The 144,179-nt window shown below is 39.3% G+C and overlaps 1 protein-coding gene across 1 annotated transcript; it reads right to left on the reverse strand.

Annotated features, from left to right (window-relative positions):
* Nucleotides 1-13,108: 13,108 nt before the first annotated feature.
* PRKCG (protein kinase C gamma) lies at nt 13,109-119,524 on the reverse strand. The gene is made up of 18 exons (XM_053452474.1): nt 119,115-119,524; nt 115,213-115,244; nt 78,003-78,085; nt 59,739-59,850; nt 58,449-58,580; nt 45,707-45,863; nt 44,215-44,349; nt 43,541-43,631; nt 40,363-40,392; nt 36,893-37,024; nt 33,424-33,597; nt 32,521-32,612; nt 27,490-27,552; nt 26,283-26,421; nt 15,584-15,664; nt 14,523-14,630; nt 14,278-14,418; nt 13,109-13,288 (listed from the first exon to the last, which is right to left on the reverse strand). The coding sequence occupies exons 1-18, from the start codon at nt 119,282-119,284 to the stop codon at nt 13,109-13,111; spliced, it is 2,052 nt and encodes a 683-aa protein (XP_053308449.1). The 5' UTR covers nt 119,285-119,524.
* Between the last annotated feature and the right edge of the window lie 24,655 nt (nt 119,525-144,179).

A 144,179-nucleotide genomic window follows, 5' to 3' on the forward strand; every position in this document is an offset into this window, starting at 1 on the left:
TCTTCATGCTTTCATCCAACTACTCCTCTGGCACTAATGTCTGCCATATCTCCTTCTATTACAGGTATGACTATCACACCTTTCACCTGACCCCCTTATTTTCTTGCTGTTACCTCTGTTTTCCACCCGGTATGACTAACACGCCTTTCGCCTGAACCCCTCATTTCCTGCTGTTACCTCTTTATCCTGCATGTCTTCATACCCTGCTGCTCTCAAAGGGTTCAATTTGGTGCCCTCTAGTCTATCTTAATTGCATTTGTTGGCGAAGGTGTGCAACATCTGCCTCCTTATCTGACCACCTGTGAGGCAGCCCTATAAATTCCTAGGCCTCACTTGGAAACAAGCTTGGTTGGAAATGTAGCTGCTGTGGCCCTATCCCTAGTGGCCTCATCATAAGTGGATAGTTAAGAGTTAAACTGGAGGGTAACTACATACCAAGTACCACTGCAGAAAGCAGGATTTCACACGTGCCGCACCTCTCCTGTGGAATTCCCTTCCCGGTTCCGTTCAGACTTTCTGCCTCATACGCAACTTTCAAAACCTCTCTGAAAACCCACCTGTTCATTCCTTCCAAGTACTCCCAACCATCATAATCAAGCCATCTGAACAATCAACAGCTTCAACACATCATTGGAACCAGATCAACTCTCCCCTCACTTCCCGACTAGATTGTAAGCTCGCAAGAGCAGAGCTCTCCTCTCCTTTGCACCAGTTTGTTATTGTATGTGAAATTGTTCTACTGACTGTAACAGCGCTGCGGAATCTGCTGGCACTTTATAAATAAATGTAATGTAATGTAATTGAAGTGATATCGTGGGGCCAAAGTGCATAAACTGGGTCTAGTGTTTATAGAGAATGTGTGGCGTTATGCAAGAGTGGACATAACTTGGCAGTAGATAGAACTAGAGATCATTCTCCCCATCTATAGGTTTACATACTGCTCTGGAAGATCATCAATCAGATGCTGTGCTTAAAGTCTGGTATACTTCTGTAGATTTTCATGCAATGTTTGAGAGTGATTGTTGTTACTTTCAGACGTTACTTAGTTTATCTTCCCCTAACTCCTTAACACATAGCGTTGGGTATAAAGCTAGCCAGTTCTGTCAATACCCACTATGGGGAAAGCTATATATCATATGCAAATAAAAATGCATCCATACACAGGCAAGTTGGATTTCACTTTTAATGTTTTGATAAGTTTTTTTTTAGTAACCAAACAGATTGGGATAAAAGCCATTTTAAAAAAGGTGACTATTTGAACCGTAGTCATGTAGTAGGGCGCTCCTGTGGGGGGGGGCTTAAGGTTAGGACTTTGTGACGTAGCCCAACAACAAAGTACATGAGACAGTAATAGTTTGGCAAGGGTCATCTTTGCAACTGAATCTTCATTGGCCATAATTCTTGCATCTGTGTTTGTTATTGGGCCATGGCTAGCTGCATGTATTTCCACTCATTGTACTGTGGAACTTGAACCGCTTTCTGAACTGATTTTATGAACTTTTTTTCTTCTGCGAGCCTATATTCATATAAGCAATAGTTTTGCATTTCTCCAAGTATCTTTAATATCTCATAATAATAATAATAATAATAATCGCATTTTCCTAGCATTTTAAGAAAGCCTCAATGTTGACCAGTGTAGCGTAGGTTTATTGGGGTGGTAAACACCAATAAAATAGCAGGGTCATAATAGTTAGTTTAAAATCGTACACATGGGGTTCTCATGGATCCTGTTCTATCTACACAAATTACACAATATATATATATATATATATATATTTAACATTCTGTATAAATATATGCCACTTGTATTATATTTAATGCGTTTGTGAAAAGGGAAGCATCATGTGCTGCAAACATTAACTTCCATACTCTTTGTTAGCTATTAAAGGTATCACCTTCGCATAACCTTTTGCAAAATCAATGAGTTTTGACTCAATATTTTGTAAAATACATTTTTGTATCAAAATATAATCAATACTAAAATATGGAACAAAAAAACAATAAAACATTGCACTTTTACATTAGTACATTACTATATTATCAGATAACTTAAGCACTACTTTAGAAAATATTTCCATTATATTTTATGATTTAGTAAGACTGGTTAAGGTTTAACCATTGCAGGACTTGGAATTTTGCTCACTACGGTAATAAAGAGTTAAATCCGAAATCCTTCTGCATCGGCCTGCTATGACTCTGCCTTCATATTCCTTCTCTCACTTTCATCCGAATCCCCATTACATTCACAGCTGCTGACTGCAGTATAGGATGCACGCTGCATACCAATGTGATCGGAGCAAGTGCTGATTGGCTAGCTGGTAAGGGAACACGAAGCAGGTGCTTCTATTCATGTGCTATGTTGGTATGTATACACAACACGCTGAACCTTAAATACACACACAATCATCATTTGTGTTTGTGGAGGAAATCCGAGAGAGTAAAACTTACACACATAATCAGAGTGAGTAGAATAAGAGCTCTGAACACTGAAATGAGTAGTTTCGAAAAAACCTAATTCAATATGCAGAAAAGCTTGTGATTCATGTGATGACACTCATGAAGGGAATAAAGAGTTAAGCAATTCGTTTTCTAAAGTACTTTTCATATTGAAAAGAATGGGCATAGAACCTAGCAGGGGCTTATTCATCAAAACACAATTTGTGTTCTGGTAATTTCCTGTAGTGACCGTGGAGAATTAACTCAAGGCACCAATGAAAGCAGTCTCCACGGCTCAGTGAAGCTGTATCTAAAACGCGCATGCGTGCCTTCCTTCTCCTGGCCATGTCTTCCAGGGTGTTTTCTCAAAGGGACAGAGCATCCGCGCACACCCTATTCCGCCCTTTTGAGGAAGTAATCGGTGAGGCCTTGATCAGCGGAGCTGATACCAGGGAGACAATGACAGAAGCAAGAAGAGTAAAGAAAGAAGATAGAAGAAGGAGAGGCAAGAAGTGGAGCTGCAGGAAAGGAGACAGGGACATGGAAGCGATTGGCAGAGAAGATAGAGAGACATTGTGAGTGAGTGAGACTGTGAGTGAGGAAACATGAGTGTGTGAGAGCGTGAGTGACAGTTGAAGAGGATGACTGAAAGTGTGAGAGTGCGTGAGTGAGAATGTGAGAGAACATGAGTGAGAGAATGCAAGAGAGTAAGTGTGAGAGAGCATGAATAAAAGAGAGAGCACGAGAGAGGGATAGCATGAATAAGAGTGAGAGAGTGAGGATGTGGTAGAGGATGAATAAGAGTGAGAATGTGAGAGCGTGCGTGTGAATAAGAGTGAGTGAGAATGTGAAGAGTGCAAGTGTAAGGGAGCATGAGAGAGTGAGTAAGAATATGAGAGAGCATTAATAAGAGAGTGAAAGTGTGAGTGAAAAGTAACCAAAAATGATAATGAGAGATGGGAGTTATGCTGTACCACCATCAGTTTCTGGCTCAGTATATAGTGATGGGAATTATGGTGTACCCCTGTCTGTGTCTGGATATATAATGATAGGCATCATGTTGTACCACAGTCTGGATAACTATGTAATGCTGGGAATTGTGGTGCACCACTGTCAGGCTCATTATATATTGATGGGAGTTATACTGTACCACCTTCAGGCTCAGTATATAATGAGGCGTACTATTTAATGATGGGAGTTATGCTGTACCACTGTCATTGTCTGTTGCAATATATAACAATGGGGTTATTCAGTATGCCCATCAGTAATCCAAACTTTATAATACTTAGTGATTTCAATGATGCAATGTGTTCTGCTGTTGACAGAAGGGGCTTCATGGGTCAGCTTAGGTGGTCTCTCCAACTCAATAAACAATAGAATATACATCCTACTGTGATCTCATGTATCTACAGTGAAGGAAAAAGTTTTTTGATCCGCTGCTGATTTTTTGCGCACTGACGAAGACATGATCAGTCTATAATTTTTTGAACAGTGAGAGACAGAATAATAAAAACCCAGAATAACGAATTTCAAATAAATTATAAATTGATTTTCATTTTACTCAGTGAAATAAATATTTGACCCCTTTGCAAAACATGACAGTACTTGGTGGTAAAACACTTCTTGGCAATTACAGAGGTCAGACGTTTCTAGTAGTCTGACCTTCTAGCACCAGGTTTGCACACATCTCAGGAGGGAGTTTGTCCCGCTCCTCTTTGCAGATCCTCTCCAAGTCATTAGGGCTTCGAGGCTGACGTTTGGCAACTCGAACCTTCAGCTCCCTCCACAGATTTTCTATGGGATTAAGGCCACTCCAGGACCTTAATGTGCTTCTTCTTGAGCCACCTCGTTTGTTGCCTTGGCTGTGTATTTTGGGTCATTGTCATGCTAGAATATCCATCTATGACCCATTTTTAATGCCCTGGCCATTTTTAATGGCCCCATCCATTGTCCCTTTGATGCAGTGAAGTTGTCCTGTCCCCTAAGCAGAAAAACACTCCCAAAGCATGATGTTTCCACCTCTGTGTTTGACGATGGGAATGGTGTTCTTGGGTCATAGGCAGCATTCCTCTTCCTCCAAACACAGCAAGTTGATGCCAAATAGCTCGATTTGGGTCTCGTCTGACCATAACACTTTCACCCAGTTCTCCTCTGAATCATTCAGATGTTCATTGGCAAGCTTCAGACAAGCCTGTACATGTGCTTTCTTGAGCAGGGGGACCTTGCGGGCGCTGCAGGATTTCAGTCCTTCACGGCGTGGTATGTTACCAATTGTTTTCTTGGTGACCATGGTCCCAGCTGCTTTGAGATAATTGACGAGATCCTCCCGTGTAGCTCTGGGCTGATTCCTTACTGTTCTCATGATCATTGAAACTCCACGAGGTGAGATCTTGCATGGAGCCCCAGACTGAGGGAGATTGACAGTTATTTTGTGTCTCTTCCATTTGCGAATAATTGCACCAACAGTTGTTACCTTCTCACCAAGCTTCTTGGCGATGGTCTTGTAGCCCATTCCAGCCTTGTGTAGTTCCACAATCTTGTCTGTGACATCCTCTTTGGTCTTGGCCATGGTGGGGAGTTTGGAATCTGATTGATTGCTTCTGTGGACAGATGTCTTTTATACAGGTAACAAGCTGAGTTTGGAGCATTCCCTTTACGAGATCGCTCCTAATCTCAGCTCATTACCTGTATAAAAGACACCTGGGAGCCAGACATTTTGCTGATGGATAGGGGATCAAATACTTATTTCACATGCAAAATCAATAGTAAAATGCAAATTAATTTATAACTTATTTGTTATTCTGTCTCTTACTGTTCAAATAAACCTATCATTAAAATGATAGACTGATCATGTCTTTACCAGTGGGCAAACATACAAAATCAGCAGGGGATCAAATCATATTTTCCTTCACTGTAACAAGTTTGCTAGCATGGCTGGCATACCACAGGAGTGATGTATAATGTTTGCTTGTTTTTTATTAAAGATTATGTATTTAACTTTTGAGTGCCAATACTTCATACATGGTGGCACATCAGGGTCTCCTGATGATTTCTTAGAATAGTGGAAGCTGCTGGTCAACTCGAGACAAACAGATAATCTGCCTGCTCCGGACAGGAATCATGCCCCTTTAACGATATATGTGAGACAATGATTAACAAAGAAAGCCACACACGTACTGGAGACACAAAAAGGCGTACTAAAAGCTACGCCTTATTCATAGACTGACTGATGTTGAACGTTATTGCTCGGTTTACTGTAAGTGCTTCTCATGTAATAATTTTCATACAACAAACCAATATAAAGTATAATTCTCAATTATTTTTTTTGCCCAAAATGCATGACTTACCATTTGTCAATATTAAATCTCATCTGCCACTTGGCCGCAATATGACCAGATCGAGGGAATCCAGACAGTAGTACCTTTCCTAATTTTGTATCCTCTGTAACCATTAAGATGTGGATAACAAAAATTAATTTAATGTAATCTATTATTGATTATGATAAAGTAATTGCTATTATCATTATTTGGCTGCTATATGACAACATGAAGATCCTTGATTATTCCGTAGTTACTGTATTCTGTATCTGGCTCAAAGTCAAAGGAGGATGCAGTTGTCATCTGGTGAAGTATGTATACGTACATGCTTCTGCCAAACTTGAGTTCCTTTTCCAACGTGAGGTCGTCAGACAAATATGGATTACTTTTAATTAATTATTCATTCATTTGGCAGCTATTTTGTCTGTGTCTGTCGATTCAGAGGTTCATTGTTGGATGGGCCATGGAAAGCGAAGTGATGATTCCCTCCCAAAAAGGTTTCTACCTTTTGAGCACGAAAGGAGTGGAAAATGGTTTTCACTTAAGTGTGGGGGAAGGGGGTGATCATCGGCACCTCCTTTGTTAGTGCGAGATCCTGCAGAACCCCTATCCATTATTTAATGAATCTTTAAGGTTAATTTGAGAGGGGTACACTTCCATTCACATACACTTGAATTTGTGAGTTAGACTTTTGTTGAATTACGCTACTGTTTAGCAAAGTTGTATAAAACATTGTATTTTAGGTTCTACAGGGTTCGCGTATTTGCAGCACTTCGCAAATAGAATATTAAACTTTTTAAAAGTGCACTATGAGACATTTTTATTTTTTGAAAATGCGTTGCTATTTCTGCCGCAAATACGTATTATGTGGTACAATTTATTATTTTTGTTTTGTGAATGCAAATATTTATTTTATATCAGCCAACAGAATCTGCCCCAAGGTTCTACAAACACCTGATCTGAGATGCTTAGCATGACACAGTCATCTAGGGGCTTGATTCAATTACTTGATTTAAAATGTATCATTTGTTTTTATCTCTGAATGTTCTCTCATGGTCTAAAGAGAATTACTATTCAATTACCATAAATGTATTTATCTCATGGAATAGAATCCTGCCCTTGTAGAATAAAGGTCATACCTTGAGTCCCTACAAAGCAACTCATTTCAATAATTTGGCACAGCTGGATATGTTAACAACCATGTAAGTATTTACCCCAGAATGTCACAAATGTTGAATATGGTGGACATCATCAGCATCATAGGCATCATCAGCAACTCTCATCCAATATGTTGTTTTGTAGTTTGGCAGTCCTGTATTTCTATTATTATTCCAAGTTATATGTAATAATATTGAATGTAATTAGGGGATTAAATATATCATTTGGCTTCTTTATGAGAAATGGTTTCAGAAAAAGGACAAAATTAATTAATTTTACATAATTTATGGTTCCACGGAAACAGGGCCGGCCCAAGACTTAATGCCGCCTGGGGCGAAGTTTAAAATGCCGCCCCCCCCGCCGACGCCGGGGGGGGGGGTCTTCATTTTAAACTTCGCCGACGCCATTATCTACGCCCCGGTACTTACCTTTAAACAGTCCTGCGGCGAGTCTCCCTGCTCTGCCACGGTGCCGGCTTGTAATGCTGAGCGCCGGAAATTTGAAGTCACTTCCGGCGCTCAGCATTACAAGCCGGCACCGAGACCGAACAGGGAGACTCGCTGCAGAGGAGAGAGAGAGGGGCGCCGAGCGGGTAAGTGAAAACCACTCGGCGCCCCTCTCTCTCTCCTCCGCTTCAAAAAAAAAAAGCGCTTGCCCCAGTCGGCTCCATTGTAGGGCCGGCCCTGCACGGAAACTAGGAATGTTCTAGCACATGCCCCCCACCCCTAATACTCTGGTGGGTTTTTTCATTTTCTTTTTTTCATATGCTAAGATATGTCTTTTTTTGGATACCCACAATGAGTGTAAAAAAAAAAACCCAAAAAACAAAACATAGGCTAAGAAAGAGAGAATACACAGAAATGCTACGCAATTTTAAATGCTTTATTGCTTTCTAAATGATAAAAAGGAACAACAAGCTATGCCAATTTGCCATAATCAGAATCAGTTTTGAAATTGTCCTTTTAAGATATAATCATTTAAGTGAAGGCCTTTAATAATCAGTACAAATATTTAGCACTTCTTGAGAAAAAAAAAATGTGGCACACAATTCAACAGGCAAGCAGCATTAACATTTACAATTCAAAATGCAATGCTTGAAGTACCATAATGTTTGAGTGCCAGATTAGTAAATGATGCAAAACACTCATAAACTTCCCATAGGCTTTAAACAATATATTACTCTGTGGTAGAACATTGTAGTAGACAGAAATACTACCCAGTTAATACAATAGATCAATAAAATAGAAGGGGCAATTACTGACTGCGTAAATACGTGGATTATGACCCAGGGCAGTGAGTAGAATGTCCACTTTATGCTCATATTTTTGTCAGCAATTTGAAGGCAACAGTTGGTTCAATAAACGTAGATAAATATATTATTCTGTGCATGCAGCTTCAGTTGGTGGTTGTATGTCAATTATAACTAGAACTGTGATGACTGATTCATTGGTGCAAATACTTGCCTCAGTTATTATGTTTTCATAGGGACGTTCGGTGGTAAACAGATGTGCCGTATTTGTAATCTCTTCCATTCTATTCTTCAGGCCGTATTCCACTTATGTTTGCCAGCTACTGCCTACGCACTGCTTACAATGACCTTCATTAAGTTTACTTTCGTATGTAGGGATAGGGTTGTAACTTGCATGAGGCAAGAGTGCGACAAGGTGAGGGCACACTTGAATTGTCTGACAACAATGTCCCAGTTCCCCTTTCTGCTTTCAGAGGAGGATGTTTACATCAGTGCAGGTGGGACATCAGTTCCTGTGGCTCAAGGTGCCAAGAGCCCTGGTTACGCCTCTGTGTATGGAGGTACCAAAAGTCTTTGTTTATTTCTCCCCTGATGAATATGTAGAGTAGACTTCTAGCCATAGTAGATGCCTTTTACCCATAAACAGACTTAACCATGGAGTGGATAGACATACTAATAACATTAGACAAGGCCAAGGGCCAATTAAGACCTTCGGTTTTATAACAGCTTTAAAATTGGACATAGTAGGAGCAGAGAATGGTCCTTATCTACTGGAGAATTACAGTTATGTGAAAACCAAAGTACACCCTCTTTGTTATTATTTCCTGATATGTAAAAACATGGAATTCAATAATCTGTTCCTTATCAGGTCTAAACATGAGTTAAATACAAACCCCAGATAAACAACAACACAAGACATATTATTCAGTGTGATGATTTATTTAATAACAGTAAAGCCAAAATGGAGAAGCCATGTGTTTTTCACTAAGTACACTCTTACTGCTTCCATAGGAATTAAGATGCTACTCAAATGCCCTTGACAGTCTAGAGCATTCAGGTGTGTGTTTACACAATGCCAAGGAGAAAAACCATAAGCAATGATCTTAGAGAAGCAATTGTTGACGCCCATCAATCTGGGAAGGCTTATAATGTCATTTCCAAACAATGTAAGTCCATCATTCTACAGTGAGGAAGATTATTCAAAAGTAAAAAACATTAAATACAGTTGACAATCTTCCCAGGAGTGGACATCTCAGCAAAATCACCACAAGGTCAGACCATGCAATGCTCAGATAAATTGTTAGGAGGGGTTGACAGAACAACACCTCTTCTCTCTAAAAAGGACATGGCAGTACAGATTGGGTTTGCAAAGTTGCATCTGAACAAACCACAAACCTTCGGGAACAATGTCCTTTGGACAGACGAGGTCAGAATGGAGATGCTTGGCCGTAATACACTGTGCCACGTTTGTCAAAATCCTAACACAGCATATAAGCACAAACATCTCATACCAGCCATCAAGCACAGGGGTGGAGGGGTGGAGGGGTGATGATTTGGGCTTGTTTTGCAGCCACAGGACCTAGGAACCTTGCAGTCATTCACTCAACTATGAACCCCTCTGTATACCATAGTATTCTAGAGTCAAATCGAAGCCGAACCGGTAAAGCTTGGACGAATTTGGGTCATGCAATAAGACAATAATCACAAGCACACCAGCAGAATGGCAAAGAAAATAATCACAGTGTTGCAATAGCCCAGTCAAAGTCCAGACCTCAACCTGATTGATATGTGGTGGCGGAACCTTAAGAGAGCTATGCATAAACAAATTCCCGCAAACCTCAACGAACAGAAGCCACGTTGTAAAGAAGAGTGGGCCAAAATTCCCTCACAACAATGTATGACTGAAAATTATTACTTCATACAGTTATTGCTGCTAAAGGTGGTTCTACAAGCTATTGAATCATAAGGTGTTTTTTACATATGGCTTCTCCATTTTGGCTCTATTTTTGTTGGAGTAAATCATGACGTGGTGCAATTTGTCATGTGTTGTTCATCTGTGGTTGTATACTAACAATCATCTAATTACTTAACAGATGATTATTATATCCTGATATGTAAAACCATAGAATTCGAAGAGTGTGCTTTCTTTTTCACACAACTGCATGTTTCTATGTTTCCAACAGAAACTCGATTGACTATGCTGAAGAATTTGTAGTTGATTGCTTACCACTACCTCACCATTTTTAAGAAGAATGTTGTTTTGTTTGTTTGGATAATGTGGTAAGAAAAAAATGCTAATGCACGTTCCAAAATGTATTACACATGATATCCCTGCAAATAACCCCTAAATAGTACTAAAAACTAGCCAGAATAAAATATCAAATGTGCGATGTCCCTAGAAGCACTCATTGCCTGTTATTAAAACAGTTTAATTATATTTTTAAAAATGTATTTGCACAAACCATTTACCTACAACATAGGTATGTTGGCAGTATGGCAGAATATTTTTTTATGATTAAAACACTGTTCTTTTTTTCCTGAAGTTTGCAGTTTGTTGAAAAATAAAATAAAAGTAACAGTTTTAAACTTAATGCAGTATATTCTCTTATAGTTAAATATTTGTGCTGCGCAAACTTCCCAGCAGTTACATATAACTTTCTATTTATCCTTACATATTCTAAATTAGCAGCTTTTAGCTCATGATACTCATGTTCATTCATTATATTAGTAATATATGTATAAAAAGAATACATAGGTAAACCATAATACATTTATAACTGGCTCAGAACAATTAAAGGGACATATTTATGAACCGCAGCATTAGAACTAGATAGTGATGCCTCCATTGGACATGTCTTAATGGAGACACAAAAAAGCAGTGTTAGGTTCCAGTACCTACATGATCTCTTAATTAAAGTAAGTTTCAGACATGAAAGATCAGCGTTTAGTGATCGAATGGGTTAAGATTTCCTCCTTTTGAAAAAACTGGGTGGAAATCTGCTTTTTTCATCACCTTTTAGAGGAATGCTTGTGAAACGTGTTGCTTTCTCTTTTTTTGTTAGGTAAAATGTGCCTAATACATCAGCATATGTTTCAGTCCGAACATAGATTGCTACTGTACTGTCCGTGTTTTAGTAAGACCTAACATTATTACAGGTAGGATACAATAAGACATTCTGTACTTCTGTGATCTTAATAAAGTCATGTATGGCCTTGTATATCTGTATGAATACAGACCTGCTCATTGCTTTAGAATACCCTTAATACATACATAAGGAGTACATTACCCATTGCACAAATCAGTATATCTCAGTAATAATAAATAAATAGTACTAGGTAAATAATTACAAATGAATGCATGCACCGTATTTCATTCACATTTTCATGAAAAAGCAGAATCTAATCTTACTATTGTTCCTACAATAAGTTAAAATAGAATTAGTTCACAGTTCCATGTTAACATTAAAGACTATAAATGACGAACTTGCACATGTATGGGCTTCAACTCAACAGAAATGTCCAATTATGTATCCAAGTGAAAATGGTCTTAATGAATGATGAATTTCTCCCTGCTTTTCCACTTGTGGTTCATTAGCTGTCCTTTGAATTCAAACTATATTAACAGACACTCTGTTAGATTATGATGAATACTTATAAGCTTTGGGAATTTAATTTATACAAAATTAAGTACTTTTAGGACTTTTTACATCATCTTTTTTTACAATATGAACTTCATGGGTTCACTACATTGTGTCACGAAATACAGGTCATTTCTTTCCTAGATATTGAGAGTTTACCTGCACAACCTGCTATATTGTGGGACACAGGTGTATTAACCATGTAATTAATTCAGAATTAATTCTGGGATTTTACTTATAATTATGTTTTTAAGGAGCTTTCTTTATAATCTACAATATAAGAACCCACCATCAAGATGACAAAACAAACTTGTGAAATGTAAAACCTACTTAATAAAATACACCAAACTGTGCAGAAACTCCACATATTGGTTTCAATGTTTAGCGGTCTCAATGTGCATATGTAAAAGAGAAAGTATGTATCAAAATACACCTATGGAAGCCCTAACCAGTTATTCCGTCCCATGATTCCAGACCAGACTTCTCCTGATCTCTCAGGTCCAGAAAGACCTAGATTACTTGATCACGCTAGCAAATGTGTAGACACGGTATATCATCTTCAAGCCCATGCACATAAGCAGATGATCAATATAAGAATGACAGATATCACTAAGATATGATCTTTCATCCATTGGCATCTGTATCTACTTGAATAGGATAACATTTAAATATATCGTACACCTACTAAGATATTAAACGGTCATGCATGCCGGGCTAGATGCAATTTTTGAGGGAAGATGCAGGCAATGTGTAGTCCATTCCAGGCGGGGATAAAGGAGGAAAACTAAATGGAAATTCCACTTATTGTCTACTGTATCTAATGAAAAGCCAGTTTGTTATTTACTTCAAGTTGATTGGTGGGTTGACTCCATAATTGTTATTTCGAGGGTTCACAGCTCCAGTATCGGTGTGACTTTCTTTAAAAGACCCTTTTTCACTCCAGCTCTCAGATCTCTGCAAGGGTCTTGTATAAAGAATCAATTCTTCTTGCTACTACCCTTAGATATTGAACAACCCAAAGGAAAACGGTGCAAATGTAAAACGTCATCAGCTTTTCACAAGGTCAAATGACGGTGGAATTCCAGATCAGTGTAGCGTCCTGGAAGGAATGGATATACTTTTGCATCCTGGACCCCTCACACAGCACATTACAAGACTGAGTGTTTTTCCAAGATGCAGGTAGTAGGGTTAGGAGGAATAACATGGGATATTAGTTGTCATGAAACCATTATCAAGGAGGATACCATGCTGGCCAAAGAGAAGGACTGATAGAGAAAATCATCTTTTACCCCAATATACAAACTGAAGAATCACACCAGGGATATGGGCACTGGGCTGTGTGGATTTGAATGGACAAACTCTGGATTGATGAAGGTGAATCCGGCAAATTCACTCTGGTCAATACCAGCTAAGACCATTTGGTCTGGAGGAGTAAGTACTGGAGGAGCCCGGGTAAAGAACTTGTCAAAGTTTTCACCACTCTTTCCACACTGTAAAAAAAAATATAAAAAAGTGATTTTTATAATATACAGCATGTAGGGGAATTGGAAATGACGGATTATTATTATTATGTCTGAAAAATAATGCACGAGAAATAACCATACTCAACACTAGTAATGAAACTCATTTTACCTACACAGTGGGCTGGATTCAAGTAAGATAAAATTACAATTTGCAAGTAACAGAATAACAATCCACACATAGAGTGTAATATAAAAAATAGATACAAAGATATATTGGCCTTCATTCATTAACCTTGATAAAAACAGGTTTTCATTAGGATCTATGTGGCAATAGCTTTGAATCAAGCCCAAGGTTTGCATTTGTGTTGTGGTTTCTATGAAAATATTAATTAATAATATCAGGTATTAATAATTGAAATAGGGTATTTATGAGTTGACATTATATAAGCAATAACAGTAACCAATCATTTAATATTACTAGATTATAGATTGTAGATGGATTAAAAAAAATAGATGTTAAACTCACAAGAGCTTCTTCTTCTATAATTGTCATTTATTGGCATAATTGACATTTCAAGAACCCCTATTGTAACAGCGCTATGGAATCTGCTGGGGCTGTAGAAATTGCTGAAAATGTAATATCTAATATAATTGTAATTCATAATCGTTTGTGTTACATTTGTATTTCGTGAAGGTAATGCCACCGCAGTAACTATAAAAGGTATTAAAAGACCAGAAAAAAAGAGCAAAATGCACCAATATGAAAGCTCTCATTCTCAGCCCTGTTCTTCTGTTTCTCTCACCTTTCTCCTTTTTTAGATCAGATATACACCGTAGTTTCTATGCAACTAAGATATGATCAGTGACTCAATGGGCAAGCTTTTATATATAAAAGCTGTTGGAAGATAACTGTCTACATAATGATAATAAAAAAGTTCCATAAAAGTAACATATAATCTTACTTAAATGCAATACCTTTATTTACAAATGATACTCTACAAAATGAAGAAACTTACAGGCCGCGGTTTAAAGGGAGGCTGAATTTCCAGGCGCTCTAAACGTTCCCAGTCGATCCAACGGAAAAAGGCATGGTCTCGTATATCGCGTTCTCCATCGCAGCCTGAACCAAGGCGTTTCAGTGGGTGTTTTGTAAGTAACTGAGGAGGAAAGAGATGATTGATAAACATGGAATCACCAATAGCTGACTGAAAATCTCATAACAAACGGATAGCATCTGCAAACAAATACGTAAAAGTGTTACCCCCTTGCAGATAGAGACGGCTTCCCTAGAAAGTGATTTGGGATATGATACAGTCTGTTCCATGATGGACTGGAATAATTCATCTTCATCTTCACCGTCAAATGGCGGCTGTAGACAAAATAAGTTGTGCTCAATTTGTTTTTATGAACAGAAAAGAACACAACAGAAGAGACAACAGAAGTTTACAAGTTGGACCTTGTTGGCATATAAAACAAGAGGCTGGATATGCCGGGCCAGGTATTCCTGGCCACATGCTCCATGAATTTCAAAAGGTTATATATAATAAATATATAACGCTCGTATATATAACGCTGTCTGTATCTGCCTGTATTTTCCGGCAGCTGGCCATAAAGTGTCAGACCTGCCTAGTAATTCTCAGTACAACTCTAGTAGGCATTAAAAGTATCTTTCATTTTGATATGACATGTTCTACAGAGACGTCAATGTTACTGGTGTGGAACCCTAGGGTTCATCACGCAAAACACAACCCTACCAGTGAAGCAAGCAAGTATTTTGACAACTTTAAACATTGGTTTAATGTCTTTGGATTGAATGTGCTGAAAATAGTCTGCACTTTTAACAAATGAAGTGGCTATACCTACAAGGAGTTCATTCAGGTACATATGGGCATCAATAACCCTTTAAAGAGGTCATTTCAGAAAAGCCAAATAAGACTTAAAATCATATTTAAAGGCCACTGTGGTTTAATGAAACATAACATGGAAACCTACACTACAGAGCTTTAATATATTTTGTTAATTAAAGATCACTTGTAAAATTAATACATATTTTTCACTTGATACAAATTACATTAGTTTTCTGGATAATTTGAATTGGCATGGAGTAAATGTAGGGAGTAACCACTAGGTACATATGTCTTCTGTGCCTGGCCTTTGGAGATAATGTCATTAATGATTTCGAATTTTTCTTAGACCCTCATCTAGAATATATATATTTGAGGGTGCAACATGATTGTGAATTTCAAAGCTGCACAAAAACCGTTGGGAAATAAAAGGAAGCTGTACACCCGAAGCAGAGAACTCCTTATTATGGCACATTACCTGCCCAGCCAGCATTTCATACAACAGGACCCCATATGACCACCAGTCCACTGACTTTCCATAAGGCTGGTAAGCTATAATCTGAAAATAAATAAATAAATAAATATGATATAGGCATCCAATTTATTTCACCTTATATTACTAAAGTGTAATCAAGTGGCCTCAAAAAGTAATAAAGTAATGTCTTAGTTATCATATAAAAGTTGTAAAAATTGGAATAACAAATGTATTGAAACAGATTATACGTAAAACATACATTTGGTTACCCATATTTATGTCTGTGAGGATGGTTACCTTGAAATATAACTACATAACTTTTCAGGTACCGTTGCATACCTCTACCCAAAAATGGTGAAAACGTGAATTATACATGAGATTTTGTAGCAGATAACTTAGGCATTTTGAAGAAAAATAATGTTACTAAATTTAAGCAAGTTGTCTGTCTATATACATTATTGTGACTTTAAGGGCTGTAAAGCCTTATGATACGCTTCTGTCCAAAAAAACAATCTGAGCTTCTGGAAGAGACGCCCATCAGCACAGACAGAAAGGTTTGGGTGCTAAAAGGGATTTAGTTGGTGGGGTGGTGTGTAACTGAAAGGTTAGCTGCAATGTTTTGTTCCACTGAAGATGAATAGCATGCTTTAACGTTTACATGGATGAATGCACCAGCTTTCTCATGGAACATTGTGAACTCTACAAAAACTATAGATAATATGAGAATATTGGACCGCTTTCCAATAGCACGGCCTTTTCTTTTGAGTACGCAATACCATGCAAATGGTCAGTAGGAGAATACACAAGATCTGCAATTTTAATTCCCATTAAAGTTTGGTACGTGTGCTCTCCACATTAGAAAGCAGAGAGGAAGAATTCTTTTTTGCTTTCTGTGAAAAATCTGTTTTAAACTTTATTTAAATAATTAAAAGCATTTGTAATAACCGTGCTATGTCAAAAGAGTCTCTTGTGAACCAGGGCCTTTTTATTTTTTTCTGCTATATTATCTGGTATATTATGGCATTTTCCAATTGTTTTTAAGAACTAATGAACTTCCAAGCAGAAAAAACTCTCTACTACAACCAAAAATAAACTTCTTTAACAAAACAGCATTGACACAAACCCTTGTAATGGGGGCAGTTTAACACCTTGGGGTACCTAAAGCTCTTTTAGTCACCGACACATAATATGATACAGTAAAAGACCAGCAAACGTTCATCCTCACACAAGTAGGATAATTTTGGGAATGGGTTTCTAGTTAAATGCGAGCTGGTACTCTGATTTTCAATTAACTAATTTTAGTTCACTTTTATATATACTATATTTCTCATTTGTTACTCATTTGTGTTTCACAGGGGATGGGGGCCGAATGCCCTGACAGGGTTCATTATGCTCATGGGTTTACAGTATTGATAACCTTCTATGGTCACTAATAAGTAAATAAATATGGGATGTGCTATCCTATCCATCTTCTGTACTTTTCTGCAGACATAAACAGTGAAATTGGAATTGCCTCCAATCACAGACTCTTCATTCTGATAGATAGTGGAGGTGCCATTTACAAAAAATCACCTATTGCACAATGGTTGTTAACAGTCAATGTTCAGTCTTCTACTGGCTGGATGAACCAAGTAGCTTAATGTTGGGAATACTTTAATAAATGTTTTAAAGCTACCATCTCTGTCCACATATAATTGTTCAGGAAGAGCAGATCAAGTAAACATGCAAACTAATAATACTAATAATAATATGTATTTTCAGAAAGTGTTACTCATTTGTGATTCCACCACATGCAAATGTCTGCCTTGTATACTTAATCTGCATATGTTTACAGAATAATCCAAGACAACATAATTTATATGTCTGATTTAGCTCATTACAGTCAATGTGCATTCCTACTGCAAAAGACCAAAAATCCCCAATGGGCATATATAGATATAGATATATATATATATATTGTAAAGAATATTTTTAAAAAATCTCCCCATCCCACTAGAATGTAAAATAAACTTTAGAAATATTGCCGCACTCTTTTGTATAAATATATTTTTATATAATATAAATATATTTAGTTTAGTACTAAAGCATTTAACATACACCCTTATATTTTGGTAAACTAAGCAATGTTTGATTGATGCTCTTTTCTGAACTAGTCTAGCATTATTGTTCTTTAACGCCCCCTACTGGTTTCGATACCAAAATCCATTGCAAGATACAACATGACAAGTACAGGATAACAAAGTGGAGTAGGCTGTGGATTTTGTTATACATATTCAGGGCTAATAAAACACCTTGTGTCCTGTTCATTTCTTGCTGAGCCAAAACTAGAGAAACCTTAGAAATCATGTACAGGTGTATCATAAAGCTGCTGTTCTGGAAACAAATGTTGCACTGTTAAAGGGGAATTATGAAGTATTGTAAATATTAAAAAAAGATTAATATCTTAAAAAAGAACAGTATTTTACTGAAACATAGAATTTGACTGCAGATAATAATCATTCAAAAGCACTTCTTTTGCCTGTTTTTCCGAATGTAAAGACTCAAGCTTTAATCAGTGCTTAGTCTCATTCCAGATTCAGGATATCTTAATGCCTGGTTCAATCCCCTTATTATATTAGCATATAACACTTCTGTTGGGAGGCTGTTATCTACCACACTCTCAGCAAAGTAAAACTCCCTTATATTACATCTGAACCTCTACTTTTTAAGGCAAATTATGTAGTATTATAAATATTAAAAAAGGCTAATTAAAGATGAATTTACTGAAAAGTGTATATTCCAGCATTCCAGTATTTCTTCACATCTGAGTTTATCTACATCTAATCTTTTTTTAGGTTCGGTATATTTTTTTGACACACTAACACCTTCCTCTGTTCTATTCAACATAAAGAAACCATTTTTCAATTGCTGACACACAGTACAATGGATTTCAATGCCCTACAGTCATAACCGGGACCTTTGGAAATGACCACTTAATTGCGACCTTCATAATATGGATGCTGATAAGGTCAAAGTATTTTAGCTTTGGATTGGGATATATTGAAGTATATAATAGTGGGTAAACAGGTCTAGCTAGGTTTTACAGAACCTGCATGAAATAATTTAACAAGGACACCTCTACAGTCTGGATAAGTACCGGTATATACTGTCTTTTGTTTGTTTTGCATGGAATGGGAATGCATTATAATCTGGTGATTCCTTTTTGTCCTAAAACGGGGGCCCATGGAACAAAAGTGCCCCTTATAAACTATTTAATAATCTGTGGCAGGGCCCGTGTCTCTACCCTGCAATCCCTTATTCCTGTCTCCTCATATCGATTCAAAATTATTGAGAAAGGGCCCTTTGGACCTGGATCACACCAGTCCAGGCCCTTTCTAAACTATTTTGAACTGGCACAGGGAGCCAGGAACGTACCGGGGGAGCAGCTGAAGAAAAAGCTGCAGGAGCGGTGTGGGGGAAAGCAGGTATGGGAGGGAGGTGGGATGTATGTATATGTGTCTGTATTTATGTATGTATGTCAGAATGGATGTGTTATAGTGTGTGTGTGGGAGCATGAATGTGTACGTGTGTGTGGCAGCATGGGTGTGTACTTGTGTGTGGGAGCATGGATGTGTTGGTGGGGTGAGATGGATTGTGTATGTAATTTGTGTATGTATGTTTAAATATGTGTGCCAGATAGTATGTTGGATGGGGAGGTGCTAAGAAGGCACGAAAAAGTTGTTTGCAGGCATAGATGACACATATATATGTGTGCTTTTTTTGTTTTTGTTTTTAAAGGTGGGGGGGTCCTTTTCGGTTTCAACCAAGTGAATGCTGAATTTTCAGTCCAGAAATTTCATTTTGGTGCATCCTTATACTAAGCCAGACACTGAAGTGGTAGGCCTACACCACATCAATGTTTGGCTTAATATATAGTGATAGGAGTTATGCTGCATTATTGTCAATGTCTGGCTCAATGTATAGTGATAGGGTTTATGCTGTACCACCGTCAGTGCGTGCCTCAGTATATAGTGATATGTGTTATGGTGTACCACCATCAATGTGTGCCCCAGTATATAGTGATAGGTGTTATGCTGTACCACTGTCAATGTGTGCCTCAGTATATAGTGATATGTGTTATGGTGTACCACCATCAATGTATGCATCAGTATATAGTGATAGGTGGTATGCTGTACCACCGTCAATGTGTGCCTCAGTATAGAATGATAGGTGTTATGCTGTACCACCATCAGTGCGTGCCTCAGTATGTAGTGATAGGTGTTATGCTGTACCACCATCAATGTGTGCATCACTATATAGTGATAGGTGTTATGCTGTACCACCATCAATGTGTGCCTCAGTATAAAGTGATAGGTGTTATGCTGTACCACCGTCAGTATGTGCCTCAGTCAGGGGCGGGCTGGGCCGGGGGGGCAGGGGGGCAATTGCCCCCAGGCCGCCCTAAATCCGGGCCGGTGGGCCGGACGGACGACCGGCAGACAGACATTCAATGCGGCTGCGGCCGCAAAGTTAAAAACTAAGCGGCCGCGAGCAGGATTGAATGCGGCCGTCATGCGTACCTGGCGGGGGAGGGAGGGGGGCGGTCCGCCCCGGCTGCCGCTCATCTGAGGGGTGCCACCATGCCGGCACGCCTCCAGTTTCTGGAGGCGTGCCGGCATGGTGGCACCCCTCAGATGAGCGGCAGCCGGGGCGGACCGCCCCCTCCCGTTTCGGTGCGCGCGGCAACAACACTGAAGCCACGCCCAACATTTTCCGCGCTCAGTGCACCGGAAGGACAGGAAGAAGAAGAAGTAGAAGAAGAAGAAGAGGAGGAAGAGGAAACGTGAGAGTGAAAGAAGAAAAGGTAGGAGAGAGTGGATTAGTAAGTGTGTGAGAGTGATGGGTGTTATGCTGAATGTAAGTGTGTGAGAGTGATGGGTGTTATGCTAAATGTAAGTGTGTGAGGGTGATGGGTGTTATGCTGAATGTAAGTGTGTGAGAGTGATGGGTGTTATGCTAAATGTAAGTGTGTGAGAGTGGTGGGTGTTATGCTGAATGTAAGTGTGTGAGAGTGATGGGTGTTATGCTAAATGTAAGTGTGTGAGAGTGATGGGTGTTATGCTGAATGTAGGTGTGTGAGAGTGATGGGTGTTATGCTAAATGTAAGTGTGTGAGAGTGGTGGGTGTTATGCTGAATGTAAGTGTGTGAGAGTGATGGGTGTTATGCTGAATGTAAGTGTGTGAGAGTGATGGGTGTTATGCTGAATGTAAGTGTGTGAGAGTGATGGGTGTTATGCTGAATGTAAGTGTGTGAGAGTTATGGGTGTTATGCTAAATGTACGTGTGTGAGAGTGATGGGTGTTATGCTGAATGTAAGTGTAAGAGTGATGGGTGTTATGCTGAATGTAAGTGTGTGAGAGTGATGGGTGTTATGCTTAATGTTTGTGAATGAGGGTTTCAGATAGCATGGATGTGTAAGTGTTGGGGGATAGCTTGGCATAGGGAGTCCGTAATCACATTCCTTTCATGCCCAGATTCCAGCATGTAGTGGCTGCCTAGGCATGATAGGAGTGTGATTGCTGTTATAAATTATTTTTTGGTCCAACTTCGGTGTGTTAACACTTTTATTGGACAGAATAATTCAATGACAGTATTAATATATATATATATATTGATATATATAATTGCAAACAGCAATCACACTCCTATCATGCTAAGTCAGACATCACATGCTAGAACCTGGGCATGATAGGATTGTGATTGTTGTTATATATATGTGTGTTTAATATTGTTATTGATTTTTTTGTCTCATTTTGGTGTTACTTTTAATAAAGTATTTGAAAGGTTTTTTTGTATTTTTTTTCAGTTTTGGCCAAGTGAATGCTGAATTTTCAGTTTCAGTCCAGAATTTTCATTTCGGTGCATCACTACTATATACTATGCCAGTCACTAAAGTGGTAAGCCTACACCACATCAATGTTTGGCTTAGTATATAGTAGGGCTGCAACAACTAATCGATAAAATCGATAATAATCGATAATGAAATTCGTTGCCAACGAATTTCATTATCGATTAGTTGAATCGATTATTATCGATTATAAAATGAGGGTTTTTTCAGAGCAAACGCTCTGAAAAATACCCCTCATTATATAATCCGTTTGAGTGACTCACAGCAGCAGCTCCTACTTACCAGTCCCTCCCTGTAATCACTGTGACAACTGGCCCCGCCCCCTTCCGTCTCCCAGAAGGCCAGAACCACATGGCTGTGACACTCATCTAACTAAGTATAACATTAATATTTGGGCTACTGAAAGTTAGGGGAGGTGAGGGTTAATTTAGGGGCAGTTATGTGTTTAGGGTTAATTTAGGGGCAGTTATGGTTAATGGGGTGTTTAGGGGCAGCTATGGTTAATGGGGTGTTTAGGGGCAGTTATGGTTAATGGGGTGTTTAGGGTTAATTTAGGAGCGGCTATGGTTAATGGGGTGTTTAGGGTTAATTTAGGAGCAGCTGTGGTTAATGGGGTGTTTGGGGTTAATTTGAGGCAGTTGTGGTTAATGGGGTGTTTAGGGTTAATTTAGGGGATGCTGTGGTTAATGGGGTGTTTAGGGTTAATTTAGGGGCAGTTATGGTTAATGGGGTGTTTAGGGTTAATTTAGGGGATGCTGTGGTTGATGGGGTGTTCAGGGTTAATTTAGGGGTAGTTATGGTTAATGGGGTGTTTAGGGTTAATTTAATAATGAGGACTGAGGGTTAATTTGATTAATTTAATAAAGTTAACTTAAGGTGCAGTTAGATATAAAGGGGGGCAGACTAAAGGGAATCCAAATCCTGGGGGCAGCGAAGATTAACCCAGTACTTATTTATAAAAGTATTGTGTCAGTGTGATGCGAACGGGTCTGTGACTCTATGAGGGGACTATGAAGGCATATCTGGGGAGGACAGAGTGACATATCTGGGGGTATAAGGCATATACATTATATAAGGCATATGTGGGGAGGACGGAGTGGTGTATCAGGGTGTATAAGGCATATCTGGGGTAGAGTGGTATGTCTGGGGAGGATGGAGTGGTGTATCAGGGGGTATAAGGCGTATCAGGCACAGTGGCATATGTGGGAGGCAGCGTGGAGTGGTATATGTGGGAGGCAGCGTGGAGTGGCATATGTGGGAGGCAGCGTGGCAAGCCTGGGCTCAAATGTGCATAAATTGGGGGGGCTGGTTGGGAAATAAAGACAAGAAATGCATTTTATCAAAGTTTTTTTTTTATTCTGCTGTTTGTATTTAACATCGTTTGTTTATTAAATTATTTTAAATAAATGAAAAATTTACATTTATTTTTTTTATCTGATTAATCGATTAATCGACAAAATAATGGGCCAACTAATCGATTATGAAAATAATCGTTAGTTGCAGCCCTAGTATATAGTGATAGGGGTTGTCAGTATCTGGCTCAATGTATAGGCACACATTGACGGTGGTGCTGCGTAATCCCTAAGCATATAATGATAACAAATATGCTGTACCCCTGTCAATGTTTGCCTAACCATAGAAACTATGCAGTTTTAAAGTGTGTGTGTGTGGGGGGGGTGCCACATACAGGGTCTGCCACAGGTGCCAAATACTCTAGGTACGCCCCTGCATCATGCGGCTGTCAGACCCAATGGCCATGCCTCAGCTCCTCTTCCCACGTCTTAAAAGGGGTGTGATGAAGAGCTGAGGCATGCGGTGTGTGCACGCCGGCCACTTTAATTTCATTAGGCGCTGGTGGAGTGACTGCCGCACGACGGCCGCTTTCAATGTCGCTCGCAGCCGCTTTGATGGTGCAATGGGCCAGTTGACTAGACTTGCCCCCCAGGCCTTAGGCTGCCAGCCCTCCCCTGGCCTCAGTATATAATGATAGCAGTTATGCTGTACCATCGTCAATGTCTGCCTCAGTATATAATAATAACAGTTATGCTGGACCACCGTCAATGTTTGCCTCAGTATATAATAACAGTTATGTTGCACCTCCATCAATGTCTGCCTCGGTATATAATGATAACAGTTATGCTGTACCCCTATCAATGTCTGCCTCAGTATATAATGGTAACAGTTATGCTGTACCCCTATCAATGTCTGCCTCAGTATATAATGGTAACAGTTATGGTGTTCCCCTGTCAATGTTAGCCTAATGATAGAAGCTATGCAGTTTTAAAGTGTGGGGGGGGGGTTGCCACATACAGGATCCACCCCAGGTGCCAAATACTCTAGGTACGCCCCTGTACCTAGCCCATGTATGTTTAAATTCCCTCACTGTACTAGCCTCTAACACTTCTATTGGGGGCTGTTCCATTTACTACCGCCCCCCAAAATAAAGTAAAACTTCCTTACATTACATCTAAGCATCTGGACCTCTAATTTTCAATTGCCTAACATCTTGTTCTAATTTTTTTCTCATTCTGCTATCCATACCACAAGTATTCTAGTGACTGATAATATCACAACTTAAGATGCACTAGCAAGCAAGTACTGGAATACGTAGCTGCACTTGAACATCTTTATTAAAACATTTTTTTTGTTTCACTATACATTGCAAGTTCCATCAACTTTGTGACTTTTCACATTTCTCAAAGGCATCTGGTTAATGCTGAAAACAGAGTTTCCTAGAATGGTAAAATAAATAAATCTAACGTGTTATGATGGACTTGGATTTATTGGTTCCCTGAAACCCTTCTCTAATCTGTGTCCTTTACCAAGAAGAATGTCATTGTGTGTCGCATGTGTTTATGCCAAATGCTAATAGTGGATATCTTTGCACCATCTAGTGGCCGCAACTTGTTATCTCAACTTTCTGTAAGGTAATAAACCATAAGCATTACTCCAAATTATTATGGTTGACAGAGGTCCACAATTGGATTTCTTTCTCCCCAGATGCATAAGTATGAATAATTTTCACCTTGACTGCTTTTTCAGTTGTAGCTTTAAACAAAAACTGGCATACAACTGTTCATGACTAAATACAGGTTAAGACAAATATATTCCAACCTTTTAAAGCCTGTTCATTGTAGAACTAAAACTAACTGGAAATTGCCTGTTTCAAAATGAAAGGAAAATCACTGAGGGTATCAAATTGACATGGTATCCATGCTACTGTAAACAACAGTTTAGATGGCTACAGGTTCTGAATCATTTAGATCACCTGACATTTGCAACAATGCACGGTATGTACTTATAACCAAATTTAGCCACTAATGCCAGTGAAATTGGCTCAAGGACGTAAAGGGCAAAATGCCAGTAAAATTGCCTCTAGGGCATGACACTGGTTATTAATTATATTCAACAGTGTATTTTACTTTGAAGGTAAGTTGGCGTTTTGCCATTAATTTAGCTTTAAAAAGCCGTTACTGAGCTCTTCCATTTGAAAACAATGGGATGACATACTGCATTACTCACTTAGTTACCCAAGTCTGTCTTATTATATATATTATGGGGCAAAAATCCAATGCTGTACAAATAAAATAAAGTGCACCATGCAAATGCCAAGTTTTCTTCCCTCTACTGGACCATGCGTTCTTTGTGTATTAAATCGAGATTTAGCAGGTATATATATTCTTCTCTGCAATTCTTTATTCTTCAATATGCTAGTCAATGCCAGTGCCAGACTGGCCTTCTGGGAAACTGGGAATTTTCCCTGTTGGCTGCCTGCACGCTCAAGAGTATTTGTGTGTGTCAGTATGTGTTAGTGTGAGATAATGTGTGTAAATGTGTGTGCCATAGGTGGTGCAATATGGGACGATAATGATAGGGGATGGAAATTAAGGTGGGAAGGAATTATGATAATGATAGTGAGGGGTGTAAATATGTTGGTTGGGAGAAATTGATTGCTGCGGGGAATGGAAATGGTCAGGGGGCAACTCTACACACCTCTAACACCACACACTTACACATGCATGCATGCACACACATACTCACTCTCTATGATCATCCAAGGAGCTCACAAACTTCCCCTCTTCCTCTTACATTTTTAGATCTAAATTGTTTTAGGAGGGTTACACGTTTATTTGCCTATTTAGTATCCACTGTGAAAGTGATCTCTGTGTTTAAACACACTTTGTTTTCAGTAATTTATTTAAATACATTTGAAAATGGTTCATTTCATAGTTAGGCATTTTTGTATTCATACTATATCGGTGCCCTCCCAGTTGATCACAACCCATTTCATGATGTCATGGCCACGGTGATATTAGGACTATGTATTTCATATGTATCTTATTTATGACAAATTTGTTCTTCAAATATAGTTCAAAAATGCATGGTTTTGAACAAAAACCTATTGTGGCAGGGACCCTATATATGTGCCTTGTGCAGAATAATGGCACCATGAAATATTGGGTTGGGATTCAATTATTTCCAGGGCTTGTTTTAATTCCCAGTCTGGCCCTGATCCAATATAATCAAGAGAGCAAAGTGACAGAGAGTAGGGGGATGGAAATCTGTATTAATGGAGATTAACTTTGTTGGCCTGTTTCTTTTACTTAGTTGTCAGACTGAAGAAATTGTGTAAAAAAAAAATATATATATATATATATTTATACATATATGTACACCAAGGTATTTTAGATTTGTGTTTTATAATCCTTCCTTATCCATTTAAAGATGGCCAGAAATATTTTATATTCAACCTGCAGGAAAATGAAAGTGTACATTAAGCCTATATAATTGTATAAAAATAAAATAAAACCGTACCTCTGGGGCTATGTAGTCTGGCGTCCCACAGAATGTGCGTGTGGTAGACCCACTGAATATGTTTTCTTTGCACATGCCAAAATCAGTTATTTTAATGTGTCCTTCCGCATCCAGCATGACATTGTCCAGCTTTAAGTCCCTGATTGTATTTTCAGTAGCAATGTCAGAAAGGGAACAAAGACCAGCATTAGTTACACATAACACTATGGGATTTAGACATATGTCCCTATGTCACTTACTATGTCCCTAACTTAAACTGTATGCAAATACACTACATTATTAACTACTGTTAACACAGCAATGTTAGGCTCTATTATGTTATAGATACCCAATGATGAGCTATGATGTGACAACGAAGCTCCTGTAATACCAGAATGCAACTGTGTTCTAGGTGATACAATTACAATATTTCCCATTAGTTAGTAGTTCGACACTGTGCACCTGGAAGAAATACCTGTACAATCAGGAACATCTTATTATCCCAATAGCCCAAAACCATCCTAGAAATAATTATTTAATAACAGACAATTATTGGTTGTTGCCATAAATACCAAAAAATATCTTTAAAAATGCCTGTCCTGTTTTTATGTGATAAGACCTTTAAAGAAATAAATAAAAATATAGATTTGTAAAGGTCTATTTGCTTAATTTACTAGGGGATGCAATTATTTTTTTCTAAGTGGGACAGCATCATTCACTCTTATATCAACATGAAGCCCACAAGATTTAGAAATAGAGTCAGGCAAATCGGTGTAAACGCATGCGGAGACACTCTACCTCCCAGGCTCCAGTGAAGGTTGGGAGGTATGTAGGACTAGCATAAACTATACTATTCGATCATTTCAGTGGAGGAACAGTCAGTAGCTGAGTTTATGGTGATCATATATAAAGATGTCCAGTGACAACCAGAATTACCAACATTACTATGTTGTCATGTATGCTTTGGCATGATGCATTTAGTGCAAGCTTTCTATTATGTGATTATGCTCCTGGGTTTTTTTTTTTTTACAGATTTACTTGTGGACACGACTTCTGGTCTTAATAATATAAGGAAATTGTTTAGGAGAGTGCAGTGATTGTTGTTTCTAATCCCAGCATCAAAAAAGTGTATCCATCAAAGATAGAGTGCCTTACAGAATTGGTTAGGAACCAATGTTCTAGATCTCCACTGATCTAGAACAGTAATAGAAAACAAATATACACATACCTGTAAATAATCCCTTTATTGTGGAGAAAGAAGAGTCCTATGGCAATCTCAGCAGCATAGAACCTGCAATAGGTGTAAAGGAAGCATTAATTGAGTTGATATTAAGGTGAATTTAAGCATGCTCCAAAATGGGTGTTAGTTTATTTAAATTTAAAAAAACCTCTCATTTATATTATGTTTATATATTTGTTGCCAACTTTATTAGGGTGAGAAGCGCAGACAGTTTTTGTTTTTGTATACATTGTACAGCCAACACATTGTATTTGCAGCATGCTCACACTGTTTGGTAGGCCTCATATTATACATTTATATTATTTGAGCCTGAGACTAGCTTAGCGCACCGACATTTTTTCTTTTCCTTACTTAAATGAAACCCCAGTTTATTTATGTGCATCATTTTGTTTTCCAACATATCCATCATTAAGACTTTGGCACTAACGAAAGTTCAGAACCCATAGGTGAGGGCTTATAGGTTCATAATAGGTAAAGCTCATGTTAATAAAGTATATCACTGGCCGTGGCAATCTTACAGACAAAGGTCTTTTATCAAAACTGCAGGAACTTTCTTAGTAAACAAAGAGTGACAGTACATTCTATTTGGCCCCCAGCAAAATACTGAGAAAATGCTGTAACCAGTGGAATATAAAATGTCTATCTACTATGATAACCTTTTAAAGAAATTAAGAGGATTTATTGAACGTATTAACTGTAGCCGATCATGCATTTTAACTTTATTTTTTCCAAATTGCTTGCTTTGTATATTTACATTACGTTACTTTTAATTGTATAGCGTTAGCAGACTCCACGGTGCTTTACAGAGGAGGTGGGATAAGTTTAACAACGCAAACAATAACAAACTGGTACAAAAGGAGAAGAGGGCCCTGCTCTTGCGAGCTTACAGTCTAGTCGATCTAGTATATTTATCTTTAACTGGAATCAATACCAGTAAACGTTAAACCTGGTAACGTTGTTGTTGTTGATACAGATTACCATCTTTAGTGCTATCAAACCATTTAAAAACATTAACAAAATGTAAAGATTTTTACTATTAACTAAAGCGGACTTTTTGGTTCTTAAATTAGAATGCATATCTACCAATAGGTACAATTGCTGCTGTATCAGCAAGATTTGTATGATTAGTCCTCTTCAGTAAGTTGTTTCTCACATTGTGTTAAGATACTGCCCATCCGAAACATTTAAAGTAATCACAAAACATACAAGTAAGTAATGTCAACTTTGAGGTACCCCCTTCACCATACTTGGGATCTTACTCAGGCTACCGGAGGCCTTCCTCTTTCAGGGAGAGTGGCACAGGTACATGAGTGGGGCTCGCCTCATATGCTGCTTACAAGGGTAGGGTTAGCCCTCTATAGCTTAAGTTTGTGTGGGGTGGGAGAGGAATAGGGAAGAGAGCTCCCATAACGCAGAGACAGAGCACCATGACCTGGAGAACTGGCGGTTCGCCTGGAGACACTAGATGAAGCCCGGAAAGTTCCCAGGCATGTCCTTCACATACATTATATGATCAAAAGTATCTGGACACATGACCATCACACCTATATGAGTTTGCTGGACATCTTATTCCAAACAATGAGCATTTATATGGAGTTGCCCACCATGTTTCACAGCTATAATAGGCTCCACTCTTCAGGGAAGGCTTTACTTAATATATTGAAGTGTGTACTGCACCAATTAAGCCAAAAAAATATTTCTGGTGTCAGGCACTGATGTTGGATGAAAAGGTGTGGCTCACAATAGGTCTTCTAACTTATCGTAAAGGTGGTTATTTGAGTTAAGGTCAGGGCTCTGTGCAGGCCACTACAGTCCCTCCACACCAACCTTGTCAAACCATGTCTTTATGAACCCTGCTTTGTACACAGAGTCACAGTCATGGGTGTTGCTGAATCACCTAAACTCAACAATTACTCTGCATAGTTTTGGCAATATAGTGTACTATGCATGAGCAGTTCTCTTAGGAAAAGAAAGCCAGATCCAGACAATGGGGAGCATTACATGCCAAGAAATTGCATATGAATGCCATGCAAAAGATGTGCTGTCACTGCTACAGCTTTCAGTTGAACTAAATTCCATTAAAACCACCTATGGCTTTTTCATTTGGTCTGGCAATTAGTGCAATTGTTTAGTGCAATTTAGGTTTAGCGTCATGCACGGTTGGATTCAGAGCCACTCACAATAACACACACATCCAGATGTTCACAGTAACACATACAGTAACTAAGACAATCACACATGCACACAGTAACGTACCCACACACGCACACTTGCCCTAGCATAACCAAGCACACACAAGCACCCACTAATACTAACACACGTCCATACACCAACACACACACTAACATACCCAGGCACACACAACATACCCTGACGCACATGCACAAAATTGTCAGGCTCCTGCGGAATATACACAGGTCCCTGAGCATGTATTGCAGTCCTCGCTACTTTCCTCGGCAGTATCCCTGACAACTATGTCTACAGGTGTTCAAAAAAAAAAACAGTTCAGCGCTGGGAGTAGTCTTTGAACGGAGGTGTAGGCAGCAACACAAACCATGCCCGGAATCTCTCCTATCTGGCTTGAAGGTAGAATCTTTTGGATGGGTGTCGCGCCTAAGGGTATGATGGCTGTAAGGGTCTTGCAATATAACCAGGGGATGGAGATATGTACAATGAAGAAAAAATGAAAAATAGTGCAGTATGTTTTTGGGACTTAATTTCGCATCCTATAGGGATTATAGTATCACAGTGCTGACCAGTGCTGTGATAGATTGAATACAACAATCCAATGTTTATACAGATCTACATGTAGATAGACCAAGCCATGTCTAAAGACTATCCTTACTGTATACACTAAATAGGCTGGAGAGAACTCAGAGAACCCCCTCTTAATAACAACAGTTACATCCCTGGATTGATAACCTGGGCTTTCAGGTGTGGTAATGCTGCCCAGGTGTTTAAGCACTGGAGCAGGTCCCATGTAAACACTATTGATGTGCTATTGAGTAGATCCGCCAGATCTTTGGTGATTTTGGCTGACTTTCGGGAGGCTTTCCATGACGTACATGTACAACACTTTACTTATTTGCAGGCCCGTAGTTATGCCACCTTACAAATTCAGGGGTTTACGACTCAAGACCTTTTAATCCGAACTACAGATGGGGCCGGTCATTCCACTGCGATCCTATATAAGTTGTTGAGGGAGGATAAATATTGACCTGAGCTAACGAGAAGAGATAAGAAATGGATTCAACATATGCCTAACCTGGAGATCGCTGATCTCTATGAGTGCCACTTGTCAAGCGCTGCCAACTGCCATGTATTCTGATGTGTCTTAAAATTCTTAGTTTGTTCCTGGTGCTTATGGTGGGTTCCCTGATTACTGGGCTCCGTTCTTGATTTAATTTAATTAAATAGAAAGATAAAGAGGTAAGTCTAGGACTTGGGACTTACCTCTTTATCCAGATCTCCTGATCTGCGCATGATGTCATGGAAGCTGAGATTCACATCTTTCAGGAGCAGAACCAGCATTATACAATAGCAGACAGTGAAAAGTAACACAATAAAATTGACAAAATACAGAAATGGCAATAGAATTAACACACAAGAAGACCTACTGATATAGAGTGTTCTGCTTTTGTGCATTTTTTAAGAGGGGGGATGAGACAAAAAGTGTCTAAACAAATCAAAAATAATCAGCAATTTAGTAACAAGTGAGAGATAATGTAATGGGGAAAAATGATCCAGCCAACAAGATACCCTCCTCCATAGTATTCACATAAGGTAGATATTTTAATACATATTTGTTGCTTACTTTAATCTGTAAATACAGTTAAATTGGTTTAATGTACTGAACTGTGAAATGTACAATTTGGGAAAGTGACAGATCCCCTTTAAAAATGGTAAATCTAATTATAATACAAGCATACTATTATGAAAAAACTTGACACCATATTTCAGATCTTCCGACCTACACAATTATTTATAAACCAGGAACACTCAAAAAGGAATATTTATGCTTGCCAGTTGTCAGACAAATGAGCATCCATGTAAATCACAGAATATTTTTTTTTATTCCATTTTTGGTTAGATGTTAATCCTTATTTTTCTTTAAAAACAGTGGCTGTCATCAGAACTCTGCATGAATTACCATATGTGTATGTAGGTATTTAAAAAATAGTTAGATGCTGTAATTATGTGAGTTAGGAATGCTTAGCCGCAGACTGCCGGGGAACCGAATACCAACCTGGGCTGCCATGTAGTGAGTTCCTCGTATTTTCTCGAAGGCACTGTTTCTCCTTATTTTATTAACAAAGTGCAGTGATAAATGCCGGAGAGCCTGTGCTTTCACAGATCATATGACAATGATTTCTATAAATTTTCTACTTTTTGTGATCTGATGGTCCTTTGTTTAACTCAAATTTCTCTGTGGCACAACAGTATTTATAGATGGAATGGACACCAATGAAATGACTGTATAAATATGAAAAACATAAAAAGAAAACCACATAGATTGTAAGCACCTTTGCGCTGTGTCCTCTTCTCCTTCAGGAAACATAGAATTTGAAGGCAGATAAGAACCATTTGGCCCATCTAGTCTGCCAATTTTTGCTGATATAAAGACCTTAATCGGTCCTTGGTCTTGCCTTCGATTCAAGATAGCTTAGATAGATGTTTTAGCCTCTACCACTTTGGCTCGGGTGCTGTCCACTTGTTGAGCACCTTCCAAGTAAAATAAACCTTTCTTACATTAATCCTATGCCTATGGGCCTCTAGTTTTAGATTATGACAGCTTGTTCTAACATTTTTCCTTGTTTAAAGTAAACCTCTGTCCTGTACTTTGTTAATCCCTTGATGTATTTAAATGTTTCTATCACCTCCCCTCTCTCCTATCCTCCAAGCTATACATCGAGATCCTTGAGTTGTTTCTGTAAATCCAAATTGTGATGCGCTACTTCTTTACACATTGGACAGTGCTGTAGAATATGACACTACATATAACAATAATACATAACTTACATAGCATGCGGCTCCTTGAACTTTCCGAGCTGTTGGATGTGGTACATGAGATCACCCCCATTCACATACTCCATAACAAAATACAGACGATCCTAGAAAAAGAGCAAACCTAACTAACTTCCATGTATGCTAAAGTTGATCTGTTAATTAAATTAAAACAAGTGTGTATATTACAAGCATCCTACAAGTGGCGTGGCTTTGCCTCTCCAGCAGTATAGATTGATGCAGGAATATCTTTCTACTTACGTGCTAGAAAATGGAATATATTTCTAGGAATGAAATCACACAGGAGATGTATGATAACCTCAGAATAGTTTTAAATTATTCTGTTTTTTCTTATTTTAGTTTGCCCCATTTCTTTATTCAACAACTTGGATCTCTAGTTTGAAGAGTCTGTTAGAATAAAATTCTGATGTTTAAAGTAAATAAAAATAAAAATCTGAGAAACTCAAAATTATAAGAATTTACAACTAAAGTAAAACTGAATTAAAACTATATTATGGTACAGTAACCACAATACAACAATGAGCAGTTTAAATCTTCGTTAACTATGTCTTGGTATGTCTCGGTAACACTGGGCATGTAGTAAGCCTGGACCATCTTCAGCAAAAATATAAGTTGTAAGAGTATTTCAAAACCAAATCTTGACAGATATGTATTGTCATTGTATAATACTTAATACATACATAAGCAATGGTAATCTTCTCTTTCTGACATAATACTCTTTTTTTATTCAGTTTTGTTACCCTTTCTATTGACACTGCCTCGTTTTTCAACCACATTTTTCTAGGATTTCGTGTTTTGTATTGTAAATTTGTAGGATTTGAAGTTAGTTAACATTAATAAAGAAAGACAATTCCCATATTTCATAAAATGCAATGGAAATCCTATTTCAAGACATACCACTGTCTGGAAGGTTGAGTGAAGCTGAGTAAGGAAGTGAGGCCGATCGGACAATGCCAATACCCTTTTCTCCACCATGGTGCATTCCACATCATCATCTTGGATGATCACGTCCTTCTTAAGAATCTTGATGGCATAAAGTTCATCCGATCCACGTCTCTCAGCCAGCATCACCTAAGTATGAGTGAAAGTAAACATAGCACGTTAAAATCCAGCTTTTAACATATGTGCAAATATGTCAGGTATAACGGTCTGAAGGAGGACAGTTCCAACCCAAAAGGCAACGTCAGCAACCAATGTGGTCACCATATGCTGATTATACTTTATTTGTTTTAAATATTTTATTGACTGATCAGTACAATTGCTCATACAGGTAAGCTCGGCAATTACATGGTAAATCTACTGAAGATCACTCAGAAGCCAGTAGCAAGAAATCTAAATTTCAACAGGCAGGGGGGGGTAAAGACAATGTAAAAAAAAATAACCTGTCAGCACAAATTAAGAATATGCCTAATTGTTTTACCGGCGTGACAAGGTGATCCTTTATCTTTAGATTATGACCTATTGTTCTAATTACAAATATATTTAATATATATTATTAGCTGAAAAAAGCAAAACAGAATAATGCTCACTGGCAATACCACAGTGCTCCTGATGCGCTCCCAGAGATCTCTATTGTATCTTGCAGGACCCGATGTTATTATGGCAATATCACTGGGGTCCCTATAATTCATTTAAAAATGTTATTTAGATTTTGGAATTATAGATTTATTTTGCAATTTTTTTGGAAATTATTTTACCTTCAAAGATCACATTGTGCTCAGGAAGCGGGTTCCATAACTCTTCATGGCTGATCATCCAGTGGTGGCGGTGATCCCAGTATGGTTTGGATAGGCCCTCCAATGTCCTCTTTTTAAGTCCTTCCGACTGCAGTAGCACTACCTAGAGCTATTATACCCGACCTGTCAGCATGGAGACAGCTCGGGTCTTCCATGCAGCAGCAGGGAGATGTCTGCTGCAAAAACACTGGAAGTGCTAATAGGTCTAAAGAAGGGCTGGACTCGCAGGTTAAGGCCAGTGGCTGTGTGATGGCGTATGTTTCGCCAAAGGGGCATTTGCTAGTTGTGCCAAATGGCCCATCCTTGTCTGGTCTAAAGGGTGATTATGATACCTTTTGTGAACCTTGTTTGGTGGACATACAGTATCTCACAAAAGTGAGTGCACCCCTCACATCAATATTTTATTATATCTTTTCATGTGACAACACTGAAGAAATGACGCTCTGCTACAATGTAAAGTAGTGAGTGTACAGCCTGTATAACAGTGTAACTTTACTGGCTCCTCAAAATAACTCAACACACAGCCATTAATGAAAATATCATAGATCTGGGCAGCATATTGCTTGACGGGTTCCATGCAAGATAATGGCTGTTATGAGTTTAAAGTGACTAACAGAGTTTATTTTGTTATTTTTTTCTCTTTAGAAATCTTTTTTTATAAAGTTTTTATAAAGCTGTATTGTATCACTGGGGTGTCATATACGCTTTCCACCTGACAGTGATATATTACAGGCCATTTTTATGCTCCTAATTACAAAGTATGTAGCGGAAGGCTATAATTTTGTGCAATAACTTAACACAGTTCTCTGTAATCGTCTGTTCTCCTTTCCTTTCAACTATGTAACATTTCAAGCCATTACTTGTGGTAGTCTCGTACCATACTATTTGCATAATAAATGAGTCACCTCTTTCTCTACAATCCTAAATATGTTCCCAGTAGTTAACTTCGAACATGACAAATATTTTTCGCCTTATTGTGTATGCGATGCCACATCTTGTATGCCTCTGGTGCAGAAATTAATATTTCTTTAAGCAAAAGCCTTTCAAACAATTTATGTAAACCACTGCTGCTACTTCACTCTTCATGGGCCAATGACTTGCCATGGAATTTGTCAGATCTCTAACTTATATCATTAAACAATTATTGTTGCATATCACTGAATATTATGATTTGTAGACACCGAAGGTGCAAAGATTCCCTGACAGCTACAAAACAGTCACAACATTTCAATCACAATATGAAATTTGAACTATAGGTATGTACCGTAATTAGATCATGCATTCCTCCGTGATAGCTTCTAAAATGTCACACATTCTCTACATGTCACTTCTAGTATGTGGAAATCTCTCTGTTGCATAAGAAAGAATGGCATTCCCATTCTTCATAGGTGTTAAATATGTAGAATGCTGTCTTGGCTATTATGTTGACTTCAACATACGACCTTGTGGTAGATGTGTTAAGACCACAGTGGCATGAATTACAGACAACAGAAGGGCTTAAAGTTGTTTCAGCTGCATATAACCCACATGACACCGTGCCATGTCACATGTCGCCCTTGGATGAATACTGGAATATCGGTTTAACCTCTTCCATACTTTATTACATAACATGAACATAGAGTGTGTTATACTGTTTATGACGTCATGATACTCAGTGACATAGGCCGACTAGGCAGGTCCAAGGGGATGACAGCTGCCAAACTGGGAGGCAGATTGCCCTTTTGAGTGATCAGGAACCCTGGTATCCTGATGCTCAATGGGCTAGTTCAAAATAAAAGTTATTATGTCTGCCGCAAGGTTATGCAAATAAATTAAATCAAACAGTATTTTTAATCTCATCTCTCCTATTTCTCTTTATCTCTCCCTTGTTCTCATTTTCTCTCTTCTTTCTCCCTATCCTCTTATTCATTATATCTCCCCTTTTTCCCTTCTATCATATTTCTCATTATCTCTCCCTTTCCTCTCTCTCATTATCTCCCCTTCTCTCTATCACTCCCCTTTTCTCTTTATCTCTCCATTTTCTTGATATCTCTCCTCACTACCTATATTTCCCCTTTCTCCTCATCTCTCGCCCTTTTTAAGTCCTGTGGTAAGAGAATTCAGTGCTACATCGTGGTGCACACGGCTCTAGTGCTGAGCACCAGGATGTGAAGTCTTATCCCGGCGCTCAGCACCAATAGCCAGCATTTTTACCACCACCTAGATTGAAGGAAAACAAAAAAATAATACTGGAACATGCCAGCTGCCACAAGACATGCTTGTTACAGCTAATTGGAATGGAAAACTTGCAACCTTCCTATATAACCTATATAAACTCCTGCAAATAGCACATCTTTCTTTTAACATATGACACTTTTTAAATGATTGGTGATCTTTATTTAAAGGTCTACGATGTCCCAACCAGAACTCACATTAAACACCCACATTGGAAAAGACAATCTTACTAAGCTATGATCTAATTCCCATTAGTTAATATGTTTTAAAAAAAATTGTAGACTCGTTATTATGTACCATTGCATTTTACTACATTATTAATGCTACATTAATTGACGTTCAATCCATTGGCTTCCCAAAAGGTTCAGTTGCAGCCTTATTTTTCAAGATTTCCCACCCATCACTTCCTTCCTCACCTTTCCAAAGCTTCCTTTGCCGAGCACCATGAGGAAATTAAAATCAGAGATGTGGAAGCGGCTGGTACCAAAAAAGCTAACTCGTTTAGAATCTGTGGGACTTGGACTTGGAACAGGTCCTCGTCTTACTTTCTGCAGAGTAAGAACAGTAAAGAAATAAGTCAAATAAACCCTAATTCCATTAACATGTTAGCTGGAACATTTGGACATGACATGACACCCGGACATGACAAAACAGTCAGAATAAAACCACATACCATGGTAAACAAGGAGATGTTTGTTTAAAACACTTAGTAACATTACATACTTACCTGAAACTTTAATGATGTTAAGCCATTTTTTAGTCTTTTAGCTGCATCGTAGAAGGAACTGCAAGTTTCTTAGGGTCACCCAAACCTAAGCTGTACTTTCTCTGTATTGAACTAATTTAATGATGCTGAGGCCTCCTAAATGATATGCCTTTTGAAGATATAATATAGGCTTTTTATGAAAATCAAATATTTATTGTGTATGTAGTCTTACAATACATGTGTGACTAGGTAGACACATAGAATTTGACACCATTTGGGACATCTAGTCTGCCCATTTCTCCTACTGTAAAAACCTCAAACATTATTTGGTTACTGGTCCTCGCTTGGAGCACACATTATTAAAATATTAAACATGACCTATGGGTTTGTATTAGTGGATCATAAATCTGCAAGTAGTGACCATAGCGCAAGAAGAAGGAAAGATGCCATACAACATATGCATGCATACCTACATACATACATACAGGGCCGGCGCCACCTATAGGCATAGTAGGCACCCGCCGGCCACGGTCATTCATTAGAAGCATGGCTCGCGGTCACTTAATGGGAGGAGTGAGAGCGAGTCAGCCAGTAAGGAGGACCTTATGGGAGGGGCTTGTGGGGGGTGGAACCAGGGGGCGGCAAAATTATGTTTTGCCTAGGGTGGCAAAAATCCTTGCACCAGCCCTGCATACATACGGTAGTTTAGTACTGTTCAACAATGTTATGTAACGACTTGTAACCTGACAGCGCTTCATACTGCAGGAACCTTGGGTGGGGGAGATACAACCTAAATCAGAGATGCATATAGTGATTACACCGCATTGAAAGGCAATTACAGGATTGCGTAACCCTTTTTCCTGTATTTATTTTATCTCCTCAGCACTGTATGTGAAGTCTGTTTCTATGCTGGAGGCTGAATGTTGCTTAGCAACAGAAGCTGATTTATGGGGAGGAAAAGATGTAACTGATAACAGAAGAGCAGCATAAAAAAAAAATGATAAATTTGTTCATGAAGATTAGGCGGTCTGTCTTGTCACGACTGCTGTGCTTTTGGGAAGAAATTCAAAATGCTTATTCCAGGAACCCCCCCCAAACAAGTGACGGAGATAACAGATGGAAACATATTTAAAAGAACATGGGCAAAGAGCGAAATATGTTATTGCTCAGTTATGATTATTTTCGAGACTTAAACAGCATTTCAGCAAGGTATCTGAAAATCGATATACTCTCACATTTAAAATTTAGGTCATTTGAGGGAATTTTGGTTGAACTGCCGGAGGCATAAAGTATGCACCTCTTTATCCACTGAACTTTTTTCTTTTTGAAGCCCATGCACCTCTTTATCGACTGAACTTTTTTTTCTTTTTGAAGCCCAAGGTACAAGTGTTTCAATTTCTTGCTTAGAAACAAAGAACCCATGAGAAGCCACAGTGGATCACCAGATCCCAAGTCTTCATCTTCTGGGGCTGATATCTAACTTTTCCTCCCTCTCTGACCAAAATGATTGTGGAAGGGACGTATCTTCTTGGCACCTTCCAAAGAGTGGAATAACTGAAGTCTTCAAGGGGTGGTAGGAAACCAAAAGGGTAGCATAGCTTTCCCACTAACAATTCTTGTTTTTGGCACACACACTAAAAAAATATGCACATTTTTATTTACTGTGAAAGGTTTTCTTCCTTGAACGGTGAGCTTGCAGGTGAGATGAGGCTTTTCAACCAACTTACTTTATTATGCGTCCCGAAGGACCAACCCTGGTGAGCTCATTTCTAAGAGGAGGTGAGTTGGCTCCTCATGTTGCATTGTTAAATCAGGGAAAAGACAACTTTAACTATGAAATGTTTTAGTACATGGCAACTGGCTTACAAACATACAGTTTAGTAACCAGGTCTCTTATCGCCTTTTTAACCATCCACTGAGACAGAAAATGCATTGCATATTAAACTAGTTGTAGATTTGCGAATTGTTTTAAAATCCTGATTTCAAAGAACCTGAACCTGGAAGGCAAAATAGGTAACTAGAGCTTTGTATAAATGTATATTTATATTGAGATTCATGGGCCTTGTAATTTAAACTTGTCATAGTTTAAAGGGAGTATAAAACAGAGGCAATACTGAGCATTTGCCACTAGATGGCAGCAAGAAACAGAGATCAATAAAGCTGGGTATACGAATACAAGACATGCTTTTCTGAACATTTTGATGTTTCCAAGCTGAAAATGTACTTTAACGTTGCATAGGAAATCCCCTTGTTCTTGGCTAGTTGGAGATACAGGAAAATTGCAGTTGCCCTACCACTCTATGGACTTTTGTAGAAATGTTTATTGTATTAATAAATAAAGAATACTCTGTATCTTTGTGAAAATCATTCTAATCATCCATTCACAGCCGTTTTCACCAGCCGAACTGCACTCAACTATATAAATTAATTTGGCCCCTATATCAAATACATTCCTGGGAAAGCAGGTTCCAAGTTTTGACTCAGCTATGCTTACCTTACAACTAATAAGAGTCTATTCACTAAATAATGAGTTTGGTGTCACTGGCTCGGATTACCTTGGAACTTCCTCAGGTTCCTAACTAAAAGTTCCTAACTTGGTAGATAAAACTTGAAGCTAAGTAAATGTCTGTTGGGCCTATGACCAATGTTGCCCCCCATGTACCTTTTATTGCCACTCATGTTGTAGATGTCATCTTTTAGTACGCTGCTACCAGCTGGATACACCTGGCTGCACACCGCAACTCTATGAGCTTAGCTCGTGGCTGTGTACATCCAGCAAGCAGCCACATGTATGTAATTTTATCGGCTGCTGACCTTAATGTGCCAAGCCAAATATAAATCCTGTCCTGAATGCTTAACAATGGTTATTTTCCAAGGAGTAACAGGCATCACAAACCTCTCCATGATAATCATTTTATGTCTGTATATCCTTCTAGTTTATTATAGAGTACTCAAAACCACTAAACTTAATTCCAGTTTCAATAAAAACATGTCTATTTAAAATAAGATGCACTGTATATAAATTGTTTTTTCACTAAATTGTACATACTGTGCATGTTCATGAAATGTAAATTTAGCTTTTATTATATTAGACAGATGAACAAAAACACATTTTTTTGACAGGTAACAGACTGACACATGGGACTTTACGTATTCACAACAAGTAACACTGAAAATTACCTCATAAAGTTCAAGTGGGAAATTGCATGCCTGAAATAAAGAGGAAAATCAAAATGTGTACGAATGACAGGAAATATTATGAACCGAGGAGAAATAAGGAAAAAAAAATCTAGAATAGTGAGTTCTAGAGCAAATAAAGGGATTACACAATGTGGTGAAAATTCAAATACAATGTAAAAGGGTTATATCATTTGTTTGCAAAAGTTGAATAGAAATGAAAGCTAAGGAAACACACGCATATGTTAATTAAATACATACAACAGTAGAATAAAAAAATATTATTTCTTTTTACCAGGCAATAGACAATTGTAATAGTAAATATTTTTCTTACAAATAAAAGTTTGTCTTCAATTTAAAACATTGAAGAAGGTGATAAAATTCCACTAAACTGATAATTTATACAGAGCATTATTCAATGCTAAAAATTTAAAGAATACTAATTGCAGGTTCAGTTTCATAAAGTAAGCAAATACACAACTAAATTAAAAACCTTGCCCCTTTTTCTTGCCTGAAGAATAAGTGCATAGGTTTCTAAAGTCAGTCCTAAGGTACTCCTTCAGCACATCCTATATGTATACATAGAAGATAGAAGAAGAGGGAGAAGATGCAGAACTGGTCGGCAGAAAATGTACAGAAATATTTGGAGATCGTAAGAGAGAAAGTGAGCAAGAATGAGTGTGAGAGAGTGAATGTGAGCACTGGGCAAAAAATGTTTTAACTGAACCGAATAGGCAGGGAACTAAATGTATTTGTACGTCTTATAATTATTATATAATAGGTAATAACGTAGTCAGGTCTGGTCAATTTTAGCTTTAACCCCAGTAGATTTGGGTATGATGGGATATGGATGCTATTTAAATTTATTCTAGTTTCTTTTCAGCATAAATCTTTCCCAGCAGACAGGAACTCTACAGTAGGAGATCACTAACCCACACAATAAGAAAGGTGCCCCTTTCTCATACAGAAGAAATTATGAAAAAAGTTAGAAATGGCATTTAAAAATTAAAAAGCGACAATGTGGTTTTAATCCTGGAATAGTCTAACACACTGCAGACAGATTTTTAACTCTTGCAAACACAATATACGGTATGTAAAGGCTGCTTGAGTTGTGTACACTTTTGATATAGTTGATTACAACAACACATGACTGCTCTCTCTGTCATGTAATTTCATAATTTAATGAGACATTTTTTTAAAGAACTAAAAAGATAGTAGTTAGGAATGCCTACATATACTACACACCGGGCAACACTTATATAAGCAAATGTTTCAATTGAAGTCAATGTACGTTATTTAAAAATTACAAATTTTATTGTTCTGTAAGAGGCCTTTTGTTGTCTTTTGTGACGACGAGCAATGTGAGCATAAGAGCGTAAGCTTGAGCAGGGCCCTTCTCAAATTGTTATGTTACATACTACTTGTTGTGTCCTGTCCACCCATTGTACAGCGCTATGGATTTTGATGGCGCTATATAAAACAATAATTAATAATAAGGATAACGCCTTGCCCCAAAGTTGTTGAAATACATGTACTGTGAAGCTAAAACGCCAACTAAGCATCATGAGAGAAATCAAACAACCCCTGTTGGGTCGTATGTTGCCTACGTGCGCTCATTGTTATCTATGTTCAACTTGGAAATACTCGAATTGCAGCTGGGTTGTTTTCAACCCAGTTGATAGTATATGGTTAAACTAAGTTATTACATGTGTATAAACATTTTTCGTAAATACATGTGAAGAAAAGCAAGTGTGTGTTTCTTTTAAAATGTATGATATTATTGGTGGCATATGTTAGTTTTATATCTCATTTTTTATATTCCTATAATTAAAAATTAGGAATTAACTAGTTTGTCAAACACTTGCAGTTTAGGAATTAAATATAATAAAGTAAAGAGTGCATATTAGTGTAATTTTGAATAATGAGTACATTTTCAAATTCCTTTAAGTAGAAAGTTCCATATTTTGTCTTAGTTTTTCTTTAGCTAGGAACCCACATTGAGATACATGGGGGGCTATTTATGAAAAAAATTTGATTGTGGTGCAACGCTTGAAAAGGTTTTATCACCATAGTGAAGACACTTTGTATCACCACTTTTTATATATTAACCAGAAATAGTAAAAAATTGTTTACCTCAATAATACTAGTTGGAGATTCATATAATTAGATTCATGGGATCAACTGAATAAAAAATAATTTGGTAATCCCTAAAACTAGTACAATGGAATTTCACATTCACCAGAATACCATTAAACGTGAAAAAAAAAACACAGAAGAATGGCTTAATAGCAAATTCTAAAACAACGGTTTATTCATCAGGCAGAAGAGCTGTGGCTTCAAACCCCTCACTTCACTATTTATTATGAATGACCAACATTGGTAAATTTCTCCAGCAAAGATGGCCCTGTTTAATGCATAAATCAAAGGATGCGGAGGTTTAAGAAATCTCACTGATTTAACTATGCTTTATACAGGGCCAGCCAAAACTCTTCTTGCAGCAGAAGCTTTTCAATATACTGTATAGTTTAGTCCACGAAAACGTATAGGGAAATAATCCATCTTCGCCCAAAGGCACTGTCTTCTAAAATGGCTGCACAAGAGTGTTCTTATATACTTCTGTGCACCAGCGGATCTCATTGTTAGAAGCTGGATCTCCAATGACTATAAAGGGCTTCATTCAAGTCTATGGAACTTATTCAAGTTTATTGAGCCACTAAAGTCAACAAAAATGCAATACAAGCTCCTAACTCTGGGGGCTGCTGGTGTGAGTGATGCTGCAGGTTGGCGTGAATTTGTGAGTTAGACTTGTGTCCAACTAGTGTGACTTTGCTATATATTATGACATCATACGGCTAAATTAGATTATTTGAAGACTCCTCACAGAAAGACTCCCTAAACACTAAGCATGTTTTTCTCAGGAGTAAATCCTGGTATTCTAGTGGCCTGTTTTGTAATAAAACATTAAAAAAATGTAACTTATTTAAATTTTTCTTTTGTTGTATTTTTTTGTTTTAGTTGCATTTAGGATTAGCATCATTTAATACAATTTTCTGTAATGCAAATAAGTTATTTTCAAAGTAAGGTTTCCTGTGGTCAATGTCAGGGGAAATATTGTTTTTGTGATGCATTCTAAGGACTGTAGAACCCGTCACAAGGTCCTTTTCTTGGGCAAGACCTGTACCTCAAACTTTTGACGAAGTCCAAAGTCATCTGCATCATCAGCCACAGGGACATTGTAATACTCTCCTTCCTCTTGATTCAGTAACTTGTACCTGAGAGAGACATGGGTAGACAGAAAACCGGGACCGAAGAACGGAGGAGGAGAGTGACAAAGTAGGAAACAATATACAAGGTGGCGGGAGAAGTATGAAGCAGTAAACCAAAAGAACAAGACATAACGACAGCAGCAAAATGTAAATTGGCAGAAAAAAGTCATAGCCATGGCAGAAGTATAAAGTACACACAAGATAAATAGAAAAAGGAAAGTAACAACGAGAGAAAAATGAACACAAAAGTAATAAATGGAAATGATCAAATCAATTAAAATACGCAGTTGAATAAAATAAATTGGAAAAAACGGTAACACCAAATGAACAAAGATAAGAAAAAAAAAACAAGAGAAAGAAAGATAAGAAAAAGGAAAATAAGGTAGGTGCTTGCAGAAGAAATTAGGTAATTTGTGACTGACGTTCCTTACAATGTGCAATGTACCATCTTTTTAGTGGCATCTGTGTAATAGCATTTGAGCCGTAAGTCGTTATTAATTAGTAACCAGTAATTGTTCAGACAGCAAGTTGACAATGTAGGCACCATAAAAGGTTTAGTGATGTAATTCACATAAAAAAAAACAATTACCAGCCATCCACAGCATTTTTCATTATTTCTGACACTCCAAATGACATGGAGCCCATGAAGTCATTTCGTGAGGTACGATCCCAGTCCCAAACTTCTACAGAGAGCCGTCTGTCCCCATCTCCTTGCTTTAGAGAGCTTAATAGACCAAAGTAAAACACAAATTGAAAGCAAGAACCATTTAAGACATTTACATTATGATTACCTATGTAGCAAGGATACTATTGATTTATCAAAAATATTTAAGAAATATAATTTTTTACAATAATGAAATATTTGTGATACTTAATTTCGACATTATATGAACTAAGCGGTGTTGTATGGCTACTATTAAGGTCTGCACAGACGTCTACAGTATAACGTGGCTGGATTTAACTAGCCCATCAAGGGCTGTGGTACTCAAGAGTGGCTGAAGGCCCAACATAGTGATAGCCTCCTAGTGAAACGGTTCAGGGGTCACCCTAGGCTCACTAGAATATGCCGCTGCCTTGCTCACTGGAACCTCTAACCAGCTGTTTCAAGGTTTCTTTACAAAAACTGAAGTGGTACTATTGGAATGATGAAGTTCGCCCCATTGTATTCTAAGTGGAATGTAATAATACTCTTACAAGACAGGGGGATATCTTTTAAGATTGTATAAATTTGAGTTAAAACCTTAGAGAAACATATAATAACCATGAATGAATGTTGACTGCTACCTTGAATTAAGTTTGTTGTCTTATACATGGAAACATTTATAGTTCCATACCATAGCCTGAACTGTTTCACTAAGAGAAATGAAAATGCATGAAACATGTTCATGTGTGTAAATCTGAGATCATCAGCAAGCCACAGATTCAGCGTACGCGTTGTCTGTAAAACACGGGCATGAGCTTTTGACCTTACAGAGGACAGGCAGCAAAATAAATATTTTAATTAAATAATAATAATAATTTTAAATTAAATTGTGCTGTACTGCACTGATAAAATTGAACAAGATCGAAACAGCTATATGTTGGTGGGACGCCATGGCTCATGAAATGCCAAAACTGTACTTGGTTGTAGCAGGCATATGCAGTAGCCCAGGGCAGCAGGTCTGGGGGCAGCAACTTCTAGGCTGTCTTATTAGTAGCTCATCGCTCTATTGGGGTATTGGCCTCCTTAGTGCACAGCAGCCGCTTATATTGTACAGATCTCTATAGCAGCACTTATACAACATCTAACCTGGAGCAGAAGAACATGATATCCAGGCATGATATGATATACATTGTTTTCAAATAATGCAGTGTGTAACAAAGTATTCTGTCATTTAATCTTCTCCAAAACCATTTAAAACCTGATGCCTGCGTAAACGTATATATAAGAGCATTCAATATTAAAAGGTGAAATACATTCCTGCTATGTTTCAACCACACTATCCTCATTTGCTGTAGTTTTTTTGGAGGCTTGTGTACCTGAAATCATAATTGACTATAAAAGACCCCTCGATAACATATCTAATGGAATATTGACTTACAATAGAAAGGCCTCGTTCCAGATTGGATTAAGAGTAGACTTGACAGTCCTTGTTTTCTGTTTAGTCAGATTCTTTGGGTCTGGTATTAGCTTCAGTTTTACGTAAGGGTCTGACAAACCATTTGGGTCCATTGGGATGAGGTTTCGAGCTTCACCAACTTAAAATAAATAACAATAAACAAATGGTTACGTGGTTTACAATACATAGGCTGTAACAATGTAAGATTAATGCATGACCGTATCCAGCAAAAGCCTTATGCATTTTCCAGAATTATAAATTTAAGTTGATTAAATCATTGATCTACCGTATTGGCTCGGATATAGGCCGCCCCCGTATATAGGCCGCACCCTAAAAGTTTGGTGCTTTTTTAAAGAAAATTTTTTTTCTTTAAAAAAGCACCAAAAAAAACATGCTGCCACTGTCCTCCCCCCCGAGATATGCTGCCACTGTCCTCCCCCCCGAGATATGCTGCCACTGTCCTCCCTCCCCGAGATATGCTGCCACTGTCCTCCCTCCCCGAGATATGCTGCCACTGTCCTCCCTCCCCGAGATATGCTGCCACTGTCCTCCCTCCCCGCGATACGCTGCGCTCCCTCCCCGAGATCCGCTGCCCTCCCTCCCCGAGATCCGCTGCCCTCCCTCCCCGAGATCCGCTGCCCTCCCTCCCCGAGATCCGCTGTCCTCCCTCCCCGAGATCCGCTGTCCTCCCTCCCCGCGATACGCTGCCGCTGTCCTCCTCTGCCCCCCCTCCTCGACTTACCGGAGCAGACTCCCGGGTGTCTTCAGGGCCGGCGAGGGACATCTACGCAATACGCGTATGCAACTTCCGGTACCGTTACCGGAAGTTGCATTTGCGTATTGCGTAAATGTCTCCCGCCGGCCCCGCAAGACACCCGGGAGTCTGCTCCGGTAAGTCGGGGGTGGGCAGAGGTAAAACGCTTAGATAACCTCCCGTGCCGGCACCCCCCCCCGTGGGAAGTGCTGGCAGGGGAGGCTGTCTGAGCGTATCGGGGAGAAGGATGCAGGTCCCCTGCACCGCTGCGGGGGATCTGTATCTTAACCCCGCTGCCTGCCCGGCGCCCGGGACTGCATGTCCCGGGCGTCGGGCGCTAGACCCCGAATATAGGCCGCACCCCCACTTTAAAAACTTAAAGTGGGGGAAAAAAGTGCGGCCTATATTCGAGCCAATACGGTATTTCTCACTAACCCCTTAGTTCCAAAATGTTTTATGAGATGTATTTTTAGGACATATCTGCATAACTTCCCAGTGTGGGCTATCTGGAGTTCTCCCTCTTCTGGTGGGGGCTTCAACTGGAGGCAAGGCTAGAAAAACTAGAGGGTCTCACTAAGATGGTGGTAGATAAGTAGAATAGCATTTTCTCACTGGGAATAGACAGGGCTGGATTAATAGCAGAGCTCATTGTTCCAGGGTCCCAGAACTCTGAGGGCCCTGCAGCATTTCTTTTCCACAAAACAGTGATCAGATAAGGTCCTTTTTGGGAAGTGAGTGTCAGTGAGGGTGGTTTAGACTACAAGGAGCTTACAGGAGGAAAGTGGATAATGAGGTAAATACTGTGTATATGTATAAGGGTCAGCACATCATCCATGTTTTCCTGGACGCATTTAATTTTGACATATTGCTGAAAAGCCCAGATAAAATGCCGCCCTGTACTATGGGGGATGTATAAGCATACCTGGGAACCTCTGGGCCAGGACTGCCCTCTGACCTCAGAGAAAGGATAAAATGGGCGCGTGTCAAGACCCCCACTCCCACAACCCGGAGGATTTGGGTCTTGTGTATAAGTGACTAACTGGTTCCCCTCCATAAGTCTATGCATTCTATGCATTCCCCATATCTGGGCTGGTCAGCAATATGTAAAAATGATATGCTTCCTGGAAAACATGGCCTGTGTGTGTGTGTATATGTGTGCTTTCGTGTGTGTGTATGTGTCAGGGGCCACCCAGGATGCGGAGCTGCATATCTCTGTTTTTCCCTGCCTTGCCTCAGTTCCCATGTTTTGCTGGGGTCCATTTCTGGATTTCTGTATGTTCTGTCCTGCACCTCTGATTCCTTGATTCCAGTCTTGCTCGTTGCTTCAGCTCTGTTTCCTTTATATGGTGTGCCCCACGCGTTTGTTCTGTTTGTCTCAGTCAGCAGTCTAAAGGTATGTCCTTCTTGGTTTTGTGTATAGATTCAATGTTCAGTTTATTAGTACTTCCGTAGGCACGGTTTAGCATACTATGGCCATAAGATGTGACGGAATCTCCAATTGTTATCTTATAGTCCTAGGCTAGTTCCTGTATTTATGTGTGTCAGTCTGTGATGTCCTGAATCCCCGGTAGAGGGGTGTCCTGTCTTGTATCCCTGGTAGAGGGGTGTCTCGTATCCCCGGTAGAGGGGTGTCTTGTCTTGTATTCCCGGTAGAGGGGAGTCCTGTCTTGTATCCCCGGTAGAGGGGTGTCCTGTCTTGTATCCCTGGTAAAGGGGTGTCTTGTATACCCGGTAGAGGGGTGTCCTGTTCTGTCCATGTCGGATCTTGAGTATTCCTTGTCTTGTCCCCTGTTGTGCCCTGTATTATGTAGGTCTTGTCTGGTTATGTTTCTTGCTTGGTCTCCCTGTCCCTTGCTCGCTATGTTTCTGATGTCACTCTGCTTAGCTTCCATACTCCCAGCCTGCAGCATCCTGCACATGATTCTAGTGTTATGTCTCATGCCTGCTTCAGGGTACCTGCAGGATATCTCCAAGTTCTGCTCTGTTCTGTCATCATCCGCTGCTATGTCAGGGCGTTGGTATGTGGCTGCACAACCGTAGATGCCCACCGGGAGAGTGCTGTTGCCCTGCACTAGGCCCTGTCCAACTCCACTACTGCACAGTAACTCCTGCACACAATCTTTGGGCGCTCTGGGTCATTACAGTCGTCTGTATGGACCCAGTTCGTGACAGTATGTATGTGTGGGGGTTACATAATAAAAGTTAAAGAGGAGGAACAATGTATAACCAGACAAGCAAGATAAAAGAAAAAAGGTAAAGATATAAAAAGTGAGGAAAAGATGTCACTAAGTGAGGTGCAAAATAGAGAGATGGCAAAATGAATCGCGTAAGAGGGAGGAAAGTATAGAACAGAAGACAAATAGGGGGAGAAAGAGCTTCCTAAAGGCAGGAAATCCAGAGAAATGGCCCTTCCTGTGCTCCAGGATCCATATCTCCTTAATCTGGCCTTGGGAACAGAGCATAAACTCTCCTTACCTAGTCAATTTAGTTAGAGTATTCATGTTTGTATGTGATATGTATAAGGCTATCCTGTACATAACACCAAGGTTTAAGTAAGAGTTGATGTTTTTACATCATGAAAAAATAGGCAGACCAGATGGTTCTTCTCTGCTGTAACATTTCTATGGGTCGAGATAAAAATTCAGTGAATTGGTACAAATTGATTTCAGTTATAAGTACAAAAAAATGTAATGTGCGCAGTGATAATTAATTTAGTTGAAGAGAGATGCATTTATAAGGTATTCATATTTCAGAAAAAATCTATTTCAAAAAAGAAAAAAACATGAAAAAACAACATATATTGCTTAATATGTGTATATAATGGGATGATAAATCCACCAAATATACTGAAATCCTCTTATATTTATCACGCTCACATTCATTTGAGCCTTACAAATCCAGGCTCGAAAAAATATGCAGCTGTACGTCCGGAAACGGAGAAGCAACGGAACAAACTTGAAAACTGAAATGCAAAGAAGGAAGAGAGCAGATATAAAAAAATGCTTGTTTTACTAAAAAAGTTTTGGCATACATCTGCTTATATATAAGCCTGGGTGCGTAAATGTCGCCATCAAGCGAGCAGTGTAGTACAGTGAAGTGCCTTTCACTTGCCCCACGTCACGTCACGCTCCGCTTGAGCTTCTTCAAATGGATGTTTATCGTAATTGTCCTTGGCTACCTTAATATTCCATTGCCATTAATTGTGAACCCTTTCAATACTAGCTCTCTACCTATCATTCAACATGAATAAATAAAAAAAAAAAAGATTTTACAGCTGTCTAAGATGTACGGATTTGTATAAACTGATTTTTTCTCCAAAATATGAATATCTTATATCTACCTCTTTTCAAGAGATAAGTATTCACGATCCTTATTTGTTTCCGGACCCTCACGTTCTTGCACTTTTCTGTTTGTGTTCCACCAAAAGTGAAAAATTAAATAGAGCCCACGCTATAAAAGAGCGCCCACACAATTCACATATATTTTTCACTGATTTCAGTTATAAACCTAAGCTGGCTACTAGTATTATACAAGAATAAGGAGTAGTTCTGCCTTGACTGTTGATCTTTCGAAACACATTCATACCTTGGCCTAGTAGTGTTCACTGGCACGGGGGAAAGACTGAGCAGCAGTTTTAATGCGCACACACACAACACGATATCATTTCAAGTATAGCATAACGGTTATTTTTAACGCAAGCTTGTTGCTAAGGGGAATCTCAGCTTAAGGTGCTAGGAATTAATAAGGACACCACACGGCGGAGCTTGAAAAACAAGACATGAAGAGACTTTTTTTTTTCCTGATACTTCACACAAAAAATATCAATTAACGAGTAGACTAGGTTGCCAGGGTTAGAACTCTCTTATGTGTGTTTTAAAGAGGACTATTACATGTACATTTAAAAAGGTAGAAGACAAAGGCTTAGAGAACAGACTTGACTTCTTTATTTCCCATATGGTTACCATATCCGGTATCCGGTATCCATATCCGGTAATTGAGAACTGCCCCATATTTTCAGTACCATCAGTATTCTGAGATGAAAAGGCTGGCCGTGTATTTATATTATTATGACAATATTATGTCATGATATAATGTGATTAATATTTGTTGTATCAAGATGTTCTTTATGTGAAAAAAAAAACACCAAAGAATCACCACCCCATTTAATATTTCTCCTCGTACATACAGAGGACAAATTATGCAGCAAATTCTGGCTTATCTCTCACAAGGAGAATGTTCACCATACCCGCACACCATAGTTATATTGTCGTATTATCACAGCTGTTAAAATCCTCTGCTGTGCAGGTAATAAAACCACTAAGTGGTCTATGAATATCTCACCGCTAAGCATGGGTGATTATGTACTATGGTTACTACTCTGGAAGGCAATTTGATAATTATAAGTAGACATGTGAGAATGGCAAAATTGTTCATTCAAACCAGTATGTTTTCTGTTTCACCAAAGATTATACGATAATGTTCAGCTGATGTCCATAATATTATTATTATATTGGCCGTATCATCGTGCTAATCTGGGAATGGTGAATGGATGGTGTAAGAGTTAAATGTCACTGTTACATTCTCTCTTTAGCAGATGAGAAGTGTATGTTCTGTTGCCAGAGTCTGACAGGGAACTGGCGTATCTAACTGCTTTGCATCTTGTGGGCGCAGTGGAGAGGAATTCTGTTGAGACTGAGAAGCAAAAGGAAAATTTCAATGAGAGCTTGTAAGCTGGTTAAAATGGGGTGCAACCAGACTAATGAGGAGCCAACAACCTCAAATATGTGCAATGTATACAAAAAACAAAATACTGTCTGCGCTTCTCTTTGTTTTTTGTATACATTGTACAGCCAACACACTGTATTTGCAGCATGCTCACACTGTTTGGTAGGCCTCATATTATACATATGTATTATTTGAGCCTGAGACTAGCTTAGCGCACCGACGTTTTTTTTTCCCCTGTTTGCACATATTTGAGGTTGTTGGCTCCTCATTAGTCTGGTTGCAGCTTGCTGTCCAGGGGTTAATAGGGAGGAGGTTTAATTGCACCTCCCCCGACACATTAATAAGGTTTTGGTAGCAGTATAAACTGCTTTGTGTGTCCACTACGTAGGAGGTGAGAGTAGGTTCTCACCCTATTGAGAGTGTGCCTTGACGTGGCGGGTGAGCTTAATTATGCTTTGGCCAATTCATATAACCAAAACCTCTCATTTATATTATGTTTATATATTTGTTGCCAACTTTATTAGGGTGAGAAGCGCAGACAGTATTTTGTTTTTTGTATACATTGTCCAGCCAACACACTGTATTTGCAGCATGCTCACACTGTTTGGTAGGCCTCATATTATACATATGTATTATTTGAGCCTGAGACTAGCTTAGCGCACTTGATAAAGACCTCATTGTGAGGTCGAAACGTTGTTGTCTGTTTCCTACAATAAATCTGTCTGATGGAACCCCTGCGTGCCTGGAGCCTTCTTCTATTTTTGATTTACTGGGGAGCTGGCCCTTCCTGGCACAGCTAAGCACCTGAGTTCCTGTGGGGAGTGAGTGCAGATTCCTAATTCTGGTGACTAGCTTAGCGCACCGACATTTTTTCTTTTCCCTGGTTAAAATGGGGAAATAAGAGGTACACCTAACTGATATATGAAATATAAATGTATGGGAAGTATGGAATTGTGAGCTCCGAGAGAAGAACTGCAGATGAGTCTACGCATACAAGTTCAGTGGCCTGCATTTCATTTAGCTACTATGACAAAGCCCTTCCATCACTCGTGTTGACATTCACATGTTCATCAGCTGGTTTTAACATTTGTTTATGTATTGCATCATTGAATTCCAAACTATGGGAGGGCATTAATTTAATATACAGAATAAAGTATATAGTATCATGCATCAAACAGTCTGCGCTACAGCCAGAAGAGATGACAGGTCACGCCAGTGTATATAAGAGGACAGCCTGCACTTAAACTGCACTTCAAGCAGTATATCAAAGCACTCACAGTATGGTGTAAAGTTTTATGCTATGGGATAAACTGTGACCTTCCGAATATATGAAGGAAAGGACAGTCACCTTTATCCCTCTAGCTGCCCACAATCTGTGGGACTTGTTATCTCCCTATTTGAATAATGGCTACCACCCCTGGGTGGATAATTTTTATAGCAGCCCAGATTTATTTCCTTATTTATTTTTAGTTCATACTCCAGCATGTGGCACTGTGAGGAAAAAACCCTCAGTGCATCATGGAATACAAAAGAAACATGGGGGTTAGATCTTTCAGACCTGTGCCTGCAGCCGTATCTGGTGTTGAGGAAGACCGAGACATGGTACAAAAAGGTGGCAATCTACCTCACCCATGTTGCCATGTACAAAACGTACGTGCTGTACAAGGGATGTGGCACTGGGAAGACCTACACCTTCCTGGAATTCCAACTACAAATCTTGAGGGATATCCTTTGAGGATGCCACTCCAAATGTATAAGATGGAAATGTCCTGTGTCTTATCAGCAGGCATATTGCTTGCACAAACCTGCCCATTGGTGCTCAACAGAAATCAAGAAAAAGGTACCACTGCCCTTCATGTCCCTTTCTGCCAGGACTCTGCATCAACAATTGCTTCTTGGTCTACCATACCAGGATAGAATATTAGATTTCTTTTATATGTATTTTTGTTTTCGTTCAGGGGAAAGGAGGGTACTTTCAATTGGCACAATGCCATACACCTGTGCCCTGTAAAAAAAAACCATATGCATGAAAAAACCCTATGCATCTAGGGTATTTCTGTAATATGGAAATGTGGCCGAATAATTTAGGTGGGAAATCTGCAGGAAACCATTGCTAAGACTGACTTGATTGGCTGCATGAAAATTATCCAAATGCCCCTCATGAGATATCTGGGCTGTATGCATATACTTTTATGGATATTTTTTTGGTTTCTTTGTTAAAAATTAGAGTTGCAATCCTATAATGCCAAATGTAAACAATTAACCTTACAATATGTTTCCTATAACTGTTGGGAAACTATGAAAAATCTAAATAAATGAAGCATTTCTGAAATCAGGACACCTCAATTGATACATTTTGAGGGTATTTTCTGTCAATTTTAGAGGGGAAAATATATTTTAAAAAATGCTTTATTTTCCTCTAATTTTCAAATAAGCATGTAACTCTTGTATCAAAAGAAATCTCTTCTTGAATAAAAACAATATATACCATATTTGCTCGATTATAAGAAGAGGTTTTTTTCAGAGCAAATGCTCTGAAAAATACCCCTCGTCTTATAATCGGGGTCGTCTTATAATCAGACCTCAAATAGGTCTGACTATGAGACGACTAAGATCCAGATCCCCCACAGCTGCAGGGGACCTGGATCCTCCTGTCTCCCCCCCCTCGCGCCCCACTTACCGGTACTTCTGAGTCCCCGGTGTGTAGCTGGGACAGCGTGTAGCTGTCTACGCAATTCGCGTAGACAACTTCCGCTGCAGCAGGAAGGAGGCATGGCTAGAAGCGGGGGTTGTCTGCGTCCATCGCACAGACCTTCCCCGGCTGTCAGAGATCAGAGTTCCCTTAACTCCCGCTGTTAGCCACGCCTCCTTCCGGCTGCAGCGTAAGTGCGTGGGATCTACACGCTGCCCCGGCTTCATGACAGGGAAGTCAGAAGCACCGGTAAGTTTGGGGGGAGTGTTAAATGGGGGGCATAAGGCATTTCTGGAGGCAGAGTGCTCTGTGAAATGCCTCTTAACCCCCTTAATGCCACTCTGCCTCCAGAAATGTATTTGTAACCCCCTATACGCCACTCTGCCTCCTGAATGCCTTAAACCTCCCTATATGCCACTCTTCCCCATAATATGCCTTTTAACCCTCTAAATGCCAGAGTGGCATATAGGGGTATAAGGCATTTCTGGAGGCAGAGTGGCACATAGGGGGTCAAAAGGCATATCATGGGGCACAGGGGCATATAGAGTTAAAAGGCATATCATGGGGCACAGTGGCATATAGGGGGTATAAGGCATTTCTGGGGCAGATGTGCATAACTGGGGGGCAGGTTGGAAAATAGAAGGAAATAAAACCAAAATATTTTTCTCAATCATAGCTTTTATTTAAAAAAAAATAGTTTAGATGAATTAACATTTACTGGTAAAACTTTTTTCCTATAGGGTCGTCTTATATTCAGGCTTTTTCTTTTTTTTCCTAAATTAATATTCAGATTTGGGGGGTCGTCTTATAATCAGGGTCGTCTTATAATCTAGCAAATACGGTAGTTTACATGGTGCACCATTCACAGGAAAGGGGAATAATGGCTGAACCAACATATTGCAAAAATGGCAAAATAGCTCCCAGCATTTTCTGAGGTGAAGCACCAGGACATTACATGATGTCCTATAGCATGTAAGAAAAAGAAAAAAAAAACTTGAAAGGACTTGAACGTGCTTGTGGCATGATAAAACTATTTCAAGCTTGTAAACTCATTTCAATGTACATTTACTGTTTGGATGATTGTAACCAGTGGCGGAAAATCCAGGGGGGCCCAAGCACACGGAATGCCGGCACAAAGTGCTGTATTCCATCACCTAGGAGACCGTGCCGTTGAGTCCCGCGTCCCAGGCAGTTTCAATCCGGGACAATGCATTGTCCTGGATTGAGAGCGCTCCTTAGACGTGGATCTCCGCCAAACTTGCTCCACCCACCTCACTGAACGGGACTGGCATAGCCCACGATCGTCACTGAGTCGCACTGGCCAGCTGACTCAATTCTATTTTGGATCGATGGGGACGGCTTCTTAAAATGCCGCCCCCGTCAATTCTAAATTGAATTGAGTCAGCCGGTGTGCTCAATTAGCTTCATGGGCGGCGCCAACACGGCTCAATGACCTTTGTGGGCGGTGCCAGCCCAGTTGAGTGAGGTGGGTGGAGCAAGTTTGGCAGCGGGAACCCAGCAGAGTGCACTGTTAGGGTGTGTGTCTTCAGTCAGGTAAATTCACAAACAGGCGGCATGGCTGGCAGTGGGAGGCTGGGACAAAGATGCTATGGGAAACTGTCAAGAAACTCTGTCCCCCGTTTCCTATAGGCATCTTTGTCACTAAATAGATCCCCATAGTCCCATGTTTAGTGAAAAAGATGCCTATGGGAAACTTGGGGGCAAAGGCAAACTCTGTCCACAGTTTCCCATAGGTATCTTTGTCACTAAATAGCTTCCCATAGTCCCATGTTTGGTGACAAAGATGCCTATGGGAAACCAGGGACAAACTCTGTCACCATTTTCCCATAGGCATCTTTGCCACTAAATAGCTACCCATAATCCTTTATGTCTCTATATCAGGTATGCTGTAAAAGGGAGGGATGCTTAATAAACAATGTTGATGGTTGTCCTTTATATTTGCAGAACCACACCATCCATGGCTGTGACGTGTGACTTTTTTTTATCCTGAATGCTGCATTGTTGAAGATAAAGTAAGTTGAAAAAGATATGATTAAATATGTAATTTGTTGAAAAAAAGGGGGGGCCTTAACAGATTCTCGCACCAGGGCCATGAGGTTACACCCCTGATTGCAACTAACCAGATTGTTAAGTGATATTACTATTTTTCATGTTGTGATCATCCATTTCAAATTGTTGTGGAATATAATGCTGCCCATCCACCTGGACAGTTTCCATTTGGTGGGGTGCTTCTTTTGTAGCGTGTATTATTTTGATATGTGCCACTTTATGGCAGTTCTTCTTTGTAATACTTTGAAGTTTTTGCCTCTTTTGTGAAGTTGATGGCTGCATTACCTGGGCGACTTCCATCCAGTACATGTTCAGAGCTGTTGGTTTCATGCTAGAAGGGGGCAAGTTTCGGGTTCCTCTGGTGGAGGATAAAATGGAGGGCAATCGCGTGGTCCTGTCTTTCTTGAGGATTGAGATTAACAACAAGCTCAATGTACACAGTGATGCATTCGTGTCTGGCCCCCCCTTGCCTTTCTGGAGTTGTTTACCATTGTAGCAATAGAATTACGGGGTTTGGATCTGGTCAATTTGTGCGTGTGTTTTTTTGCCGCAACAAACAACATCAGTGATCTGACTTTTAATGGCTGATAAATTCCATGTGCGCAATATATGTTTGTAAAATGCACAAAGCCAAATATCAAATTGAAGAATGTTTTATGTGTATTCAATGTTTATGATTTTTGATGATAGAAAAGCACTGTCATTTAGAATAACACTGATGTTTTTCTGTGTGCAGTGATTGTCTTCCTAGGTTTTAGTTAATATGCATGGACCACATTCAGCTAGATGCTCATTTAATGTTCCCATTTATATGATTGCAAACAAAACTACCCTGAATTTAAACATGATGTTTTTGTTGACTTCTAATACAGGCTTACCAGAGACACTAGACACATACAAATTATAGTTGTGGCTGGGGCATATGCTATTTTTGCCAAAAGCAAACACTATAGAGGCTTAAAATTAGATACAATGCAAAACAATCACAAGTGTTCTAATAAATAATTATCTTAATCTTTCCACTGCATCTAAATGGCATTTGCTTTGCCATAGGGTTACCATAACGGACACAGAGCCCAGCCCCCCCCCCCCAAAAAAAGTTCTGTCTCTGTCCATCTTGATGAAAGGTGAGGAGCGCATGCTGGTGCAGAACTGTCTTAAAGGGACACTCCAGCCATCATATTCACTCTCATGCATATGGTAGCTGAGTGGTCATCTTTAAATAATAATTTCTCCCCAACAAATGTATAGAGATAGCCAAACAGAGAAGGTGTGAAAACGTCATGGCTTGTTGGATGGGATGGATGAGGATAAAAGGGATTTGGAATTATGAAAGGAAGAAATTTGGAGCAGTGAAAAGGAAAATATTTACTAAATCGAAGCTACTTAAACAATTTTTATATTTGTAACCCAGTGTAGTCATTCTGTCTAATAACATTGCAGCTGGGTTGTCATGGATACTGACCTTTCCTTCCAGCACCAGCTCACTTGTCTCCTGTGAGCCAATCAGTATGTCTTTGGGACATATGTCAGTCTTCCTGAGCTAGGGAAATGTTTCTCAGCCTATCAGAGGAGAGGATCTAGGAAGAAACTTCTGGAAGAGCAGTGCTAAGCAGGGGAGTGAAGAAGGAGGAGAGACAGACTGCTCTTCCTGTAAGCAGGCCTGAAATAAGCCTGCTGCTTTTAGTGTGTGCACTGCTGACATCCAAGCAGTACACTGAAGTGAAGTACACGTGTGCAGAGAATACAGCATGGTGCTGTATGCTTCCTGAGTGAATGTGAGAGACTGCCAGTACCCAGAGCGTCCATGTCCTGCATCCTGTACCAGTGAGGTGAAAGCAGAGCTGCAGACAGACATCTGTGTGGGAAAACAGTTATAACTCTCAGCCAGAAAGTTAAAGGGGCAGCATCCCAGAGCTGCCTGAAGACATTAAGGAGAGGTACTTAAATAATATATATATATATATATATCAACATATATATCCTTGTCTCCTCGGGTAGCGCTACCTGCATCAAGGGCCCCAACAGTGCACCAAAACAGGGACATCTGGTTGGGAAGAACACCCACATTTGGGGTTTGGGAGCTGGTGTTGGCAGTTATTTGTGTTATATATATTCTCAGGACTGTGCACCCACTGCTAGAACTGAACTGCACAGCAGCTGGGTCCTTATATTGAAATAAACAGGTATTATAATATATTTCATATATATATATATATATATAAATATATAAATATATATAATTTGCATTTCAGTTGTGTGTATTATTTTCTTGTGTGAAAGGGGCCATTTCTCAGTGGGTGGGTTCCCCTACTCAACATAGTACAAACTGAGTAGAGGCACTGGTTAAAGAAACAAGATATCCTGATCTCCCAGCAATTGCGGATGCTCAGGTTTCCTGTCACCAGCGTCACTGAAATATGTAACTACCAGCCTGACAGCGGAGCAAGGTAAACAAAGGGTTACATATTATTTTTGCATACCCGTGACCTGGAACTCTTCATCATTTATTGCTTCCAGGCGGATGCGCATCCTACCCCGGCGCTCAGTGTGATCCACGCCACAGAGGCTGGGTACACTCTGGACACAACGCTTATGTACATTCATCTCACAGCCTGAAGGGAAATAGAGAAGTGAAGAGCATAGTTTTAGTAAATTATTCTCACTGACCTCACATTTTACTGTGGTATAGACGCAATGTTTTTATTTTCTAAATGTAAATGTAATGGTGCTTACAGTGAGCTTTGCTCCCTTTTATCTCACAGCATGGAGATCTCCCTGTCGATGTGAAAAATGCAGGAAGTACTATTCTGCCATCATTATGGTCATCATTGTTACCACTTTTTTCATGAGTATGTCCAAAGGTGTCAAGCTGTTAAAACACTGAAATACCAACCCAAATAGTAAATATAAAGCTAATAAGGATTACAATGAGCCTGAGATAAAACTATATTACTATTCGGGTTGGTGTTTCTATGTTTTGGTACTAACAGAGGGAAGTTTTAATGGTAGAGGTTCGTAGTCCCGAGTTGTATATAGTACGTTTTTCCACTTTTCCCAATTGAACATTTCAACAAAGTAGAACAACATACAAATGAAATGCTACACAAATGCCGTGCATATGCTATAAGTCATATTCCACCATCACTTCATCTTGCTGAACACCAAGCATTTTTCAAGCAGGCCAATGAAACTACAATTAAGCACCATAGTTGGCTCTGTAAGGTTATTCATTTTAATCTGGAACCCAAATATGTTCTTGGGCACCTTCGAATTCACTTGGTGAATGATGATGTGTTTCATGTATGCAAATAAGTTTAATAGCAAAAGATTTAACGGAATTCTGCTTCACTGTGGAAGATGTATCCAATGTGTTACACTTAATTACTAAGACGTTAACAAAATTTCAGCTTGTTTAGTAAGACGATGCAAGATTAGTACATAATGAGTAGATAGAATATTACAATTCTGCAATCACTATTATTGAACATGGTTTTATGACCCCTGAGGACAGAGTTAAACACTCTACATCTAACTACATAACTATGATATTATTTGTGACTTCCATCACAGTTAATGTAGCACTGTACTGTATCAACCACTTAAAGTATGTTTATACCTACTATTAGCCTGTTTATATGTATTTTGGGCTATGGTGCAGGACTTTGATCTCTTGCTTTTACACATGGACATCATTTATTTCTCCATCAATGGACTTCTGACCTCTTTGGCAATACTCAAGGTATGCCCTGGAATTCTGTTTCCATACTCACAAGCACATTTCATTCCCTGATGTACCAATCCATAAAGAAGGGAACCGCAATGGTCACAGAATGTGGGAGAGCTGTAGCTGTGGACTTTGAATTTGTGCCGGCTACGTGGATCCTGTAAACAGAAATCATGAACTATAAATGATGCTTGGATGTTGAAAAAAGGGGTCAATGAAGTAACTAACAGTGATCACCAAAATAAGTAAAATAGCCATGTCTGCATCTTTAGCAAATGTACATGTGCTGAAATTAACATGATTTTGTAGCAGAGAATCCCCTAGAATTCTCATTAAGCACACAAGGAGCTTGCCTTCATCCGAATTCATTCAGGGATGCCACTGGAGACAAATGGGTATGATAATTTTTTAAAGGGACAGAAGAATGTATTAAAGTACTCTGAGATGTGCAACTGCCCTGTTCCTCTGTGTGCCAATCAGTGGCAGGAAAGTGCTCTAATTAAAAACAATGGGAGCGCTTGCTGCGTATGTGCAAGGAGGTCTGAATAGACCCCCTGCAGCATTCATCACGCCAGATTGACCAGATGGAGCTCACTGGTTGTAAGTATATCATATGCAGGGAGATGCATTCCACCAAACATATCTCCTGCACGGAAAAAAGGCTGGGGGGTCGGGAAAGGGCCAGATGCATACTGGTGGATTGGGCATAACCCCCCTCCACAATGCATTGCAAAAGCAACACCTTTAAAAAAAAGTATCTTGCTTTAACCCCTTCGTGACAATGGCTGATTTTATTTTTTCTACCCTTCGTCACAATGGCTGTTTTAACATTTCTGCGCTGCTTGTGTTTAGCTGTAATTTTATTCTTTACTGTTTAATGAACCCACACAAGTTATATATATATATATTTTTTTTTTTTTTAATAAGAAGGACTTTCTTTAGATAACATTGTTTTGATTGTATCATATTATTTACTATAAAAAAGTATAAAATATGGTGACAAATTTAGAAAAAAAGGATTTTTTCTAACTTTTGCTTGAAAAATCTTTTACTCATCTATAAAAGCTAATGAACCCCCCCCCTGCTTTTTTCTGCACGTTATGGGGCAATAAGTACCAGTAGCGTTTTGCTATTTCAAAACCATTTTTTCCAAATCTGGTAATTCTTCCCCCATGTGCTATTTTGGGTATCTTTGAAGCCAGCCAATGCAATTTACCCAATAATAACCATATATTTTTGAAAACTAGACACTAGTATTTTAACTCTTTCCATGCACTAATTCTATCACTAGTCTTTGTCAGACTTTGTGGTAGTCATTTTTTGCATTTTTTTCACACACATTTTACTTCAGGTATGAATTATCAAGTCCTACTATATGTCACTGTCACACCTCAATATGTCTTCAGCAACATCTACTGAGTACAGTGATACCCCACATGAATGGGTTTGGTGATCCACTGCCAATGCCCTATTTGGTACATATTTGAGCCTGTCCAAATCAGTGTGCCCTATAAAGCAATATATTTTTGAAAATTAGACACCCCAGGGTATTTCAAATGCTGGTATTTTAACTCTTTGCATGCACACATTTTACCACCAGTATTTTTTCAAAGTTTGCAGTAGTATTTTTAGTGTGTATTTTTCCCCACACACATACTTTAGGTATGAATTTACAGGTCCTGGTATATGTCACTGTCACACAACACCCCAATATGTGTTCAGCTCTCCTGAGTACAGTGATACCCCACATGGGTTTGTCTGCTTTTTGGAGGCTTAAAGGCTACATTTGGGGCATGTGCATTTTTCAAATTGGAAATTTCCTCTGGTGTTAATTAGGACATTGTTGAACCCGGCCAATTCAATCTACCCTGTCAAATCATACATTTTTTAAAAGTGGACATCCAATGGGCATTTAACATGCCAGTATTTTAAATCTTTCCATGCGAGAATTGTTTTAAGCCAAAGCGCTAATTTTAGGACTTGCTCATAAAAATATTTCTTTTATATATATGTTTTGCCTTTTTTATTATTTTGTGGGGGGGGGGTTTACACTTTTTTGGAACTTGGTTTCCCTGATGGTGACATCAGTGGGAGATCATTTTTACATTTTACTATTTTTTTTAAAACTATTTTTGTATTATTATTTTTTATTATTTATTTTACAAATCACATTGTGATTAGAAAGCTGGGCTCCATTGACTTGCGTGGTTGAATGCAGTACCTGTACTCAACCTGTAAGTGGAGCCAGATTCTCAGGAGGGTCTGGAGAGACCTCTTTTCAAAATCACGGCGCTTCCTAGGGTGGGAGTTCGGTGTCGCTTAATGCTTCGTGATGATGGCGCTATATAAAACAATAAATAATAATAATAATAATCGAGGCATTTCAGCGACACCATTGAAGTTTAGGGAATGATCGTTGATTGCCTCCTAAACTCTTTTAAAATGGGTGTCCGCCGCCATACAGTGCAGACATTGACGCCCCGGGGAGGGGCCAGACATGGCCCCTGGTGCCGATTGCGGTGTTGCTGAATGCCTCGACGTTGAGGCATTACAGCAACACCGTTTGGGTGCAGAAACCGAACATAGATTGTTAACCCTTTGTTTTCGGGGGATGTGCGATTAAGGGGTTAAAGTGCATAAGATGGCTGGAGTGTCCCTTTAATTAGCAGCGCATTCACAGTAAACCGTAAAAGAAATTATGTCACATAATTAAGTTATTGATAAAAGTGCTGAAGACTCATGGTTTATTATGAACACATTATTTGTTTGCCCAAAAGTCACCTTTATTTAAAGTTACATTGGGTTGTATTATGAATGACCCATTCATAACGTAATCTATCACTTCTTTTCTGCATTTTCTACGTTTCTCTTATATATAACATTTATATGAGTAAAGTGTTAAATTGTACGGCCACAAAGACCTTCAAATGGTTTATCATCTATCTCAGTTTGTGTGGAAACAAACATCTGCCTTGCTTTGCAGGTCACTGATCTAGGAGGACACTGCTGTCTGGCTCAAAATATTTTTTGCATGAAAAGATGCAGAGTAATATTTTTAATGTTAGGAAGGCATGTGATAAAACATCCCAGATGGCTTTATCACTGTCATGTCCCACTAAAGCCTGAGGACATGAAAATGTTCCATCTGTACATATTGATGGAGCAGTTCCTCCAATGGCACATTTTTCAGTCTTGGTTAACATTATTTTTATATATATATATATATATATATATATATATATATATATATATATATATATATATATATATATATATATATATATATATATATAATATATTTATTTATTTATTTATTCTAATTAAAAAAAATGCACAACTGGCATCTCTGAGAACTTCCCAGGACTGGTCCCTGGAGCTCTCCTTCTCCTGAAATGTGCAGGGCCAAATGTCACCCCCTTCACCGCCTGGAGATTAAACACTGAACAGGCGGTGTGGGAATCAATTTATGAAACCTCTGGGCTAAATCCAAAGAATTTCCAGGTATGACAACTAGTTAGCTTTAATTATAAGTATCCCTTTCTGAGAGATATACAGTATAGTCCAAAAATGTTACTTTTAACGCTGACCGAATTCTTTTTTGACCCTGTGTGGACCCAGCTTATGTGTGTTTGCCACACTCCATGTGCACTATGAAGTCTAAAATGGTCTATGCACTCAGCATTAAGCTTTTTTATTAAAACCCATTATATATCTCCCAGCACGTTGCCTGTGTACACTCAGCTATCAACGGTGCAGGCAAGAAAGTCTATTGTAAAGTGAGGTAAAAGTTGTTACATTCGTACTTCCCGAATATTTTCAGGCACTGTCGTGCCAAAGGCCCTTGTTATCTCACTTTTGGAGACAATAGGGTTCATTTGCCGGTTGGGGAGATTCTCTGATCACCCCTGATCAGACCACTGAGCTCTGATATTGATTGAGGTACTTTTGCAGCACAGGCCAGGTGGCCAGATTAAGTGCACTCTAGTGACTGATGTCATTGCTTAACAGTCTACAGATAGTAAAAGATGATGTAGTGTAGCGTGTGGCCATATATATAGAGAAGATGGTCTTGCGTCTATGATCTATGGGCCCCTAGCTTTAAACTCTTGATGGCAGACCTAATATACATTAATGTGCATTATATCTTTGTTTTTGTATTTAAGGTGACATGATTTAAAATTTAGGCATTAGGAAAGGTTTGTAAAAAAATTTGATGTATACATTCATATTTGTTTTAAATTGGAGACAAGGGGAAATCTCTCTCTCTCTCTCTCTCTCTCTCTCTCTCTCTCTATATATATATATATACATGCTAAGCATTAACTCTGGGAGTTTAGTTCATAGTAAATGTAGACCCCCAAACTGCATACATAATAGACTAAATGGAACAAAGAAACTTTCGTTCAGTTTTTAGTCAATTGGTTCGGGCAACAAATTTATTTCCTGCCCTTTCGGTACAAACGAAAGCTGCAGTGCATTTTACAAAATTCACTCACCCTCATTCGCTCTCTCTTGCTTTTTCACAATCTCACACCCTCATTCATGTTCTTACACTCTCATCCACTCTCTCTCATCCTCTGAATCTGCTGACCACTTCCATGTCCGTTTCCTTGCTGCGCAGCGCTGCTTCTTTTCTTGGACCTTTTTGTTTTATCTGTTTTGCTTTTGCGCACACACAGTATCCCTCATTCCACCAATCGGGTAAGAGGGTGTGTCTGGAAGTTCTGCCATTTTGCAGTTCACAGGGAGGCCAGAATTAGACAGAGGCAGATTTGCTGAGAAAAAGAAGTGTTTCTGCAATTCTTTTTTTGGCGTGACTATGCACTTCTGCAAAGAGAGCCATGGGGTCAGCCTCTGACCCTGTTCCGATCAGGGAAGAGGGTGTGCCTGGAGGTTCTGCCGTTTTGCCGGCAGACCACGTACACAGAGAAGCGGACAAAGAAGACATAAGAAATAAGGCAGAAGAACAAGAGGATGCAAGAAAAGAAACAGACACATTCAGAGACAGTGTGAATGAGAGTGTGAGTACGTGAATGGGAGTTTCACAGAGAATTGGTGAGACAGCGTGAGTGAGAACAAAAGAATGAAATTCCAATGAAAATTCAGTGCTTTTTGCTTTGTTAACCTCGTTTTCATCAATTCTAACAAATAGATAAAATTGCAAATTTTGTTAATATTGAAATTTGTACGAATCCAAATCCAAAAGTCTAATACAGTACATATGTCATAAGCAGTGGACATGCATGAATTCATACTAGAAGTACATTTATTTGGTCACTAGATGTCCTTATTGTAATCAACAGCTCAGAGTTAAAACTGTAGTGATGCAAAATGTCACCAACTACAATGTTAAGTTATCAATGGTTTTTATAGCTACAGTGCTGTGAAAAAAGTATTTGCCCTCTCTTCTTTTGTTTTTTAATTATTGGTTATTTGTCATATTTGTCACATTTGTGACAAATATTCAATAATTCGGAAGGGAAAAATACTTGTTCACAACACTGTAATTACAGCCTAATTTAAGCCACTTAACCTAATGTTATCTACTACATCTTTGTGTGGGAGCATGCACTACTGAATGCAAGCAGTGATTAGCAGAGTTTTCTATCCTAGACCTAGAGCTGCAGGTCCAGGGGGTAGGGGTTTTGAAGATTGGGCTCTCTTGTACTCCACAACTGAATCTGTCATTTGGAGAGGTCTGTGATTTCCCTTGGAACTTGCTCCGCTTACACCATGGAGGTCTATGGTACAAGCCTCCATAATAGCACGCCCTTGTGCTCAAGGCAAGTCTAGGGGTTAGTCCTAGAGCAGCTCCCCCTTACACTGTCAGTAGTTAATATATAGCAGATGAAATCCACTGTGTCTGTCTTCAAGAGTCCCTGACCACCAAAAATACAATCAAAAAGTGCACATTTAATAACAATTATTTGCAAAATGCTTTGATAACTTTAAGCAAATCTGGGTTAGCAATACCACAACTAAATTATTTGGAATATACATACTCCCAGGTTCCTGTTTAGAATTAAATTATGTAAATCAAATAAAATATTCTTGTAAATGCCTTATTGAGAGGGATGATCTAGAAACACCCTTTTCACTGCTCAATTTGCCACTGAGCCTGACATTCTTTACAAAATATATTTACAATACTATTTTTCGTTGATTCATTCTGCAATATAACAAAATCCTATTTTACACTCATATTTTATGTTAGAGAATCATTTCCCTCCATTACTTTTGACTGGTAACTACATTTCACATTTCTTGAATTTTTTTTTGGATCTATCTCATTCTTTGACCATCTACAAGATTAAACAACTATTTTGCTCTGACACCCTCAGTACTCACAGTCTTTGTCTCTTCTAATCAAGCAGGAAAGATAAAAAATACAATTCTGTTCATATGTTCTTCATTTTATACCATTAAGGTATAATGTTTGTACTATAGAGTGCACAGACCACTGAGAATAGAGGTCAGATGGAATCATGGGTGACATTTACATTTTTATCTCAGAGATTGGCCTGTCTGTACAACTAGGGCCTTTTTGCCTTGAAACCATAAGAAAAATGTAAGCAGCTCAGCCAAGATCACAGAAAAAAGATTGTGGACTTCAACACGTCTAGCTTCTCTTTGGGAGCAATTCCCAAACAACTGCAGGAACAGCAATCAACTGTACAAACAGTTGTATGCTAATATAAAATGCTCCTAAAGACGCTGAATTCTCCAGGAAGGAGGCACTAACTAACTCCTATGGCTGAACATACTTTTGTCTGAGAGGTTCAACTGAACCACAAAGGAGGTGGTAAAGGGGTTGGAGGCATCAGGTTCAAAAGAATCTACACCCACCTTTGAGAGTCCTACATCTCTATTGCCTGAAAGGTTAAATGAAACAAAAATGTAACTGTTTTACCATAATGATCAGCGCTATGTATGGAGGAAAAAGGTTGAGGCTTTCAATGCGAAAAACAACATCCAAACTGTGAAGTTGAAACACAATGTCTTATAGATAAGCCTCTAGATCAGACCTGGGCAAAGCACGGCCCGCGGGCCACATCCGGCCCGCTGAATAGCTCGGACCGGCCCGCAAAGAGTGTCCTGGTGACTCACCAATGAGTCCGGTGTCCCCCCCCGCCCCGGTCACTTACCTTAAACTCCTGTGTTGGAAGCGTTTGTCTCGGGTGCCGGCGCTTTACGCTGGGCGCCGGCATATGACGTCAGACGCCGGCGATCAGCAGTGAAGCGCCGGCACCCGAGACAAACGCCTCACGCTTCCAACACAGGAGTTTAAGGTAAGTGACCGGGGTGGGGGGGGGAGATCCTGAGAAGGGGGGGTTAGGGAGTTAGAGGGGAGATACTGAGAAGGGGGGGTTAGGGAGTTAGAGGGGAGATACTGAGAAGGGGGGTTAGGGAGGGAGGTCTTACTGTGTGTGTGTGTCTTACTGTGTTTGTGTGTGTGTGTGTATCTTACTGTGTCTGTGTGTGTCTCACTGTGTCTGTGTGTGTCTTACTGTGTCTGTGTGTGTCTCACTGTGTCTGTGTGTGTCTTACTGTGTCTGTGTGTGTCTTACTGTGTCTGTGTGTGTCTCACTGTGTCTGTGTGTGTCTTACTGTGTCTGTGTGTGTCTCACTGTGTCTGTGTGTATCTTACTGTGTCTGTGTGTGTCTCACTGTGTCTGTGTGTGTCTTACTGTGTCTGTGTGTGTCTTACTGTGTCTGTGTGTGTCTCACTGTGTCTGTGTGTGTCTTACTGTGTCTGTGTGTGTCTCACTGTGTCTGTGTGTGTCTTACTGTGTCTGTGTGTGTCTTACTGTGTCTGTGTGTGTCTTACTGCGTGTGTCTTACTGTGTTCATAGCTTATTCAGTTATTGTAATAAATATTTTAGCCCATTTTTTAGCTCAAAATATTTTTTCCTTTTTTTTCTCCTCTAAAATCTAGGTGCGTCTTATCAGCAGGTGCGTCTTATAGAGCGAAAAATACGGTATGCACTCCGAAGCCTTGTTCATTTTGTTCACTTCTGTGCTGTGCTAATAGTTATTCAGGCCTTACTTATTCAAGCACCTCTACCAATGACGTAGGCTTGAATAACTTTATTAAACAGCACATAAGTTAACAAAATGGACAAGGCTTCGGAGTTTGTAGTTTGTAGAGGTCTGGCCCTCTAAAACCATTCCAATTTCTCATGTGGCCCCATGGGAAAATTAATTGCCCACCCCTGCTCTAGATTGTAAGCAGGGCCCTCCTCACCTGTTGTCTCTGTAAGTCAATTTGTTATGTTACATACTACTTATGTCCTGTCTACCCATTGTACAGCACTATGGAATTTGCTGACGCTATATAAAACAATAAATAATAATAAGAAAAGTATTGGAGTGGCCATCACAAAGCCCTGACCTGAATCCTATAGAAAATTTGTAGACTAAACTAAAAAAGCATGTCCGAGCAAGGAGGCCCAAAAACCCAACTGACTTACACCAATTCTGTCAGGAGGAATGGACAAAAATTCCAGCTATTGTGAGAAGCTTGCGGAAAGCTACCCCAAGCGTTTGATTCAAGTTAAGCAATTAAAAGGAAATGCTGCCAAATACTAACAAAGTGTATGCAATTCTGTAATTCTGCAATTCTGATATAGTGAATTAAATCTGAAAGAAATCTGCAATTGATTGTATAAAAATAGAGTATATGTCTTAATTGACTTACCAAAAGAAACGTATGGTAACATGAAGTGTGTGGAGTTGTAAAACTCTGCCTCAACTGTAGTAATGGTGAATGATTTACTGGTTGAAATTTTAATTGTCCCAGGCTGGATAATCCCAGTTTTTTATTTGCCCGGTGGGCCGGGTGGCCCAGGGCCGGATTGACGTAGGGGCTGATGGAGCTGCAGCTCCAGGCTCCTACCTTAAAATAGGCCCAGTCAGGACCGGACTGACTGGGCCTATGCGGCCGCATTAACGCAGGGCATAAGGACCCGCCACTCTAGGGGGCCGGGCAACTTTATTTAACATGTAGGATGTTAAATAAAGTAAAAAAAAAACCCTGATGTTTTAATTTAAGTCCCGGGCAGGGGCGCCGAGGGGTCGCTTGTGAAGTTTTGCAGCAACCGCTCGCCGCCCCTCACTCTCCGTGACTCCATCACGGTGCCGGCGTTTCATGCTGAGCACCGGATATGGGTAGATGGGGAGAGGGGGTAGTGTGAATGTGTACGAGAATGAATTAATGTGTGGATGAATTGTGTGAATGCGTATGAGAATGAATGAATAAATGTGTGGCTGAATTTTTTTGAATGCGTACGAGAATGAATGAATAAATGTGTGGATGAATTGCTTGAATGATTTGTGAGACTGCATTACTGAATTTGTGTAAATGATTCATGTGAATGAGTAAGTAACTGTGATTGTGTCTATCATGAATGTTTAAGTGATTTGGGGAAATGCAAAGATGGTACATGAAGGGTGGGCTGTTTGCCGACAAAGATGTCTTACACTGGGCTGTTAGGGGACAAGGTTTGCTCAGGCTGGGCTGTAATATGTGTGTAATCTGGGTGCTGATCAGGTTCTATATGGGCAATGTGGACACAAGGGCTGGCTTTGGGTGTGCAACCTGTGATCTATGCTGTAATTTAGGGGGTTATCCATACCTTTAATGCTGAGTTTATATGTGAATTCCAATTGATTTATAGCTGCAAAGCTGGGTGTGTGTTATTCTGTTGATCTGTATCTGGTATGCTCTGTTTCCATACATTATTATTGTATACCTACAAATAGAGGGGTTGTATGTCTCATTCTGTTTATTTGATCTATACCTTCAACGCTGAGTAAACATGTGATTTTCAATTGATCTATACCTGCAAAGCTTGGTTTTTGTGTTGATTCTGTTGATCTATACCTGCTATGCTATGTTTCCATACATCATTTATGCATACCTGCAAATATAGGGTTTGTATGTGATCTCTACATGCAAGTGCTGTTTATATGTGTTTGATCTATAGTTCACAGGGAGGAAGGAAAGGAGAGGTATGGCTTAGTGAATGAGGGACAAAGGGACTGGGAATGATTTCAGGAGAGAGGACCTCTCAAAGTCATGGTCAGGGTGAGAAGGGGGGAAGACTGCACGGACTCTCACAGTCTTCCCCTAATCTGCAGTCAGTGTGGGAATTTTTTGGGTGTGGCAGCGGAGGGAGTGATTACATGCTAGGGAGAGTGGAGCAGGGCCCAAGGAAATGTCGGTGTGGCAGAGCCTGTCCTGGTGTGTGTTTGAGTGTCTGTGTGGCAGAGCCTGTCCTGATGTGTGTCTGGGTGGCAGAGCCCGTCCTGGTGTGTGTGTTTGGGTGTCGGTGTGGCAGAGCCTGTCCTATTATGTGTGTCTGGGTGGCAGAGCCTGTCCTGGTATGTGTGTTTGGGTGTCGGTGTGGCAGAGTCTGTCCTTGTGTATGTGTCTGGGTGGCAGAGCCTGTCCTGATGTGTATTTAGTCATCTGTTTTCTGGCCCTTTACTTTCTGTAGGAAGCAATTGAACTATTTAATTTTTACTTATCCAGAGATAAAATGCCCTCCTGAATTTCTAGTCACTTCAGAGGACAAAACATTCAGAGACAGTTATTTACTCTATTTCAACCTGCGGTTCTTATTAAAAAGGATTAGTGGCAGTAAATTGTGGCTTCAGGAGTCCCGTGTATGATGACTCTTTTTTAGTCGCATTGCTCTGCCTAGAGGATTGGCTGAGCGCCGCATTTCATTTCGGGTGGTCTGAGGTCTGAGTTTCTTCCCTGCTGTGCTGTGCTGTGAGTCTGTGACTGACAGACTCACTCGTCGTGAGCGTGATCTGACCAGCCAAGGCCCAAGGAGTGCCACACTGCCACTAGTTTTTTTTCTAAGTACTAACTAAATGGTCAAAGATTAGTTATTGTTTTGAATCTTTCATTAAAGATAAAGCGCTTTATAAATTGCATGACGTTATAATACATTTATTAAATATTTATGTAATGCTAATTGATTATAGTGACAAAAGCATGCTGAAATATTGCTAATAGACAACAAGAAATGGTATATTAAATTTGTCAGTATTTGGATTAACAAAAAATATATAAATAAAAATGGACTGCTCAGTCTTAAATGCCCAGGCCTATTTTTTGTTCCAGTCCGGGCCTGTTTGATACAGAATGACTTTTGACACATGGCCGCCATTCTTTAAAATTTTGCACTAGTACTGCTTTTTGCATGTCCATTAAACCTATATTTACATTCATTTTGTCAAAAATCTGTATTCCAAAGGTGGTATCCCTTAATTTTAGTGATACATAGATTAAGTCAGAACTATGAATAATACTTGGATATGCAAACATGTTTCAGAATACAATGAAGTATGAGGTAGACTAGCCTAAATCAACTACAATATCATACAAAGCTAGGATCAACCCCATCATAAAATTGTTCTGTTCAGCCACTGCGTGATGCTTTGCATTTTGAGTTAAAAGTTTAATGTTAACAAAGTATACAATTTACTGTATAGAATATTCTCAACCCAAATTAAAGATACATTTCCACTGAGAAAATTCACAAAACCCACAGTAAGCCAAATGGAATCTGAGATAAATAATTATTTGATGAAAACCAAGCCTTGGCCTTTCACTTACCATTCCTTTTGTCTAGTCTGTGTGTAGAAAAGCAACGGAATTCCATGGCTTCTGCGGATATCAATGCGCTTCTAAGAATGCACTTGCACTATTCTTATAAAATGTCTATCTAGACTTGGACCTAAGCCACCCCCCTGAGAAAGGTGGTTTGCCTTGCGCTTCAGTTCCATATTGCATGTTAATTCTGGTTCGATTTGTGTTGTGCTTATGCTGACTTGGCCTCCTCTACTTATGCCAACTATTCCAAGAAAACATGTGCAAATTCTGCAGTTACTCAGATCCTGTTGAGGTCAATGCATAAAGCTGCTCACCTTGCGTGAAAAACAATACAAAATGTAGTGACCCTAACAAAGGCAAATTGAAGCGTCTGTTAGTCAGAGATTCAGAACGAAAACAAAATAATACTTTTCAACACAACAGTTCCCTAAAAACTCAAAAGCAGCAATAGAATCCTTTTTTTTAAATGTACTATTAACAGACATATTTTAACACCACATGAAAATATTTTATTTTTAGTATACTTGACAGGAGTTAATTTAAACTGCTGTGCTTATTGTATGGCGGACTAACCCCCAAAAATATGACATGACAGCCAACAGCTGAACTACAGCCAAATTGCAATTTAGTGTTATATGCACACACTCAAAAATGGTCGAGACAATTGCAGAGAAAATTATCTGACAAATGAAGCTGGAATGATTCAAGTATAACAAAAATCACAGAAATGCAAAATATAAATTCTCTCTACATTAATATATAAACAACTGCTATTAGTTAATTGATTGTTAATGAAGTGATCATGTAGTGCATTGTATTTATATTTTGATATTGTATCGCTTTTAGATATGCTTTTTTCTGATTAAAGGTTTTTTTCTTGATAGAGAAGGTTGCTTTCTCTACTATGTTTTGTTTGATAGAACTGGAAGCTATATGTGGCGTTCTGGAGCTAGTCAGAAATATCCCAGACGTAGGGAATGCCTTTATGAAAAGTGCCCTGGAAGGTTTATTCAATAGAAACAAAGCTAACTATAGATCTGTGGGTGTGAGGTCTGAAGAGTCGTTGTAAGAATTTCTTCAAATCAATAGGATTTAAAAAAGTAATGCAACTGTTTTTTGTACCTAGAGGTAAAATGATCATAGTAAAGGAATAGTCTAGTTCCCAAACGTATCTTTTTCAGGGACCTGAATGCATTTTACAGCATACATATTGGGACATTAATTATTCAGTTACTTGAGTTAGAAAATTGTTCTTCTGTTTTATTTAAAGGGACACCATTAAAAACTACCTTACCTTTAAGAGCTGTGGCAATGACCCAGAGAGGTGCGTCCATGACTAAGGCAGGAGAGTGATGGGTTCATGACAGGGGCAGCAACTTGCCGCCCCAAGCCATGTTCTTTAAGATCTCTGCACCTCTCTTTCTCCTCATATGTATCTGGGTTATTCTGGCCTTTGGTGCAACAGGGTGAAGCCATGGGGACTGTCTCTCCCCATTCCTCCAATCGGAAGTGCACCAGCAGGCCAGGTTGACAGAGAAGTAGGCAAAATAAGACTTGGGTAGAAGCGGACTAAAAAAAGAAGACAGAAGAGGCAACAGAAGAAGTGTGTGTGCAAATCAGCACACCTGTTTTGGGGTGTGTGGCCAGAGGCAGGGATTGGTGGGGTTGGTTGCAGGTCAAATGCATGGCCGCCCACCCACTTTACCCCGAAGTGCCAGTTTGACTGTGCTTAGCTGCAGAGCATCACAAATTGCCCATGTGGGAGCTACAACAAAGTCTGTGCTGCAACAGACATCAATTTATTTAATAGATTACTGTGCCAGTCAGGGGAGATCAAAGAATCTCCTTAACGGGCCAACAATACCATCACCCACAATATCGGAATAATTAGGCAGCTACGTAAGGCAGCAGAACTATGCCCCAAAAAAGGACACTAAAGTGAGATGTTGTGAAGCTCCTATATAAAGGTAAATTGATTGTCAGGAAAATGTGTTTACATTCCTGTGCAGTATTCCTTCTGTTGTTAAGCATTCAACAGATAAAAAGGGACCGCTTGTGAACATGTATTGTGCATGATGGTTACTATGGGAACTGCTGTGTGTTAGTTGTATAGGAAGTCCATGCTTAACAGCTTAAGTACTCTGAATCACTGGGCTTTAATAACAATTAGCCTACATAGAGCATTTTATGGCTTACTTAGTCCACCTTCGATACTTCCATGTACCTATGCCCACTCTCTGCACACAGATAGTTGACTTATATGTCTAGATCACCCTTGAAACAAGGGCAACCATCATGGCAGCTGGACTGCAAAGTGCAGTTGTTAGGACTTCCCAGACAGACGAAAATCAGAATAAGACAGTTGAAAATGCTGCCTCCTATTCATCACCGATGATAGAGACCCAGGTTTCATTATAATGGGCATTATTATTTTTACTTTATACGTTTCAAACTATATCACCCATTTGGATTCCAGTTCACTGATCATATATACGTAAAATAATTCTCATCTGCCATTTAATTGTTTTGGGAGGGATCTTTCAGTTATATCTACAGAAACAGTTATTTCTTTTTCTTCTATGTGGTGCATACCACATGGTGCAAATGTATACATTTTGGCAAATTCGGCTATTCGCGCAAAGCCACAAAAACCAAGGCCAGACCCCTCCAGGAAGCGAATGAAAACCAAGCAAAAAGCTTTGATTTTTTTTGTCCAAAATTCATGGGCCCTTTAACTCAATCTTTCACATTATCGTTCTGGTTCAGTCTCTCTGAATGTTTCCCTACCATCTCTGCTGACCACTTCCGCATCTTCTTGTTGATCTTCTATCTTTTGTTTCCCATCTTCGTCAACATCTCCACGGTCATAACCTGGCAAACTTCCGCCAAAATGGCAGTGCTTTCTCTGACATCCTCTCCCTCAACAGAGGGAGAGTACATGTTGCCCTAAGGCAGACTTCCACCCAAATCACAGTGATTTTGCTGACATTCTCCCTCCCAATTTTGGTGGAAGTTCGCACCAGGTTATGTCCACGGAGATGCAGACATAGATAGAAGATAAAAGATAAAAGAGTGAAGATAAAAGACATAAGGTAGAAGAGACAAGATGAACAAGATACAGAAGCGGAAGTGGTTGGCAGAGAAGGTAGGGAAACATTTAGAAAGCGTGAGAGTAAACAAGAATGACAGTGTGAGAGTGAGAATGAATGAGAAAATGTGGCCATTGGACAACAAATTTTGTTTCCGACTTGAAAATGCCCTCAATGTTTGAACCAAATGGGCAGGGAACAAAGTTTGTTCACCGAAAACAAATGGGCCAAAACTGAACAGAAAATATAAGCTGTGTAATACAGATTCTGCATATCTAGCACAGATAAGCTCTTCATGGTTGCCCAGGTATGCACAACAAGGATATAAATTATATAAACAAAAAAGAGAGTGGAATATATACTTTTATATGGCCCATAACCATGTCTATTAATAGTTATTAAGCTAGAATATTTTATTTAACAATTGTATATATATATATTATAATTTTAAGAACACACTTGGGTTACAGACTGTCTCCTGTTTTCAAGTATTTATCTATTAATATAAAAGTTTGTATCATAAGGCCTTATTTTAAAATTACCTGTAATTTTTACTAGAATAAGGCCAAGGATACATTCAAATTGGGGCAGGGAATTTTTTACCGTCCCATTTTTCTTTTTGAACATTAATAATGCATCTTGAAAATGGGACAGAAGACCTCTGGGAAAGATTATTGCAAGGATTAGAACAAAGGAGATCTAAAAAAAATGTTTTAGTGCAGATAAGAGTTTGTGGACCAAGACTTGTAGAACACCTCCTTTTAGAAAAAAAAACATTAATATTAGTTATTGCATGGTCCAGTGATGTATTGTGGCCTACGCTGTCAGATATAGAGGGTTATAGACCCCCTATCTCAAAACTAAGGGACTATTAGGCTCCCTAGTGTACCTCTGCTCAATGGGGTGATTACAAGGGAGACCTCAATGATATCTCCAACCCGTTTATACTGAGCGAACACAACCTCAATAAAGAGCGCTGCATGCCTTTAAGTAACAGAACACTGGGATATGACGTATGTTATTTTACAGAGCTGGAGCTGTCTGGAGGTAAGTATATCATATGCAAGGAGATGTGTTACGCTAAACAAATCTCCTGCATTGCAGCTGGAGGTGGGAAAGAGCCAAATGCCCTTGGAGGGAGAATCTCCTGATGCAATTGCTAGGGAAGGTTTGGCAGCACAAAAATGGACCACACGGCTTGTATCCATTAAAGTGGAGGGTCCCTTTAAAGTAAAATATAGGAAAGGAAAGTCCCAAAAATATAGTCCCAAATATTGCTGAATCCCAAATTAGGAATCCTCAAGCACATTAGACTTGTGCAAATGGACCAAAAACAATTCAGGCACATTTTTTGTTTTGTTTTTGGTCCATGTTTCTGTACAACAAATTTTGTTTTCAGTCGGCCCAAATTAGGAGGGATTTTTCATTTTGGAAACTAAATTCTTTGTTACTTGTCCTCATTTATTCTTTCAAACTCTCATTCACTCTCTCACACTCATACACTCTATCTTACAGGCCCTCTCACACCCCCTACCCTCTCCACTTGCATGTCCCTATCTGCTTTTCCGCAGCTCCGCTTCTTGTCTTGCTTCTTATGTCTCCAGGCCTCCTGGAGTGCATCCACAAATACTCTCTCCCCGGATTGGAGGAATGGAGGGAGAGGCTGTCCCCATGGGTCATACTGTGGCTCTGCCCTTTTGCAATAGTTCTCCAAAAGGCCAGAATAATGCAGGCAATTCATGGAGAAAGTGTGGTGCAGAAACTCTTCTCTTTCTCTGCGAACCAATCTGCATTATTCTTGCCTGGTGTAGTACTTCTGCAACAGGATGGAGCCTCGGTGCACCCCTTCTCTATTCTTCCAATCAGGGGAGAAGGTGTGTGCAGAGGCTCCGCCCTTTTTCCGGAAGCAATCAGAGAGGCCAGGTTAACGGGGCAGAAAAGGGAGAAACAGACCATGAAAGAAATCACAAGACGTGAGGTGGGAAAGGAGATGGATGTGGGTAGCGGAGGTAGGAAGTCAGTAAGAATGAAAACATTACATACAAATGAAAATTTTGAGCTCTCTTAGTTTTCAGTTGTTTTTTGGGGGGTCACACCTCATTTACAGTTATCCATAGAAATTAACAAAGTCGGAAAATCATTAAAATTCGTCCAAACCCAAATGCACAAGTCTGATGTAAATAGAATTCAATTCATATAGAAACTGGTATACAAGATAATTTAAGTAGGATTACATACATTTAAGTGATATATTCCACTTTAATCCTGAGATGTGTTTTCCCTAATGATTGTGCATCAGTAAACATAAGATTTTAATTATTCATTTTCAGCTAAAACATTTTCTAACTTCTACTAATTTTTTGTACTGTGCTAAAATGATCATATTATTATTACTATTATATTTATGGGAGTTCTACAGATTCCATGATGCTATAACAATAGAGGAAAAAATACCATATTAACATTAACATTGAAATTACTAATATACACAATTAACAATAACATGAACAGGACCAATATTACATAAGGAGATAAGTACTCTGCTATCACATGTTTACATCATGGCAAATTAGATAGTATTACATCTATAGGTAGATTTAAAGATATAATTTCTGATATTAACTTGGAAAACCAAATTACACATTAAGACCAATTCTGCAACTAGCACACCTCTGTGATTACCATAGAGCTGTTGCTACTTTGAACCAACTAGACACAAAACGCAGGTTTAAGGGGAAGCAGGACCACTGGAGCTAGATCGTCCTCTAGGGTGATCAGGCTCTCTAGTGTCTTGCTGCTCAATGCTGATGTCAGTGATCAAAGATCACCCATAGTACTTTAAACCTGGCACATCATATCCTTTTGAGGTGAACTCACAGAATATGATGTCATACTCAGCTGAAAGGAAGGAGAGGTAGGTTCTGGGGGAAGCTAGGGGTCAAGCCTAGGTCAGTGCCAGACCTAATTGCAACACTACGCTAAGGTTCCATATGCTGACTCATAATTATAAATGTATGATGTCACTTGGTTTTACTAGCATAGATACATATATATGTGAGTAATTATAGCAGTACCAAAGTCATATTCCTAAAAAGTTGATCACAAAAACTTAATGTCTAATCTTTTCTATTTTTTTAGTGCACCAAACCAGTTTACTACTTTTATGATAGTATCACCAATTGTTATTGAGATTTTAAACCATCTGTTGCAATTTTTGCCATGCCATCATATTTCATGGAGAACGGCTAGGAATAATTAACAGTTAATTTATAATAGTTATATATCTCAATAATAAATGTAACTTATTGGTCTGCCAGATCAGTTAGAATCCCATGATGAACCCAGGCATATGAAACGTAAATGTATATTCAAAGATCTAAAAATAAAACTTCATTTACAGCGATGAAGATTATAAATTAATATCCAAGTTATTATTATTCTACCCTGGCTTTTACTATTCATTGTCACTTGAGAAGCTAAAATTCTAATCATATGAATAATACATATAGATAATATCCCTCAAGGAATGTAGTGATGGACGTTTGCCAACAGGTCCTTAACATTTTAATATTGTATTTATCAGCATTATACTTACATCTGAATGTGGACCTTTACCAGCACCAGGACATTCAAAGGTGACGAATTCATGGCAACGTTTGTGAACTACAAAGCTGCAAACTGAGAAAAAATAATATGGAGAGAAAGAGAAAAAAAAAACTTTTACTATATATACATTCGATAATGAGTAATGTCTGTGCAAATCCCATGAAATGTGCAACCTTTTGAATTACTGCTGCATGTATGGGTCTTTTTTAACAGTTCCAGTGAACCATATCATATTCACCTTACACACACACTATATGCTATAAACATTAATAAGTCGTTGGTCCCTCCTTTGCAGCTATAACAGCTTCCACTCTATGCTCCCAACTTTGTTTGGCAAAGGCCCTTTTCTATTCCAGCATGACTGTGTCCCAGTGCTCAAAGCAAGGTCCATGAACGTGTGGTTGGATGAGTTTGGTGTGGGAGAACTTGACGGGCCACAGAGAGCCCTGACCTCAAACCCATTAAACACCTTGGGCAAATATTCCTACAGAAATGCCCCAAAATCTTGTGGAAACTTTCTCAGAAGAGTAGAAGCTGTTATAGCTGCAATGGAGGGACCAACTTCATATTACATATTTAGAATGCAATATTATCAAAGTCCCTGTTGGTGTAACGGTCAGGTGTCCCAATACATTATCCATATAGTGTATGAAACCTGGTTAGTGTACATTTATTCATAATTGGAATAAACTATTTCAATAACCATTTTAATCTTAATGCAAATCTTCAAACCACACCGAACTGACAACCTTGAATGGAAATTGTGGACGTTAAACATCAGTAATATTATCCTGTCTTTGGGGTCTATTAAACTAACATAATAACAGGTAAACATCCAAAGTGAGCTTCTTTTGTTAAAAAATAAAAACAAAGATTAAGCCCTTCTTGCCAAAGGATCTACAGTTAGTAATATGGAATTCCAACTGTTGCGAACATTTTCTGTAAATTTCTGAAGATTTTCAGTTTGTAATGCATAGCAATCAGTGTCTCGCGATAACTACTGTCTGCCCTGTATGGTTTATATTTGATTGACATTGTTTTATTAGTTTATGTCAAAGGTTTATGTATATATAAATGTTATATAAACTATAATACAGCAAACGCTGTATATTTATGTAATATAGAACTTATTTTACATTAACCATGATCTTTGAATTGTTTTACAACCAATAGGGGCTCTCAGTTAATGGAGGATTTAAACAATTGACATTTTTGCCACAATTTCATAATACCCAGCTCCAATTTTCCCTGCAGCTTCTGCCAGCCCCACTAATTGGCAAATCAAACTAATAACCCATCTCTGCGGGGGATGATGTTGAGTTTATGATGCCAATGTCTTACTGTTTGTACCAGCTACAGCACTACAACGGGATGCTTGATTCCTCTGCCAAGTTCTTTGATCCACAAACACTTAAATGCCAATGCTTTGATTCACGTTTTATGAGGAAGGAACATCATGAATCATACATAAGCTACTGCTTCTGTAAAATGACACTATGCCTAAATTCCCAATTATGACACTTAAGTGAGAATCGTGAATGAGAAAACTAGAATACAAACTAACTGTTGTAGATTGTACACTTACTCTGATCTAGCGCCAACTGAGAAAGTTTAAAGCTAGAATAAAGCCCTCCAATTTGGACTAGGGGAACACCTAGAGTATTTGGCACCCGGGGCAGTTCTCCATTTGGCCCACTGCCCCCTTAAAATGTAAAAACACTCTCTCTCTCACCCACTCTCACAATCTCTTACACACACTCTCTTGCACCTCTCTTAGCCTATAAATTTGCCTGCGTTATTCTGACCTCTCACTGTACTTCCACATAACAGTGGAGCCACAGGGTCAGGCTTTCCCCCGTTCCTCCAATTGAGGAGAGGGTGTACCTGCCTTTTTGTGGAAGTGCTCCAGGAGAAGCGGAAAAAGACAGAACAACAAGAGGAGGAAAGAGATTTCTGCCCTGCTGGATCTGTTCCAGTCCACTGTAAGTGCTTTAATTGTGAATTAGAAGTGTCAAAGTAACAGCAACAGCCATAAAGTGGTAGTCCACACACACCCACAGGGCAGGACTCCTGAGTGGTGAAGAGCGTAGATGTATTACCATTTTCAGAATCTATCCTGCATTACCAGCCAGGGCACACAATAAATAGCCATACACATGTTGGATACCAGATAAAAGAAAAATACCTTTATTGCACATAAATAACTGAGAATAGTACAAAGTAACCACCTTCAACCGGAAAGGGAGAAACAATATTTGTTATGCGTTGGCTGGTCATAAGATTACTGTGCCTAAAAGGAGACAAGAGCAGCCTTTAATATACGGCTTTTCCATCCCTTTTTATTGTCATACAATGGAGTGGCTCAAAAAACCTTGGAGTGCCACTTTCTCTATGCAGCGGTGAGAAAAATATACCTTGGGGCTTTTCATCCCTGCTCAGTTTCAAGGGAAGAGCTACATACTGTTGAGGGCATTACTGCCACGGAGATACATCACTCATCATATGATCTGAGTTTCTTCTTTAAATTAACATGTCTTTTGCATGGTCCCATCAAGGCTTCATAAGATAAACCCAGTAAAACAAAACTTATGTTGGAGATGCCAAGAAGCCGAGGGTACTTGGATTCATATATGGTGGTCATGTACTACAATAACCGAATGTTGGGAAAAGATTTTTGACACTATATCTCATTTAGCAGGGAAACAGATAAGTTACCTACTAGAGCATTATTACTCCAAGATTGGGAGCTGATCTCAACAAAACAAAAAACTATAATAGATCATGTGATTCTAGCAATGTTAGTAGTTATTGCCAGGAATTGGAGGCAGAAAAAGATAATCCCTTGGAAACATGTTAAAAATCAGAATCTCAATCAGAAGAATATGGAATATGGGTATTATAGAGCCAATGGGCTCATGTATAAATATTGGGAAACATGGGGAAGACTCACGCTGTAATCATTCATATTAGAAGAGATAGGGATCAACCCACTTCAGAGGAATATATTTATTCATAATCTTTTACCTGTTACCAAATATTTTATATGTTGTCTGTAATACTGTCTTTATTATTTGTATTTGTTAAAGTGCATGTACGGATATTTTGGAACTAGACTTAGATCAAGAAGAGTATTAAAGATTTATTACATATAAAATAGAACTATAGTCCAACAGCAATATACAAAATATCCCATGTTGACGTAATTGTCTTGTAAATCATCTTTTTATGTTTTTATGTATTATATCTTAAATAATAAAATAAAAATTAAAAAAAAAACATATCTTTTGCAAGCAATTGCATAGAGCGATTCATCAGTATCCCTTCTGTGCATTTGGTCTCTTTCCCACCCCCAGCTATTTACGTTGCAGGAGATTCTTTCAACGATTTCCTTTGCTTTGATGTACACCACAAACAGTACCGAAGCCGGAGCTTACATCCCCATGTGCAGAAGGTGCTCTCATTGATTTCAATGCGAGAACTTTCCTGCCGGTGATTGGCTGCTTTAAGTAATCAAAACTCATATGAACGATATAGCCCAGGAGGGGGGATCCCAGAGCTTCACCATCTTCAGCAGGCTTTTTCCTGAGCGGCATTTGCTGTATATTATTATGTTTCTATAGCAACCTATCCTGCTATATAGCTGTCTCATGACTATTAATTTGCTGATTTTTCTGTACATGCGGAACAAATTGATTGAGAGAAATATATTCATCAAATGCAGTCATATAGTTATCTAGTCTTCCAAAAAACATTCATTTATCAGTAATTGATGTTTTCAAAATCTGAAACTAAGCATAGGTCGTAATTATTTTTCCAGGAGAAATATCTATCCATAATAGGCCCAGTAATACAGAATGTCAAAAAAATATGCAGTCCACAATTGTTCTAGGTATTATTCTGAGGGGTATTTTATAAAATTATATTTTAATACTAGGAAGGTCTGGCTCAGGCGCACCTTTTGTTCATGCCATACATTTTATGCCACAAACAGTAAAGGATAGACTGTTAAAATACACATGTATTTCTACTTCTCTCCCCTTTCTCATAATTTCTCCCTTACCCCCTTTATCTATTCCTTTATATTTATCACTCTCCTTCTCCTTGATCCTCCTCTTTCTCATTATCTCTTCCATTTCTCTTTATTTTGGCTCTGCTTTTTCCAGCGATTCTTCTTTCTCCATCTTCTATCTTTGTCAGCTTCAAGAGGCCAGAATAACAGAATTACAGAATAATAGAGAACCTCTCTTAGCATATAAATCTGTCTACATAAGAGAGGTGCAGAAGACAGGTGTCTTTTATACAGGTAACAATCTTAAATTAGGAGCACTCCCTTTAAGAGAGTGCTCCTAATCTCAGCTCGTTACCTGTATAAAAGACACCTGGGAGCCAGGCATCTTGCTGATTGATAGGGGATCAAATACTTATCTCACTGAGTAAAATGCAAATCAATTTATGACTTATTTGAAATGCTTTATTCTGGATGTTTTTGTTGTTGTTCTGTCTCTCACTGTTCAAATAAACCTACCATTAAAATTATAGACTGATCATGTCTTTGTCAGTGGGCAAACATACAAAATCAGCAGGGGATCAAATCATGTTTTCCTTCACTGTATTTGTAAGCCGTTTAAGTGTTCAGGTTTTTCCCCTATATCTCTCTATAGCAAAGCTATGGAAATTGGCATGGCAAATTCCTTTCATTTCAAGCTAGAAATAGGAACATGAGATGAATGATGCTTTCAGGCAGAATGCATAGACATACCAGTACCATATAAACCATGCAATAAACAGCAGGAAACACATCTTTGATATGTATGTGTGATAATTACATTTACTAGTTGCCATGGGATTTCCCTCTCATCCCTTTCTCCGCTCACACTTTTCCTTAGTCTTTGGAAAAAGAGACGAGCAGTGCTGTTGCACAGGGAGAAAACTACACAACATATTTAGAACCTTTGTCGCTATGGAAACCTTTGGCAGATTCCAAAAGTGGAATTAGAGGACTGTCACCTTTGTACTAACTGGAAATCAGCAGAGGGAGAGAAGTGCTATATAAAGGGATTGAGGAGGTGGGAACAAAAAGAGAATATTAAGAACACAAAAGCAGAATGGTGACAAATGCAGACTTGAAAATGCCCAAGAGCACAGGGCTTATGTTTTTTCTTATTAGGGTCTAGAGAGACACATCAGTCAAAAAAATGTAAATATTTTACAAACACATCTCCTTACCTATTTTAATTTTCAAAAAAATTAAGGACTTCATTTGTTTTTAAACTTGGAAATATTATCATGGCTGGAGACAGGGCTTAAGCACAGCACCTATCTTGGCCCAGCTTGTGTAGAGAGGAGGAGTATTAGCTAACTTACACTCTTCCTCTGTTTAGTATGTTGGTCTTTGCATAGGTATGTAGAGACATTTACCTTCTGTGGGGAACAAGTCCACAAAACTTGCTCCCCATGCTAGGTTTTAAGCTCAATCCAAGTTGCATCTTGCTGCGCACAGGCCAGCTCACCCAACTCTGTACTTATAATATGCATACTTGGAAACCCTTGTGGGTTGACCCTGAGTATGAGGGGTTTTACCATATTTCACACTGATTAAATTACCCTAGGGTTGATCCCAGAGATAGAATGAACAAGGATGATCCTCAGGTAGAATATATAACTTTAGAGACTGAGTTGAAGCAAAATAACTGCCAGAGGGCCAGATACCTGCAGACAGGAGATGCCTCAGGTCAGCAGGACACAAACTAGATAGGCAGAGAGGAGTCACACAGGCCAGAAGCCATACATAGTTCAGGAATCAGATTTGCCAAGAAACAGGAGTAAGAACAAATATATTCAAGACAAACTAAGAGCCACACTAGTGTGCCTGTATAGAGCTCAGGCACCATGTCTTCACATATTGCGTGTGCCCACTAGTTCCGGTAACAGGAAAGCCTGCTGTACTGAGTGGAGATCAGACTCCAGCTAGCTTTAGCTTGGCTGCCATGAGCGGATCTCCTTTATGTGACACATATATGAGTACATACATTTAAACACTGGGATATCTGTTGCAGCATGTATAACAAGGAGAAAATGTGACAGCATTAGCACAGAACTGATTTTAAGCCCAAATAGATATTATATTTAAAAAATAACTTTTGTTTTAATTGGCTTAAATAACATATTTACCAAACTTGATATATATCAATTATATTTTTATTTAATATTACCCTTAATGTATTAGTATTGCAGCAATTAAAAAACTGACATTCATGCATAGATGCCCTGCATAGATGCCTTACATTACATAATGCAGCGCCAGAGCTCTAAACTATACCATATCTGGATATCCATAGAAAATCCTTACATTACATAATTACATAAAATGTCTTGCTTGAAAAAGCTAGAGAGAGTAGCCACAGTACTAAATTGTCTCCATTTAATTGGTCTATCTGTGGACTGATGAGTATGTAAATAAACTCTTTGAGATGAATGTGTAACCCTTTTTAGCTTTATTGCTTGTAGGTCTTCTGAGATTTCTTTTTTTAAATTACATTTCATTAATTGGACTCCATGTTGGCTAACTCCTGACTCCAATTAGCTTTTGTTGATATAACTATAGAGATAACTATAGCTAAGACTGGGAACGTCTGGGCTCCGGCTACCCGGAGCCTTCCCTTGCGGGATGCGGCCAGGTGGTCCCACTGACGGCAGTGGGAAACACCCCTGTTTAAAGGAAAAATCGGCGGGGAGTGGGGCGTGCCAAGACCCCGCTTCCATGACCCAGAAGATTCGGGTCTTGACCCAGAGAACCGGGGAAGCAGTGCTCAGTGACTTCAGCATGGAACTGTCGTATGATGCCATCTTTGCTACAGTCCACAGGAAGCATCTAGAAACAATAGCTAAACCATGAAGCGATAGACCATGCATACTCACAGACTGGGGGTTGTGTAGCCCCGTAACAAAATGTTCTCTGTTGCTCACTACGGTGTTCCAAACTGCCACTTGAAGCAACATCATGAGCGTCAGGAGCTTCATGAAATAGGTTTACGTGGTTGAGTAGCTGCACACAAGATGACGATTACTATGTCCAATGCCATAGCAAAGATCACATAGTTTTGAGGGTCAGATGCCTACATACCTTACTTTTGGTCAAATTTGGGCATATAGTGGGTCTGTGTGTATATATATATATATATATATATATATATATATATATATATATATATATATATATATATATATATATACCCAGAAACCCAAGCAGCCTACAACAGGTAATACATCACATCATAAGCTGCCAATAAGCCACATGAAATTCTTATTGGGATAGAAGGTTAAAGACTCCCTTACCCTCTTGACAGCAGACAATTATAATAAAATAACAATAATCATCATAATAGTACAATGTATAGCTATATTTGCAGGTCATCTGCTGCTTCTATTTTAAATCAATGCATTTATTTTATTATTTATATTGTTTTGAAATGTAAATACCAGTTTAATCTCTGTGACTGTGGCATCTCCCACGCTTATGAAGCTTTTTTTGCTACATTTATGTTAAATTGTCATTCCCTCCTTTTTTATAGTGTACAATTTATATAAGATCAAACTCTTCATACAATTTATGTATAATAAGCAATTTAATATGATTAATATCTTAAAAAATAGAAACAATAAAAAAGTCACTTCAGGGTTGGAGGCAGGTTTTTTTAAATGTATGTATCAAGTGAAAGTGAAACAAGGTGTGTGGCCACCTACTGTATTTTAAATTTTTTTTTTATAATGTTTGCACTTTTTTCTCTTATTATTTTTTTTTTTTTTTTTTTTGTCTGGAGATCCACTTAGGGACATCGGGGGTCTCTCTTGGAACCAGATGATACCCCCTTTTGATGTCATGGTTACATAACTGTGGTTCGCGCAAAGGGCTGTTACCACTAGGTCAGTCTACAAGAAGCCAGTAGCGGCAACCTGTTAAATATATAAGCATTTTCCAGTTGGAAAGAGATAAATGGGGTAATGAGATGATCACTTTCACACAACCTGTTGGGGATAAAATACAGAATTTTACAGATACAGAATGTTATCATATGTTCTGTTCATATTTATGATACAGCAAACCCTGACTTTGTGTCTGCAAACCAGAGAAGGATTAGATTAGAAGGTTTAAATGCTCTTCTCCATTACACAAAAAGAAATCTCTCTCTCTGCACCAATGCTCCCAAGATTGTATTTGTCTGCCCGTAAATACAGTGTACTATAGCTTATGACAGACAGGTCTAGCCAAGGGATCAAACAAACAATATGTGAAGATATACTAATGCCAAAGCACGAGCAGTTTGCTTCACTGGCTTTCCATAGAAAACATGTTATCTTTGAATGCACATTTTCAGGCCTGTCATTCATTTCCTTTCTAAATATTTCATATGGGAATTGTCCTAATTGCCTGGGAGACACCTGCTCTATGTTTTGGCCATCCTGATTCAAAATACCCAACCAATGAAGCTCCTCATGGATTTTTGGGTGAACACATGACTGCTGCAATCTCAATATGTTCATAATGGTCATTAAGTGATATTCAAATAAAGACACCGAGTCATGGCGAGAAAAGGCCACAGTGCATTGAACACTGTGGCAATTTATTTTAAGGAAACTATAATAATAGCGTAAGAATCAACCTGTTAGCTTAAACTTTCTAACAGATGCAATCTTGATGACTGGTTGTGATTCCTGAGGGTACTGAGATAGACATGACCACTGGCCTAACATCCTAGCCAGCTGCAGAATTTGTAAGGCTGTCTCTGGCCGCCCTATGTAGAGGAACAATACTCATGCCTTGAGGGTACAAAGGGTACCAGATGATTGCTGCATCTCCAAGACTTTCCCAACAAGGCCATAGATAAGGTAGGTGGGGGGTCCTACCCCTTCCCCACATCTAACCACAACCGTAGACCCACCTCCATCTTGATTCCTCAACAAAGGAGTCATCATCCGGATGTGGGGTATGATTTCAGCACATATGCGCCAGGGGGGCCCTAGACTCTTGTGCCTATTTAAATCATTCAGTTTGTAATATGTTACAATAAAATGGTTAGATAATGTGGTTTAGAATGGTCCCACTTCCACACCCCCGGTTGACGTATTAAAGCAGCCAATCAGTGGTTGGAAAGCTCGCCCGGTGTTTTCTGTGGGGGACCCCCTTGAACTCGCATTGGTGCTGACGATGGTGAGAGTACCATGGGCACAAACAGCAGGAGATCTGTTTGTTTGGATCCATCATCTGCAAGCTATGTAGCTTTAAGCTAAAGAAATGGGTTCTTGCCACTTACCTATCGTATGCATTAAAGTACATATGGCGTGTCCTCTAAACTCTCTCTCTAACCAGATGTCTAACCAATGCCATTCAAACTAGCCACATGTAAACAAGAAAATATGCTCTAGGCATCATTTACACAAAAGCTTTCTTTGCAGCGTGCCAGTAGCAAAAATGTATTTCTCAGTTATTTTTTGGTTATTCTCAAGCCATATTTCCATTTTCATTTGTTCATTCACATTAAAATTCATAACCTCACGGTCACATAACCGACTGCACATTACGATGGGTTGCTACAGCAACGTACTGACACACAGTATACTGTGAGTGTTTGGGGCTAAATTTCTTGGTTTGTGTGATACTGGATTTTTTAATGAAACATTTAATAAAAAACGTATTCTTCGTATTGAATAGTTGTAACCCGGTATCTTTTTTTTCCAAGAAGAATTATGTGCATGAAAACTATTGAAAGCAAAGGATTACACACAGTCCTTAAAACAGTATTTTTTTCAATAAAGCATAAGAGATGACACTCAGCCCCTGTTAATATTTGGCTTATTTTTTTCCATACTGAATAAATCTTTATAAAGTTGTTTTCGCAGGTTTATATTTTAAAGGTTAAACAAACTCTGACTAAATTTGAAACTGCTCAAATTGTGAGCATTATTTTCTCTCTCCTTACCATTTATTTACCTAAGCTGATGCCAATCAATATGAGAATAAGGATATATCTTGGAGAATTTTCCAAATAATTATATAGTAATAAAATACAATATGTGCGTATATTTTAGTAATAATTGCGCACCTTATGGCAGAGCGATATATATATCTATTAACAATAGATTAAAACATGAACTTGGGGACTATCTGTTAAAGGGAGATTTGACAGGACATTTTGCAGGATATTTTTAGCTCATTGACTTCCCTACACACATACCTGGGAACCGGAGCCCTCCTTGTGGGATGCGTCCTGGACTACCAGCTGACGTCAGTGGACGGTCCCACAGACGCCGGTTGGCATTCCTATCAACGTCAGTGGACGTCCCGCTAATGTTGATGGACACAAGACCATTTAAGGGGGAAAAGGGATTGGGATGTGTCAGGACCAGAGGAAGCGGCTCTTCTCCCGGAGTCTCCGGGAAATACCCAGGGAGTGCCCAGAAAAAACCCAGAGCGTCCCTAGGTATGGCAATACATTGTGAAGAACCAACTGAACAGAGCTTCTGCTACAGGAAGTGCCAGTGTTGGTTATTTGTAATGAACAGTCCTGTTAACACTTCCTTTAATGAAGAAAATCCCATCATTTCTTTAAAATCTAAATCCACCAGAATTTACTTTTACATTAAACACAGAAGAAGTAATTTTATAAGGAATAGGAAAGCACGCTCTCATAAAGGAACATTTTGTAGTCCCTTCTTGCAGAAGAAGAAAAACTAACATTGTGGAAATGAGTTAGAAAAATAACCCCATTCACCTCAAACTACAAAGATAAAGAAGTATATATAAAGAAATATATATACTAATATATTTCGTAGTGCTTCCAGAAAGTGATGCTAGTCTCCATGACAACAGATTCCCCAAATACAGACTTTTCTGTATTGCTAGAAGATGCCAAGCATGGGGGAGGTAAATGAGTGTATTAAAATCCACGACCACTTTGCCACATGATACCTTTATATTTCTAAAAGCATTTGTACGCAGCTAATAGATCTCAACGTAGCAGGGCCCGCAATGTAAGTGTATTATTATTATACTGGAGTAGTTGGCAATGCTAGTTTCTTTCCTTTCTAAATTATTTTACAAGCAGTTGGGTCACTGAAATGGTGCAAACCCCATGCAAAGACTGTAATATATATATATATATATATATATATATATATATATATATATATATATATATTGCAGGGGCTTAACCCCGGTGCGAGAATCTGTTAAGGGCTCCCCCCATCCCATCTGCCCCCTTCTCTGACTAGCTACTCCCTACTCCCCCCATTCTCACTATCTACCCTCTCCGTACCCCCTTCTCACCATCTACCCTCTCCCTACCACCCCCTTCTCACCATCTACCCTCTCCATACCCCCCTTTGTAGGTCTCTGTCTCGCTGCTCTGTCGCGGTGCACGTGGCTTCACTGCTGAGCGCCAGCATATGATGCCTCATGCTCCCACCACTGCAGTCGGGGCAGCGCTGAGGCAGGCAGGGAGCAGAGGAGACAGAAGGGCGCCGAGCGGTTGCTGAAAACGACCGCTCGGCACCCCTTGGGCCCCCCTGACTGGCAGAACTCCAGGGCCCGTTCGCAGTCGCGACCCCGGTAGTTCTGCCACTGATATATTGTGATCTTGACAAATGAACATCTATAAGTGATAAGTGATGCTAAATATAATGTAATATGCAAACACTCTCATCATATATGAACCAGAGAGCTAACGTATATAGCTGCACAAACTGAGCCATACAAGTTTTCTACCTTTGACCATCTGCCAAAAAAGGACCGACAATTTTACTGATCTTGCCAACTTTTTATGGTCTCCCCAAAACTCGTATACTCAAGTGATGGAATATAATTTGAAAAATGCTTCCTGAGGGTTTAAATGGGAAATAACAATAAAGTTACACTTTAGATAATTAGTTAAAATAATTAAAAGTAAATAACTCGTTAAAAATGCACATGAGGAGTTAATGGTTTGTGAAGTATAATTTTAATTCCTCTTATGGGGATTGATTATGTATGAAAGAACTGCAGGTGATTCAAGAATGAATTCTGTATACATGGTAGTCACCATAACAATAAACCAAAAGCTCCTGCAGGTCCTTCTCCTTTTACAATTTCAGACTATTTTTTTTTTCAGAATTAAATACATTGAATATTTTATATATCTACAGGTCATAATGTACAGGTAAGCAGGCAACAACATTTTGGGAAAAGCAAGCAGGGTGCTGGGTTGTATAGATGGAGACATTAATAGTAGGAAGTGGGAGTTGGTTCTGCCACTTTAGAGATCTCTGGTCAGACCTCACCTAGAGAATGTTGTACAGTTCTAGAGACCCCGTCTCCAGATGGATATTGACATTTTGGAGAGAGTTCGGAGGAGGGATCCAAAAATTGCAAATAGTTTGAAGGATAAAGAATATCAGGAAATACTATGGAAAAGAAGGAAGAGATGAGACTAAACATTTAATTATATAAATGGGTTTAACAAAATATAGGAAGGGAGTTTATTTCATAGGAGGATTTTTTAGAACAAGAGATCATAATCTAAAGCTAGATGGTCAGAGGCTTAGATGTAGTATAACGAAGTTTTACTTTATTGAGAGGGTAGTTGATAAGTGGTAGCGGCTAATCAAGTGAGGGAAGATGTATCAGATAGGTATATCATTATCCTAAATCAAAGACAAGATTAAGGACCATACCTGGGAACTCTCCGCCCCCAACATCAGCGGGAACTCCCAATAACGTCAGTGGGACCTCTCATCGACGTCACTGGGACAGCCCACCAATGTCACTGGGACCGCCCACCGACGTCACCAGGACCGCCCACCGACATCCCCGGGACCGCCCGCTGACGTCAGTGTGCAGTCCTGGCCGCGTCCCACAAGGAAAGGCTCTGGGTAGCCGGAGCCCAGAAGTTCCCAGGTATGTTAAGGACTGATTAAGATTTGAGTCTTTACATCAAGGAAAAATGTGCAGACTAGGTGAGCCGAATAACGCTTATCTGCCATCTATGTTTCTATGTTACATAGAAAGGTTTAATAGATTTGAGAACTTAATGGCTGAAAAGCATAATCCTATATTTTTTTAATGATCTGTTTGCTTTAATGTATTTGTTTACATTTGAGAAAATAAAGCTGCTTAATGCTTAACGTATTTTCCTGTTGTCTGATGTTCTGCTAGTTCCGGCATAGGAACCCCAGAATATACGGGCAGCTTATCCAGGTGGTTGGTGGGTGGTATACACAAGGAACTTAAATGCACCTGTATTGATTAGGCTGTTCTATTGTTGGAATTATTATTTATTTCTTTTTCACATTTTATTATCAGTAATTATTATTAAAAAGGAACCATATTCTTATTTTGTTTTTGTATTCGTGGTATTTGGGTTTGACTATTTACATATTTAATAAATAGTCAATATTTTTGGCCTACTGGTACAGGTTAAGTTAGTTTGCTGTAAAAATATAAAAGCTGCATCACCAAGAGTTATATTCACTTAATGACTCAATAAATTCAGATTTAATTCTTTGGATTTAAAAAAAAGGTTTTAAAAACTCAGATTTTTTTAAAATATATGTATTTTCCTCTCATGGAAGGAACAACAAAAAGCATATCCCATGAACCATATTTTTCTCATTTAACAAGGGTCCTTCTCATTAAATCTTATCCAAATTCCCAAACTTGACCTGGATTTCTTATTTTTAAATTCAGCTGGTATCGTCCCACAGCATGTATTTACTGCTGCACATTAATTGGATAGTGCAGTGACAGATAAAACATACCCAACATCACAGATTATACATTAGAAGAGAATCGGGCAGGATAAATACAGATTTGGCTTTTGAATGCCAATGCAAAGAGATTTGTTATGGGTCATTTGAATTGATGCCACTATTATGCTTCCTTGTTGAAAGAATAAAAAAAATTGAGCCATGTAAGAAAATCAACTTTTATCTCTCAATACAAACCTATGCCCCTAAAAAGTCAAACAGAAAATGGGGAAAAAACATACCGTATTGGCGGGGTTAGGATACAGATCCCCCGCAGCGGTGCAGGGGACCTGTATCCTACTCTCGGATGTGCTCAGACAGCCTCCCCTGCCAGCACTTTCCACGGGGGAGGGGGGGTGCCGGCATGGGAGGTTGTCTAAGCGCATCGTGCCACGCAAGACACCCGGGAGTCTGCTCTGGTAAGTCGGGGGGGGCAGAGTGGCAGCATATCTCGGGGGGGGAGGACAGTGGCAGCATATCTCGGGGGGGGGACAGTGGCAGCATATCTCAGGGGGGAGGACAGTGGCAGCATATCTCAGGGGGGAAGGACAGTGGCAGCATATCTCGGGGGGAGGGGACAGTGGCAGCATATCTCGGGGGGGGGGGCAGTGGCAGCATATCTCGGGGGGGAGTGGCAGCATATCTCAGGGGGGGGAGACAGAGTGGCAGCATGTTTTTTTGGTGCTTTTTTAAAGAAAAAAAACGTTTTCTTTAAAGAGCAACAAACTTTTAGTGTGCGGCCTATATACGGGGGCGGCCTATATCCGAGCCAATACGGTATATTTCATGTTACAATAGCCACTGTACTAAAAAAAGGCACAATACATACTAATGTCAGTTATAAACTCTTAAAGTATTGCTGTAAATATGCAAAAAAGGGTGCTTACAAGTGTGGGATGACTTAATAAAACCCACTTAAAGTGCAGATAATGTGAGTGCTGCTATACTAGCTAATACTGTAAGGTAATTTGAACATGCATGGAATAGGCAATTGGCTACCTTTAACAAAATACAGGAGGGACATTTCTAAAAAAAAATAGATTTTGCCCCTGCAGCTGCATTGGGAGTATAATTACTCCCACTGCGGATCTCTGTCGCAGCGCTGACTGACAGACGTGCAACGCAAGCAGACTGGCAGACCGCTGTGATCCTGTCTCCATTGGGCCGATGCTAAATTGTTCACAAAGGCCCAGTTGTTTCTAGTTACGGCCCTGTGTTAAATTGTTTGAATTAATGAAAATTGTTGTTATATATTTTATGAATATAAAGGAGCTTACTAAAAGAAGGGTATTTAAATGATGGGGACATAAAGGATGGGTATAGAGAAGAAGTTATGGACCATAATGATTGTTGTTGTGTATTTGAATGAATTAGGATGTTGGGGCAGCTCTACACTAACACATACATACAAACATACATACATATACAAATTCCCATAAACACTTTACGCGTACATGCACACACACAACAAACACATACAATCACAGTCACTCGAACACCATACACTTGCATATACTTGCATAAACATCAAACACTTATGCATACATATACACACTGCCCCTCCAACACCATATGTTTATGCATACATACACATAGCCACTCTAACACCATGCACTTACATATATAAACATACTGTACATGCATACATAAATGCATACTATAACACTTAATGAGGCACAGACACAGACTTGCATAGAGATCACAGTGTGATCAGTGCAGGGGGATCCTCACATGCTGAAACACAAAACGAAGGAAAAAAGGTTAGTGATTTTTAAAAAAATCACTAAAATAATGCAATAAATAATAAAAAAAAAACAATAAAGTGAGCAAAGTGATGTCATTGTGACATCACTGGCATTGGTAACATGTTCAAGAGGTCCATAAGAGGACCAATAACCATTATATATATATATATATATATATATATATATATATATAATATATATAAAACTTACATCCCATTGGCCCTACACAACATTAAACCAATTAAGCCATAAGCATAAAAAATCTATGAATAATGTACACCTTATAGTAAGTTCCCTATAAGTGCTAGGAAAGTATGGAAAATCTATATAAATTAGGTATTTCTGAAATCAGGAGACCTGAATTGATAAACTTGGAGGGGATTTGTCATCACTTTGCCAAATTTTGTGAGGATTCAGAGGGAACATTTACTAAAAAAATCATGGGGTTAATCATGTTGACTTTGTCTGATATTAAAGTTAGTTGGATGATTGGAAATATTTAAGTGTGACAAATAAGGAAAAATAGAAGAAAAATATTTTTTACAGCACTAAAAATGCAATTATGTTTATTTTATGTTTTCAAGTTTGTTTCTTTAATGTATGTTATTGTTTTGTTTTATTTTTTTAGCTTCTTTACACACCACTAGTATAGTTTTTGTGTAAAAGACACTTTGCATATTTTAAAAGAATGCCAGCCATCGACTCATCCTGTTAAACTCCCACATAGGTACATAACATTAGGAGATACATGAATCATCAAATGAATCAGTAAATCATCTAGATTTGCTCAGTTACACAGATCTTCAATTTTCTACTTTGGTAATAGCTCATTCACCACCAGGAAACCAGGTGGTCCATAGCACAGGTACAAGTTACAAAAATAATTAAAAAAAATGTTAACACAGCATAAAAAGACATAATAAAGTTGAGTCGATGAACAACAAGAGTAGAAACTGAAAAATGCCATAATGTCTTTTTGCTCATCAACAACATTCCTCAGTAATCTAGGGCAGTTAAGAATATCCATTTGGTGGCAACACTAATGAGTTTGAGAAACTACTCAGATGCCAAACAAGCCTACATCTACCGTTATACTTGTTGAGGGAAGACCCATATCTGTTTTATGTACGCTACTTTAAAGACCACCATTTGTATGACTTTTATCACGTTACAATTATGTTTTTCAAAATATCATGGTGTGTTCTATTTGTATATAATTCTTCTTCTCAATAGCTTTTTTGAACAGATGCACACATACCATGTGTAGGTGTTCTAACTCTTTTTCTCAGCCTAATCTATAAGACAAACACGCTGACTCGTTATCATATAGCATTTGTAAGCAATAGAATGTTTCAATCTTTAGGAGAATATATTAGATAAGGAAGACTCCATTGCCACAAAGAATCAGTTCAGTGTGTTGTTCTTTACAGGACAACATGTCCTAACTGCCTACAATGATGACCAACAGTTCTGCAGACAAAGGACTTGAAGCAAAGTGAAATAGGACCCATTTTTCTTTAATGCTAAACCGCATTACCATACACAGCACAATATTTGACATTGAAAGAAAAATATTAATTTTTCCATGAGTCTTCCCCATCAAGCAGAAGCCAAATTGGTTTATTAAAACGACCTATGGCTTGTACTTTTATTTCAATCTGTATAATTGTTTTCAATATATTTTGTTTCAAATTTGGCCTCAGATAATCTAAGGTCTGTAGCTGAATGTGACAAAGCTAGCGTATCTATTCCCACTCCTGTCCCACAGTTTCTTCTTCTACTCACCCCATCCCTAAAGGCAGCCTAAGCCAATCAACATCCATCACTCACTTAATAGGAAAGATGGAATGTAATGGTGAGGGACAATCTTGTAGATCCTGACAACGTGGGTTCCTTGTACCGAACACTATACATCTATCACACTTTTCATGTGCTTTAGCATTCTAAAAGCATTATATTGAACTCAAAAAGAAAAAAAAACATTCTAGAAACATCTACAGTACCTACACATGAGCACTAAGCTGTGAGTGTTAGATTTTGTATAAGTTTTGCTTTGCTCTTCAAAGAGCAACACCATATTATAGAATACTTTTACTAATATTTTTGTAAAGACGTTCTCGGCAAATGTTGTATTTGATCTAGTTTGCATAGAGGAAAATATACATAATCATTTTTACATATATTACAGTGCACTAAATACACAACAGCATGAGATGTATCTGTTTCTCCATATAAAAATTCTGTGCCTTTTTCAAATAAGCAAATGTTCTAACACTTAAAAGCAAACCAATGCATAGTATCCAAGCTTACTGTAATAATTGCTGTGATGGGAAATGAGTCCAACAATGAAAATGGAAACAGAAAGAAAACTCGTGGAATGAGAGAAGACATAATATATATTTATACATATAAAAAATGTAACAAAGAAACATTCCAGACTTTACTTTACCTCCTGGTGTTTTAAGTATGGATCTGGAGATTCAAGCTTTTGTAAATGGCAGGATTTATTCATTGAGGATGATTTCCCACTTTAAATTACATGTATTTACATAATGAGATCAAATTGTTATCATTTGTTCCTTTAGATTTTATACTAAGTGTGAGAACATTGGCTGTTTGTATTACATTTAAGTTCTGCAGCTTGTTTTGTGCCAGCTTTTAGATCATAAACTAAGACGAGTGACAAGACTGGGCTAGCTAATACTAAACATTTACAACATATAAGCCCACATATTAAGTGATTGCATGTGCCCTAAATTAGCAAACTAAGCCTGGAGGGTCACTGGTCAGGGCCAGCCTGGGGATAACAAGGTGGCAGGCCAGTGGCCACCTGAAAACATAAGCGCGACTAACTGCTAATTAAGTGCAGCTGAGCATATACAGCTGCTGGCTGCAGACTGCTGCACCCGATCTGCTGCTTGAGTGGCAGATCGGCTGAGTTTGAGGCGCTGTCGGCCAGTAGCCCACCAGGCATTTGACCGGTCTGCAGGATGGCCAAGTTTATTTCAGAGGAGAAATGCTATAACTGGAAAGAACTGTAGGATCAGAGGCTTTGATTTAATGTAAGGTAGTTTTACTTTACTGAGAGGGTGGAAGATAAATGGAACAGCCTCCTATTGAAAGTGATGTAGGCAAACACAGTAAGGGAACTTAAATATGCACAGGGTAGGCTATCCTGAATTTAAGACAAGACCAAGGACTTAAGGTTTGAGTCTCTACATCAATAGTCAGACTAGACGGGCCAAATGGTTGTCAGATTTTGGGTTATTGTTCAAAGGAGGTCTGGGGCCAGGTGCCCAAATGGCTTTAGTGATACCAACTCTCCCCTTATTCTTATCTGCTCCCTAGGGGTGGGCTGGTCTGGTGTGCAAGAGAGCAATTGCCCCAGGCCCATCAACATTTCTTCACAAAGGGCCAGTCCGACCAGAAATGCAGGGGTGTCACGTAACATGATTTTACACAAACCTACATTAAAAGCGGAAAGATAGCTGAAGGGAATTTAATGAGTGAGAGGGTAATGTAGGGATGGAGTATTTATGTATGTCAGAGTGAGAGTGTATTTAGACATATGTGTGTCAGCATGAATGTGTGTATGTTCACCAAAAATGAAAGTGTTACTAGTAAGTAAGTAATATTCTGTCTTAATTTAGGGGGGGGACACTACAGCTGCAGCATAACAAACTCTCCATGTTTGGTTGCACTAGTCTACTGCAATGGACTAGAGGTGGGGATGGAGACTCATACAGAATGTATTGAAAGAAATTAGATTATTTTTTTTACACATTTCAATTCAAATATCATCTTGGTTTCAGATTGTGCCTGTGTATGTGAATTTTATTTTCTGCAAGTAGACTACACCAACCCTGAGAAAATAATCAAGTTACAGAAGAAAGCATTGAAGAGTCTGTAAATATGGTCTTGAGAAAACTGCATTATGGCACCCATTGCTTATAAAGCCCCAGCTCCATTAAGCTATTGTGTAAGCATCTTAAGTAGATCAAGTAAAACTAATAATACATGTCTACATAGCAACATGGAGCCATGCCGCGTTCCAACACATTTTAATGATCCAGAGCTGCTGACAGCAAGGTAGGAGATTTCAAAGGTCCGCATTTACAGGAAAAAAAACTGTCGTATTAATACACTCTGAATAGTACTTATCGAATAAAAAAACGCTCTTTTTTCATGAGTGCAGTAACATCAGTACGTTGGTAAATCTGAGTGATTTGTGCCACTGCAGCAACATGAAGTTATAATATTTTGGATGTTTGTTTATTTTTCGATACCTGCAAGCTATTCACTATAAGGAACGTTTCTGTGAATATTTATGGATCTATAGAAAAAGAAAAAAAAAAAAAAAATATATATATATATATATATATATATTTACTTTCATAGAGCAGAGATCCAGTTTAGAGTCTACCATCCCTTAAGTCATGATCCCAACTTAAATGAGACATCCAGAAAAACTAAGTGATGTAAGCCGAAGCCCATTGTCCAGCCTGGCCTTGGTATCCATGGGATGATTCAGTGTCAGCTAATTTGTGGGTCTGGCAAGTTAGGCCAAGGGGTGTCTCTGACCCAGCTCAGCTCATGCCCTTCAACAGCCCACCCAATTGTCAGATTCACCTTCGACCAAACGAATAGCAGGGAAAATCCTGCAGCTACATCATGTTTTCATTTGCTGTTCTGCTGTCATGAGAATATCTTTCTAGAGAATGTGAGTTTACAAATAATATCTAGTGATATAGATGCATATACAGTTAGTTACTAATATTAGCATTTGACCCATTGAAGAAAATTTACATGAAATGACTGTTTTTAGGTCGCTTATGATCTGTTTTGGGAACAAGCAGGGGAGCGTTAACTTGTTCAACAAACCAAATCAGAGGCTTTCACGGATAACAAATATATAAAATAAAATACTGTACAACAGCACTGTTACAGGCACACACTCTCTAGGGTTAAAGCATCTAACAAGACAGTAGTTTTCATTTCAAGTAAAATGCAGTATGCAAGGTTACTAGATCTGGTAGACTAAATTGCATTGAGATTTGGGAGTTTTATCATTAGGTTCCAACCTCAAAAAAAGCTCATTACTGTTATAATCCAGCTTTTTTTTTTAAGGCAAAAATGAAAGAAATATATAACTCATTTATTCACTTCTGCAACTTGTTTACCTAAATGACTTAATTAAAAATGAAAGCCTTTCACAAAATGCTTATGCAATCAGCATTTACGAGACTTTAAGTGGAGAATATTTTATACATCAGAGGGACTCTAATCACCTGCTCTTTGGTCTAAGATCTTGAACGATATTGGCCACAAAGTTGTTAGTGATGCCTTATTCAGAACAAATCTGGTGGGGGGCAAGAGAGGGGCACTTGCCAACGCCCCTCTGGAATTTCTAAGAGGCCCACTGGAGCGGTGGTCAGGGGAGAGCAGCAAAAAAAATCTTATTTAGTTCTGTGCTCTCTTACTTTTTCTCTAGCTGGTCTCCTCCCCTTCACTCTGGCAGCTGCTCCTTCACAGGCACAGAGTCCCGACCTGGGCAGAGACAGAGTTTTAATACTACATTTCTTATGAATCTCAGCCAGACTGGTATGTTAAGCATCACGGGGAGTGATTACTCAACATCTGGAGCGTAAAATGTAGCTTTTCTATCATGAATGGTTACAGCAGCTGTTGTGGAATGCACACTTTATGATTCTAAGCCATCCATTTGGTTGGCTGAGAAATTTAATAACAGAACTTTGAGTGCCAAATGTTAGCTTCACATTTTGCTGCAAATCTACAAAATGTCCTATTTTGGTTCTAAGCCTTTATGTCCCTTTTTACTATACTATAACTACCCCCTTTTTGTAATATCTCAGAATGTTTGCTGTGCATCAAAGAGCTACACCTCACTACTTTTCTTGACTACAACCATGATGTTCAGCAGCAACATTGCTAGTTGATTATTATGGGAATAGTAGCTGTAGATTGTAGTCTACAGTACAAACACTAACTTTTGTTGACTGCATCTACAATAATCAGCCAAGCCAATCTTTTATAGAAACCAACAATATCTCAATGGTCAGTTTCCGCAATCGGAGACATCACGTCCATCAGGACATTAGGACATTCCTTATTGAGGTTTTGTGAAAAAAGAGTCACTAGTTATGGGAAGAAAATGACATTTTCCATTCCCAGCTCTGGTATATGCCTTCTAAATCTCCAGTAAAGTGTTTCCAAGAAAACAGAACAAACGTGTGGTTAAGACTGAATAGAATTCTAGTTGTTGTCACATTTGCATATGTCTGTGATCATTGTTTTGGAAATGATGATGGATCAATGAAGGCTTTAAAGGGGGAGCATAACTGAACCTAGCTGTTAAAACATTATATTATGCTTGTTAGTGTTACCTTAATACTTATTTTTTACTGCAGTTATGTTGACTCTAAGTCCACAGAAGTCATAACCATGAAATTTCATGCATTTTTTACTTTCCATGATACCCTAGTTAAGTCTGACAACCCAGTTAAGAAGTGATAGCAGTCTCCCAAGGCTCTAATTGTTTTAACAATTCACGACCCCTCTGGAAGATGCAGGTTCTCTTTAAAAATATAATTACAAATATGTTAAAGTGTGATGTAAGTTTTAAATGTGATCTGACTGTTCCTATATAAAGCACAATGTTGAAGCTGATGGTTTTGTCTCTATCAAGGGACCCAAGCAGGAAGTGATCTCCTTGGGATTCCCTCTATTATTTAAAGTTGCTTGCTGGATGTAGCATTTGCCCGTGCAAGGGATCTAGTCCTGGGTGATAGTCGTGACATTACTTCTCTTGATCTTCCGTGTATTACCCCGCTTTGTTTATTATACCATTCTTGCTTACCGCCTTCCTTGTCCTCTTGCCTGTGACCAGCCCCTGAATTTGGATTTGTCTCGACTATGCTTCTGACTACCAGACTTGTGCTCCTGGGGATTGATTACTGGTCCCTCTCTCTCCTAATGGTTCTACCTGTTGTGAAATTGTTACTGTTACACAAACATTTAATTGAACTAAGCTATTTGTTTATCTTCACAGTAAGACCAAGCAAATTTTATAAAGACCATCTGAACAACTATTGACTTTGCAGGCATCCTAACTGATAACTTGGCTAAAGCATTCCCTGCCACATCTCAAAGATGGCATTATTTGCCTATTTTCTAGAAGTATGACCATTCTAGGGCCACATAACCATTTTTCTTCTTTTATTAGTAGCTATAATTAGTAACCTTAGTATACCTAAGGCAATATCCATTTTGCCTAACATTGTTGGTCAATTTGCTGGTCATTGAGGATACAATACCTTAATGCGTCGAAACACAACATACAAGTGCTTCAGTAATTCTTTTCAAATGTCACAGCAACTAAATAGTTTATTGGTAAGTCTAAGTTCTAGCCTCAAAAACTGACAAATGGAACTGCTAAATTGGCCTTTTGTGAAAAGCAGTGGCACAACACTTTTGAATGTGTTTTTGATTGACATAATTACTAATGACTATTTACTCTAGTCTGAACCATCATATTAGCATTGCTGATGCCAAAAACGGGCTTAGTGTGGAAATGCAAAACAGTACCAGATAAATATTTTCTTTTTATTACTCTGTAGAATACGATTTACAATTTTGCTAAATTCATAAGCCATTTCCATGTTTTTAGCATTCTAACAACCTTCTAAATTATACACATTCATCTTGTTCCATGACCTGACCCAACTGAGACTGCCAATTATTCATTAGATTAAATTATTTGGTGAGATTCTAATCAGTATTTGATGATATATATATATATATATATATATATATATATATATATATATATACACACATAATATATAAACACGGTTCCCAAAGCAATGCATGTTTTTAGCACGGACTTCAGTGCATTTTGCTGCAAGCAAAGTGCAGGCATTTCTACTCAAAAAGCAGAGAGGGTACCATAATTCTTGTTTCTTGCTCATGCTTAGTAGAGCTCCTATGAAAATCAATCACATGCACGCTGCACTTGAACACCGATGTTTGCTGGCATACATGCAGTTGACTTCAATAGGAGTCCTACTGAGTAATACTTTGTGGTTTCAGAAGAGGCAGTCAGGGAAGGAGGGACATGAGACAAACCGTACTCTCATATGCCTTAAGAACTAAAAGTGACACTTTGGACATTTTAATACTACAGCGGTTGTTCCCAATTTCCTGGTTCTGGTTTTCTAGCCAATTAGAACAAGTCAACCCACCTGCTTTGACCATTATGCCCTATTGGATATTTCTATAACATGGAAATCCTTTTACAGTATTTTGGCTTTACTATGTTAAAGACTTTGGCTTTTTCTCTGGTTTTGGTTGTTACTAACATGTTTGACCCTGGCTATTTTGGACTACAAGTATTTATTGAACCTATGGCTGCATTGACTATAGTCCTGCTATCTGACTACCAATTCCTGTACTACCTGTCAGTCACAAAACCTCCTCACACCTGGGTGTATGGTTCGTGGTAGGCAGCTATGCCCTGTTGGCAACTGAATACCCAGAGGCTCAAGCGAACAAGGTTCTCATAGGTCAGGGGTGTCCAAGTTTTTTCTGCAGTGGGCCACTTGTATACGTGCGAGGGCCGCACTCATTTTTCACTGAGAGAAAATATGGCCTTTAATAAATTATGCAGATTAAAATAAAGTAAATGACACAAAACATTTACTTTTCCTCTCACTGATTTCTGGGCCTAGAAAGTTTTGTGACTACAAATTCAGGATATTTAAAAATGAAATAGTTCTATTTATTCTAGTGATGCACCAAAATGAAAATTCTGGACCAAAACATTCACAGTTCACTTAGCCAAAACTGAAAATGACCCCCACCTTTAAAAATAATAATAAAAACTCACATTTTTAATAAAAGTAGGTAACACACCACAATTGGACAAAAAAAAATAGCAATATCACTTGGCATGATAGGAGTGTGATTGCTAACAGCAATCACACTCCTATCATACCCAGGCAACCAGTAAATGCTGGTACCTAGGCATGATGGGACTGTGCTTGATGTGATTGCTGTTAGCAATCACACTCCTATAATGCAAAGTCAGCCAGTACATGCTGGTACAGGGTGGCTGTAAGTGATGTGCAGACCCCATACTGCTGGCAGCGTCAATACACAAGGGGGCCAGCTAGCTAGGTTTCAGCATGTACTGGCTGACTTGGCATGATAGGAGTGTGATTGCTAACAGCAATCACAGTCCCATCATGCCTAGGTTCCAGCACTTACACATCCATCCAGTAAATGCTGAAACCTAGGCATGATGGGATTGTGATTTCTGTTAGCAATCACACTCCTATCATGCCAAGTCAGCCAGTACATGCTGGTACATGGTGGCTGTGATGTGCAGACCCCATACTGCTGGCACAAGGGGGGCAGCTAGCCAGGTTTTAGCATGTACTGGGTGGCTTGGCATGATAGGAGTGTGATTGCTAACAGCAATCACAGTCCCATCATGCCTAGGTTCCAGCACTTACACATTAATGCTATCACACACACACTCATTCATTCATATACTCATTCATTCACAGATTCATTCCCTCAATCACGCATACTGATTCAAACACCCTCCCCACCCCCTTACCTGCACTGCAGCTCCTCGATGCTGCTCACATACTTCAGCAGGGGGCGCGGCATCCCTCTGCGTTCTCACAGAGGAAGCAGGACTGGAGCAGAGTCATGTGATGTCACATGAACTCTGCTGGGTTCCGCTTCCTCTATGCGGTACAAAAGACCCTCCCACAGGTAAGTAGCAGGGCTCTTGTTGTAGCAGGGCTCGAGGTGCGGCCCGTGTAAGATCTGTTGCCCTGGCTGCCGATCTTACGCGGGCCGCACCTCGAGGTCCCGCGGGCCGCATGTTGGACGCCCCTGTCATAGGTGAATATCCTGCCGTTAACACCAAAGGCCTAGTCCAAAGGCCTGCCTTAAGATATATATTACACTACATTACAAAAAAAGAATGGTAAATCTAGTATACACAGATCCATATATATATTAAAAAAATATATCAATATTCATATGTCTTGACCTGCAGTGTCAGTTGGACAGCTTTACAAAATACCTAAGCAAATAAAGAAAAAACACTATCACTTTAATTGTAGAACTCAAGCGTGAAAAATAAATGAGTAACGAATATTCAGCAGTTGAAAAATGGTGCCATGTACCAGGCATCTTGGAAAAGAAGCAAGCCCCCAGGGATATGTTCTTCACTGAGACAACGTGACAATTGCTATATTTAAACCTCCTGTAAATTGGTCTGTGAATTGAATGTATAAGCTAATTAAGATACGAAAATGTTTTCTGTTCCTCCAACCTAAACACTTTTCCAAGTGCTCAGCATGAGGTCATTGGTCCCACTGACCCTTCAATTCCACCTGCTTGATACGCAGTATCGTTAACCGCAAGGTTCAGATTTCAGCCACTTTTTTCTCTTTCTTTTCAAATGACTTTGATCGGTTATGATCTTTTACAAATAAGGGCACTCAAAACTCCAGACGTTTTCTTGAGATTCATGCACTTTACTTTTTATTTCCATCTCTTCTGTCATTGTCCTTGTGGCAATTTCAAATACAAATATGTGTAACGTAAAGGGTGCTAGCTAGGAAATCAGGGGGTTACAGCAATTGCCCCCTTTGCTCTGTTAATTTCAAGATTTTGAGAATTAAGCTTTTTCCTTAAAACTTTAATTTGCAAATCCACACACACCCATCAAAGTAACAATGCAGCATTTACATGTCGCGATCCATTATACCATATTTGCTCGATTATAAGCCGACCCCTCAAAATCTGAATATTAATTTAGGAAAAAAATAAAAAGCCTGAATATAAGACGACCCTATAGGAAAAAAGTTTTACCAGTAAATGTTAATTCATGTAAACTATTACATTTTTTAATAAAGCTATGATTGAGAAAAATATTTTTTTGTTTTTATTTCCTTGTATTTTCCAACCTGCCCCCCAGTTACACACATCTGCCCCCAGGCTTGCCACTCCAATATGGCACTGTGGCCCATGATATGCCTTTTAACCCTCTATATGCCACTGTGCCCCATGATATGCCTTTTAACCCCCTATGTGCCACTCTGCCTCTAGAAATGCCTTATACCCCTACATGCCACTCTGGCATTTAGGGGGTTAAAGGGCATATTATGGGGCAGAGTGGCATATAGGGAGGCATAAGGCATTTCAGGAGGCAGAGTGGCGTTCAGAGGATTAAAAGGCATTTCATAGAGCACTCTGCCTCCAGAAATGCCCTATGCCCCCATTTAACACTCCCCCCCACACACACACTTACCGGTGCTTCCAATTTCCTGCTGTATACCGGGGCAGCAGTCTTCCTTCTGTCTCCCCCCCCCATTTAACACTTGGACAGGACAGTATCATGAATATGGAGATTTATTCATTAAAGAAAGTGAGTTATGATTTCAACCACTTAACTTCACAATACATTATGTCCGAATAAGCTTTTCCTGCAGGAAGAGCTTGGTTGGGCCTATATAATGTACATAGTGATTTCTTCAAAGATTCCTCACTCATGAAACTAAACATCATGTAGGGCCAGCTCAGCCCTGCTTTCTGGAGTTATCTGCCGGTGTCAGACCTTCAGAATGTACGGTGAAGGGACATAGTTGACACCACAGCTCCCAACTCTCTATTTACTGTACAGAACTCATTGAGTCTATAATCTGGTAAATGTAAACTGAGTTTCGTAATCACCTATACCTAACCAGCTAGAATAGTATTACAGGCCTTCACCTAAAACATTTCCAGCGTGTATTTACTTTCCCAGTTGCCGAAGCATCAGCTGTTATTCAAAGGTAATTTATCAAAGGTTAACAACTGTCCAAATACCTTACGACTGTCAGAGATTTCAAGAGTAATTCCTCATTTGAGACCAGTTTCCCGTTGCCCTAATACACCGCTCTAGAATACCGGCTTAAAAGTGGACACAAACAATGATGAGAATTATCTGGATGTGTCACTAATATCATCATCAAATTACTTTCTCCAACAAAAGGGCTGCCTAAACCAATCAAGGATAATCAAACTTAATACAGAAGCGAGAACTCAATGAGGAGGAATAATCCGAAACATGAACAGAAATTTAACATAGCTATTCTTTAATATACACACAAGGTAGCGCAAATATTATTTAATGCATGGATCTTTCAAATGTAAGATTTCGGAAAATAGATAGATAAGCGTGAAAGCTATGCATGGTTAAGACTGTGGCAAGAAAAATGTGCACAGTGTCATATCCCATATGCTAAGGCCACATACCAAACATATTCCACCTTGCATTTTTATCCCCCCCCCGAAAGCTCTATATATACAGTGAAGGAAAAAAATATTTGATCCCCTGCTGATTTTGTAAGTTTGCCCAATGACAAAGACATGACCAGTCTACAATTTTAATGGTAGGTTTATTTGAACAGTGAGAGACAGAACAACAAAAAATAACATTTCAAATAAGTTATGAATTGATTTTATCAGTTTATCAGTTTTAATCAGTGAAATAAGTATTTGACCCCTCTGCAAAACATGACTTAGTACTTGGTGACAAACCCTTGCTGGCAATCACAGAGGTCAGATGTTTCTTGTAGTTGGCCACCAGGTTTGCACACATCTCAGGAGGGATTTTGTCCCGCTCCTCTTTGCAGATCCTCTCCAACTCATTAAGGTTTCGAGGCTGACGTTTGGCGACATGAACCTTCAGCTCCTTCCACATATTTTCTATGGGATTAAGGTCTGGAGATTGGCTAGGCCACTCCAGTACCTTAATGTGCTTCTTCTTGAGCCACTCCTTTGTTGCCATGGCCGTGTGTTTTGGGTCATTGTCATGCTTGAATACCCATCCACGACCCTGGCTGAGGGTAGAAGGTTCTCACCCAAGATTTGATGGTACATGGCCCCATCCATCGTCCCGTCAATGCAGTCAAGTTGTCCTGTTCCCTTAGCAGAAAACCCCCCAAAGCATAATGTTTCCACCTCCCTGTTTAAAGTTGGGGATGGTGTTCTTGGGGTCATAGGCAGCATTCCTCCTCTTCCAAACACAGCGAGTTGAGTTGATGCCAAATAGCTTAATTTTGGTCTCATCTGACCACAACACTTTCACCCAGTTCTCTGAATCATTCAGATGTTCATTGGCAAACTTAGACGGGCTGTACATGTGTTTTCTTGAGCAGAGGGACCTTGCGGGTGCTGCATGACTTCAGTTCTTCACCGCATCCAACATCCTTGGATAGCTCCTTTGTCTTGGCCATGGTGGAGAGTTTGGAATCTGATTAATTGCTTCTGTGGAAAGGTGTCTTTTTTACAGATAACAGACTGAGAGTAGGAGCACTCCTTTTAAGAGAGTGCTCCTAATCTCAGCTCATTACCTGTATAAAAGACACCTGGGAGCCATAAATCTTGCTGATTGATCAAATACTTATTTCACTGAGTAAAATGCAAATCAATTTATAACTTACCGTATTTGAAATGTGTTATTCTGGATGTTTTTGTTATTATTCTGTCTCTCACTGTTCAAATAAACCTATCATTAAAATTATAGACTGATCATGTCTTTACCAGTGGGCAAACATACAAAATCAGCAGGGGATCAAATACATTCTTCCTTAATTGCATGTTGTCGTCAGAAGGAATTGCACATTTTCCCAATACAGGCTTCTTAAATACGATATATTGTTGTGTTTTATTTTCAATATTTAGGTAGTTCAAGGAATGTCCTAAATATATCAGAAGACGTTTTAACCCTAGAGCGCCTTTTTACTGTTTTTATTGTAATCATGCTATAACAAATCTGTTAACAGCCACAGGATAAATTTATAAGTTCGTTAAAAAGTCCCACTAATTCAGTAGATATCTGTCTGAATAAATACTTTTATAAAGGAAGCTAATATTTTATTAAAAATAGAGAGCAGGATCAGGACAGTAAGCCTTTGGAATAATTTGGTGGATGTGTTTGTGTTATCATTATCCTCTTGGAAATTAAATCTGTAAATCAGAAAATAATTCTGGCAGATTATTGTATATATAATATACAAAGTTACTAAGTGACGCAGCAAAAGGAAATGTGAATCCTAGAATAAAATGATTCAATAGGGTTAAGCAGAGTAATACCGGTATTTTATCAACAACGGATGCATATTTTTATGTACATTGCAAACCATAAAAAAACATTGTCTACAGTCCACAAGACATATCTAAAAATATGTTCCGGCGTATCATACGACTGGGCGTATAAGACGACCCCCAACTTTTCCAGTTAGAATATAGAGTTTGGGCTATACTCGCCGTATAAGACTACCCCTCTACCCAGTATACAATAACCAGCCAATCACGGCAAGCAAGTACCTTACTGGTGATTGGCTGGTTGTTGTATACAAAGCCTGCTTGGATTGGGTGGGTCAGCTCTACCTAACATATGCCTGTCCACACACACACACATGTATAGACATACACTGCCCTCACACACCCCTTCCTTTACACACATATAAAAGTACACACCAGCTTACAAACACACATATACACATACACTGCCCATACACAGACATATACATACATACACTGCCCTCACCACACACCCCTGCCTTTACACACACACACACACACACACATATATATATATATATATATATATATATATATACCGTATTGGCTAGAGTATAGGCCGCACCCTAAAAGTTAGGTGCTTTTTTATAGAAAAAATTTAATTTAAAGATGTGCCCCCCTCCCCTAGACTTACCAGTGCAGACTCCCGGAGTCCCAGGTGTCTTGCGGGGCCGGCAGGAGACATCTATTCTACGTATAACGGTATACAACTTCCGGTGCCAGCTGTCTGAGCGTATCGGAGAGTAGGATGCAGATCCCCTGCACCGCTGTGGGGGATCTGTATCCTTACCCTGCCAGACCTCGAGCTCCCTAATGTTGGGCTAGTTAGAGGGAGGTCGTGATCTCCCCAACCAGCCCTGCTCATCGGGCGCCCGCTGATCAGGGCTGGTTGGGGAGATCACGATCTTGCACCTACCTCGGCGCGGCCCTGAAGACCGGCCCAGGGGAGGCGGCTTCTCCGCTCGCCCCTCCCCTAGAGATTTGTGATTCTCCAGTCCGGCTCGGTAAGTTTCAGTACCCGACTTTTGATTAGATTTTCACAGGTTAAAAAGTCGTCTTATACGCCGGAAAATACGGTATATGCACTGCAGAAATCTGAAATAAACAACCTAAATATGCGCAGAGGGCAACTTAACCTTTTCAATGTCTCTAGCATAAAAAAGAAACCACAATGCTACTCATATGGGGGTACTAAATTAGTGCTTGCATAGACTAATTTATGACACACCATATACAGTCACTTCAATAGAAATAGATTCCTATATAGTCATATATTTCCACTTTTACCCAGACACATATACTGTATGTAATGATGTGTTTTTGTTTTATGTTACTGTTGTATATTTGTTCATACATATTGGCGCCAAAATGAAGATATATTTAATATAGATGTAAACAGACTTCAAAACCAACATCAGCAAACATTAAAGTACTCACACTGATCCGCATCAGCTGTGATAAGCTACTGTTGTGGCAAAGATCAATGATAATGTAAATTAGAAGTTTTCATTAGATGCTCAGTAGTTAGGACATAGAAACAGCATGCACTGTGCTCTGATTATAAAATAAAGGTAAATAAAAGGTTTCAATTGATTTTGATATATACCTTAGGTTTTGGAGGGCCACGTGATGTCAACCATGGTGTGCACAGAGTGTTCTGACATCACATGATGCTGGGTGTCCCAGAACCAGGTCAATATGGTGAATATGGTGGTGCATACAATTTATACATGCAGTTCCAGCTATACATTTCAAAAATAAATCTCGTTTAAAGACTGAATTTATTGCACACATCAAAGATCACATGTTTGAATTCACTATACAACCTTTTCAATACTTTTTCTCATACTGAGTAGTTTAATATTACAAATCATGGGAGGCTTGTCATGTTTTAATGCCATATTACCATTATTACATCATTATTTAGTTTGCAATATCATTATTTTACATGACTGTCCCTGCAACATTCACTTTCACTAAATGCCATAAAAAGAGTGTTAGTTGCCTTAACTAAAGTTGGAATTTATGAATCCCAGGATTAGTGTTCCTTCCTGTTTGATTAGTTAGTGTCACTTCTATTTTATATTAATGTCAATGTCAAGTGCATATTAAGCATATAGTATTTTTATAAAGACCATGATCATTGATAAGACCACTTCTAAAACTGCTCAAGAATCACTTTTTTAACATAGCCCATCACTTGTGAAAATTAGGTGTAATGGATTTTTTTTGTTTCACATTTATAGTGACAAACTAAAAACCAATAAATCGCTGTGGTTGGTTCATAAGAATCTCTTTACCCTTTCAATATAGTGTAGTAAATTACCCTAAAAGGGTTATTGGTTCATTTGGGCCTAAGCCGAGTAAGCCTAGGCTGCCTTGTCCAGGGAGCCAGCAGCACCAATAAATGACGATTTACTTTTTTTCCCCACTTTTTCTGCTCAATAATGCCACCAATTTCAACCCCTACCTATCTCTTGACATTAAATATCTGTGAACGCTTTGGGCTTGAAGTGTCTGGGTGAAGTGCAGCTTCCCTGCATCTCCGAATCACAGTCCTCTTTCTCAACGACATGGGAGCGATGTTTAGCCACATCCACTCCTTGCCTATTTCCCATTCCACAACCAGCCACTATTTGTTTAGAATTCTTCAGGTATTATCTCAAAAATTAAATTACTTTACTGGATTAACCATAGAAAGGTCATTAATACACAAAACATTTTTATCTTTTATTGACTCAAAAGGATTCCAACAACCCCCAAATAACTCTTATGGTTATTATGGATTAATACTTCTCTGCAGATTGTATGAACTGTTGAGCCTCCCACCCCATAAGTGATAAAGTATAAAGTACACATTGTAAAAGTGATAATCTATTCCTTCCTTCCTAAGGGATTCCACATAATGTATCGATGGCAACTCCAACAGGGCAGACTTATATTGTTTACACATAGTTTATTCCTCAGACACGAGCAGGGGGCATTCTCATTAGAACTGCTGCACTTCCCAACTCAGCGTGATGGCAAACTCCAGCATTATAAAAAGAGATGGACACATACTGGTAGCACAGAAGTGACAGATTTTTCACAAACCAAAAAAAGGTCACATTAAAAGATCATCCACAACAGCATTATCGAATGTCAGAGTCATGGGGAAAGAGAGACGAATACAAATTAAGTTTTGTTTACTGCCATGTGAGATAGCTGAAAGGGACACTGATATTGGTTAAAGGACATATTTGCCGGTAAATCATGTTCTTTTCTAAGAAAAGTTAAAACACAAGTTCCGGGAATGAACAAAAGAAGAAATTGCAAAAAAAACTGCATTGATACCAAAGTAATCTTTATCAAGAATGTTGTTATAAATTAAGGAAACCAAACGTGGAAATGAGTGCACCCAAAGCTCTAGTCACTTTTCATTGACCTTCAGATAACAAAACTGTATACAATCTGAGAGAGAGGATTCTTCCATACTATTTTACCTGTGAAGCCAATATTAGTTGCACAGTTATTCAGTTTCAAAGGTTTTTGCCTGTATGTAAAAGTAGGAGGATCCAGACCACCAATTCACCAAAATGAATAATAAGTAACATACATTTCATGACGCAATTAAGATCTAATGTTAACGCAAGATCGGTATACTTTGGATTTGGTTAATATTATGCCTTCAACCTTGTTCCTGCACTGCTGAACGTATTCGGCAGAAGTTTCATTCCATGTCTGACTTTCTGCTCTACAAATCAATGCTACGTTCCTACTACTCTGCTTTCAACCTTGGTAGGGAAACCTACTTCACCTCCCTCATCTCCTCCCTGTCTCATAACCCTAAAAGTAAAAAAGTACTTTCAGGTCCCTTCATCAACCAACTACCCGTTCCACTTAGCTCAGTTGATCTGACTTTCCCATATATTTCAATAATAAAATCAAACCTATCAGATATGAAATATCTGCAGTCCCCTCCTGCCTTTACCCTCCCTTTGCCTATACGCCCTCCTGTCCACTGAACTCTTCTTCCTTCTCTACATTAAACCAATTATTTTCTGTCACTAAAGAGGAGGTTCATGCTCTTCTTCTTTCCCCTTGTCCACATGCCCCCTTAACCCGATCCCTTCCCATCTTACCTAGTCTCCTTCATCTACTCTACTTCCTACTCTTGCTCACATCTTCAACTTCTTTAAGGATGCTTACAACATTACACAATAACGCCCTCCCATATTCCTTTAGCTCACCTTTCCTAGTCACTCACCTGCTTACACTAGTGTGGCTGGTCCATTCCTAACAACAACACTTTTACCTTTTCTCTATTGTATAATACACACTAACTCCCTCTAGATTGTAAGCTCGTTTGAGCAGTGCCCTCCTCACCTGTTGTCTCTGTAAATCAGATTGTTATGTTATATACTACTTGTTATGTCCTGTCTACCCGTTGTACAGCGCTACCAGAATATGATGGTGCTATATAAAACAATAAATAATAATAATATGTATTGACAACTTGATGGAAGAATATGTTGATCTTTGTATTCTGGTAAATTATAATATGTGTCCGATCACCATATGGAGTCCACAGAGACACACTACCACTCAGTTGCGTACCTAGCATGGGCGGGGGGGGGATCAGTGCGCCCTGGGTGTCCCCGGGTGTCGCTCATCAGGGGGGTGCCACGGGCTAGGGTGACCACATGTCCCTGATTGCCCGGATCCCCGGCAGCCTCATCATTTTATTTATTCTTTACGTGGAGGAGAGGGAGGGGTGCCTAGCAACCGCTCGGCACCCCTCAGTCTCCTTCGCAAGGCTTCTAACTCCATCGCGGTGCCGGCAAGTCATGCTGAGGGCAGAAATATGACGTCATATTTCGGCGCTCAGCAGTGAAACAGCGCAGCGGCAGAGCAGGAAGCAGCGGCAGAGCAGGAAGACTGAGGCGTCCAAAACCTTTAACAACAAAGGGGGAGAGGGTAGATAATGAGAAGGGGGGTGGGTAGATAGAGGAGAGAAAAAGGGGGGTAGATAGAGGAGAGGAAGAGGGGGGCAGATAGTGAGAAGGGAGGGAGAGGGGCAGATAGTGAGAAGGGAGGGAGAGGGGGGCATATATCGAGAAGGGAGGGAGAGGGGGGCATATAGTGAGAAGGGAAGGAGAGGGGGTGGATAGTGAGAAGGGAGGGAGAGGGGTAGATAGTGAGAAGGGAGGGAGAGGGGTAGATAGTGAGAAGGGAGGGAGAGGGGGTAGATAGTGAGAAGGGGGTTGAAAAGGGGAAAGGTACAGAATGCATTGTGAGAATGCATTAATGAATATGTACATTTGTGTGAAATTGTGAATGAAAGTGTGAATTAGTTAAAGTGTTTTTTGTATATGATGGATGTATAATTGATTTGTGGAAAGGCAAAGATGGCACAAGCAGGATGTTTGAGCCTTGGGGACCAAGATGACACAGGCAGGGGTTTATGGGACAAAGATGGCACAGGCCGGGCTGTTTGGGGACAAAGTTGACTCATGCTGGGCTGTTTGGGGACAAAAATGGTAAATCCTATGTGTGTAATCTGGGTGCTGGTCAGGTTCTATGTGGGCAGTGTGGACGCCAGGGCTGGCTTTGGGTTGTGCAACCTATCATCTATGCCTGTAGTTTTATCTCTTGCTATGTTTCCATACATTATTATTGTATTGCTGCAAATACGGGATTTGTATGTCTGATTCTATGCCTCCAGTGCTGAGTTCAAATGTGAACAATAATAATAACAATATTAATATATATATATATATATATATATATATATATATATGATTGCTAACAGCAATCACACTCCTATCATGCCAAGTCAGCTAGTACATGCTGGAATCTGGGTATGGCTGGGCATGATAGGAGTGTGATTGCTGTTAACAATCATACATATATATATATATCTATATATAGATATATATATATTGTTATTGAATTTTTTTTGTCCTATTTTGCTGTGTTACTTACTTTAAATAAAAGTGCGAGATTTTTTTTTATGGTGGGGGGTCATATTTGGTGTAGGACAGGTAAATGCTGCATTTTCGGTTTCAGTCCAGAGGTTTCGTTTCGGTGCATCCCTAAGCCAGACAGTGAAGTGGTAGGCCTACACCACATCAATGTTTGGCTTAGTATGTAGTGATAGGAGTTATGCTGCACTATTATCAATGTCTGGCTCAATGTATAGTGATAGGGATTATGCTGTACCACCGTCAATGTCTGCCTCAGTATATAGTGATAGGTGATATGCTGTACCACCGTCAATGTCTGCCTCAGTATATAATGATAGGTGTTATGCTGTACCACCGTCAATGTCTGCCTCAGTATATAATGATAACAGTAATGCTGTACCACCTTCAATGTCTGCGCCAGTATATAACGATAGAAGCTTTGCAGTTTTAAAGTGTTTGTATGGGAGGTGCCACATACAGGATCCGCCCCAGGTGCCAAATACTCTAGGTACGCACCTGCTACCACTATAAACTTTGTGAGTACTTTAGCATGCATGCTTAAATAATATCTAGATGAGGTAGAAGCTGCAGAAGGAATGCCATAATATGAGCAAGCAGCAGGTGATATAAACAAGAGCTTAAGAAGAACGCATTTCCGTTTCCCAGTAAATACTAGGAGCGAAAGAGGTATTATTATTTTTTTTTGTCTCTGCAGAAAAATTAAGATAAAAAATACAAATGGAGGAATGTAAAAGGCAAGCTAAACATTGTACATTTGCCCCAGCACCCATCAATATCAATTGACATATTGTGCACCATTTTATTGAGGTTTAATCAATAAACAAAATATAAATCCACCAAGTTAACCCAGCTTTGTCTCATTATTCTGTAAAGAGAAGATGCAAAAATGATGGTTCTCTAGTTACCATGACGACTGTATAAGTAAGAATTTCTAGGCCTAAATGTTTTAAATTCTAACTCAATTTGTAAAGGTTATTAAAATGACAGGTTTGGTATAGTATTTCCCTTTAATAATGTTAACATTGGTTATTCTTAGAAAAGATGAATACTTTATATCACTTTATCCTCACACATTAACTAGGTAAAGTTTGAAACCATTAACTCAAATCATTTTCAAAATCAGATGTGAATAGGGAACAGAACAGTTAGGTTTTATTGAAAAGAAAGCTTAAAAAGCTCATTCCAGATAAAATAAAGCTCTTTCAAAATAATATATTATGTACACGTAATAAACAGAAATAGTTTGGCCCAAAAGCACAACGCTTTTGGGCCAAAAATAATTTAAAGTGCATTTAATTAAGTATTTTTTTTATTTCTAGTTATGAATACACAGTAAACCTCAAATCTCAGAGTCATGTTCTTAATTCTAAAGTGTTATATATTTTTCCCACATCCAAAAATCTAAGCCAATGTTACCTACACAAAAATAAATTAATCATTCTCTCCATAGCACAGCTACAAAACGCTATCAGAGCGAATTCTCTAGAGGATGTATAAAAACAGAAACCACAAACAAAGCAAGACATTAATAATAATCTCTTACCCTGGCACTGGAATCCTTGTTTTCCAATTCCCCTGGAGAGATAAAAGAACAAACGTAATTCATTACATAAGTATGGAATGTAAACGCTGTCAAATATACAGTATTCTGTATATTCCACAGAATTATATTTTTATTTTTAAAGGGTCAGTTTAATGTTTCATATGGACTCCACCAAGGAATGGATATTAAGGTACTTTGTAAGCAGTTTAATATGCATTATTGACCTGTGGGGTGAAAACTATAATTTAGGAGAAGCTGCAGTTCCAAGCTGAGGAACACGTCCCTTGCCCTGTCCAATTTTATCACCGCTTTGGCTTCTTGAACAACCACTAATTGGCAGGAAAAGTGCTCCCTTCAATGGAAACACTTGCGTGTGGGGTGGGTCTCATTAGACCCCCTAGGACTCTCACATGAGCCACCGTTGGAGGTTGCCGGTGGTCAGTAAAGCTCATGTGCACACCGCTATCCTTGCTCCTTCACAAAACCACTGAGTTCTGGGTAGCCTACCCAGGGAAGTTCCCTTGAATTGATATGAAAGTAGATTATATTGATTATTATATTTATTATATTGATTATTTCTGGCATTTCTGCTGCATTTACCAATTTCTTTGTAAAATAATGTTAAGTTGACATGTTTCACTACCTCATAGGGCCTCGGTATTTCACTTTTACTTATTGTTAAATCAGTCATTCCCTTCGGAGCGCCAGGGGGTTCAAGAAACACCAGCCTTGTATAATAATAATCTCATTGTCGCTGTGATTAGTGTAACAACTGGGGCCAACACTTGATGTATCCCTGGGACAAAGAAACCTTTACATGTACCACTCCTTATTTAATTGAATTGAATTGAATACTTTGTCAAATACCGCATATTATTTGCTCGTAAACAAAGAACCGAGTATGACAAAAAATCGACTTAGTATGAATTACTATGTATTTATGAAGCAGCTCTAAACGAACATGAAAACGTTAGTTTTCGTTGTTGACGATACATTGTAATGCAACATTTAGCTATACTGTCTGTTTTGTTTTGTAGGATGGGAGATTTGCTTGGATCGTTGGTGGTTTTATATAGAAACATAGAACTAGTAATGGCAGATAATGGAGATGATGGATGCTGATTACTTAAGTGCGGCCGGTGGCTGTATAACCCTAGCCGCGTGCTACAGCACCTGATCTGCTGCTGGGCATTTGCCCGGTGTGCCAGATGGCCAGTCAGGGCCTGTAAGAACCCTTTGGCCAATCTAGTTTGCCCATTATTCCTGATGTACTGATATGATGCCAATTTGTGTTCATAAACTAGTGTCCTGGTTTCCAGATGGTTTGGCATGAAGCACATACATAAGCTATGAGCAGACCATATCAACCCTGCATGGAAACTAAAATTATGGCCTAGTTTACTGGAACAAAAAAACAAAAAAAAAAAAACACTTGAGACAGCATGTGGCCAAAAATAGCCCCTGAACTCGGTCCAGTAGGGGTCCAGAAAACAAGCACTGTGTTACCAAGCGCTATGAACCAAAGATGGTCAAGGGCATGTTTATTTAGGAGGATGACAATGCATTACAGTGAGCACAAATATATACAGGTGATTTAGCCTTCTTTCCTCATAAAAACTGCAAATTAAAATATGCATTGTTAAAAATATGGTTATATGGCCATTGCAAAAGGAAGTGAATGGCTTCTTCTTTAATTGTATGCCTGACACTACAAAAGAGTCTACTTTTACAAACCCTCGACAATAGACAAAAAATAATATACAATTTTCCACATATGACAGTTGTGTGTGTGCATAATTTTTATAAAAAGACTGTGCTGAACCTCAATTCTGTAGGAGATACATATTATCATTCCAGCAGGGCCCCGGCTCCGTACCGCTGTGTGTCTTGGCATCTTTCTGTACTTCCACTCTCATGCTATAATATTCTGATGCGAATATTGCCCACATATCATAATATGGTTATTCCTTTTAGGGCCCCTTTAGAGTATTCATCCACTGGGAAAATATCCAATAATCATTCCTAATACATTCAAACATATTTTAAATGAAATGTGATGCAGCAATTTGTGTGCACATATGTTTATCTATAGGCAACTTTACATAAGCATATTTAAAAAACGTTCCGCTTTTTGGAAATTGATTTTAAACTATAAACATTACATTCATTCTAGCCATCATTGGGCTGCATTCATTCTCGCAAACCTATAGGTCCATCATCAAAATTATAACGCGGGACATGTTGGTTAAATATTGACCATATTGCCAAGTTTTGTTAATTTTCAGTTTTTTTGATATTTGCATCAAGTAAATGAAATAAATACACGGTGCAGTCAAATAAAAGGGAAAGGAGTTCCCAAATAGTGAGAAATGCCATAGCCACGGTTAGACATACATCAGCAATCTGTATCAGCAATATCCCAAAAATAAATGAAAAGCAACTAATAGATCTCAAAATACCCCCACCCCCAAAACATATATATAGACCGGGTACCCCAAGATAGCATAGACAAAGATAGCCTAGACCTATCCCCAATGAGGACCAAAGATGTAAATTCCCTCCATGTCAACCATTTGGCTTAAAGCTATTGGTATCTGTCTCTATAGAGCAACATTTCTTCTTCAGTATTGCTCACATTCTTCACTTAATTTTACTATTTCACTATTGTCGTTTGTATTCCAGCAATGGAATAGTTAAGAGATATTGGAAGCACAATGACAATATTATATTTATCTAATAAAACCCATTTTAATGTTTGGAAACATTATATATATAAATAACAAAATGGGTTAGATTTCTGATATGGAGATCTTATATATATATATATATTAAGATCTCCGTATCAGAAATGTAACCCATTTTGTTATTTATATTCAGACGCACAGTATCCAAATATAGGGTGTTATTTCCGAGGAGCCATTCTGGAACAAAGTTTGCAAAAACAAAAAAAAAATGGTCTTATCACCATAGCAACCAATGGAATGTTCATGCAGACTAGATTATTCTGAAGGTTGCCATAGTGACAAGTACACTTTTCAAACTTTGCATTTCAATTGCTCTTTATAAATAACCCCCAGTGAGTGTTTTGACAAAATAGACATCCGTGTTATAGCTGTACAAAATCTAGCTTTCAAAACGAATCAAAAGGGGATGAGAGCACCCTTGACTTGTCTAGTTATAAACATTCCTTGTATTTTGTTTCCTTTTTTTCCTTTTCCGTTATATTGTGGAATAAAAGAAGTGTAATTTCGATGTAATGTAAGGAAGGTTTACTTTACTGAAAGGGTGGTAGGTAAATGGAACAGCCTCCCATCAGAAGTGATATAGGCTCATATAGTGAAGGAATATATAAATTCATGGGACAGGTATACATCTACCCCAAAACTAAGACTCTTAAGATGAAGGACTCTAAGGAAGGTCTTAGTCTCTACAGCGTGAAAGTGGACTAGATGGTTGTTATGTGGTGTTAAATTCTGTTTCTATTCACATTTCCTCCACTGAAACATTCCTCAAGCTTTACAATCAATTGCCCACTAGAGCCACGGGTTTATTTTAGACATAGCAGAACAGCAAACACTTCATTGTATACAATGATCAGGATGATAATGGAAGACCACCTCTAGAGACCACCATAATAAGCTCTCATTTAGTTTGGCACTGATGTGCAGAATGGCAGAAAAAGAACATCTTTGGTGTTCTGGAGATACTACAGCAGGAGAGGACTTCTGGATCCTTGAGTAACTCAAAGCTGACCCTCCCTGTTCTGAATGTACATCTGCATTGTGACAATGTGATAGAGCTGCTAGTCAAATTCCAGACATTGGAGACACTTGTAATCATCTGTTGCATTTGTGACGTAAGAGATAAAACTAATATGTACAAAGATCAAAAGAAAAACTTACCAAATAAAGTCAGTGCAGTGGCTGCAGAAGGTGGGTTGCTTGAAGAATCTAGCAGTGAACTTGTGACTCTTGACTTCATGGACTAATTTCTGTCTGAGAGCTCCTTTTCGACAAAAGAGAGGCTTCACAAAAGGCTGCTCCATATCTGTGCCGGCGCACACCTGAGCCATCTTCAGCTGGCGTTAAATACCAACTCCAATTATCGAGAAGTCTCAATCCACCAGATACAAGACAATAATAAATAAAAGAATGTATGTGGACAACGCCAGAACGCAGGGCAGAGAGGGAGCAGCAATGCAGGCAGGTGTGTGCTGGAATCTGGAACGGTACAGCAGAGCGATGCTGAACGATGTTCTATGTCACGCACAGTAAAAACACTCGTGGTAAGTAGAGGGCAGTCGTCTAGTGCACTGTAACAATGCGAGCCAGATACAGACTGGATGCTGGTATCTTGGGAGCTAGAAGGAGGGCAGTTCTTGATCATATCCTTCCATAGGAGGGTCCTCACCAAGTACATGAAAAGCAAGCGACTGGGAGTAAGCAACATTAAGCAGCTTCGTCTCCAGGACCTTCCTATTAGCTTCTGTGCTGTGCTACTGTTTGTAGCCTAAGCAGCAGTGGGTTAAATTATGGGGCAGAGGAGGGGATTTGGGGTTAGGGGCTGCAGGGTGAGCCATGAAGATCTCCATAGAGAAGAACAACTGTGACTTTTGATCAGCATGAACGGAAAAAGCTCTAAGGAGACAGCTTCCTAGAAGTAAAGTCTAATATTTCTCCTTTTCCCTGCTCTCTCTTTATTTTTACATTGTTGTTTCAATTAACCAACCAGCTATATTTTTGTTTTATAACCTCCTGCTGCAGCCCCATTAATTTATCAACCCTCCAGTTATATGCCCCCTGCTGCCCCTCCATTCTTTATTAACCCTCACGCTGCTATTACATCACTGCAATAATCCTCTTTCTTCGTGCGCTCCCCCTAGATCTCAAGATTGTAAGCTTGCGAGCCGGGCTCTCTCCACCTAATGTATCGGTTTGTCTTACTCTGTCAATTCTCATCTTGTCATACCCCTTGAAAATATATATATATGTATTGTATTAAGTGCTGCGTAGATTGTTGGCACTATATAGATAAAAGATAATAATACTAATTATTATTAGAGAATACTAAGTATTCTCTCTATCAAAGTCAACCTAAAATGTTGCCGATTTACATATTTCCTTTTGCACAATCTTCCTCTGCAATCTTTTCTCCAGCACATTTTAACCCCTAGATATACACCAGGGGGAAGGATGACGTAGGACATGCTGAGGTTGCATGCACGGGGAGGGGTGCCGGTGGAGTGACTCTGTGAAGACATGCGGCTGAATTACCAGGCTAAACAAACAGGCGTGAAGGTCCGGTTAAACTACCAAGACAATATACAGCTTTCCGCTGTTTTTCCAGGGAGTTACGTTGCTTTCCTGGGAGGGAAAACCTATAGCTCCCACAAGAAAAATAAGTAAGCTGTTTAAGTAAAATTACTCATGGATGATGGAACAGAGCTGATAAGCCCCCTACCTTGGAGTGAAGCTAAATACAGATAAATGCATTCCTCTCTTTATATGCCCTTTCTTTTTTTATAACTGAGAGTCTGTGAAGCAATTAAGTACGCTTATATGATTGAAATTGGCACTGTATTAGCTACAGAAATAGAGCTGGCTATGCCAACTGAACCCGTTGTGATCAGGGCACTTAATCTCTGAAACACAGCTCTGAAATGCCCCCCCCAAAAAGACAAAACAAGATAAAGCAAAAGTTATTAGCTCCTTATATTCTCCTAAAACTACTTTAGATTCAAAATCCTCAATGCGCTCAGTATCCCCCGGGGCTCATGAAGTATCGCTTATATCTACCCACTCTGAAAAATCTATCTCCAGCCAAAAAAAGTCTGTCTTCTATCTTAAGGAGTCAAGTCAAAAACCTAGAAATCAAAATAGCTGACATCGAAGATAGATCCCGAAGGAACAATATTCGAATTAAAGGGATTCCGAAGGAAATTACCCCAGACTATTATTTAAAGGAATATTTGTCACAATTTCTGAAGCCACAAGAAATCGGATCATCCCCATTTGAAAGATGGCACAGATTATGCAGCCAACATCAATCCAATAGAGCCAAGAGATGTGATTATAAGATTTTTGAACTGCGCCACTAAAGATTCTTTAATGCGAAAAGCGAGAAACACTAAACCCATGGATCCTAAATTCAGTGGTTTATCTATTTTTCCAGATCTTTCACTGGCGACAAGAAACAACCGGAAAAGGTTTAAAGACATGACAACTAAGCTTAGGAACAAAGACATGACAACTACGCTTAGGAATAAAGACATAACCTATAGATGGGGGTTCCCCACCAAATTACTAATTTTTTATAATGGGAGAACTGGGTTTACCCTGATGATGAAACCTAGTATTTCGAGCCCTATCGAAAGTGACAGTGTGTGCTTTTGTGTTTTCATGTTGTGTTCTTTGTTTTTTTTGTTTTCTATATATATATATATATATATATATATATATATATATATATATATATATATCATGGCTGGGAAGGATAAATGTGGTTTGATCTCATCTGGTCCCTAAATTAGAGTATGTAATGAAAGTTTCCCGACACAGGGGCTCGGATATGTACGATCCCTGCTAAATAATAAAGACCTGCCAATGCTGCTTTGGACTGATAGGAACATATTTAAGTTTAAAAATATAGAAACAAGTAATAATAAAACTATGGGAGACATCTTCCACGTTACATGCTCTATTAGGAAAAAATGGGGGATACAATTTTTTTTTATCTCACGGGAAACCCCGATTGGCATTCTAGGTATGCACTTATTGAGTACATTGGAAGCTTATTTGAAGGAATCTCGTTGATCCAATATCAAAAAAATAAAAATAATGAATAAACTTCTGAATAGTGAATCTCTCATTTAAAAGTGAATAAATTTTTTAAAGATAAAGTACTGGCACTAGTAAATGTGATGGATAAAATCAAGGGTAAATACAAACCGATCTAAAGAATAAATACGATTTTCCATCAATTCAAGTACAAAGAGAAACCTATGGGAGTAAAACAATGGGAGTAAAACAATGGGAAAAAGATATGAATATTACCAAGGAGCCTTTGGATTATTAATTTGATTAAATAAGGAGGATAGTGCACAGTACCGCCATATATGAAACGTTTCTAAAAATTACACATAGATGATACTTGGTCCCAGAAAGACTCTCTAAATTCCATAATATAGTGGGGACTTGTTGGAGATGCGAAAAAGATCCTCGCACTTGATGCCACATATGGTGGGACTCTGTAAGCCTCAGTCATTTGAAAAATAAATAAATGGAAGCCCTAAAGAGTATATCTCACAGATTATGGGATTTAACACTGCAAATGTTCTTGTTCCATTTGGAACTTCCTAACATAAAAAATTAAGCGAAACTGCTTTTTATACAAATGTGTATGGCTTCAAAGCTCTGTCTGGCGAGATATTAGGGATCCAAGGAGATCCCAAGCATGAGCGTAGGGGGGGAGCGATAATTAAGAAATCCACCCCAGGGCCGTAGGAATCCCCCCAATCGAAGCGCTGTACGGCACCCAGGCAGAGGAGGGGGGGGCGAGCGGTAGCTCATGAAAGAGTTTTCAACAACCGCTCTGCGCCCCTCTGTCTCCTCTGCTCCCTGCCGCCACCCGCATCAGCGCTGCCCTGACTGCAGCGGTGGGAGTGCGAGGCTCTGTCCTGGTGCTTGCGCCTCACGCTGAGCACCGGCATTTGACGTCATAAAAGATACACACTTGTTCAAACACACACACTTACTCTAAAATACACAATAAAACAAGCTCACTTCATTACACCTTATGCATTACCACACCTCACTATACATCACTCCTCACACATCACACCTTTACTTAGCCTGGGCTTGAGCTCTTCTTAATACCTACTCACAAGCTGGACTGGGGGTCAATTGCCAGTCAGCTGCAACTGAAATTATCCATGAGCAGATAGCTGGCAAAGAGAAGCACTGAGGTGTGATGTGTGGTAATGCCAACTACATACATAGTAGCCCTCTCATGGTTCCCTATAGCTGCTAACCCTTCACTTACTTCTCCCAGTAAATGTACATTTACTTCAGAGCCATAGTTAGGGAGGCTTGTCTGCCTTAAAGGTCCCACCTGACATCACATCCCCCTCTGGAAGCAGAAAGGAATGGCAGGGGAATGGGCTGCCACTGCAAGCGCACCTCTTAACTTGCAGTGCCTGGGCAGTTGCCCCTCTTTTCACATGGACACTACAGTCCTGACTTACTTGTAGGCCCCATCTGGGGAAGAGAGAATGCTGCTATGACCATACCTGGGAACTCTCCAGGTTTGACCCGGAGATCTCCAGGTGAAGCACCACTTCTCTGGTTCTCCAGATTAAGACCCAAGTCCTCCGGGTCGCCGGAGCAGGATCTTGACACGTCCTGCTCCCCGCCCATTTCCCCTTTAAACATCAGCAGGAACGCCCCCGACATCATGGGACCGCCCACTGACATCAGCGGGAGGTCCTGGCCATGTCCCGCGAGGGAAGGCTCCGGGTAGCCGGAGCTCAGAAGTTCCCAGGTATGGCTATGACTGGTCAGAAGCCTATCTCTAAATAAGAAGAAGTTTAAGCCTTTTAGCCTACTATGGCTGCCTGCAACCATGACAACAGGTGTAGTGAGATAAGAATATTGTGCAGTTAGATGGATATAATGCATGAAAAATTTCTAATCCTGTCTATCATACAGGAATCAGTATCTGATGTCACCTTTTCCTCCTTCCAACTGAAACCCCATAAAAACACAGAAAAGGCACAGAAAATGCATATACATTTATGTAAATAAACCTATTTGTGTTTTTTTTTTAAATTGGTTCATTGGCTTTTGTGGTCAACAACATCCCATCACTCATCCTCCAAAGAAGGCTCTTAAAAAAAAAAGCCATACTTGTGGAAATGTGTATTTTATTCCATTATCATAATTATAGAATATGCAATATGCATAGTTGCCAACTATCCTGGTTTTCTTGGGACAGTCCTGGGATTTGGGAGCTTGTCTCAGTACTGTCAGTGTCCAGGGACATATCCCGGGAAAATTGCCAGTCGCCGTTGTTGGCAGGGCAGGCACCCACTGCCCAATGGGCAGGGCCAGTTGAGGAGATCACAGATCTCCCTCTAAAGGCATATAATGAATAGGAGAGAGATGGTGAAAGTAAGAAGATAAAAGGGGAGAGAGTGTGTGGTCTGATGAATCCCCTGCTGATCTTGTACATTTGCCCGCTGACAAAGACATGATCAGACTATATTTTAGAATAAGAACAAAAAAACCCAGAATAACGCATGTCACATAAGTACCATATTTACTCGATTAAAAGACGACCCTGATTATAAGACAACCCCCCAAAATCTGAATATTAATTTAGGAAAAAAAGAAAAAACCTGAATATAAGACACACCTATAGGAAAACAGTTTTACCAGTAAATGTTAATTCATGTAAACTATGTTTTTTTTATAAAAGCTATGATTGAGAAAAATATTTTGTTTTTATTTCCTTTTATTTTCCAACCTGCCCCCCGTTATGCACATCTGCCCCATGATATGCCTTTTAACCCTCTAAATGCCACTGTGCCCCATGATATGCCTTTTGACCCCCTATGTGCCACTCTGCCGCCAGAAATGCCTTTTACCCCTATATGCCACTCTGGCATTTAGGGGGTTAAAAGGCATATTATGGGCAAAATACGGTAATAAATTGATTTGTTTTACTTATTTTACTCAGTGAAATAAGTATTTGATCCCCTGTCAATCAGCAAAATGTCTGGCTCCCAGTAACGAGCTGAGAATAGGAGCACTCTCTTAAAGGGAGTGCTCCTAATCTCCGCTTGTTAGCTGTATAAAAGACACCTGTCCACAGAAGCAATCAATCAGATTCCAAACTCTCCACCATGGCCAAGACCAAAGAGCTGCCCAAGGATGTCAGGGAAAAGATTGTAGACCCACCATCGCCATGCAGCTTGGTGAGAAGGTGACAAAGGTTGGTGCGATTATTCACAAATGGAAGAAACATAAAATAACTGTCAATCTCCCTCGGTCTAGAGCTCCATGCAAGATTGGAGTTTCAGTGATCATGAGAACGATGAGGAATCAGCCCAGAACTACACTGGAGGATCTTGTCAATGATCTCAAGGCAGCTGGGACCAAAGTCACGAAGAAAACAATTGGTAACATACCACGCCGTGAAGGACTGAAATCCTGCAGTGCCCGCAAGAAAGCACATGTACAGGCTCGTCTGAAGTTTGTCAATGAACATCTGAATGATTCAGAGGAGAACTGGGTGAAAGTGAGAAAGTGAGACCAAAATCAAGCAATTTGGCATCAACTCAACTCGCCGTGTTTGGAAGAGGAGGAATGCTGCCTATGACCCCAAAAACACCATCCCCACCGTCAAACACGGAGGTGGAAACATTATGCTTTGCATTTTTCTGTTGAGGGGACAGGACAACTTCCGCGCATCAAAGGGACGATGGATGGGGCCATGTACCATCAAATCTTCAGTGAGAACCTCCTTCCCTCAGCCAGGGAATTGAAAATGGGTCGTGGATGGATATTCCAGCATGAGAATGACCCAAAACACACAGCCAAAATCCCTCCTGAGATGTGTGCAAACCCGGTGGCCAACTACAAGAAATGTCTGAGCTCTGTTTTTGCCACCAAGTACAGAGCGCCATCGATTTGACATCTTCATGGGCAGTGGGCATCACAAGGCACTTGGGTAAATTCTCTGATATCCCCTGACCAGCCCAGGGAACGGTAAAATCAATGGAGGTCTTATCCCACATGGCCATCTTGCAATGCTGAAAAGCTGAGCTCCATGAGATTTATCTTTGGGTACTCCCATTGATTCTAATGGGGGTGCTTTCCTGCCACTGATTGAAGGCTTCTTGCAACCAATCAGTGTTAAGAATCATCGCACCAATGAAAAGGAAGGAAAATGCAGCTCTGTAGCTGCAGCTTCTCCCTACGGTAAGCATTTAATATATTTATGTATTTAATCTTGAAAGAATACATAGTAACAAAACTCAAAAGGCTAATTTAATATGAGTATTTTTTTGGGGGTGAGGACAATTGTTTAATTATACAGAGCCATCTAAGCCCTTCTTGCAGAAATGGATAACTGTGGTTTGTGAAATTCTACACATAAGATGTTCAGCTGCCCTGCAAACTGCCAGGGTTGTTAATACTTCTCAGTAAGTTGAGAACACAAATCTCTTGCAAATTCCTGGTTCGTCTTCACTTTTTCTTTTTGTTTTCACATAATTAATTAATAAGATAGCTTTATACGTAGCATACAATCATAAAATAAGACCGGGAGATTTACAACTATCACTGTTATTTATAGGTAACCCCTAATGCATTAATAAGCTGAAATTATTTCTAAAGTTAACCTTATGCCTCAAAGCTCCAGAACTTGTAATGTGGTACCCATCGCTCTTGGTTGCTAGGAAACTGTACCATCTGCCACAATGCCTTTTTTTTGCAGCTGTAGATGCACTTAATTGAAATACCAGTTACTTTATCAGCATATACTGTAAGATATGTCCTCTATAGGATTTAATATACAAATATTAAAATAAAACATGTAGAGAAAAAAAGATCTCTATTTAATACAGTTACGTTAATGTTATATTCATAGGGAAATATAAAATGACAATGTCATCTGAGATTACCAACCTTTTGTATGCTGCTCTAAGGTGATAAATATGACTCATCCAATGCATATTCCGCTAAGGAAATTTAGGGACTAAAGTATTAATAGAAACGTGTCTGGTTACCATAATCTTGGCTACTAAGGAAAAAAATGTGGCGTCATATATAATGTTTATGCAATAAGTTCACATTTCATTGGTAGAATGTTTGCCTATGGCAAATAGTCAAAGTGTATTCTGTCTGTTGACTGGACTTTGGATGTAGAAAACCAACATGGCTCCGTCATAGGAAAAGCTTCATATAAAAATAAAAATGTTAGAAACATTTTGTGCTGAAATTGACACATGACACCCATTTAATCCTCTAAAACTACCTGCACCTTTGTACAGAAGCCAACATACTTTCATGAATATTGATTGACAAAAGGTCTGTAATTCCCATAGTTGGGTTTGCGAATATAATCTCATTATTCCATGAGAAAATAATACGGTAGAAGTATTTTTCTTTATTTGTAAATAAATGTTATTAATTTTCAGGAAATATATAGTGGATCAGGGGGTGGGGGAAGGAGTTTGTATGGGTATAGGGGAAGGGAAAAGGTCTGTGGGAGGGAGGGAGAGAGGGAGATAAGGAAATAGGACTAGAGGGGGGATACAAGTACAAATCAAAAAAACTGTCGCAGCAGGCCATAATGCACATTTAACTTTTCAATGTAGGTTTTAATTATGTCTAAATCTCCATACAAAAAGTACATGTTGTTGGTATGCTGGTTTCCAGTGCACAACACTGGATCGAAGTCGCTACTGAGATTTTAATTATATAAGTTAACACTTTATAATAACATTGAGGACATAAGAAAGAAAAACAAGAAGAGAAAAAAAGGGAGGCCAATAAGGGCTGTATTTCTGGACTCGCAACATAGGCCAGCCAATAGAATCACATCCTTCTGTATGTTTCAACATGAAAGATACAGGAGGATGTGGTTCTATTGGCTGGCCTATGTTGAGAACCCAACACGGCCCTTAGAATGCATAACTGATCTTATTTTTTCAACCTGTAGAATCCACTCTCTGAACGACGGTTCCATGGGGTCCTTCCAATGTAACGTATCAGAACCTTATCAATTCTGTGTAGCTCGAACGTAGGAACGGTGTTGGTCTGTCTGTAAATTTGGGAAAAGTTAAATGTATTTGTTTCCAGAATGGAACTATCTTCGGGCAATCCCACCAGATAGGTGGGAAAAAGTATTGGTGATTTTCAACAGTGTCAGACAATGACAATCGTAATCTTTTTAGGGACAATCTGTCATGGGTTACAGTGAAAAATTCTGCTCTACCAAGGATGCTTCATAAAATATCACCAGATAATTGCTGCATCGTGTAAAAAGAAGTAAAAAAAAAGCTTGTCATTTTATTTTTTTTACTCGATTCTGCTTGTCACTAAATAACTACAATAAAGAGTTTATTAAGGTTGCCAGAGTTGCCTTGAAACCGTGCTGTCATTCTTCCAAAACCTTTCTCTATGTATTATATCACAGCAGTCTGATCTGTTCCAACCACTTCTAGTCCCTAGATAAAAAAAATAGTAGACCTTCAATGAAACAAACCTTCTGTGATATCAGAAATTGGCAGGCAGAGCAAAGAAGTGCAGAGGGAACAAATTAAGAAGCCTCATTGGAAGGTTCTGAACAAGAAGCTACAGAAAAACAGTACATTATTTTAAAACAATAATACGTTTATTTAACATGTACAAGTGTAACACATACTAGACTTGTGCAAATAGACCAACTATGATTCTGAATTTTTGGTTTTGGTTTTGGTCCATTCGTGTTCGGACAACTAGTTTTGTTTTGTGTCCTTTCAGTTCAGATGAAAATCAGAGAGCTTCAAATGCAGTGAGTATACATATGCGGCAAACATAGGAAACATTTATACTTAGGGAAATTTTATTTAAAAAAAAACAAACCATAATGAAATGTTTAATCTTTAAACTTTGGGAGATATGATAACCCCTTTGACACACAAGATTTAATACTGGTGATGTAATATTACCTTAACTTGGAAAAAAACTTGAAAAATAGTTTCCTTAGTGTAGCAGAGGCCCTGCTGGATCTGGTCAGACTGAGTGTCCCATTTATGGTGTAATGAACATACAGGCAAATCAGAGTATCAGAGATGATGCCTTAAAATTCGGGGTCTAGCGCCCGACGCCCGGGACATGCAGTTCCGGGGCGCCAGGCAGGCAGCAGGGTTAGGATACAGATCCCCCGCAGCGGTGCAGGGGACCTGCATCCTACTCTTCCGATGCGCTCTGACATCCTGCCCTGTCGGCACTTTCCACGGGGGGAGTGCCGGCACGGGAGATTGTCTAGGCGCATCGTGCAGACTTTCACCGGCTGCGGTGATGAGCGTTAACGACCTCCGCTGCCGGCATGTCTGCTCGATGTGCTTTAACAATCTCCCTTGCCGGGAATTCCCACGGGGGGAGTCCCGGCAAGGGAGATTGTTAAAGCACATCGTGCAGATGTGCCGGCAGCGGAGGTCGTTTACGCGCATCGCCGCAGCTGGTGAACGTCTGCACAATGCGCTTAGACAATCTCCCTTGCCGGCGGAAGTATCGGCACCGGAAGTTGTCTACGCGTATTGCGTAGGTCTCACTTGCCGGCCCCGCAAGACACACGGGAGTCTGCTTTGGTAAGTCGTGGGGGGCACATCTTGGGGGCATAGTGGCAGCGTATCTCGGGGGGGGCAGAGTGGCAGTATATATCGGGTGGAGGGCAGAGTGGCTGTATATATTGGGTGGAGGGCAGAGCTGCAGCATATCTCGGGGGGGCAGAGTGGGTGGGATATATCAGGCAGCACACTGCCGAAAGCACCTACAAAGGGCACGTGAGCATAGGAACTGGACCACAGAGCAATAGAAGAAGGTGGCCTGGTCTGATGAATCACATTTTCTTTTACATTACGTGGACGGCTGGGTACGTTGCTTACCTGGAGAACACATGGCACTAGGATGCATAGACAGGCTACATCAGGGGACAGGACGCTTCATGGCACATGAACCCCAAAGCGCAGTGGAGGCTCCTCCATAGGAGCACATGCGCACGTGAACCCCCAAGTGCAAAAGGAAGAAAAAATTGTAAAATTCATCAAAAACCCATTTTAATCTAATTTAGATTTGATGAAAATTTTTTTTTACATGAACTGCGCTTTCGGGTCCATGTAAAGCCTCCTGTCCCCTGATGTAGCCTGCCTATGCGTATCACACTTGCGATAGGAAGAAAGACCCTATTTGGCTCAATTGCTGCTGCGCTTTAGCTAAAGCGCAGGTTGAGCCGCACATTTGATCTCAGTTCGCACAGTAAAAGCTGTGCAAGCGAGGAAGGAGTTCCCAGCCGTCAGCTCCCAGCCAACACACTCCCCGCCTTCCCCAGTGACTGATGTGAGCGGGGAGGCGGGGCTAACAACTTTCTGCTTCCCAGTCCCTTCCTGCAGTCACACTGATAATTGGTCCCACCCCTTTCCTTATAGCATCCACACTGCTCAGCAACTCATCTAACAGTAATTATAAAATTTATATTTGGGCTGCTGAAAGTTAGGGGAGGTGGGGGTTAATTTAGGGGCAGCTATGGCTAATGGGGTGTTTAGGGTTAATTTAGGGCCAGTTATGGTTGATGGGGTGTTTAGGGTTAATTTGGGGGCAGTTATGGTTGATGGGGTGTTTAGGGTTAATTTAGGGGCCGTTATGGTTGATGGGGTGTTTAGGGTTAATTTAGGGAAAGGTATTTTAACCTGTACATTACGTCGTATATATGTAATTTCATTTTCAAAATGTATATATTGCGAACCCCCATTGGAATTACCCACCAGCGTTCCACTGTGGGTTCACCACCTCCAAAACGTAAATGATCTGCTGCTAACGCAGCCGGCATGCGTGTGCTGTGCTGCTTCTGCTGCAGTGTGACTCTTCGTCCCGCCCCCTTGAAGAGGCGGTACGATGCTGGAGGGGGTGGGAAAGTCAGAAAAAATGTAGCTGGCTGGGGGGCATGAGTACTCAAAGTGATGGGGGTAATAATACACAATAGGGAAAAGGCTGGGGCATTATATGAGTTCCCCATACACAGTGGGGGAAGGCCAGGGACACAAGGTTGTGTGGGCATTAATAAACAAGGGGGACTGGCTAGGGGCATCACAGAAGGGGGTTAGGGGTATCATATAAAGGGGGGCTGGCAGAGGGCATGAAAACCATAATAGAGGCCTGACTAGGGTCAATACACAAGGTTGTGGGGTCACCAATACACAAGAGAGCAGCTGGGGCCATTACATGATAAATCAATGCTAAAGGGATTAATATAATTTTATGGGAGGGAGGTTTAGCCAGCATCATGGTGGACACCTGGCTGGCTGAGCATCATGGGAATTGGTATTCACAGCTAACATGTGGAGCTTTATCAACTGTTAACTGCATTTCCCATGATGCTCAGCCAGCATGATTGTGCCATCTGGGTGCTGGCTGGGGCATTGCCTGAATGGGCAATCTGGATCTTTGGAAGGCTTGTGTGTACAACCTTGGTGCAAAGTGGTGCTTTGGAAAGTTTTGTTGCAATCAGGTAATGTGGGTGTAAGGGGTGTGGGGGCAATAATGTAAAGAGGGCAGAAGAAATCGAGTGAAGGGCTCTGATATAGATAATGCATGTTACTGTGTGATATTACCTGGCTGGGGCTCTGATATATGATAATGCATGTTACTGTGTGATATTACCTGGCTAGGGCTCTGATATATGATAATGCATGTTACTATGCGATAATACCTGGCTGGGGCTCTGATATATGACAATGCATGTTACTGTGTGATATTACCTGGCTGGGGCTCTGATATAGATAAGGCATGTTACTGTGGGATGTTACCTGGCTGGGGCTCTGATATAGATAATGCATGTTACTGTGTGATATAACCTGGCTGGGGCTCTGATATAGATAATGCATGTTACTGTGTGATATTAGCTGGCTGGGGCTCTGATATATGATAATGCATGTTACTGTGTGATATTACCTGGCTGGGGCTCTGATATATAATAATGCATGTTGCTGAGAAATATTTCCAGCATAAGTAGCATGGATTAGTACCAGTGTTAAGGCTGATCTGCTACATATTTTTTTTAGTAAACTGGTTTGGTTAAATTCAGTGTGTTTGTTATTTTTAATATGCATCACTGTGCTGACAAAAATTAAGCGTGTTATCTTTCACTTCAAAAATATAGATGCCTGAAGAATCCAGAAAGTTTGATTTTGAATTTATTAGTGGCCTCTTTTGACAGATATTCAGTGTCTTGATCCTTTGTGACTTTCCCCATCATAAAGTGATGCCATTAAATATACAGGCAGTTGTATTTTTCAGTGACACCTAGTGAATGCTTTTAGTACTGCATAATTGGAGATCAATATCAATAACCTGATACAGCACACTAAACATAATAATGATAATAATAATTAAATAATGTTTGCAAAAATACATTAATGAATTCCCCCAAATCCCTCCCCACCACCCAGCTTCCCTTTTGCAAGAGATGTGTTTGGCCGCATTACGAATTAACTCATCCTTCCTATGCAAACAGCTGCATTCACTAAAAACATGTTTTGTTTGCGAGGGCATGCAAGGAACTGTGAAATTTTGTGGATTTTCCTCGTCTGAAAAATCCTCTCATGCACATGTTGAAAACTAAAATAAATGCAAATTAACAAGGATCTCCAGGCCCTCCTATTAAGCAAAGGGATCGTCACTTTCCTCTCTTCCGCCACACCATATGAAATGGGTGGGTAGTAATTATTTGTTGGAGACTTAACTGGGAATGGTTCATTAAATATGGTAAAAATGCCTTATGGGAGACATAAACCCCAAGTCCTGCCTCACCCCCTCTTGTTCCCTGAGGGAAGGGTTAAAAAGGGGTCCTTACGGAGCATGCTAGTAGAAGCCCCTTTTGGAGGCAAATCTGTGGGGTCCATTTAAGTTAAAAGTTGATAGAAAGCAGCTTTTTTCAATCTGCTGACATTGAGAGAAGATGGTGATGTTTGCATCAGCTTTTTTTCTTTTATTGTTTGTATGGCCCATCCCTTGGGCCAAAAAAGAGGATTGAAGGCTTTGTGGATCATCACTTATTTGGGCCCTGAAAAGGCAAATGATTATATTTTTTTTTCCTTCCACTAGAGCGATGGACCACACCAGGGCAGGATAGCAGTATTTAGTCATGCCTAGTCCATCACCAGTTGTTAATGGGTATATGTTAGTGTATGGTGTAAGAGTGAGTACGTGTAGCAGTATCTGTTGTGTGGGTGGGGCGTGAAAGAAACCCTGGTGCCCATAACCCTAGGTTTAACACTGCGGTTGAAATATATAGTAATACCAGTGTCATATTACGCTTCATTCACAGCCTGTGTTTGTTAAATTGTAGAACAAATACTAACCTCCACTGCTTCAATTTCATACATAGAAATTAATATAAATAAAATATCAAATAGACTGTATTGTAAACTGTACAGAAGATTAGAAGCCTAGAAGCATATTTTTTTTCTGAAGAAATGTGTCGGCATAATCTCATAACACAGATGTCATAACAAGGGCATTTTTAAAGCCCAGAATGTTTTTTTTTCTGTTAAATGCCTTCTATCACCATGGGGAAGGTGACCAGATGGTGCTCTTTCCTCCAGTTACATACAGCAAATATAACTTATTTAAGGTGCAATCTGTCCCATGTTTCACATAATTATTTAATTACTTTTAAGAATAGATCCATAACTGAGAGTACAGCAGAGATAAATTAATTTCCATGCATTTTTTTTATTTTCCTTTCTTTTCATTTTTAGCAAGATGTTTTCCTTTATTTAACCACTCAGTCTCTACCTTCCCTAGAGAGAGTTTCTATGTGAAACATGCTGCAAGGAGCCTCTGTCCTGCTTCTTTCACTTATCACATCTGTTGTGCCATATAAGTGCTTAGGGAAAAAACAGTGCAAAAATAGCTCCTAATGCATGTTCTAGTATATAAAGGAGTATCCCAATATTCATATCGAACACAATGACAAACCTAATATGATAAAGAAAACAGGACAAAAAACACATGCTAGTATGTAATATAAAGACCCCCTCCATAAATGACACAGACAACCTCTAAAAAACATAACTAAAATAAAAAATGATGGAAAAGAAAATGAGTTGGGAAGGTTGCTCATCTTAGCTCCAGCATAGGAAGCCCTACCACCTTTCCACCTTATTAACCCAGTGCTGGCTAACAATCAAAGCTGGAGCTTGGAAAAATGGGGAAGGCAAAGCCTGCAGAGCTGCGCATTGAATCCGCCTCACGCCAAGTTACCCCCAGGGCAGGGCAGTCATGCGTTAGGGTGTGAAGTAGACTTGTGTATACGGATTCGTACCAATTGCAGATTTAAAGGAATTCCTGATTTTGTCAATTTGTACGAATCTCTGAAAATGAAGCCAGACCCCCACGAACCTTTCACTCACACTCTCTCTAACACTCGGATCGTCTCCCTAGCTTATCTGCCGACCACTCCCGTAGCTCCTTTTCCGTGTCTCACAGCTCCACTTCTGTGTTTCGCAGCTCCTCTTCTTTGTCTTGCATTCTTCGTATTCATCATCTCTCTTCTTTCTTTATCCACATCTCCAGGGACATAACCTCCCAGGGAGAACTTCTGCCAAAATGATGGAGATTCCAGTGATGTCCTAAACCCGATTGGAGGATCAGGGAGAGGATGTTCTTGTATGCTCCACCATTTTGCCCTAAAATAATCTCCTGTAAGCTTCCGTCAAAATGGAGGCGCTTCTGGAGATGTCCTCCCTTTCGATTGGAGAATCAGGGAGAGGACGTCACCAAAAGTTCCTGCATTTTACATGATAAACTCATGTTAACCTTTTTACATGAGGATCAGTGGGGAGAGGACATCACCTGAAGAACAAGAAGGTGCAGAACAAGAAGGTGCAGAACAAGAACATGTGAGGCACGGAAGTGGAGCTGTGAGGCGCAGAAGTGGTCGGCAGAGAAAGTAGATAGACGCTTAGAGAGCATGAGAGAGTAAGTGAATGAAAATGAGAGTTTGTGAGAGTAAATGTGGAAGTCGGACTATGAATTTCATCCCCGAATTTAAATTGGCCCCCTACCAGCCAAAATGAATGGACAGGAAATGGAATTCATTGTTCAAAAACAAATGGGTCAAAAAAGAACAAAAAGTGATTCCATTTGCACAATAGAACTAGTAAATTCAAACCTTAATATTCAATCCAAAAAAGTGAATGGTGAATTGTAGACAATTAGACTACTGACTACCGATGGAAATGCCGGCTTCATTAACCCATTTAGGACTAATTAATTCTCTCAGGCAAAACGGACTACTAGAGGAGCGTATGGCGTACAGGTTTCTCCTAGTTGTCTCCATATCTTCACTGCTTTAATATCCATCTCTGATCTCTTGTTCCCCTTTCATCACTCTTCTCCCACCTCTGGCCCAATCTCCCCTCGTCGCGTATCTCCTATAAGCTTCCTCCTTCCTTCTCTTCCATCAGGAGAAAAGCAACTTAATATGGGCCAATAGATCCAAACAATGGAGTTAAGGCGACCTATGCAACAACAACAAAAAATCCAGATAACAACATGTCAGGGAGATCTGCTACCTAAAAACTAATTCTAGTAGGTAAATGTTTCAGAATACAGCAAGCTAGGTACAGCAAGTTAAGAAATTAAGTGCAACCACTTGCAAACCAAAAAAGGAGTTAGATGGATAAGATAGCATCCAAGACGATACAGGTTCGGATTTCACCTTAACTGACCTAAAAACATGTACCCGATTTATTGCTTTATCAAAATAGAGCAAAATAAAATGTTTATTTAAATATTGACACGTCTAAAAAAAATACACATAAACTCAATTCATGTCGCTTTTTGATTCCTTATTATTGGTTACATGACTTGCATGTCAGTCAACAAATGATGTTACCCAAAATCAGTGAAACTTGTATAATCCTGTTGCTTGTAATTCACCTTCTGCTTATGTTTTGGGTATACACCAAAAGTGCATCTTGTGTCATTATCTTCTATGTAAGAGTAGGGGGGGCACTTGTATGCCCTTTGACACACAGTGATGTCACAGTGATGCTCTTTTCTCTTCTTGACTGGTCGATGTCAAGTAATAAAAAATTCCCCCTCCTCTCAAATTCGTACATGGCTTCTCCATTTTGGCTTTATTTTTGTTGAATAAATCATAACACGGTGTAATATGTTATGTGTTGATGTTCATCTGAGGTTGTACTTACCTAATTTTTAGACCTGCTAAGGAACAGATGATTGTAAAACCATAGATTTTAAAGTGGGTGTACTTTCTTTTTCACACGACTCTATATAAATGTTTTGCAGTGTCTACAAACTAGAGGTTTTGCTGGTAGAGTAAATGTGCAGCAGTCTTAAACTCAATTCAGGAGCAGAATTTCAAAAACTAAAACAAACTGCACAATATGCACACATTGCAGGGTCTCCTAGCCTACCTAATTTGTCATCAATATTTAATTGATTGCTTTGCATTGTCCACAAACTAGATGTATTGCTGGTAGTGTAATTGTGCAGCTGCCTTAAACCATTCAGAAACAATATTTTAACAACTAAACACAATGTGTGCAAGTACAGTCAAATGCCTAATTGTGCCACCAATATTTTAATTAGTTATTGTTTTGTCTTGTCCACAAACTAGAAGTAAATTCTTGAATTGAAAAAAAAACAGCCCTAAAATAAATGAAAAAAAGATTATGCTGCATGCAGTCCCTGTATTTCAATACTTAACTTATATAGAGTACACTACAACTAGAACTGGCCAGTATGGTTGAGGCTGATGAGGTGGCCTGGAACTCCCTAGGTTTTAGCACTTGTTCAGATGCCAAGGGCCTTTGCCTCTATTTGGGTAATCCAATTTTAACATGGCCATAACTGGCAAGTGATATGATCATTATATCACACTTATTAGTGCTCTGAATGCATTCGGCACCCTTTAGAGGCCTGTGAGGATATAATTTATTCTCAAATAGATTTTATGTGCATTTGAGAAGTATGTATGATTTATGGACCGTTGGTTTGCACAGTGCCAAACATTGTGCAGAGAATGCTGGGTTACTATGTTTTGGAATTTTAGGCTTGCCACTTGATCTGATGCTTGGCATTGTGCTTGGTGATGTAGGGCTTGCATGCAGCTGTTCAGCCATGGAACCCCATTCTATAAAGCACCTGCACATAATATTAATGCCAGTGGAAGTTTGGAACTCTTCAGCTATGGAATCAGCACCATGTGCGTCAGCACTCTGTGGCCCCACTCTGTGACCATTTGGTGGTTGTTCGCTTTGTGGTTTGAGTTGCTGCTGTTCCTAAAGGCTTCCACTAATAATACCACCTACAGCGGAATATGTAGCAGGGATGAAATTTCCACGGTATGACTTATTGCAAAGGTGGCATCCTAAAACCGCAATAGCTTGAATACAGTGAGCTCTTCAGAACGATCCGTGCTTGATTTTATACATCTGTGGCAATGGATCTGATTGAAACACTTGAATTCAATAATCAATATTAATATATTTGTCCATATAGTGTTTAGATTTTTTATGTTTTTGTTGAAGATATAGTATTAAGTGTGGATCTTAATTCAATAGTTAAAGGGCTGGTTTCGGAGCCCAAGGGCTCTGCTTATACTTATTCCCCTGAAATCTGTTGATTGCCCAGTACAGAATATTTAGGTGGCTTCCCCTATTCAAGAACCCCCTCTGCACAATTATTAGTTACCTTGGCCCTAATAACATAATGTCACTACAAGTCCTGGAATTTCTATTATAGACAAATGGGTACTATATATGAGTATGAGTCCCAGGCTTGTTGTAACAAACATTTGTGCTGTTGCAGCTGGCACATCTCTCGCATGCAAATTTTGTCTGTTTAGAAGCTGGTCTGGGGGTCTTTTCTGCCTGTTTAGCTTGCACAGGGTAGCTTTGCAACCTGATGGTGGTGATAACTATGTTCTCTGGTTAAGAAGCCTCAGCAGTACAGTATGTCTTAGGGTTTGGGTGATGGCCGAGAATTCCCTTCATCCTTCAAGTGTTTGTTGGGATAGGTTAGTGAGGATCTGTATCTTTTTTCGTAGAGAGAGGGCCAGGAATTTGCTTGACAGCTTGCCCCAGAATCTTCCCATTTATGTGGAAGAAATGGATGCTCAGCAGAACGTCCTTGAGGCTTTCTTAAGGTATATATTCTATGAATTCTATCTATAAGAAAATTGCATTCTTGCTTGTCTGGTAATATTTGGTGAAGTTCCTAAGGTTCTCTGGTGTTATATATCTTATGGTATCCCTCTCAGCCTAATGTTGCTTCACCAGGACTTTTCTTCTAAAGTTGTCCCACACAAGGGCAGTAACTATAATGTAGAATTGAATTAAGGTTTAGATGGGTTACTGAATAAGGCTTATGGCATTTTATTGTATGCATACCTTTAACAGACAGATTTTGATAGCACTTTGCCTGTTTTTATACCTGTTGTGAAACATACAGCTTTACTTTGGCCTTATGTTTAGTATAGCTAGTCCAGTGCTCTTCAAACGAGCTTGAACAGAACACCTGGAAACTCCTGTCTGCCATTAGATTTCTGCCTGGGAGTGACCTTGCTGATGCCGTATAACTAGTCGGCCTAGGCCAGAATACAGGTGTAGAAAATAAAGCACATAGGCAGCCATCTCCATAGACAAACACTGGAAGAAAAATGAAGCTATAATAGCTAAAACCTATATTGGACCATGGAGGCCCTAATCAAGTGCTGTCTGCAACCTAGGGAACTAAGCAGGTCATTTTAATACCAGCAAAGAAACACAGTACGCTAAACACATACAATAGTGAAATAAAAAAATCTAAATTGTCAAAAAATAACAAAATAAAGCCGACTATGTCTAAAAATCTGCTGAGCATGCTATAAAGTGCAATAATAAATATTAAATATTAAACACACTACAAGATAAAAAAAATAAATGGCAATAATGGTGTACTGCTAATATATTTAAGATGGTGAATTGTGTGGTGAATAATATACACACTACAAATAGACTGCGTTCAGGTGCAAAACCTGCAATAATGTCCACACTATGGGTAGACTGAAAAATACATTAATATTATAAAGTGCAAAATATGCAATAATATATGTGCAAAACAACAAAGTATTTCACAAATTAATAAAATAAAGCAAGCTCAGAATTTAAAGGTCCACTGAGTGTGCTATAAAGTGCAATAGTGAATAATAATAAACCCACTACAAAAAAAAGAATTAAAAATACAATCACAAGTAATGTTCCTGAACGAGCGTGATCACCAATTTTGAAAGAACTGTTCATAGATCATAAGAGCAGCGGAACTCACACACAGGAGAGACAACTGTTGACCACCATAAAAGAGAGTAACTTGGTGTCTGTGTAGTAAATGTTGCTCCGCAAGCTTCGATTGCAAGTAGCTCCGGAAGAGCTGATGAAACTCTTCAACTTTTAATCTCCAATCCAGTAAAAACTGAACAAAAAAGGATGGCTCATTAATCTGCATGCAGACGTCCATGATCAGCTGGTAAAAAAGAAAGTCTCACGCACTAAGACTTTCCAGATACGGATATTGTTGTGGCTGCTACGGAAGCTTACTCAGTCCCAACTACAACCCTAGGGCACAACTAAGGGGCAGGTCCTTTTAATACCTGTCATGGATAGGAGTAGACAGCAGCAGGTATTTTAATATAGGCAATAATTACTGCCGCAAGTCTCGTCACAGGCAACGATACAGCGGTATCGTCACCTTCTGCCTATTCTAATATGCACATTACAAAAAAATTTGTTGGATTCATTTTAAGGTTATATTAGAAAAAGAATCTTGTATAAATTATACTCTTATTGCTTAGCAGTCATTATTTAATAGAGAAAGAAAAGGTAGTTTTGACTACCACTAGATAACCACAAGATGGCAGGATTACTTAAAAAATTAAATCATAAACACACTTAGATTTCACAATATCATTTTCTGTGTACTATATGACTATAGACAGCATTTTATTACATTGTATTCTTATAATAAGAGGCAATACAAAATTATCAATAACAATTTATCATATACAAAGTTAGGAAAAAATTAACAGATATTTAAAAGAAAAGACTATAAGATCTTATAGTCTTTTCAGAGGTTATTAATTATAACTACACTAATCAGCCATCATGATTCATCAGACCAGGCCACCTTCTTCCATTGCTCCAGTTGGTCCAGTTCTTATGCTCACATGCCCATTGTAGGCACTTTCAGCAGTGGGCAGGGGTCAGCATGGGCACCCTGACTAGTCTGCGGTTACGCAGCCCCATACGCAACAAACTGCGATGCACTGTGTATTCTGACACCTTTCTATCAGAACCAGCATTAACTTCAGCAATTTGAGCTTCAGTAGCTTATCTGTTGGATTTGACCACATGGGCCAGCATTTGCAGCCCACGTGCCTCAATGAGCCTTGGCCACCCATGACCCTGTCCCCGGTCCACTGCTTTTCCTTCCTTGGACCCCTTTTGACAGGTACTGACCACTGCAGCTCGGGAAAACTTCACAAGAGCTGCAGCTTTGGAGATGCTCTGACCCAATCCTCTAGCCATCACAATTTGGCCCTTGTCAAAGTTGCTCAGATCCTTATGCTTGCCAATTTTTCCTGCTTCTAGCACATCAACTTTGTGGACAAAATATTCACTTTCAAAATATATCCCATCCACTGACAGGTGCTGTGATAACAATATTATCAGTTTTATTCACTTCACCTGTCAGTGGTCATAATGTTATTGCTGAATGGTGTATATCCACAGGAACATTACTGAGTTGAGCAAGGCAGATTTTATAAATTATGGAGTCAACTCTAAACTAAAAAGAGATGTTATGCAAAGTTTGAAAAGTGATGTTATCACAATAGTTACCAAGGGAATGGAGCTATTGATTGAATCATGCCCTTAATTGCTATGGTGATGACAGTTTGTTGACCGATTAGTAAATCTTTATTCACATTAAAATACAGTAAGGGAATTTAAATATTTATATGATAGACATTTGGCTATACTGAATCTAAGACAAGACCAAGGATATAATAGTGTTTGAGGCAGACTAGATGGACCGAATGGTTCTTATCTTATGTGAAATTCTATGTTTCTCTCACTGTGTCACTTGCTGTGTCTCTCTGTGCACCATGCACTCCACTCCTCTGCAGCGCCATCGAGGGAGACCTCCATCCTCTGTCCCACTATATCTGGTAAGTCCTTCTGTGATGCTTCTGACGATCCTCCTCTTCTCCCTGCTCTGGTATCTTCTGGCTTGAATGGCCGATTGTGGCCTTGTTTGCAGCCTCGCCACACACAAGATGGCCGCATATCCAGAATAGAGTGAAGTCGCTCCTTTTGAATTTGGTGCCCTTTCTCCTATAGCCTATTTCTTTCTATAGTGTCGATCTTGTTTCTGACTTGGCTTGACCTCAGTTTTGTTACACAACTACCTAAAATCTGGTTAACTGACAGCTTATCTTCCTGAGATTTTGCCACTCGCAAGATGACAGCGTCAATAAGCAAGTTTCCAAGAGGGTCTCTCCTGGCTCCTCTTGTAGGTTGAATACAGGTACTGCATTTAACCATGCAAGTCAATGGAGCCCAGCTTTCTAATCACTATGTGATTAGTATAATAAATAAAAAATAAAGTTTTAAAAAATGGTAACATGTAAAAATAATTTTCCACCATCAGGGCCAAAATAAATAAATATATATATATATATATATATATATATATATATATACACACACATACACTCACTGGCCACTTTATTAGGTAAACCTGTTCAATTGCTTGTTAACAAGGATAGCAATCACATGGCAGCAACTCAATGCATTTAGGCATGTGGATGTGGTCAAGATAACTTGCTGAAGTTTAAACTGGGCATCAGAATGGGGAAGAAAGGGGATTTAAGTCACTTTGAATGTCGCATGGTTGTTGGTGCCAGGTGGGAAGGTCTTAGTATTTCAGAAACTGCTGATGTACTGGGATTTTCACACACAACCATCTCTAGGGTTTACAGAGAATGGTCCAAAAAAGAGTGAGTGGCAGTTGGAATGGACAGGCTGGTTCGAGATGACGGAAAGGCAACAGTAACTCAAATAGCCACTTGTTACAACCAAGGTATGCAGAGTACCATCTCTGAACGTGCAACACATCGAACCTTGAAGCAGATGGTCTACAGCAGCAGAAGACCACACTGGGTTCCACTCCTGTCAGCTTAGAACAGGAAACTGAGGCTACAATTCGAACAGGCTCATCAAAATTGGACAATATAAGACTGGAAGAACTTTGTCTGATCTGATGAGTTTTGATTCCAGCTGCGGCATTCAGATGGCAGGGTTAGACTTTGGCGTAAACAACATGAAAGCATGGATCCATCCTGCCTTCTATCAACGGTTCAGGGTGGTGGTCTAATGGTGTGGGGGACATTTTCTTGGCACACTTTGGGAGGGTGTTTGAACGAGGGTTTATAAAGCAATGCTGAGGCCTCATCTTGAATATGCAGTGCAATTTTGGGCACCAGTTTTTAAGAAGGATGTTATAGTGCTGGAGAAAGTACAGAGGCGGCTACAAAGTTAATTAGAGGAATGGGGAATATTAGTTATGAAGAAAGACTAGAAAAACTGAACTTGTTTTCACTTGAAAAGAGACATCTAAGAGGGGATCTGATCACATTGTACAAATACATACAAGGTCAGTATAAACAGCTCTCTAGTGATCTATTCACCAAGAGGTCTCTACAAAAGACACAGGGTCATCAGTTGAGACTTGAGGAAAGGAGATTGCAGCATCAGCATAGGACAGGGTTCTTCACGGTAAGAACAATAAGAATATGGAATTCTCTGCCAAAGGATGGTGTATTAACTAACTCTGTGGACATTTTTAAGAAAGGTCTGGATGCTTTTCTGGTTAAGCATAACATAAAGGGCTACAACTGTTGAAAGGACAGTAGTATTAGCAAGTTGATCCAGGGAGTAATTTGATTGCCACTATGGAATCAAGAAGGATTTTGTTCCCCTGTTGTGGCATAATTGATAATTGTCCCAAGTAGGGTTTTTGCCTTCTTTTGGATCAACTTTAGAACTAGGTATGTGTTAAAGATTGAACTTGATGGACTGAAGTCTTTTTTCAACCTACTATACTATACTATACTACATTTTGTTCAACATCTACACCCTGTCAATCTCATCACAGGCACACAATTAAATGGTGTAATCTATGTGGTTTGGGCATAAAATACACCATCAGTCCACAACATTTATTTCATCTGTGAAGGAGCTGTTTCCACATACAGTGTGTGTGTTTCCTAAATGCATTAGCCCTGTTCATACCCACATGAACTTTCTTTTACTGAAAGAATTTTATGTACTGCGTTCACTTGAAAGTAGACATATACTTAACAATATCTTTATATTAGTAACTGAAAAAAGCACTAGCTTATCCGTTAAAATATTTTCTGATTTTAGATGCCTCGAAAACCAGCCATTGATAATAACATAATAATAGAATCCTTGAAATCTTATCCTGGGATTTTCAATGACAATGGATAGTTATAGTCAGCCTTTGATCCTATTTGGAATGAAGTGTGTTCTCATTCCTTCTTCCAGAAATATACCAGTATATATTTAAAATCAAACAGATTCACGATTACATATTTTAAAACAGGTATGGTTTGCAGGTGTTCTCGTCTGAGGAACTTCTTGCCTCAATCAAAAGCTACAAAAATTATGAAAGAGCTGTCTGACACAAGCACAACTGATGAAGACTCTTCAGGTGGCTTTGAGCACACGCAAGGAAATGAACCAATGCTTCTATGGCATATATCAATATCTTATAAACAATATTTAGATATTGAGCCAAAAACAGTGACCTATAATGGGGGTAATTGCAAGAGGCGCAAGGTGCTTAAGAAAACACATTGACTGCTACAATCACAGATGTGCTTCATAAACAAAATAGAATCCCATGTGAATTCTCCTTTAAGAGTTTGTGTAGGTGAAGACAAAACAAGTGCAAATAGTAGTGCATATTTCTGCAGAACGGGAACTTTTTAATTCTTCATATTTAAGCCCCTGACGCAAGAACCATACCACATTCCCAAAAAAATCAGTTCAGAGGTGATAAGAGGCGAAAACTTGGAGATGAAATGCTAAAAACTTTCCCCTTAAATTGGAG

Source organism: Spea bombifrons, chromosome 12 (genome assembly GCF_027358695.1).
Source record: "Spea bombifrons isolate aSpeBom1 chromosome 12, aSpeBom1.2.pri, whole genome shotgun sequence".
Lineage (NCBI taxonomy): Eukaryota > Metazoa > Chordata > Amphibia > Anura > Pelobatidae > Spea > Spea bombifrons.

Bases quoted from the DNA above. Each gene is read 5' to 3' on its own strand.
- PRKCG (XM_053452474.1), bottom strand. From the start codon at position 119,284: ATGGCTCAGGTGTGCGCCGGCACAGATATGGAGCAGCCTTTTGTGAAG. The intron at 14,631-15,583 runs GTAATGTGCCAT...TTTTGTCTACAG, and splicing joins ATGAAATGCTGGCTGGGCAG to CCGCCATTTGACGGTGAAGA. The intron at 13,289-14,277 runs GTAAGTTTCTTC...TTTTTTTTACAG, and splicing joins CTCCCTTTAAACCGCGGCCT to TGTGGAAAGAGTGGTGAAAA.